This window comes from Aquarana catesbeiana, linkage group LG03 (assembly GCF_042186555.1).
Source record: "Aquarana catesbeiana isolate 2022-GZ linkage group LG03, ASM4218655v1, whole genome shotgun sequence".
NCBI classification, from domain to species: domain Eukaryota; kingdom Metazoa; phylum Chordata; class Amphibia; order Anura; family Ranidae; genus Aquarana; species Aquarana catesbeiana.
The window spans coordinates 377,315,536-377,439,213 of NC_133326.1; the positions used below are offsets into that span (position 1 = coordinate 377,315,536).

The 123,678-nt window shown below is 44.0% G+C and overlaps 1 protein-coding gene and 1 pseudogene across 2 annotated transcripts; one reads left to right on the forward strand and one right to left on the reverse strand.

Moving 5' to 3' along the window:
- Positions 1–27,516: 27,516 nt before the first annotated feature.
- Positions 27,517–106,393, reverse strand: NDFIP1 (Nedd4 family interacting protein 1). Of its 2 annotated transcripts, XM_073620647.1 has the most exons (9): positions 106,204–106,393; positions 59,686–59,773; positions 57,561–57,691; positions 53,550–53,600; positions 51,613–51,700; positions 42,845–42,969; positions 41,075–41,141; positions 34,286–34,391; positions 27,517–31,241 (listed from the first exon to the last, which is right to left on the reverse strand). In XM_073620647.1, exons 1-8 carry the CDS (start codon positions 106,234–106,236, stop codon positions 34,288–34,290), a joined length of 687 nt encoding a protein of 228 aa, XP_073476748.1. In that variant the 5' UTR covers positions 106,237–106,393; the 3' UTR covers positions 27,517–31,241; positions 34,286–34,287. The 2 variants fall into 2 exon arrangements, with proteins under 2 accessions (XP_073476748.1, XP_073476750.1); XM_073620649.1 differs by lacking the exon at positions 53,550–53,600 and having other exon boundaries at positions 106,204–106,390.
- On the forward strand, positions 106,235–109,889 carry LOC141133966 (integrator complex subunit 6-like pseudogene; annotated as a pseudogene).
- Positions 109,890–123,678: the final 13,789 nt, after the last annotated feature.

Genomic DNA, 123,678 nt, shown 5'->3' on the forward strand with positions numbered 1-123,678 from the left:
AGCATGGCTCTCTGATGGCACTGGGTAGCGTGGCTATCTCTCTGGCGCTGGGTAGCATGGCTCTCTCTCTGGCGCTGGGTACCATTGCTCTCTCTGGTGGCACTGGGTAGCGTGGCTCTCTCTCTGGTGCTGGGTAGCGTGGCTCTCTCTCTGGAGGCACTGGGTAGCGTGGCTCTTTCTCTGGCGCTGGGTAGCGTGGCTCTCTGGTGGCACTGGGTAGCGTGACTCTCTCTGGTGGCGCTGAGTAGCGTTACTCTCTCTGGTGGTGCTGGGCAGCGTGGCTCTCTCTGGCTTCCGCCCAGCACACGCCTCTTTTTTTGTCCTTTAGCACTCACTCCCTCAGCTTTTTTCCAGGCTGCAGTCTCTCAATCTCTCTTGATCAAGCTGTAGCCCCCTTCCTGTAGAAAATGGGGCCACCAATCTTCGGGATTACATGTCCCATGATGCTCTCCTCTCCTAGTCTCCTTTGATTGGCCCTCAGTTATGGCCAATGGGGAAGGAACAGAGCAAGGGGTGAGCGGGGGAAACCTCTGACAGCCCGCAGCTTGCCTTTCTCCTGACACAGCGCCGCCAAGTTCTCTGCTGGACTGAGCAGGGAAAAGAGCCCGCAGTCACACTACACTGATGGGGGGCTTGACAGCACCTTGATGGTGTCACCCCGCTGGCTGCCCGCACCCCCATAGTGACACCACTGTGCTGAATGTGCTGATCCGATCCCTGATTCCAGGGGGGGCACTTGACCCCCCTTGCCCTTACCTGCGGATGCCCATGTACATGGAGAAAACCTATAGCCTTAGGTTGACTGCCCTTCCACAATGCAAAGGGAAGGACAGGCAGCAGCAAATAGAGGGGGAAATCCTACAGTCAGGGGAAAGGGCAGGCAGCAGCAAAACATAAATGTAGAATCCTAAGGTCCTAGGCTGCCCATTACTTGATTGATCACATGATCACTGACTTGCTGCAGAAAAATGATCTTGAACATACACAGGCATTTCTCCTTTTAAATAGTGAGGTTGAGGAATAGAGCTCTATGACCAAAAAGAGACAGGATGGTTCAGCCACACAACAGTCGGTGGCATCAGGAAAGGAGCAGTGATGTTCCAGCAGAGTTTATTGTCAAATGGGCTCCAACTATGAGGAATGGCTGATGATGAGGTGGCAGACTGTCTGTTGGTGCCACTGATTGTAGAGGAGGAAAGTTCTGAGGGAGAGTCAGAACAGCAGCTACAGAGGGTTTTGTGCAAGGTAGCTTGCAGAGGATTGGAGGAAATAGCCACCCTCTGCAACCTACACCCAGGCACTCTATTACATATTTTCTGGGACTGCCCTGTGCTCCAAACTTTTTGGCAGCCGCTGTTTAAGCTCGTACAGAAACTCACGGATATCTCCCTTCAGGATAACCCAGCTGCGGTTCTCCTTAACCTTACTCCCCTGTCAAGGAAACGTTACCACAAATCCCTCCTCAAGCATCTCGTTAATGCTGCTAAGGCCAGCATCCCACCTCTTTGGAAGCAAAAGTCTGAGCCCAATGGCTCGCAAGAGTGAAGGACATTGAGCAGATGAAAGATCTGACCTCTGCGCCGTGAGATAAGTCGGAAGAACATAAGTCCAGATGGTTTCATTGGAACCTCTTTCGCTTCTCTGACGAATTCCACCAATACATGGCAGGATCCATTGTTTAGGATCCCCATTGACAGCTCAACATTACCGAACTTAGCTCCCCGGGGGCAACTGCCCCTCCCCTCTGCCCCCCTCCCCCTCCCCGGGGGGTTTATATTATTATATATATCTTTTTTTTTCTCTTTATTTTCTCTCTTTCTCTCTCACTCTCTCTTTCCTTCTCCCCTTCGTCTTCTCTTTCTTTACCCTTGCTATTTTTCACTATCAATAAAAAAGACACAAAAAGTGATGGGCACAGATGTTTATGTATACCCTATATTAGACTTCAGCGAGTGGTATGAGTCTGACTGAATAGCGACCTTCACTCACATGCAACTGTTACGTTTTAGCTGTTATACTTGACGCATTCATTACGCTCTAAATGCAAGTTATCTTTATGTTTATATCTGTGTCATATCTTTAAATAAAAAAAAATAAATAAAAATAACCACCCTAATAAATATGGCAGCACTGCCCCAGAGGTACAGGCCACAGCTATTCCCAGGGCCAGTCCACAGAGATCTGGAAGGTGAGCCTTTTTTTTAACTTATCTGCTGCTGGAGGGGAATTAAGGAAAGAAGCAAGTTTACAAACTTCAAGATTGTTCAGATTAATAGGAGTAGGCTAGAATATATTTAAATACAATATAGAAATGAACGTATGATTTTACAATTTGACCATTGATATGCTTTAACTCTAAATTTTAGCATTGTAAAAGGCTTTAATGCTTCGCCTATGGACAATTTTGGGTACTGTAGTTTATCAGCATTTAACGGGAACTCACAATTTTAATGCTTGAAATGTTTGGTATCTATTTACTCAGCAAATCCCATCTTTTATATTTTACCAAAAAATGAGTATAAAAAAATTGAGTAATATATTGTGTTTGTGTGCAGGTGCCTCTGTCGGTACTACATTTTGTCTCAGAAAGTGTGCCTAATATTTTATCTCGACTGTGGTTGGAAATTATATTGCCAATTATTATCAGGGTCTACACACTATAAGTTTCCATACCTGGACTGGTTTCATCACTCCCCTCTCATGAAACCTAATTAAATCTTGGTTCTTGTTGAAATGAAATGGCTTCTAGATCATACCTTAGATGGAGATTTGGTGGCTTTTGGTGTAAAAGAAATCTTGTAACATTTTGACCAGTGGCCCTTTAATACCTAGTACACCAACTACACTATATATCCACCATGAGGAGTGTTCCCTGCTGCTGTCTGTCCTTCAGGCTTATCTTCTTGTCCCTGTGTCCACCCCAAGAGTAGCTTTGTCCAATCGTTGCAACCTTGTTGCTTATGAATACCCTATATGTTATACCCTCTATGCTATATAGCTATCACTGTATTCTCGATCGATCCTCATTTTGTCCTGAAGAAGCCACTGCTTAAACATGTTGACATAGGAGGATGCCTCATCACAAGGTCCTTCATTACCTTTTACCTACTATACTGTAAACTATGTAGGTGAGATTGTTAGTTACTAGCTATCAGTTATTTCTTTACAATAAGGAGTTATGTATAAGATATAAGATACTTTTGATATGGGGATGTTTATAGAATAGAGTATGATGGTCGCAATGTTACTGGTAAAGTCTGACATTAGTTTTTGGTTTATTGTCTTGGAATTGTGACTTCACTATCTTATAGTGAGGGGGCTGGCTTATCCAAAAACTTATTTATTTGCCCTTCTAAGCCAAGTGACCTAAGTTCAAAGGACAGGCAGTGCACTATGGTTACTACTGGAAATTCTGAATTACTTTAATGGGTCTGTGAACACCTAACATGCAGGATTTGCTGCAAACCCGAACCTATGAACCTGGTAACATCATAAAAAGTAACAAACGTGGATTCTATCTACAGGAGAAAAATATAATGCTGGGACATGCTCTAGAGGGGTAGAGGGAGGATTGTGAGGAAAGCTGGGTAGTGCCTGTTTGCAATTTCTAGTTTTAAGTGAATCTGTGATGAGAGCTGGTATTGCTTACATGGTTTCTAAAAGTGCAGCACCTGGAGTTGTCATCCTGATCCTAACTTTGCTGCCTACTTGTACAGCCATACAGCCACTATATATACTGTAAATATATGGTGATGTTTGAGGGTTTGGGCTTACTGCAATCATGAAGCTTCCAGGGACACAGAAGTGCAACAGGAAGTCAGCATTAGAGCTTTCACACATGTGTCCAAACTACACAAGTGCAGCCAGAAGTGCTCCCTATACTCTCCTCTCAACCTCTCCACTTCCTCTTTATTGGCCATCTGCTTCAATAAACCTTGCTATATCCCTTAAGGGGCCCAGTACCTGCCAACCAAAGTGAGAGGACACATGCCTGCCATTTAGGATGCATCCCTTTTGACCAGTACATATCCCACCCCTCAGCCTTAATTCAAAGTAGGTAGAGGTGCGAGTGATGCAAAAACAATGGACCTGGGAAAGAACATCAGCATTCTGATGAAGTCTCCTGGGTCTGTGAACTACCACAAACTCTTGGAGGGCTAGGAACCATCGGATTATCTGAGCATTGTTCCCTTAGTCCATCGAAGCCATGTCAGAGAAGCATGGTCAGAGGCAACTGAACTTCCTATTTAAGAGGTAATATTGAAGCAACTCTAATGCCCATACACACAGTCGGATTTTCCGACGGAAAATGTGCAATCGGAGCCTGTTGTCGGAAATTCCGACCGTGTGTGGGCTCCATTGGACATTTTCCATCGGATTTTCCGACACACAAAGTTTGAGAGCAGGTTATAAAATTTTCCGACAACAAAATCCGATCGCGTCAATTCTGACCGTGTGTGGACAATTCCAATGCACAAAGTGCCACGAATGCTCAGAAGAAATTCCGATACGGAACAGCTCGGTCTGGTAAAATTAGCATTCGGAATGGATAGAGCACTTTCGTCACGCTGCAATGTAAAAAATTGTTTAATACAGCGCACTCTCTTCTTCTTTATTATTTATTGTGATTCCCTCAATATATTTTGATTTGTCACATCTGACCAAATTTGTTTTTTGTTTTATTTTTGTTTTGTATTTTTTTCAAGGCTGTTTTTTTTTTTTTTTTTTTTTTTGTTTTGTATTTTTTTCAAGGCTGATGTTTTCTTTTTGTTTTTTTTTAATTGGTTTTACTCCATAATATTTTTGTGTGTGTTTTGTGTGTCAAGTTACCACAACACCATTATTATCTTGTATTATTTAATCTCAAGGCGGTTGCTTGGTGTTGGTGTCCCTTGTTAATTTCACATTGTATTTTTGCAATGTACCTGCCTCCTCACAAACAAACTGTCCCTTTTGAAGGAAAACACACATAGGCGAGTATAATTGAACCAAAAATTCCTTTATTAAGGGCTCAGAACCAAACAATGAGGGAGGCAACGCTGGATAAACATCATAAATTGGCAAAGCCTTGGACCCCCAGGGCACACATCAATTGTTTTCCTGCAAAATTGGTGGCCTGAGGAGTCCATATATAAGGGAGTGCAATCTGGTCCAGAAGTCCCAGAGATCAGGAAAGCAGCAGATCATATCTGTGTCCCCAGGCTGTGGTACTACAAGAGGCTGCATCTTTTGCCAGACCAGACTGAACCCAGGGTCATCACTCTCTGGTCTTCCTTCCACGCTTCCTTCCCGGCTGTGGCTCTGGTGTTGGAGATGTGGCAGGAGGAGGAGTAGGACCTGGAGGAGGAGGAGGACTATGGGTGAGGTGATAAATGTGGGTTGCACATGTGAGTTGGCCCCTCAACCCCTTATTGAGAGCTTCCAAAATTAAGAACTCAGACAGGAGTCGTTGGCCCTCCTCCATCTGCATCATTTTGCATGCAGTTATGCCAGCAAAGTCCTCCTTTGCTGGCATAACTGTGGGGGGGGGGGTTCTGTGGGGGGTTCTCAGGGCCTCTGTAGCCTTCCAAAAGAGGCCTATGGCAGCCTCCTCCAGGTTACTCTTCTTCCTGTCACTTTGTCTTTGAAGGCGGAGGGTAGGGACCTGGATATCAGGCAGCCTGCTTGGCCCGGCCACCTCCTGGCTGAGACTTCCCTGTGTATGAAAAAGGGACATGGTTTTAGTTTTTGCTTCATCAATCACAATCATAAATTAGCAATCCAAACTAACATCTATTTAACATCATTGATTGGACAACCAGAAATATTTAGAAGAATGCTCCTCTGGGCTCCTCCACATGTTGCTGTCTGGAAGGCCCAGGTTGGGCGTCAGAAGCCTCAGCTGGGGGGGAAGGAAGTGTGGAAGGAAGAGTGGAGAGTGCTGGCCTGGGTTCATTCTGACCTGCCAGAAAATGCAGCCTGTCATAGTACCACAGCTTGGGGACATAAATGTCATCTGCAGCTCCTGATCTCTGGGAATCCTGGACCTTCTTGTGCTCCCTAAGATAAGTGCTCCTTGTCTGCCGTGGGGATCACTGTCTTCACAAATTCCAACAAATTATCCAGCGCTGCCTACCTCTTTGTTTGGTTCTTATATTCCGGGTGGTTTATCTGCCATAGACAGGGCAGCTCCCTAAACATATCAATGAAGATTGGCATAAAGTCCTTATCTTTCAAGATATCCATTTTCACTGCAAGACACAACACAAGACAAACCCTAATGTCAGCCTAAAGTCTTCTAAACTTGTCCAAATACAGGCCTCAATCTAGAAGCAGTATAGGCCCACTGTTAAATCTTACCTTCGCAATCACGATCCGCGCCTCCGTTACTCCTTCCTCCGCTCACAGATCGTACGTACTACGCGCGCGTGTTACACTTTATAGACACTGCGCATGCGTGAAACTCTGCCCGCCCCTGACGTTCTTTCTAGTCTATTCCCCGCCCCTTCTCATTCGGCACAGTGGGGGAAGAGCACATGGCGGAGTCAGAGCAGGTGTCTGATAATTACACCAACGAGGAGGAGGAGAAGGAAAGCCCGGAGGCAGAAACGTCCCGATCCAGAAGGAGACGATTTCAGGCCTCAAATATGTCCTTTGTGGAGATGGTGGAGATGGTCGACATCCTGAAGAGGACCGACTATGACGGGAAGTATGGACCTTACCCCAACCCCAATGTCAGAAAGGCCAAGATCATGGCGAAAGTAGTCAAGAGTCTGCACCGGAATTTCAGGGTACGACGATCAAAAGATCAGCTCAGGAAGCGGTGATCGGACCTCAAATTAAGAGAGCACGAGCAGTACAGAAAGATCTGGAGAGTGCTGCAAAAAAGTAAGAAGTTGTGCTGTGTTCCTATTCTTTATGTTTATTACGTTCGTGCTGCTCCACGTGCTTTTCTTATCTGTTATCCAGTTTAAAATGGCAACTTTCATGTTTATGGGCACATTATTCGTTCTTATAAAACATTGTTCGTTCGGCCTAGAAAACACCATTGTTTTGGCCATATGCATTTGTCCACATTTTTTATGGCCTACATGTCTGCAAATAATTTGGTTGTGTAGATGGGTTTGTAACTAGAATGAAATGCAAATTAGATTCTGTGTAAGGAGAGGACACTCAGTAGCTGTTTTCACATCTGGACGCTGGAGCACTAGTGTGGGACACAAGAACACCCTTTTTATTAGGAGGCCCACACAGGTGCTCCAGTGTATACTATAGGGGTGTCTCCATCTGTGAAACTTGTACAAAACAGGTAAAGTATTGAAGCTTGACAAAGGACACTAAAAATTCTACATCTTGGAACTCTGCCAAAATAGACAATTGTACCCGACTTCCAAGCAATGTTTCATATTCCTATTTCCGCCATCAAATATCTGTGTGCTAAGTATACCTATTTTTTTTACATAGGGGATAAAAGACTCGGAGGACACCCCTCATCCGAGGAGACCACAGACCCCCCACCTTTGGAAGAAGGGGAAATCCACCCAAGCCAAGCAGAGCAGGAGGAGGAAGACGTGGTGGAAATTGGTACCACAACAGGTGAGTGTCTGCGACCACAGGCTCGGGTAAGAGATGGATGCCGGCATATTTATAATACATGGTGTGTTTTTGTTTCTATCTTTTTAGGTGATCGTGATGTTGTGGATCCAGGGCATTTCACCTCGGAAAGTGCACAGATCCTGATTGGGGAGATCATGGGGTGTAATAGGGACTTGGAAAACATCCAGAAAAGCATCAATGATGTTAAAAAAAAATGAAGAACATCATTGATGTTTTAGGGAGACTTTAAAACCCCTCAAAATCCCTTTTTTTATTTTTGCGCTTTTTGTGAGCTAAACATTTTTACCATTTTTTGACATATTTGCGGAAAGCCAAATTTTGAAGTGGCACAAAGTGTGTCAACATGTGCTATCTGCCATCACGGGAGATCAATGGACGCGTTTTTGGGGTGCAACCCCTTCCTCAATAATAAAGTAGCTGTGAGGAAGGGGTTGCACCCACAAAACACGTCCCTTGATCTGTCATGATGGCAGCTAACACATGTTGACATTCGGCAATTGGTGTGCATCTTCAAAATTTGGCTTTTCTAGGGGTGACTTCACCCCATCTGCACGCAATATCAAACACAGTTTGTAAATACTCATGTCTGATATTACCTTCAAGTTCTACCAAATGTGAACTTTGTAAGTTCAAGATTTGTGTCTTTTTTGTTTGTTTTAAACATGCCTGTTTTATCTTAAATGGACATTTCTACTTTTTCTAATGTGACCCCAAAAATTTATATACAAACATGTTGGGTTTTTTTAAAAACCTTTTCTAAATGCACATGTGATTGTGCTGGTATTAAAAAGATTGTTAATCAAGAATGTGTGGATTATTGTTTCAACGCTCCAAAACTTTTGTTGTGCTCTAATTGGTGTTTTCAGTGACAATAGGGGTTATTTCCTAAGGGAAAATCCACTTTGCACTACAAGTGCAGTTTCAAGTGCACTTGTAGTGCAAAGTGTCTTTGCCTTTAGTAAATAACACCCAACAATGCTTTGTAATGTTACACAATCACGCCATTTTCAGGACTCACCACATTTCTGTCAGGGTCAGCTAAAAGCAACACAAGCAGTAAATGTCACCAAAGATTTTAGTAGTTAAATTTTTTTTTTATTTGAAAAAGGTTTCAGACATTGTCTGGCATATTGATAGCCCCCCTACCCGCAAAGTATTCAAGGTATCTTAGACGGACATCACGGGCACTCAGGGGGGGCAAGCCAGGACGGCCACTTTCAAGCGGCGTCAGGGTTGGTTCATTTTGAATTCCAGCCTCAGGCCCAACTGAGCCAGCATAGTTGGCAGAATGTTGCCGTAAAAGTTGTGTAGAATACAGCACGCCAGGATGATATGAATCAGTTTGTACTCCGCCATGTGTATGGGTGTAAGAAATAGGCGGAACCGGCTGGCCATGATTCCAAACGTGTTCTCCACCACTCTTCTGGCTCTGGCCAGCCGGTAATTAAAAACCCTCTGGTCCGGGGTGAGGGTCCTCATAGGGAATGGCCGCATAAGATGGTCCCCCAGCGCAAATGCTTCATCTGCAACGAAGACGAATGGGAGTCCTTCCACATTGTCTTCTGGAGGTGGCAAGTCCAAGCTGCCATTCTGGAGACGCCTGTAGAACTCCGTCTGGGCGATGACTCCACCATCTGACATCCGGCCATTCTTCCCCACGTCCACATACAGGAACTCGTAAGTAGCCGACACCACCGCCAACATCACAATACTATTGAACCTCTTGAAATAGTTGAAATAGTATGACCCCGAGTTGGGTGGTGGGACGATGTGGACGTGTTTCCCATCAATTGCCCCTCCACAGTTAGGAAAGTCCCACCGCTGGGCAAAGTGGGAGGCCACAGTCTGCCATTCCTGTAGCGAGGAAGGAAACTGTGGAGTCAAACAACAACAAAAAAAATTAGTCATTTTGCACATAAACAGGGAAAGCAGATTAGACACAAACATTCTTGGCCAACATCAAGATAACATTTATTTGAGGGAGTTTTTAAAGACCAAAGTATAAGGTACACCTATCAGATTCCCCCTCTCATGGGCCATTTCTAACATTATAGGGGTGGGAACTCTTGGACAGGTAACCCTCTCCACTTCATTGAGAGATGAATGCCTAAATAATGTGTATTATTTTGGCCAGCCCCTCCTTAGTTACACTTTTGGCAGCCCACTGGACTGGTAAGAAGTGTCATAATACAAAGATATAAATACACATTGTACACATTTTAGCACATTTGGACATTCTGCTATTACCTATCAAGATAATAATAGGATCCCAAAACTTTAAACAGTACCATTTGAAAGTATACAGGCAGGCCCTTGCACTACATGCTTTGGGGAATTCATCCATACATCTGACCACAAAAGAGATAGGTATATAGTGTGTATGGGTTTCGCAAAGTCAGCAATAGATGATTGAAGATAGATAGAGAATTGGTATCAGCTGACTTAGCAGTTGGGGGGAGGGAGGTTTCCAAATGATTTGGGGACCCCCCAAAAAAGCCTCTGGCACTCTGCCTGAATTTAAAGCACAAATTACATTTTTACACATTTTAGGGGGTGTTTGGTGTAAAGCACTACTATGGAGCTGATAAAATACATTGTTAAGTGACTACATGAGGTGAATATAGGGCCAGGAGACCATGCTGGGGAGGTAAGTGAAGGCAAATATGTATGAAGGACATGTATAAAGGACTCCCCCCAGGCTCTGGGATAATGATCCCCAGAGCCTGGGGGGAGATGCCTGTCGAGAACTTGAGGTCCTGCAGTCTTCTCCCCGTCGCCAAATACCGCAGGGTGGCGACAAGCCTCTGCTCCGGAGTGATGGCTTGCCTCATGCAGGTATCCTACCTGCTGATATAGGGGGTCAGCAAAGCCAACAAACAGTGAAATACGGGGTCCGTCATCCGGAGAAAGTTCCTGAAATCAGCAGGATTATTCTCACGGATCTCACGGAGCAAAGGCATATGACAGAACTGGTCACGCTGGAGCAACCAATTCTTGGTCCATGAACTCCTCCCCACCCTGTTCATGGACTGGACTTGTGTCAAGGTCAGGACCCCAACACCAAGCCCCCACACAGCACAAACTCTACGAGGAGTACGTATATGCAACATGGCTATAAAACGGTCGGCTGCTCAGAAGGAAGTAACAGAAGGCACTGAAGAACAGCAAGGCCTGTGAAGAGCGACCTGAAAAACAGTAACGAACGAACAAGAAGACAATGATAAATCAATGGTACTCGCTGCACGCACTGAAGAGCAGATACAAACCCACAAGCACAAACTGAACAGCAGAAAACGATCTGAAAACCACGAGTCTGAAAAAGCACGAATCGTCTCTCACCAAACTTTTACTAACACGAGATTAGCAAAAGGAGCCCAAAGGGTGCCGCACTTGGTTCTGAACTCGCCTTTTCTAGTCTCGTCGTACGTGGTGTACGTCACCGCATTCTTGGCGAGCGGAAATTCCGACAACTTTGTGCGACCGTGTGTATGCAAGACAAATTTGAACCAACATCCGTCGGAAGAAATCCATGGATTTTGTTGTCGGAATGTCCGATCAATGTCCGACCGTGTGTACGGGGCATAAGGCCTATTTAATGGGCAGACATTCCTTTTTCTACTATTGCGTAGTTTTCCTTTTTTTTTTTGCTGCAGTGAACTTCAGACTGAAAAAAACTTTGGGGTGCTCCTCTCCATGGATGACCTGCAACAAAACAAATCCTAGTAAATCACTAGATGCCTCTGCCTGGAAAAATAATTATTTACAAAAAAAGTCAGATGCAACCAACATAGGATGTTGGCACAGTGCTGACTTGAGCTCCAGGAAGGCCTTTTCAGCATCCATGTTCCACTTGACCATGACTGACTTCCGACCCTTAGTCATATTGGTTCATGGAGCCACCAGGATAGAAAAATTGGGCACAAACTGTCTGCAGTACCCCACTATGACTGGGAATGTGCAAATCTGCTGTTTGCTAAAGGGGTGGTGCCAGGACTGTATAGTTGCTTGCTTGTTGACTTGGGTCTTCAACAACCCTCTTTCCACACTGTACGCAAGGTACTTTGCTTCCTGTATGCCTACAGCACATTTTCTGGGGTTCACAATAAAACCCCATCCTCTGCTCAAGGAGTCTAACACTACTTGGACTTTGGGCAAATGGGATTCCCAGTCCCTACTGAAAATGACAATGTCTTCCGGATACACTGGGATGTATTCCGGACATGGGCATAAATATCTGATCCATCACCTGTTAAAACTTAGTGGGAGCAGTCTGAAGGCCAAAGGGCATTCTTTTGTACTGGAAGTGCTCTTCTGGGGTGAAGCTGTTTTCTCCTGGTTCTGGCTAGGGGGGTCTACCAATGTCCCTTTGTAAGGTCCAAAGTGGTAATGTATCGGACCAGAGCCTAGCCTTTCAAAAAGCCTATCTACCTAAGACACGGGCTGGGAGTCAATCAACACCTCATTCAACTTCCAGTAATCATTACAGAACCACACAGTGCAATTGGGCCTAGGGGCTAATACAATCAGGTTTGACAACTCACTCTCTAATCTCTGAGATGCAGTATGGTCTAAAATATTGATTACGTCTAATACGTCGAAACGCATTGGTTAGAGCCTGGACACGTGACATCGCTGCACATGCAGACCGCAGCCATTTTGTTGGTTAGAAACTATCAATGACTTGTGATGACATGCTCAATTTTTACATTTAATTTGTGAGTATTTTGGATATCTTTTAATAAATATACAACTGTTTTTACGTACTACACTATGAGGCAGTCTTTGTTCTCCTTTTGGCACATATATATGGTAATCTAACCTGTGGAGAGATGCTCTCAGAGGGGATAACAGGATTTGAGCCTTAATCTCTGTGCAGTCTTTGGTGAACAGGAATAAGCCTGATGGATGTTTGAGCGCTGTCAGATCACCTTTAATCTAGTGGTCCACTTTTGAGGGTAAGAGGCCCAGTTTGTTGTGGTGTTGATGGAGCACCTTCATTTCACCTGGAGATTTACTTCTGTTATACACGCTTGGTGCTCCTTTGGATCTGTGGAAGCTTTTTCGATGGACGTTTTTTATTAAGCACTGCATTTCTTTTAAAATGTTTTGTTGATTGTTATCCACAATTTATGCTAGCTCCTTTTTTTTGCTGTAACCTGAGCACAGTGAAGTTTTTATTAATGGTCTAATACAGAGCTCAAAATTTCAAGTCCTGAGCTACTAGCCAGGCCTTAAGGGTTACTTGCCACCAGTTGCCCCACCCAACCCCTACCCTGCCCCTAGTTCTGCCCCTAAACACGCCCTCATAAATTATCTCATGAAATGACACTTAAATGTTTTATGCAGAATTAAGTTACAAAAATAAATATTAACAACAACTTTATTAGTGCCCATCAGTGCAGCCTCACCTGTGCTCATCAATAAAGCCTACCTGTGTCCATCAATGCCGCTTCACCTGTGCCGAACAATGGTCCATCAATGCCGCTTCCCTTGTGCCTAACAATGCAGCCTACCTGTGTCCATTAATGCCGCTTTACCTGTGCCCAACAATGCAGCCAGCCTGTGTCCATCAATGCCGCTTCACCTATGCCCAACAATGCAACCTGCCTGTGTCCATCAATGCCACTTCACCTGTGCCCACCAATGCAGCCTGTGTCCAACAATGCAGCCTACCTGTGCCCATCAATGCAGCCTACCTGTGCAGGGGAACATCGCTGTAACAGCTTTCATTTGAATTGCCGTGTACGTCGCTCGCTGTCACATACAGTCTCACCACCTGGCACGAGTACTTTGATACACATCACACTTCCCGGCATTGGATGGGTGATCTGTCTATCAAAGTACTCGGACCAGGAGGCAGGGCTGTGTGTGACAGCGAGTGCGGGGAACACTCAGCAATTCTAAAGAAAGCTGTTACAGCAATGTTCCTTGGTGCTCTGATGATCCGGTTGCCTGCTCTCCTCTCTTTTCCCGGGGCGATTGCAAAATTTGAGTGGAAAATTTGAGGGCTGGTCTAATATATACCTTAACACCAGGTTTAGTAATATCACATGCAATAATACTCATTGGATACCTGTTTGTTGTCCACACCAACCTGAGGTTCAAGTCCTGCACTCACCAGAACAGTTATCAGTTCCCTGTCTTTGCAGGGTTTCAACAAATGTATGTAGTAGATCCGATAAGGTTTCCCTGTGCCTGGTTAATGTACGGAGTAATTCGCCTCACCGACTTTAGTAACGATCTCAAATTGTCTTGCTACTTGGCCAGGAACTTGCTTTTCATGGTCAGGATAAGTACTGTCACTTGATTCCTAGCTTGGAATGGTCTTATTTTAATAGCCCTGTTATAAACCCGGCATTGTGACTCTTGGGCACCTTGTATGTTTTCCCTGACAGTGGCATACTATCTGCGATTGCTTCTTGCATCTGGGAAACATATTCTAGAACACTCTTGAGGGTGGACACTACCATTTTCCCTCACCAGGTCAAGAAACCCCCAGGGTCTCCATCCATATACCAGCTTAATGGGTGAAAATCTCCTGAAGAGCAAACTGGAGTGCTGACAGTAGGCAGTCCCAGTCTTTCCCATCTTTTTGCACCATCCGCTTAAGCGCGGTTGTGACAGACTCACCCGGGATAGAGGCTTTTGGAGGGGACTGAATGTGAGCCTCTTGCCTACATATTATGGGCCCTGGCATTTGGGGTACCCTTGAGGTGTTGTTACTTTGGCTTCGGGTCCTTGTCCCTCAGGACACACAGACCCTGTATTTGCCATAGTAGCAATAGTGACTGAGTCACTACGTAAATGAGTTTAGTCTGGCTTACCACAGGTTCTAAAGGTATTCAACTCATTGTTGTTTGTTCTAATTAACCCTGTGTTGATGTTTATGGTAATGTGTGTTGAATAGTCAATGAGCTAGGAGACGTAGTCAATTAGTCTGGGTAAAAGGATTAGTTAATTAGCTCATGTTAATTAGGTTAGGTTTTAGTCATTCTGCTGTGTATATATTTGCGTGAGATCTCAAATAAAGAATCAGTCCATGTTAGCAACAAGCAAGTGTCGCCTTGTTTTGTGCTCAGAGAGGTTGGAATATCTGATATCTGTATCCAGACTACAAGGAAGTGGTATACTGACGGAAGCACTCAAGTGGAGTGTGGGACGTTCCGTGACATTGGTGGCAAGCAGCGGGAAAGCTTCCTGCAATCTGGAAAATCTAAACCTCCACCTGGATCCAAGATCAGGATAGCAGACTTCAGTCACCCCAGCGGAGATATGGACCTGGCATCAGAGTTCCCGGGGCTGCTGTGGATCATCCTTTCAACATACACCAGGACTGTGTCTGAGGATGAATACCTGGAGCTCAGGCAGCAAATTCGGGTGGAGCTCTGGATTGGAGCCCTCCAGCTCGCTGGTATAAAACAGGGCAAGTGCTTTCCAACCCAAGAGCAAAGAGCCAGTGACCAACGGGCATTGCGGATGGCATTCCTGGGAGAGCGGCTGACTGAGTTGGACAGGCTGGTCCAGCAGGAGATAGAGCTGGACAATCATTATCGGGCTCTGCAATGGCACGCAGAGCAGGGATATTTAGGGGAGACAACAGAATGCTCTCCGGAGGGATATGACTTTGGAGGCCCTGGATTGCTGTGGGAGAGCCTTACAGATCATTTTGTGTTTGGTGATGAAGGGGAACCTGACCTTGAGGACCTGCGAGAATATAGAGAGGCTATGCTCGGTCTTGCAGGGGTCTCAGAGCTCAAACCTGATCTGGACCATTTGCTAAGGAAGGAACAGCATCTGGAAAGGGCATACAGGAAACTGCTAGAAGACATTCAGCAGCATGCCAGAGAATCGGCAGTGGAAAATCCGGAGAGTGCCGTCCCCAAACCTGAAGTGCTGACAACAGGGCAGAGCTCTGCTAACCTCTGCCCAGCAATGATAGCATCTTCTGGGTTCCATGGACAGGAGATGGTGAACCTATATCCCCAGACATCAGTTGCAGAGACTGGGGATTTAATAGATGTTTCTGTAGAGGAGGAACCACCTAGCAAACCCCCAGCAGAAGTGCTGGCAACCGGACAGAGGGTCCAAGACCTCTGCCCCACACCTGTGGCACTTTCGGAGGCTCAGGGTGAGAAGGTGGCAATCACTTCCCTGCAGCAGATACAGGGGGAGAAGGGAGAGGAGGTGTGTGTTGTCCCTCCCCAACAGTTGGCCTGGGTGGAGGAAGCGGACTTTTCTCCCCAGCAAAGATCTGTGCACCTGGGAGACAGTACCATAGACATGTCGTCCCAGCAGCCAGATGAGGGAATGGAAAAGGAAGCAACCGGCTCACCTCTCCAATGGCAGCTACACAGTTTGGGAGTGGAGGAAGCCAGCCTCCTGCCCCAACGGTTAGCCGGAGCGGAGGATGCGGAGTCCCCAGCAGAACTGCTGGCAACAGGGCAGAGTGCTACCAACCTGTGCTCAGCACCGGCAACAACTGTGGAGTCCCAGGGAGCCGGGGCAGTCGGCCCCTCTCTCCAGCGACAAGCTGATGTAGTGGAGATGCTACTCCCAGCTGAATCGCTGGCAACAGGGCAGAGCTCTGCTGGCCTCTGCCTAGCACCTACAGTTTCTTCTCAGCTTCAGGGAACTGGGACAGTGGGCCCCTCCGCCCAGCAACAGGCCAAGCCATGGAATGGTAAACACCACCCAGATGAAGCGCTTACAGACGGACAGAGAGTCAATGACCTCTGCCTCACACCTACTGAGGTCAACTATTCCTTGCAACCAAGAAAGGAGATCATGCGGACAGACTTTGTGAGTTCACTCTGCCTGACTAACGCATGTCCAGACCAGGTGGAGGTCTGGGACCTTGTTAGTCAACCTTTGATGGGGGAGAAATGTGACAGACTCACCCGGGATAGAGGCTTTTGGAGGGGACTGAATGTGAGCCTCTTGCCTACAGATTATGGGCCCTGGCATTTGGGGTACCCTTGAGGTGTTGTTACTTTGGCTTCGGGTCCTTGTCCCTCAGGACACACAGACTCTGGGGACCCTGTATTTGCCATAGTAGCAATAGTGACTGAGTCATACTGTTGGGACTCATACTGTGAGAAGATGCTAATGTCATCAACTCCACTCACCTGTCTGATGCACGGGTGACCTAGTTACTCGTAAAAACACCTTAAGTGGGCCTAACGCTGCATAGCCCCCCCCCATGCTTACCCACTGTTCATTGAAAAGGATTGTTCACAACAGAAACAACCATAGGTTTTAGAGGTACTTATTTTTATTTTGCTCCTAATGTTTTTTGGTTAATAAAAGCGCTACCCAGAAGAGGACAATGCCCTCGGCAATAACCTTATAGGATAAAACAAGTTGACATGTTGATTGTTTGCAGGAATTGTTATTTTGAAAGGCTGGTTCTCCTCTTACTGAGCCTTATTCAGAGTTTATATTGTAGGACACAGTAAGCTTAGACCCTATCCCGACCGAAAAGAGATTCAGCCAACCTTTGGAAGAAAGCCCACTCACCATACACCTCCACATACTTGCATTACTACCCTATAGCGGAGGGTAGACATATAACCCACGTAACTCTATCTCGCCAGGACTTTACCAACTCCCACACAGTGGCATAGTATAGTGTTTACCACCTCAGGGCCGGTACACACCACTTGTACACTGTACCCTACCGACATCACTCTTTTTGAGAAGGGTGGGCAGGTCTTCCCTATGCTTGGTTCAATACACAGGAGAGCTCCTCTCCTATCCCCCTTCACGCCTTGACCCCCCCTCCATAATTCCTGAGACAGCCCCCCCCGTGGGAAGATCCCCCTTCTTGATCATGACACATCATGGTGCCGCACACCCTCCCCCCAGGTCAAGCTCTGCTCACTAAATACACGCGGACTAAATACCCCCAAAAAAAGTCCCAATTACTTCTAACCTTCCAAAAAGCAGACGTGGTGTTTCTTCAAGAGACGCATTTTCGTTCCGATAATATCCCCAAACTCCACACTCGCTTCTATCCCACAGCCTACCATGCATCCAATGACGAATCCAAATCCAAGGGGGTATCCATTTTTCCATTTAATTTACCAAAAATTGTCCTATTCAGATACTGGATACTCTGAAAGATGCCCATGGCCGATACCTGTTTCTTAAGGGAAAACTCTACAATAAACCTATCACGCTAGCAAACCTATACGCTCCTAATAAGCAACAGGTACCATTCCTCTGTAACACCCTACAGCTCCTCACTTCATTCCAAGCAGGAATGCTTATTGTAGGGGGAGATTTCAACCTGACACCTCATCGGGCTCCTCCACATTAACGTACAAAGCCCTTTCGAGCAATCAAAACACAGCTGAGGGCTTTAACTTTACACGGCGCTTGGCGCACACTGCATCCCAACACTAAAGACTTCACATTCTTCTCGCCACCCCATAACAAATACACTATGATTGACTATTTCTTCATCATGTAGACCGATTTAGCGTCCCTCATAAGTGCGACCATAAACCCTATGCTCCTCTCGGACCACAATCCCATCTCCATAACCACAGCATTCTCAACAGGGCCCACAAGATCAGCAATTTGGCAACTCGATAATTCCCTCCTGAATGACCCTGAAACTGTGAAGATGCTCAACTCACGCTTATTACTATATTTTCTCGAGAATGAATCCACGGATATATCTCCAATGACACATTGGGCAGCACACAAATGTGTCATCAGGGGTGAACTTATCTCCCTTGCCGCTAAGCGGAAGAAAACTAGGCAAGAATGTATTGCAGAATTGTCGGAATGCATTCATTCTCTCCAAAAAAAGACATAAGCAATCCTTATGTAGCGCAAACACTAACCAAACTATTACAAGCCAGGGAAGCCCTACTTGATGAACTGGGGAAAACGATAAGACGCAAATACAAACTCACATGGCGGTTATTCTATGAATTTGGCAACAAATCCGGGAAATTGCTTGCAAGAGCCCTCGAAACTAAAAAAGCGACGTCTAAAAATCACTGAATAAATAAAATAAAATATCACAGCCACCTCAGGTAACACAATCGCCACATCAGAAGGCATTGCGGATCAATTCAAACAATTTTACACTAAACTCTATAACTTGCCCACCCCAAATACACCTCAGGGAGCTACAGAATGAAAGGAGATGATCACCAACTTCCTCAACCAATACAGCCCCAAACCTATCACACCCTCAGAAGCAGCAGAGCTAGACAGACCAATCTCTTTGGAAGAAACCTCTGAGGCCCTGAAACAGCTAAAAACAGGCAAGAGCCCCGGCACTGACGGTTTGACTGTTAGCTACTACAAATCCCTTTCGGACACAATACTCCCCTACTTCCTGAAAGAATTCAACTCGCTATCTTCCTCCTCTCATACTAACAGAGACCTTCTCGAAGCCCACATAACCATGGTACCAACCATAACCATGATACCAAAACCAGGTAAATACACCACTATTGTGTCCAACTACAGGCCCATATCACTTCTAAACGTTGACATGAAATCTACGCAAAAGTTCTTGCAAACCAATTACTCCTTCTGCTCCCCAAGCTGGTCTCCTTGGACCAAGATGGATTCATTCCCAGGCACGAGGCAAGGGACAACACCCCGAAAGCGATAAGCGTACACCACTGGTTATCACCCTCTTTCAAACCAGGCTTCTTTCTGTGCGGAGAAGACGTTCAGCAGAGTGGCCTGGGACTACATGACAGAAGCTTTAAAAGCATTGGGGTTCCAAAACCGCATGCTCCATTTTATCCTTGCCCTTTACTCGGTCACCTTCTCCATATCTAACGGCACGCACCAAAGATGCCCCTTATCCCCACTCATATTTATGCTCACCCTGGAACCCCTACTCCGCAGAATCGGGGCCAAAAGACAGACAATACAAGCTAGTGGCCTACGCTGATGACATTTCACTGTTTCTCACAGACCCCGTCACCACAATTCCCAATCTACTAAATAACTTTTCTCTCTTCAACTCACTCTCCAATCTCCAAATCAATTTGGATCAAGCTACGGTAACACAATGCCAAGATAATTTCCCCTTTGGCTGGGATCCTCACGCCCTCACATATCTCAGTATCCAGCTACCGGCAAAATTATTGGACCTATATTCTACAAATGTCCTCCCTATTCTCAAAACCATCCAGCAAGATCTCCAAAAATGGGATCTGGGCCCTGTCTCTTGGTTCGGGAGAGCAGCAATTGTGAAAATGAATATCCTTCCCAGACTCCTATACCTTTTGCAGACCTTACAGATCCAAATTCTGCTAACATTTTTTTCCACATACAAGCAAATATGCAAAAATTTAATCTGGGCCTCCAAACACCCTCGATTAGGTTGGGCAAGACTAGTAACTCCTAAACTGAAAGGTGGACTTGGTCTCCCAGATATCTATAAGTACTACTGGTCTTGCCACTTGGCCAGAATAGTTGACTGGCACCTCCACACAAAGATTAAAGGCTGGATCAGGCTTGGGGAATCGCTCCCCCAACTGCCCATCCATCACCTACCAGGGATGAGACCGAACTCAATCCTTAGGGTAATCACCACTCACCTCCTAATTGAGCCTACATTACAGAATTTTTGGGCCGCGTGCAAAAGGTTGAATATTGCCTCTTCACCCGGGCTGCTGACCCCTATCGACTGAAACCCCGATTTCTCACCAGGGCTTACAGAACTCGTAACACATAGTTCACACGTGGATCAATCGATTAGGGTGGAAAACTTCTTTGATAAGGATAAACTCTTAGCTTTTCAAGCCCTTTCCTCCCGTTACTCTGACCATAATATTCCTTTCTTCAAGTTCCTGCAGATCAGACACTTATTAACTAGCTCCAAATCACTGGCCAATTGGTGTAGAGGCCGCACCCCCTTCAAAGCAATCTACTCCAAATCAGAGCCCCAAAGACACTCAATATCAGATATTTACTATCTACTGTTCGCAAGTAACAATCCCAAAGACAACGCGACTAGTCAACAACGGGAAAGGGAACTTGCAATTGACCTTTCAAAGGAGGACTGTGAGCGAACACTCTCCCACATACACAAAGGTTCCACAAACATCTCCGCAGAGGAGAACGGATTCAAAATCTATTCAAGGTGGTATAGGACCCCAGATAAAATCCACAAATACCATCCCAATATTTCTCCACTATGTTGGATTTCTCATATAACGACCTACACCCCAGACTTCATGCCAGCTCAATATTTACTTCACCTCACATCCTTACCCCAATTGACCTACAAATGATCTCTTACCCTACACCTTATCAACGCAGCCAAAATGTGTATACCCTTACATTGGAAGAATAGCTCCCCTCCTAGTATTGCAGAATGGCTTAAACGTGTAGGGAGGATCGCTGAGATGGAAGACCTAACCCAACAGGCGAGAAATACCCCGACGAAGTTCAGCAAAACTTGGGCATGCTGGACTCACTTCACAGAATCTTCGGAATTCCACAGTCTATCAAAAACGACCGCATAGCTTGACCTAGGGGCACCTACAAAGCATAAGATAACTAACCGAAACTAACTGCCCACTCCCACTTCACTCCCTTACTCCACTCTATACCTACCTTTCCCCCCCAAAACAGAAACTAAGGTTTATTAATAAAATTCTGAGCTATACCAAACAGAGATCGCATTACTCTACTTCAATATACCAATAGGAGATTCTCCCCCCAGAAACCCATCCCTAACGATGGGTTTGATACACACACACACACACACACACACACACACTGAGACGCAGAGCGACTCATATATACGGCTCGGAGAACCGGTAAGATTACATGATAAAAGCCAGCTATAAGCATCCCCACCCATTCACAGTTTGCTCCCAATAGGGGTGTTTGTGGAGAATCCAGGCAAGCCACCAAGGCACCCAAACTCCGTATAGAGTCTCTCACATGTCTCACCTTATCACTTAATGGGCTCAACCCTGACGGGTCTTTCTGATTACATACATTGATATGTCTAACTGATACTTACTAAAGATATAATTATTCTGGATGTACTCAAAATGTATTTTGACTGTACGTATGTAATGTGCTATTTCTTCTCATGTATTATTTATTTATTTATTTCAGGTACTTATATAGCGCCGTCAATTTACTCAGCACTTTACATATACAGTGTACATTCACATCAGTCCCTACCCTCAAGGAGCTTACAATCTAAGGTCCCTAACTCACATTCATACATACTAGGGACAATTTTAGACAGGATCCAATTAACCTACCAGCATGTCTTTGGAGTGTGGGAGGAAACCGGAGTACCCGGAGGAAACCCACGCAGGCACAGGGAGAACATGCAAACTCCAGGCAGGTAGTGTCGTGGTTGGGATTCGAACCAGCGACCCTTCTTACTGCTAGGCGAGAGTGCTACCCACTACACCACTGTACCGTCCACAATGATAAACTTTAATAGAAATATCAAAACAAAAAACTCAGCTCACAGCCTCTGAGTATGATGCTCCAGGACCAGATGAACTCAAAGACTGACATATGTTCCCCCCATTGTGACAAGTGGGGGCACATCCTTATTGAAAGGCTGGCATGTTTCTGGACTTGGGTGGGTTCCAAGGACCATGGCATTTAAAGCTTAGACTTGGCCTGAGAGAAACAAAACAAACTATTTTTTTTTCTTGGCTCGGGAATGCTTTAAGAGCTTTAGCCTTACTTCTCCAGGGCTCCCGGTCCAAGCTCCCCACAGAAATATCAATGTAATGGGTCTTTTCCTGTACTGACTGCTCAGAACTGGACAAGGCTCCATCCTTACACTCCTCTTCATGAAGTGTAGAAGCAGTCAGTGGAATGTCAAAGACGGACTCTGGGGGTAGAGGATGAGGAGGCCTATGTGCTGGCCCTGCTGTTTGAGACCTCTATAGGGGCTAAAAGACTGCCCATTAATTCAGACACAGTGCCAGAAAACTCACTGTATAGGCAGGAGGTGTCCCCCCTGAGGGGACTAAAGTGGACATACACGTTGAGAGCAGTATGACCTGGCAGACTCAAAACCCTTAGGGTAGATGTTACAGAGACCCCCCACCTCCAAGTCATTGGTTAAGCTTGAGCGTGAAAGGTATTCTGGTCCATTTTCCTTGCACCTATGATTCGCCTTGTGTATTGAGGAATATCCTATTAGGGGTGCTCACAAGCAGGGCAGGAAGCGTTAAAGCCTTCAGTTACCAGTCACTGTAGGCAGTGGGAGCCCAGAACACACAAGGACTGCTGGGCATGCAGCGGGAAAGCAAACCATGCTTATACTGTATGTGGGCAAAATGGTGTGCACATGGAGCACTAGCTTTCCCAGGCCAATGGCCAAAGAAAACAAAGGGAAAAAAAAAGACACCAAATACGAAAATAAAAAATGATGAACAAACTGCTCCCACTGTTGGCTGCAACTGAATGAGGTACCAAGCCCCATCCAGACCTTCACCCTCCTGCTGGGCATACCACTTGAATTGGTAAACTAGGTACTTATATATATAAAGAACTTGGTGTGGAGTTATTTACTTTAAGGTCATCACAAAGGACAAGGGGGCACGCTTTACGTCTAAAGAAAAAGATTTCATCTCCAAATATGGAAAGATTTCTTTACAGTAAGAGCTGTGAAAATATGGAAGACTCCCTCAAGAGGTGGTTCTGGCCGGCTCAGTAGATTGCTTTACAAAAGGCCTGGATTTTTTCTTAAATGTACCTAAATATAACTGGGTACTAACATTTATAGGTAAAGTTGATCCAGGAAATATCTTATTGCCTCTTGGGGGATCAGGAAGGATTTTTTTCCCCTGCTGTAGCAAATTGGATCATGCTTTGCTGGGGTTTTTCACGTTCTTCTGGATCAACTGTGGGTATAGGATTGTGTATATGGGATTGTATGATTTTTATTTTTTTTTTATTGGTTGAACTAGATGGACTAACTATGGTTGTAAACCTTTAAAAGGAAAGACAAAGCATATTCATACTTGCCTTCGTCCATAGCACCTAGTGTGGATCCTGGCGACTCTCTCTTTCCTTTGCAATCTGCAGCAATCACTTCACAGTTTTCCCTAACACCAGGCAATCCATGCTGGCATGCACCCCCCAAAATACAGTAGGTTCTTGAAAATCTCAGGTGTGCATGTTTCCCAATGAGACTGTGTAGAGGGTGTGTGTCCATTCACTCCACTCAGGTGTCAGATTACACTCTGCAATCTGCAGTGTAATGCTGGCCATATACTATATGAAAAAGTGGCCAAAATTCGGTCATTTAAACAGTTGGTTCATTTTTCGGCCAGTTAATGGGCACAAAATTGATAATCGTTGGGACGTTTTTGAGCCGAAAAAACAAAGGACAAGTTTGGAAATTTTCTGCCGAATGAACGATAAACTGAAAAGTTAATGTGTTTTACCGTCTGAACTGTCTGCACTAGGTATATGTAAAAAAAAAAAAAACGAACAAAAAATGCATTTATTTATGTCCACTGAACGATTTATCGGTCATTACATGATGGCACTATCGTTTGTGCTCACGGCCGAATGTTCGTTTTTTGAAAATGGGTTCGGCCGATTTTTCGTATAGTGTATGGTCGGCCTAAGGAGAGAAGGCTGCAGATAATCTGGTACAGCTTATGTTGCAGCATTTGCTTCACGGCTAGGTTTCATCTGAAAATAGCCACTTCAGGCTTATGTAATGATTTATTATCACTTTAGTTTTATTATTATCATTTCAGGTACAGGGTTCCATCAGCAAATGGACCATGGCCCTGTGTTATAGCACTCTGCTGTTAACTCAAAGCATTGCAGCATGTGACAAGGTGAGGATTTCATGCAGAATCCAGAAGCAGCGTTACAGGAAGGCCCAGCATCATCTTCCAGGTAGTGTCTGGATACAGTCTCCATGAGGCTTAGGCGAGGAGGCAACTGACCTAAAAAGCTAAACAAAAAAAAAAAAAAAAAAAAAAAGGCGCTGAGGTGGCTGCACGTAGCAGCTGGGAAATCTTGCTTGAAGAATTTTGAAAGCGGTTGAGGAAAAAGAAAACAGAAAGAAAAATGATTTGCTTCTCTAAGAGCACAGAGAGATTGCACATTCTCCTAAGGATACTAGCAAAACACCAAGACTTGCTGGGGAGTTGTTGAGGCTATACAGGGCTGTCCTTACAACTTTGCTTTGCCAGTGTTCAACCTCTTAAAGACAGCTGCATGGTGTAAGACTAAGATCTTGTGTCCTGTAATGTATGATTTAGAATAATAAATTCAAGCAGTTAGGCTTTATAGTTACTTTAAATATTCAAGTTTGTATATGGAACCTGGGTAAATCGTATAGTCTTTCAACAATCTCAATTTTGCATTTGTGCCATGTTGCCTCCACTACCTCCCACTGTACTCCTGTGGTCTCATTTGTCTGATATAACCTCAACAAGAGAAGATGTGTATGCTCCAGGACAGTAAAGGATGGATCTTACTAGGACTAAGGACCTGCTCCAAACTGACAGTGTGCATATTAGGCAACCGAACACTCAAGTACCCAGCCCTGCATCACTTAAAAGTCACAAGTTCCCCTATATCTGGAAGTACCAGGGGACAAACCAGGTTGCCAGGATGCACAGGGAAAGTAAGTATCAGCAACAGTTAAGCGTTAAACTATTTAAAATGAGGAGATGATATTTAGTGGCTTAGTCCTCAGCTTGTTAAAGTAAATGTCATGCCTAACACTAACTCTAACAAAGTCTTTTTTTCTTTACACAGGTTAATCAACCTAGGTAGTTGGGGTGGGGGTGGGGGTGGGGGGTAGGAGATATTTTTAAACATAGTGTTAGGCAGGGACTCCAATTTAACTTCTGTAATAGAACTAAGGTTTGTAGCTAAAGCCTTAGTCATTATAGGAAATTAGTGTGCTGAGAAAGGCCACTTGTTAGGGAAGGTGCTGCTGTATATACCGGGTATTTGCAGAACGAAATAGTCTGCAACTAAAGTACTGGGATTTTGAATCAGGAATCTGGGTTCACATGGCATCATTTAAGAAGCAGCCTGCCCTATTTCCCGAAAGAAAGAGTTTTTCCTTTGAATAAAAGATGTACAGTCCCTTGAAATTTTCCACATTTTGTCATGTTACAACCAAAAATGTAAATGTATTTTATTGGGATTGTATGTAATAGACCAACAAAAAAAGTGGAAAAAATGATCAAATGGTTTTCAACATTTTTTACAAATAAATATCTGAAAAGTGTGGCGTGCATTTGTATTTAGTCCCCTTTACTCTGATACCCCTAACTAAATTCTAGTGGAACTAATTGCCTTCAGAAGTCATCTAATTCGTCAATAAAGTCTGCCCGTGTGTAATTTAATCTTGGTATAAATACAGCTGTTCTGTGAAGCCCTCAGAGGTTTGTTAGAGAACTTTAGTGAACAAATAGCATAATGAAGGCCAAGGAACACACCAGACAGGTCAGGGATAAAGTTGTGGAGACATTTAAAGCAGGGTTAGGTTATAAAAAAATATCCCAAGCTTTGAACATCTCACGGAGCACTGTTCAATCCATCATCTGAAAATGGAAAAAGTATGGCACAACTGCAAACCTACCAAGACCTGGCGGTCCACCTAAACTGACAGGCCAGGCAAGGAAAGCATTAATCAGAGGAGCAGCCAAAAGGCCCATGGTAACTTTGGAGGAGCTGTAGAGATCCACAGCTCAGGTGGGAGAATCTGTCCACAGGACAACTATTAGTTGTGCACTCCACAAATCTGGTCTTTATGAAAGAATGGCAAGCCATTGTTGAAAGAAAGCCATAAGAAGTCCCGTTTGCAGTTTGCGAGAAGCCATGTGGGGGACACAACAAACATGTGGAAGAAGGGGCTCTGGTCAGATGAGACCAAAAATGAACTTTTTTGCCTAAAAGCAAAACGCTGTGTGGAAGAAAACTAACACTGCACATCACCCTGAACACACCCTCCCCACCGTGAAACATGGTGGTGGCAGCATCATCATGGTTTTCTTCAGCAGGGACAGGGAAGCTGGTCAGAGTTGATGGGAAGATGGATAAAGCCAAATACAGGGTAAATTAGAAGAAAACCTGTTGCAAAAGACTTGAGACTGGGGCAGAGGTTCACCCACCAGCAGGATAATGACCGTAAACATACAGCCAGAGCTACAATGGAATGGTTTGGATCAAAGCATATTCATGTGTTAGAATGGCCCAGTCAAAGTCCAGACCAAAATCCAATTGAGAATCTGTGGCAAGACTTGAAAATTGCTGTTCACAGCGCTTTCCATCCAGTCTGACAGAGCTTCAGCTATTTTGCAAAGAATGGGCAAAATTGTCACCCCCTAGATGTCCAAAGCTGGTATAGACCAAAAAGACTTGCAGCTGTAATTGCAGCAAAGGTGGTTCTACAAAGTATTGACTCAGGGGGGCTGAATACAAATCCATGCCACACTTTTCACATACTTATTTGTAAAAAAAAAAAAATTGCAAACCATTTATCATTTTCCTTTTCCTTCCACTTCACAATTATGTGCCACTTTGTGTTGGTCTATCGCATAAAATCCCAATAAAATAAATCTACGTTTTTGGTTGTAACATGACAAAATGTGAAAAATGTCAAGGGGTATGAATACTCTTTCAAGGCACTAACTTTTTCAGCAATTTACAATCAATAACATTAAAGGCTAACCTCTTAGATTGTAAGCTCTAATGAACAGGGCCCTCTGATTTCTCTTGTGCCAAATTTTATTGTAACTGTATTATCTGCATTCATTTTGTAAAGCGCACCACAAACTTTTAGAGCTATATAAACCCTGTAGAATAATAAAAATAGAGGGACATATTATTGTATTTCACAAAACAATCACTAGGTGGCAGAATATCTCCATGGTCATACATCCTAAACATGCAGTAAAAAGTGTACTCTCTGGATTGCTACATAAGTGACATTTATTAATGTTCTGCTATATTTACATTTTTAACATAGTAAAACTGTAAAGTGAATTGCCATGTTGGCAAGTAAAGGTGCATATCAGTCTACACAAAATGCAAAGATTCTGCTTACACAGTTGAAAAGCACAAGAAAGTACACATATTTTATGGACCCACCCAAACCACAGCAGACAACCCACCCCATGTTTACAGTAAATAAAAAGAAAAAAAAAAAACAATTTAATTTTTTCCAGGTTAACAGACCAGATAGAGTTCCAATGTGCAGATTGAAGTAGTTAAGTCCAGAAACAGCAGAATGTGCAGTGAAAAGAGGTGTTACACAGTACCTGACAATCATTCCTGTGCAATGCTGTGCACCCTGGATAGCCACCTGTATTGACCAGAGGAGACATACACAAAATGTCACTAATTCTTATCTCTTAGATGGTGGAAAAGGCTACAAAGTTGATATATGAAGGTAAAGGAACCTCTGTTAAACAAAATATAAATAAATAAAAACCTCCCTAAAAAGGGAGTTCCTGTTTACAGGTATATTGTCCCCTACTACTGGCTCTCACAACAGTAGGCCCATATTTTAGCTTTACTCCACTGTCACCTGCCATGGTGAAATCCAATATTTTGATGTGACCATTTGGATATGCTTTTGAATATTCAGACTTGACTTAATAGTAACAGACTCAACTTAGAGTAAGACTCCTGATGTATGTTGCGTGCGGGGACCCTTCTGGGTTGTTACACAGAGGGGGTCAGGTGTAAATCTCTCTTTTTTAAACTGAATATATCTCTTTTAGGTCTATACATCCACAGAACAGAATACACCCAAGCCATAATCCGGCAGCATGCTAACTAAAGTTTGCCAAACAAGTTTTATTTATATGTGTTTCACCATTATCAGTTTATGAAGACCATGCCCTGGAATCATTTCCAATGATTATACCGCATTTTCAAGTGCGAAAAGATGAAAGTGAAATATCACAGAAGCCAAATTTGACTGGCACTTCATGATTCGTTTTTTTTTTTACTACTCTGCAGCTGAGAAAGGAAATACATTGATTACTAAATACCTACCCCACATGGAAAGGAATAATTTTAATGCATGCTGAAATATTAATCAAGGTAATAAGATTACTGCTGCCCAATAAACTATAGAGTGACTCTACCCAAATCAGGACTTGTTGTCTAGGACCCCTGTTGGGAGATTGTCCCATGCACACGTCTAATGCAGCTGTAATTCGATAAGTCAAAATTGTCAAATTTGTGTAAAGTAGATCCTTAAATATTTTACAGCAATAACAACCCTCTACTGGCATAATAATAAACTATGTCTATAGCAGTGTTTCTCAACTCCAGTCCTCAAGGCGCCCCAACAGGTCATGTTTTCTGGCTCTCTGTTATTTTGCACAGGTGATTTGATCAGTTTCACTGCCTTGGTAATTACCACAGCCGTTTCATCTCAGGGAAATCCTGAAAATATGACCTGTTGGGGCGCCTTGAGGATTGTAGTTGAGAAACTCTGGTCTATACCATCATGGTGCACACAGTTTGCATCTAGTGGAGATTAGAGGTGCAACATCAGTCTATAAACTGTAATACTCCTTAGTAAGTCCTATGGAAAACAGAACAGTAATAAACCCTTCATTTGGCCACTTCAAGGGGAATCTACTGATTTCCCAATCCTAAAAGCTGAAGATGGAGTCCATCAATAAAAACTAGTGAAAATAAGTGGAGGTGTATCACAAACAAGCAAATAGTTTCCCAGCTGGCGTCTCTTTATATCAAGGGAAAAAATGATGTCATGCTATGTATAACTGCCATTCTTTTTTCCCATGTAACTGATGTAGCAGGTTTACAAAAAAAACATCAATTATCCACAGGACAACATTTAATGATGTGGTGCAAGGAGCAATGCATGGGCAGTGGTCTCCAAACTGCTCCCCTTTGGGCATTGTTTTCCCTTTTGTCAGCAATAGTAGGGCATAATTCGTGCCACTGAAACCAACAACGAGACACTATTCTTCTCACCGACACCAATGATGGGGCAATATTCCTCTCACAGACACCAGTGATGGGACACTATTCATCCCACTGATACGAATAATGGGGCACTATTCCTCCCACTAACACCAGTGATAGGACATGATTCCTCCCACTGACACCAATGATGAAGCACTATTCCTTGCACTGACACCGGTGATGGGGCACTATTCCTTCCACTGACACCAACGATGGGAACACTATTCCTCCCCCTAATAACAAAGAGGAGACATTGTTTACTCCCATTGACACCAGAACATTTTCTATTCCCCCTGGCCACAGTCTGGCCCCCCTAAAATTTGAAGAACACTAAACTGGCCCTTTGTTTAGAAAGTTTAGAGACCCCTGCACTAGAGTAGTCTCCCCTAATAATTCTATATAGCAGATCCAGTGTCACATTACAATCACCAATGTTATCTTCCAGTTAATTGGACAGGAATATTTATCTTGTCCCTTAATTGCAGCATTTAGTGAATGTAGGCATGGGTGCAGTCAGATACAAATAACATACGTGGGTTTATTTTTCAGCAGTGAAATTCTAGAACACAATTTTTTTAGTTTTGGATTTAATGATAAGAGGTTAGAATCCCTGTCAGGTTTTAGTTGCTGACCATGTCCCCATTAAGAAGATCTACCCTCTCTAATTGTCTTTGGGATTTTTCCTCACTTTCACTCCTTATGACAATGGTCTCATTGTCATAAGGAGTGAAAGTAAGGAAAAATCCCAAATTTTAAGCTGTCACCAGAACATCAATAGAAGAGAAATCTTCTAACGGGGAAACTTGTTCCCATGACAATTAAGAGGGTGTTTCCCCTTGATGTTGATAGATTTTTTTTTTGTCACTTCCTATTGTGTCTACAGGAAATGAAGTGAAATTTCTCAAATGTGACACAGATGGCAAAAACTAATTAAAGGGGGTTTAGCAATTACAAAATGAAAAGAAAGAAAAAAAAACATTTTGGTAATAGATATACCTTTACGAGTTACTGCCTTATTCTAAGTAACTATAAATGCATTTATTACATTTCTTTTACTGTTAATGTTTCCCAGTAACTGTCATAATTCATATACTCAGAAATTTCAGAGTAATCTCTCTTATGAGAGACAACCAATTATAATATACAGATAGGTAACAGAAACAGTAGCAAAAAAAAAAAAAAAAAAATCAACGTATGAAGCTTCGACAAACTCTTTCCCAAAGCTGAACACAATACGATACACAAAAACATCTGTGCGGCAGTCAAATGAAGAGACCGGGATAACAGAATGAAATGACAGTGCCCTCTTCTGGCATAAAGAGTGCGGTTCAATGTTCTTGGTTTTGTTTTACTAACATTATATAAGGCTTTATTAGTACTTCACAAACTTGATTGCGATAGCTTTGATTTAAACAGTAGCCACTAATGATTCCAGAATAATAATAAAACATATTTATGCAAGTACTATTAAAATTTTACACCTAAAAACAAAGAAATGCTTATTTTTTTCTTCAACTTTGTTTTTCTTTTTTTGTCTGCTTCTTCATGACTTTTGTTTAATTTCTAAATAAAGCAGGTATTTTTTTTTTCCCTTCGGTGTTTGAAATTTTGAGTCTCTTCCTGCAGGTGTCCATGCAGTCTGTCCATATGTTCGGGAGTTTTGCAGAGGCAGGAAGGCAGGGACCAAACAACTGAAAAAAAGGCAGATAATAAAAAAAAATTAAAGTGCCAACATACTGAATGTCTAAATACCCTATATACACTGTTCCTGTCACTGTGTTGTGACTGACATAAGAAAAGTCACATTTTATAGCAGGACACAAATTTGCACGTCAACAGCCTTTGACAGTTGTGCCAAACACTCTTAGTTGTCTAGCCATGACCAAGTATGCCAAAGTTTGTTCATTTTTAGTGTAGGTAGATCTAAATGTGCAAATGTTGCTTTTCTGTGCCAATTAGGTAGGGGCAAGCTTTTAGATGTCAATTTAGCATTAGCATTAAGGAGTAGGTTATGGACTAATTTATGTTCAGGCTAAAGAACAAGGGTTATTTAGGGTTAGGTCAAAAGTTAAATTGGGCAAGATAGTGTTTATCTGTTAGTATTAGGTTAATAAATGTTAGATTGGGTGTATAATGTTTAAAGAAACCCAGTCAGGAGTTTAAAGAAGTGAAAATGACAGATACCTGTAAGGAGAAGAAGTATTTTTCTCACACCTCTGGCAGCCTTTGACTCCCACCTTACCTCAATTCCAGTGCAGCAGCCTCTATCAGTGTCTTCATCATTCGACTCTTCCACTAGTGTGAGCTGCTTCTTTTCCCCTGGGGTGCTTTCATCCTCTGAACCCTACATTACTCCAATACACAACGCTGACTTAGTGGTCAAAAGAAAGAACCGCAGCACGTGTGAGGGACACACCCAGAAGTGTTGAATGCGTAAGAAATCATTGGAGGCTGCAGCACTGAAACACAGGGGGAGGTAGGCCCTAACAGAAAGGCAGATGTAATACCCCTTCTCTTACAGAAAGCTGCATTTTTATTTCTTTAGAGACCTGACAGTGTTTAACAAATGCATGACAAATGTCCATCTCATGGCCCTAATAATATTACCTATAAGGCCTTATACTTGGGTGCTTTCATAAGCCTACCCAGGACCCCTGCAGCACATGTGCTGACCAATAAGCATAACACAGGCAGTTCACCACCACATGTACCTATTGGGCTTAGCCACTATCATTTCACATTATAGTAGTTCCCCATTATCAACTATCACAGCCAATATTAGGAATATGGCCAGGCAATGGGAATTTGTCCGACACTTTAAAGTTTATATGTTATGATCAACTAAGTATTAACATTCAGGGTTAAGGTAAAGATTAAAGGAGTTGTTAAAGGCAGAAGGTTTTTTATCTGCATTCTATGCATTAAGATAAAAAAAACATCTGTGTGCAGCAGCCTTCCAGCACCCCCTAATACTTACCTGAGCCCCATCTCTATCCAGCGGTGTCTACCAGTCCCTCAGCCGTCCGGGACTCTCCTTCTGATTAGCTGAAACACTGCAGCGGTGTCATTGGTTCCTACAGCTGTCAGAGTCAGTTGGCCAATCAGGAGAGAGAGGGGGCGGGGTTGAATGGCAGCTCCATGCCTGAATGGACATAGGAAGCTGTGCCTCGGCTCGGGTGCCCCCATAGCAAGCTGCTTGCTGTGGGGGCCCTCATAGGAGGGAGGGGCCAGGGGGAGTGAAGAGGGACCCGAGAAGAAGAGGATGCAGGCTGCCCCGTGCAAATCCACTGCACAGAGCAGGTAAGTATAACATGTTTGTTATTCTTATAGAAGAAAAAAAACAAGACTTTACAATCACTTTAAAGCCAAGTTTTAGGGGGTACGCCAAGCGTAGGCTTTAATTGTTAGGAATTGTTAGGAATAATTTGAAGGTCAAATCCATTGTTATTGACAGTGTATCTGATTTCCCACCCCATCAAAAAGGTACTGTAGCCTGCTTACATAGCTCTTCTGGCAAACTAATTAGCCCTTATTGCTAAACCTGGAATGCTACTGCTCAAAACAAATGAATATAGAGTTATATTTATATTTAATCTATATGTATTCCATGAGACAATTTAGAAAGACAGTTCCCCGAACTAGTTCACCGTTTTCATGAGACTATACATTTTTTGGTTTTTAGCATGAAATTTTGTGCTGTGAACTCCCACTCCCGTCTATCCCAACTTGCCCTCTTTTACAATCCTGTCCTATCACGAGAAAAAGTTTTTGTCAGAACATACATAAGTAGCAAAATGTACAAATAGCTGTCACTAACCACTGATCTAAAAAATGACTCTAAATACAGTACATATTCCCATGAGTGCCAATGTTATATCCTAGGCTTCTATCACTGTTACATCTATGGTAACAAAAATATGTACCTGAACCTAGGGACACTAAACTTGTCATACATGTAAAATGCAGTCTGTCTGCCCTCTGCCTCTTTATCTTTTCAGTTAATCCACTATTTAGCACTTCCTTTAACAGACCAAGTTGGCAATAGATCCAGTAAAGGAAATTATTTTCTTACTTTTTATAACATGTTACTAAACTTTTGTATTCCCAGGAACCAGTATGAGCTGCACGAGTACTTGTGAGAGGAGCAGTGTTTGGTGGCAACAGGAAAGGTATTTACTACCATTTTGTTTACTCAACGGCAGTTGAAACTATAATTTTCGCAACATGGCTGCTTTAAGTCTCTAAAAGTGTCACTAGATTTCCGAGGGTGGTCAGACATGCATACAAATGTAGACACCTGATGGGTGAATGAACACAAACATATGGCTTGGATGAACATGAGCTCAAATTAACAGAGAAGGCACTGGCAATAAGCATTGCTGGCAGATTCTACAGGTGATGCTTGTCTCTGGAGGGGATAATAGCAATTGAGTAAAATTTTTTTTACCCAGCTCAATCAACTGTTACTTCTGACATCATCCAGCTGCTGAGGTCAGGGTCCTCCCATAGGCATAAGATTGTCGCCCGATTCAGGTAATATTTCAGGTTTGTGGAAACCTGTATTCATTTCTATGTAATGTAGATATATAATAAACTATAACTAAGTTTACTGTACTGAAAATTAGATGTAAAGGTACACAGTCCTCGCAGATAAAGAAATTCCACTAACTACTCGTGTAACGATGCTGTACTAAAAGTCCCAAGTATAACATTTGATGATGAATCCATATCTTACCTTTAATAAATAAAAAGAACCCTGGTTCTTGGGAGAGAGGAAAAGTTGTCTGGCAGCTTTCGAACCTTTGCGTAATTGATGAATCCTCTGAGAAACAGAAGGAATCCTAGAAAAATAAATAATATATAAGAACTCACACACAACTGTCCTAATTGCTACAGTCGGCTGTAAGATCTCCTATACAGGGGAACATACCCAACACCATGAGCATTTCAATAAGGGTAACAAAACTCCTATAAGACTTGTCTTCAGCGTACAATAAAACCTTGGATTGCGAGCATAATTCGTTCCAGAAACATACTTGTTATCCAAAGCACTTGTATATTAAAGCAAATTTCCCCATAAGAAATAATGGAAACTCAGATGATTTGTTTCCACAACCATTTATTCATAGGTTCTTCAGTTTATAATCCTTATAAAAAGAATAATCGCAAAGTGAACAGGTTGTGTAACCATAAAATGTCCATCCACAAATGGAAGCCTCCACAAGGGGATTAGAAGCAAAATCCAGCAGGAGCTACAGAGTATAAAAGAGAAGAGAGTCGCCTCTAAGTGTAGCAATATGTTGTACCTTCATTAAAGCGGAGTTCCACCCAAAAGTGGAACTTCCGCTCATCTGAATTCTCCCCCCTCCGGTGCCACAATTGGCACCTTTCAGGGGGGAGGGGGGTGCGGATACCTGTATTAGACAGGTATCTGCATCCACTTCCAGGAATAGTCACGCCCCCTCCCGCACCGCCCAGCTGTCTCCTGGGAAACACACAGGTCCCAGGAGATAGCGGGGACCACTTAGGATGCGCAGCGCGACTCCCGCATGCGCAGTAGGGAACCGGGAAGTGAAGCCGCAGTGCTTCACTTCCTTATTCCCTCACTGAGAATGGCAGTGGCAGCAGCCGAGAGCCGAGCTATTGCTCGGCTTTGGCTGCGAAATCGCTGGACCCCAGGACAGGTAAGTGTCCGTTTATTAATAGTCAGCAGCTCCAGTATTTGTAGCTGCTGGCTTTTAATAATTTTTCAGGTGGACTCCCTCTTTAACTGTAACAATATTGTCACACTTAGAGGCAACTCTTCTATTTTATAGTCAGTTGTGACATGATGCTACTTGTATATCAAGACATCACTTGTATATCAAGTCAAAAAAATTTTGCTCGTCTTGCAGAAGGCTCTCAAACCAAGGTTTTACTGTAATGACAGCTGTCAAATGTTTTGCTTCTGAAAATACTAGCTGTTTGGCATTTTATGCCAACAAAGTAGCTGCAGTACTTTCATTACCTCTGTCAAGCTTTGTGTACTTTATTGAAGTCAGTAAAGCACCCTTCAGCTCCAGTTTAGGTTGTTACCCTGGGTTCACACTAGTGCGATGCGGGAACCAGCGCGATTCCAGCACCGGTTCCCGCATTGCTTCTCTCCCGGAGGCAGTTCACACTGCCTTGTGCGAACCGCTGCGGGTGTCATTAACCAGTTTAGTTCACAGATCGCAGTGTGAACTGTGAACTCGCACAGGAATCGGATCGCATAGGTGAGAACCTCCATGCGATCTGATTCTAGTGCGGGGAAAAACAAGTCCCTGCACTATTTTCTGTGCGAAGCCAACGCAAGTTCAGCCATACAACTGTAAAGCTGAGCTTGCATTGCTCAAACATCGTATGTGATCAGCACCTGCGGTGCGGGTGCAAATCACATGCGATCTCTGAGATCGCGATAGTGTGAACCCGGGCTTAATCACAGATCAAAGATCAAAGATTAGTATTGGTTGTCACTTGGAACAGGCTACTAGCAGGCTTGTGCTGGCTTTTATAAAGCCTCAGCACTACTTTGCACTTGCTGAAAGCTGGTTGATGACGAGTTTAAAATGGCAGCGAAGACTACTACTATTGTAGACCTATATTAAACATCACTAAGCAGCAGGTGAAGCTTTAAAGCCTCAAGAAAGATACTTGAAGTAGAAAACTTTTCTAATTCTTTGTAAAAGTTTTCTGTTTCTTCCTAACCATCCCCCCCACAGGTCAAGAGCTACTTCAGAACTCCTTATGAACACTTAATGCCAACTGTCACTATTTAAAGTTTCGTTACGTAAAGCGGAACTTTATAAAAAAACTTGATAAAAAAATAATGTACTTTAGCAAGGAACATAGATTCCACGTTAATTATGCTACCAAAATTAGTGTGTGCAGTAAATTGCCTCCAGCACTGCTCTTGTTTCTTCTTGGTGGAGGCTGCCATTTTGTTGAAGCCCAGATCCCCTGAAAGCAGTAAATCATAAAGAAGAACTAAACCCATCGATTTAACAATTTAGAAAAAAATTTGATTCTTGAATGCCTGGATTGCTGTCACATTTGCTTGTTTCTTAAACCAAACTGTCAAACTATCAAAGGCCTGGTGTCATAACTGATCACATGTGCAGCACCATGGCAGTTGCAGATCAAACAGAAGCAACTTCCTTGGCTGTAAAAGGATAAGAGGGTTTAATTCTGCTTTAAGGCTGTCAGTAGATCGGCCTCTACAAACTCAGCAGTGCCTAAAAATGAAGAGTACCTGAGCATGTGCAGAGCAGGGTGAGACCATGTATTACTGGATTTTAAACAGTGTAAGCACTTATTTTTAACCCCTTCATGCCAACATAACGCAAATATGCTGCTTTCTGCTTCAAGGGGTTTTACCGGGGTGATGCCTGCAGCTGCAAGCATCACCCAGGTACTGTTTTTTTAGAGCCAATGGTCAGCTTTCTTGTAATAACAACCAATACGGCTTATTATGTTATTACAAGCAGCGACCCCCCCCCCCCCCACGCCCGGCCTCTCCCCTCCCACCAGAGGCCCGAACAAAGCCGGGATAGGCTTTGATTGGATCTAGTGACCCGGAAGTGATGTCATGACATTACTTCCAGTTTACTGAAGCTCTAAAGGTTCCATAAAAAAAATGTCAGTATTCAAAACAGCCAAACTTGGCGAATGCTTTTAAGTGCAAAGGAGGGATTTGGGATCTTATACACCCCAGATCCCCCCATAAAGAGTACCTGTCACTACCTATTACTGTCACAAGCGACGTTTACATTTCTTGTGACAGCAATAAAAGTGATCACAAAAAAAAAAGAAAGAATTTAAAAGTGACAGTGTAAAAAAAAAAAAATAAATAAATAAAATAAAATAAATAAGATGAAAAAAAATAATAAATTTAAGCGCCCCCATCCCTCCGTGTTAGTGTGCAGAAGCGAACGCATACGTAAATCGCGCCCGCAAATGTAAACAGTGTTCAACCCACACATGTGAAGGATCACCGCAAGCGTTTGAGCGAGAGCAAAAATTCTAGCACTAGATCTCCTCTATAACTCTAAACAGGTAACAGTTAAAGGTTTTAACCTGTTTTAGAGCGTTGCCTATGGAGATTTTTAAGTACCGTAGTTTGTCGCCATTCCACGAGTGTTTGCAACTTTATAGCGTGACATATTAGGTATCTATTCACTCAGTGTAACATCATCTTTCATATTATACAAAAAAATTGGGTTAACTTTACTGCATTTGAAAGACCGCTGTGCAAATACAGTGTGACATAAAATATTGCAGCGATAGCCATTTTATTCTCTAGGGTCTCTGATAATATATATATCATCTATTTACCTCTTCCCACCCTATCCAAAACAAAACTTAATAAAACAGTTTGGCGCTGAAGTTGGGATCAGATAACAAAAGTCTATTAACCACTTGCCGACCGGCTCGCGCACATATACGTCGGCAAAGTGGTTCGTTCCCACGAAACACCGTACCCATACGTTGGCTCCTTTTAAGAGCCATAGAAGGCACATGCGCACGATGCACGGCGAGTTGACCCCATTTGCATGGCTGGCTGGTGCGATCGCCGCCAGCCACCAGTGATTGCGGGCACGGGAGCCAGAACGAGATTTGTGTGCGTAAACACACAAATCCTCGTTCTGACAGGAGAGAAGAGACAGATCTGCTGTTCGTAGTAATTACAAACAGCGATATGTCTCCTCCTCCAGTCATTCCCATCCCTCCACAGTTAGAAACACTCATGAGGGAACACATTTAACCCCTTGATCGCCCCCTAGTATTAACCCCTTCCCCTTCCAGTGACATTTACACAGTAATCATTGCTGTATAAATGTCAACGGTCCCAAAAAAGTGTCCGATCTATCCGCTGCAATGTCGCAGTCCCGCAAACAATAGAAACGCAGATCACCGCTATTACTAGTTAAAAAAAAAAAAAATAAATAATAATAATAAAAATGCCATAAATGTATCCCCTATTTTGTAGACACTAAAACTTTTGTGCAAACCAATCAATATACGCTTATTGCAATTTTTTTTAACCTGAAATATGTAGAAGAATACATATTGGCCTAAACTGATGAAGAAATTTGTTTTTTTAAAACATTTCTGGGGATATTTATTATAGCAAAAAGTAAAAAAATATTGTTTTTTTTTTTTTCAAATTTGTCGCTCTTTTTTTTCTTTATAGCGTAAAAATAAAAACCGCAGAGGTGATCAAATACCACCAAAAGAAAGCTCTATTTGTGGGAAAAAAAGGACATCAATTTTGTTTGGGTACAACTTCGCACAACCACGTAATTGTCAGTTAAAGCGTCGCAGTGCCGTATCGCAAAAAATGGCCCGGTCATTAAGGGGGAAAATCTTCCGGGGCTGAAGTGGTTAAGTGATAAAAAATTTTTTCATTGATACAGAAAAAAAAAATGTTAAAATGTCTAACTAAGCTGGCTCAATAAAGCTGACACACTTTGAGATTTAGTACTGGAACATATGCTCACAGCCCTGAATTATTAGGTTTGGACCCCAGGAGCTTCGCCCACCACATATGCAGAAAAAAGTGGCTGTAGAAAACCCTCCGAAAAGCACCTTTGGAAGATTTAGAAAATAACAAAAATAAACCTTGCAAAAGAATACCATTTTTTTTTGTTGCTGCCGTTTGTAGAAACTTTGCTCATTAGCACAGCAAAGCCATTAGCAGAATCTTCAAATCTGACATACTTCAGGTTGTGTTCGATGCCTGCACCTCTAGCAGGGAGGATTTGATTTAAATCACTAGTATAAAGGTTTGATTTAAATCAACTCAATTTAAAATTGTGTGAATGCATCAATGCAGTGCATGTTATCTCAGCTTGCAGAGCTTGGATTCATTGAATGAGTTTATCAAAAAATGTAAATATTGCAGAATATACAGAATCATGCTACATAACTAAGCTCTATTTCATGCTGAATAAACTAAACTATTAATGTATCTTGAATAGAAAATTATTTGTATAGGTTTTTACTCCAAAAGCATTTTATTAAAATAAATTTGATTAAAAAAAAAAAAATCAGATTAAAAAAACCAAAAAACTATTTTTTTTTTAAATCATTGATTTTTATCCACCCTGAACTCCAGACATGCACTGTGGTTCCCCCCACTGACCGCTACATCAATACAATGCATAGCAGTTGCACAGAGGCTGGTGGGTGAAACTACAGTTTGCAGTAGGGAACACAGGCATCCAGCACAACCCAAAGTGTATCGGATGTGAAGATTCTGCTGGCAGTTTTGCTGTGCAAGACAGCAAAGATTCCACAAAAGAGCAGTGACGTAGGTAAGTATAAATGGTTTCCTTTTGCAGGGTTACATTTTTATTTTTGAAATGCATTACAAGAGCAATATGACTATTGCTACCATTGTTTGCCTCCGCTTCAAAAAACACTAGATCCCTGCTTTAAAGTATAACTAAAGGCAAAACTTTTTTTTTCGTTTTGGATAGAGTGGAAAGGGATTAGAATGCTTGTCAGTTTTTATTACTGTCCCCCTTTAGGGAGATTCAATCTCTCTATTTGTCCTGTGTACCATTATCATTGAAAGTGACAGAAAATCACAAATTTTGGGTTGTCCCCAGAATAGTAATAGAGGGATAATCTTCCAAGACAGCAGTTCTGGTGACCTAGGGGTCCCCAAGAAATTCCCTTAATTTGCAGGGATTTCCTCTCACTTCCGGTTTGGCTATGGAACAGGAAGTGAAGGAAAATCTCCATAATGGGACACAGATGGCGGAAAAAAAAAAAATCTGACAGGGGTTATAACTCACCCTTGCTCAATTCAAAATGAAAACAAAACATTTTGCCTATAGATCTACTTTAATGCTGACCTGCTGGCTTCAATATTTTGAGGCCTCCAATTAGGAAGGACTTCTAACTTTTCTCTGACTTTGTTTTTTTACATGTGTTCCGAGTACCTGAATCCGCAAGTGGATAAGCATAACAGCTAGACAATAAGCATTTTTAGAACAAAAATTCGCTCTTCCATTAGTGGTGCAGGTCAGAACCAAAGAAAAGTAGATCTAGAACGCCAAGCAGCTGTACATGACTGCAGGTACCACTTTGATCAAAGTCTGAATGGGCCACCAGCCCAACATAACCTATTTACAATACATATTTAGATATGATAAAAACACAATAAAGAAAACAGAGTAAAGAATGTGTTTACATTTTCTTATGAACAATCATCTTAAATGGCATGTTAGTCCTTTGTGTACTACTTTTTCAAAATATAACACATCAGTTTCTTGGATTTCTAGTTTCCCTGCAACTAATAGCGCTGATGTGCCACAGTCAATTATATAATGTGTACGCTCTAGGTGCTGCACTTCTCTGCCAACCTGGGGAAGGACTACAGCTGCCTAGGACTGACAGTGTCCAGATCTTCATAATTTATTTTCTGCTTCCATTGCTTAAATCAAATGTAAAGTATGAACATCTAAAACGTGGACTGAATTATTTAAATTGTACTTACCCAATACCAAAAACACCCACCACAACCAGTACTGGCCATCGAAATATCCAGGAAAGTAAGTGGAAAACTGTACATAAAACAAGAAAGTGGCACATTTATTGGCGGTAATGCTAACAATTAACATTTCAGTCTACATGGGCCTACTTTTTTAACCCAGTAAAGAAGAATATTAAAGTTCTAGCTTCTACCACAATGATTCTGTGGCATTCCAAAAGACATATATTTAGCACCCACAATAAACGGTCAGCTTTAAAACAATAAAAAAGGATATCCTGCAATCTGCATTCCTAACATTAGAGGGCAGACCAGACCACATTAAAAAAAAGAGCTGTCAAATATCAAATTATAATCCTATATCCACTCTCTCTTTATGGAGCTGACTTCTGACAGCAGTAATCGTAAGCCATTCTTTTGACTTCCCACCCTTTGGCAGTTTAAAAAGGAAATCTACCCCATCTTGAGTTTACAAAACGAAAATCTATATATCAGTCCTATCTTACAGCTAAGGCTTCAAGCATCCTTAACCCCAATCCCCCCCACCCTTCCCTAAAGCCCAATTTACACTAGTAAATGGGGTCATTTGTGATTAGGGTTCCCTGCAATAGGCTACAGATAGGAAGCCCCACTGAAAGCAATAGGCGGCCGACAGCTCCCACAGCTATTCACATGTAATCGTTCATGGAGCGATTACCTGTGAATGATTAGCCCTGGACACATTACTTTCAGTTGGGCTTCTCAACTGCAGCCAATTGCAGAGAACCTCCGCTGGACCTCCCACAGCTAAACGCTAACAGCCCCATTCATTTAGCCCCATGGGACCTAAATCGTGCTGATGATTTCCTCCATCTTATGAGTGATAGTAAAAAAAGGTAAACAGCATTCCCATAGACTTGAATGCAAAACTCTCCTGAAGCAAACCAAAGCCCATTGACACAGGCCTAAAGATATGTGGATTCTTTAGTTTGTTGTAATTTATATGTAGAGAGATTAGGGGTTGCTTAGCTCACCTTATACTCACCTCATAGTGTATGCTAGTGCAAGAAAAAATTAAAATCTGCTGCACATTTTGCCTCTGTAAAAAACACTGGAAATACAGAATAACACCTGTTGATCCTGTCAGAAATGCAGTGAGCCCCTAATTACTTGCCTCTGCTTCCCCGAACAGTGTTGGCCCTACTTGAATTATACCCTACTGGACTACAGAACACCTCCTTTATGCTATGGAAATTTAGAGAAGGGGAGGTGTTCTGTAGTCCAAGAGGGGAGCTATTAATTTCCTATGCAGAAAAGACTAGCTTTGTCATTAATCACGAAGAAGTCTACAAATTGAACAGCTCATCGCCACCTAAAGTTCAGTGTACACTAGAAACTTCAGCCCTGGTGGAAGATCTCAGTTTAAAGGATAAGTTCATCTTTTCTAACATGTTACATGTGTGTAACATGTTAGTACTGCAGCTGCCCCGCACCCCCCCCCCCCCCATGATCCATGGTGTGAAAGCAAACTGGGGATCTTCTCCCGATGTCTACTGCCACAATTCAAAAAAGACATGGCCCACCCGGCGGCATCACTCATTCACAGTGTTCTGTGAATAGGAAACTACAACTACCGACAGACAGCCTTAGAGGTTGTCGGATTGTGGTTCTCAGTGACCTACCACGGTGCTGTTGAGCTCTGTGGTAGTTCATTGAAAGTTCCTGTCAGTGTGTACCACCAAAAGAGCCCTGCATAGCACCCGCGAGCTGTGGAAGAATATTTTCAGTAAAACTTACTCGGACAATTAAGATCCACTTTATCAGGGACAGTCCAAATCCAGAAATGGCCCCATATCTGCCAGCAGCTGATGTGGTCAAGCAGAATGACAAGAAGAATCCAATCCAGTTAAAAAGGAATGCCACTGGAAAAAAATATATTTTAAGTGTTAAACTTAATTAAATTAAAAATAGACATACTTTGTAGAATTTATTTACCATTTATGCATTTACAGACTGAAAAGAAAAAAAACACACTTGATCAATAAAACACATTATATTTTAAAGCACTGCACAAACTGATGGCACTATAGAAATCCTGTATAATAATAATAATAATAATAATAGCTGCACACAGTGAATAGTACTACAGTGACAGATTTATCTTTAGATATGTGCAACTTCCTTTTTTGTCAGTATTTGATGGCTGTATGGCTTAATTACAGTTATAGATTATGTCACTTTGGACCCTCTAGAAAAGGCCCCGTTCCTGGTCGTCAGCCACTATAAAAGCTGGCAATACACTTTGGTCTTACACTTAGGAACCAGCCAAAATTAGCTCAGTAGGCAGCCCTGCTGGGTTGCCACCCAACCAGCATTCTTTGCTTAAAAAATTATGCCGTGTACACACGGGTGGACTTTCTGACCAGACTGGTCTGACGGACCGAATCCGGCAGACAATCCGACTGTGTGTGGGCTGCATCGGACTTCCGACAGACCGTTTCGTTCGGAAATCTGACGGACTTTAGATTTGAAACCTGCTTCAAATCTTTACGTCGTAACTCCGCCGGACTCACTTCCTAACGGAAAGCCCGTTCGTCTGTATGCTGGTCCGACGGACCAGATACGACGCAAGGGCAGGGTACTACATCTCGTGCTCGCTGCAATAGGAAAAACAAATTTTCCTATTGCGGCGAGCGCGAGGCGACGATGTCCCTTAGGTTTGGTATGGATTTTAAGGGGAGCCCCCTACGCCGAAAAAACGACGTGGGGTCCCCACAAAATCCATACCAGACCCCTATCCAAGCACGCAGCCCGGCCGGTCAGGAAAGGGGGTAGGGACGAACGAGCGCCCCCCTCCTGAACCGTACCAGGCCGCATGCCCTCAACATGGGGGGGTGGGTGCTTTGGGGGAGGGGGGCGCCCTGCGGCCCCCCCCACCCCAAAGCACCTTGTCCCCATGTTGATGAAGACAAGGGCCTCTTGATGAAGACAATGGCCATGGTTGTCGGGATCTGCGGGCGGGGGGCTTATCAGAATCTGGGAGGCCCCTTTAATAAGGGGGCCCCCAGATCCCGGCCCCCCACCCTATGTGAATGAGTATGGGGTACATCGTACCCCTACCCATTCACCTAGGGAAAAAGTGTCAATAAAAAACACACTACACAGGTTTTTAAAGTAGTTTATTAGACAGCTCCGGGGGTCTTCTTCCGACGTTGGGGGTCTTCCGACTTCGCCGCTCTCTCCGGCCTCTTCTCCCGGTGTTCGGTTCTTCTCCCGCTCTCCAGCCTCTTCTCCCGGTGTCTGGTTCTTCTGCCGGCTCCTCCGCTATCTTCTGCCGCTCTTTTGCTAGCGGTGGCCCGGACTTCTGCGTGGTCAACATCACGCCCCCTTATGAAGTCACAGTCCCAACATGCCCCGGGACTGTGATGTCATAAGGGGGCGGGGTCACCGCCTATATAAGTCATTGCGGAGCGCACACACAGCATTACAGCGGGAGAGAGCGTTGTCCCAACATCAGAAGAAGAGAAGAGGGAAGAACCTGACGCAGAAGTCCGGGCCACCGCTAGCAAAAGAGCGCCAGAAGATAGCGGAGGAGCCGGCAGAAGAACCGGACACCGGGAGAAGAGGTCGAACACCGGGAGAAGAGTAGAAGAGGACGAGAAGACCTGGACAGCCGCACACTGGAATGGATAAATCCGTCTTTTTATTCAAAATACATGGGGTACACAAAACACGACTGTGGGGTGGTACAAAAATATCTGGCGCATTTCGCACGTACACCAAGTGCTTACTCTATGAGTAAGCACTTGGTGTAAGTGCAAAACGGCCAGGGTTGTCGGGAAGAGGCCCTTGTCCTAATCAACATGGGGACAAGGTGCTTTGGGGTGGGGGTGGGCCGCAGGGCGCCCCCCTCCCCCAAAGCACCCACCCCCCCATGTTGAGGGCATGTGGCCTGGTATGCTTCAGGAGGGGGAGGCGCTTGCTCGTCTACCACCCCCTTTCCTGACCGGCCAGGCTGCGTGCTCGGATAGGGGTCTGGTATTGGTTTTGGGGGGAACCCACGCCGTTTTTTCGGCGTAGGGGGTTCCCCTTAAAATCCATACCAGACCTAAGGGCCTGGTATGCCTCGCGACGAGCCTTGCAAGGTGTCAATCTCGCCGATAAAAGCGTCGAGATTGACTTCCTTTTCTAGTCCCGTCGTACCCGAGTCACGTTCAAAATGAACGGACTTGTTCGTGTGTGGGCAAGTCCGTTCATTCGGGAAGTCTGCCGTAACTCCGCTGGGAAGACCGGCTGACATAGTCTGCCAGAAAGTCCGGTCGTGTGTAGGCAAGTCCGTTCGTAAAAAAAAAAAAAAGTCTGTCGGAAGTCTGTCAAAAGTCCATCGGAAAGTCCGTCAGACCAGTCCAGTCAGAAAGTCCGCCCGTGTGTACGCCCCATTAGAGGAGCTGGTGGAAAATTGTTGGCTGAACAGCGCCTGCAACTGATCAGATACAGCCACTGATCGGGTATTTTTTTTACAGTGATAATACTATAACGGCAGTGGGTGATTTCTTGATGAACACTATAATGTGGATGGAGGAATCGGTTAGTTTTTTTTTGCCCTGCAGGCTCAACGAAAAAATACTATGAATGTATGGCCAGCTTTACAAACCTGACACAGTCTAGTTCAGGCTGTACTGCTTTGTTTCATCAAAGATCCTCTGATATGTAAAGCGGAACTAAATTCTCTTATCCTTTACAGCCAAGGAAGCTGCCATCTTAGCCCCTGTTTTATCTGCAGTTGTCATGGTGCTGCACATGTGACCATTTATGACACCAGCCATTTAATGGTTTGACAGTTCTGTTGAGGGTAAAAGCAGCTATGACCGTGTGTCATTCACAGCATGCCTTGAATATAACTCTTTTGGAAAGCAGTGAATTTAGTTCCTCTTTAATGTCCAATGCAAAAGCCTAGCAACTGTTTCTTTATAAGCTATGTGCACTCTCATTAAAATTTATTTTTTTACTACTTTATCTTTTTTTTTTAAATGACTGCAATACATACAAATGTCCACTGTTCGCAAGCAGATAAGAAGCAATGAGTAACACGATACAGAAACAAATTCAAATAATTGAAGACTTTGTAGTCTTTATACTAAAGGCTGATAATAATCGTCAATCGAATGTTTAAACCTTCGTGTTTTTTCACCCTAATGCATCCTATGCATTAGGGTGAAAAAGCACCTGGCAAGGACCTGCCCCCCAGCCCCCCGTTTACTTACCTGAGCCCTGAAACTTGACCCGGCGGGGACGTGCTGTCTCTCTGCCCGGTGTTCTCGGCTCTTGATTGGATAGATTGATAGCAGCGCAGCCATTGGCTCCCGCTGCTGTCAATCAAATCCAATGACGCGGGCGTCGGGGGCCGAGTCATACATTCAGCGGCTATGGACGCCGAATGCTGGACTCAGGAGCACGCCCGCAAGGTAATCCCCTCGAGAGAGCGATTCTCCTAGGGGGTTATCTGATGTGGGGAGGAGCTGGGAGAGCCGCCGGGGGACCCCAGAAGACGAGGTTCGGGCCGAGATTTTGACCCGTTTTCAGGCGGCAGGCTAAAGATCCCTGTCAGCTGACATCACTCAGCCGATCCAGGTGCTAGATCGATCTCGACTTTACATTCAGGATCCACTTAGAAGCCTGGACCGGCACCTGACTAAGTCTCTCAGCGGCTGCCAGACACTTCCAGCTCTGTCACTTGAGTGACAGAACAGAGAGTCAGTCACGGCTCTCTGCTCAGAGTGGAGGAGAGAATTGAGCGATCAGTGGTATATGATCGCTTATTGCTTACTACAGAGCCAACAGGGGACAGATGAAGCATCTGATCGATCTAGGGGGGTAAAAAATATTTATTTGGAAACCCAAACTTCTCTTTATTTGGGCCTGCAGTGTGAAAACGCTTGATGAACACAATGAAGAGATAAAAAAATTCCGCTTTGGTTTGTGGCTACCCCCGCTCTTCTGTACATCTGCTGGTGGTGGCAGACCTAAGTCATACAAAAATATATCAAATCTACCTTGGTTGTATCGCAGTCCACAAAACAAGACAGTGCTAGAGTCCACTAGATGACATGTGCATAGAGCATAGTCTGCAGCACCAATACATCTGCACATATTAACACTAAAATCACACATATGTATATTGGAAGTGTAGCTGAATCCAAAGTTGTTCTTGCAGAGCCATACTTCTGGGTTCCATCAGCAAAACAGAAGCTTCTCCTATCTCCAAGTGTCTAATACTTAGGGCAATGTTAAACTGGTGTCCCTGCTGCTGGTGACATCATGCAAGCAGAAGAATCAAAACAAGTTGTTACATTCCCTAATGGACCACCTTTGAAGCAACACCTAATTAATTTGGGCAGCAAAGGGGAGAAATAATAGGAGAAGCTGAAATGAGTCTTATGCCGCATACACACGATCGGAACAGCCACCAGCAAAACTCAGATGAGAGCTTTTTGTCGGAAAATGCGACCGTGTGTATGCTCCATCAGACTTTTGCTGGCGGAATTCCAGCCAGCAAAAGATTGAAAGCATGTTCTCTATTTTTCGGTCGGGAAAAGTTCCTATCCGAAAATGTGTTCGCCTGTATGCAATTCGGACGCGCAAAAAATCACGCAAGCTCGGAAACAATTTGACACATGCTCAGAAGCATTGAACTTCATTTTCTCGGCTCGTTGTAGTGTTGTACGTCACCGCGTTCTTGACGGTCGAAAGTTCAGAGAACTTTTGTGTGACCATGTGTATGCAAGGCAAGTTTGAGCAGAATTCTGTCGGAAAAACCGTCCAAGTTTTTTCTGACGGAAATTGTGATAGTGTGTACGCGGCATTACACCAGGTTCACAGATGTGCAGTGAGATTTTCAGGTCCATTTTCAGAGCAAATTTCCAGAGTAGCTGTTCAGCGGTTCAGCTGCGATTTAGATACGGTTCTGATGTGAATTTTAGGAACAAACAGCCGTCGGCGTCCTTAAAACAGTGTTCCAACTACAATCGATTTTTTTTTTTAACCCTTTCATAAGCTTTTAAATTAGCATTTGAACACTCATGTCTTTTTTTGTAAATTGTGTCCCCCCGATGTCTGGATTTATCTCTTAATAAAGTTTGTTAGTCCTTTCTTGGCCATTTTCATTTTGCTTGTGGGCATGTGAAGACCACAAACATCCTGTTCCGGGATACGGTGCCTGTTCTCTCCCCGATCTCGCGCACACGCATTGAGTCATTTTCGTAGCGCTGTTGTTTTGACGAGAAATGCCCCATCGAATAATGCCCTCCCTGTACTGCGCAGCGCTTGCGTAGTATGGAGCCGCCGAAAGCTGAAGAACAGTGGAATCCAATGTTCGGCGGCTCCATACTGCGCAAGCGCTGCGCATGCATAGTACTGGGCGGCATTATTCGACAGGGGGCAGGTTGCCTTCACAATGGGCAGCATCGTTGGAAGTGCCCACCCCGTTGTGATGGCAACGAAGTCCTCAGTGCTGCTCACTGACTAGTTTTTTTTTTATGTTATTTCATGCACAGTAATACCTTTTTTTTTTTTTTTTTTGGGTGGAACTCTACTTTAACAATAACTGTTTGTTAAAGAGCGGGCTGCCAAGCTGGCCGCCGCATCCTTAACCGATGATGCATCAACTGTCAGTGGGGCTCCTTGCTGACAGCTGAATGTAAACAAAAGAATTGCCGGCAATAAAGCTTGAGAAAAAAAAACTGTGCGGGAGTACCCTCCCAATCCATATCAGGCCCCTCAGGTCTGGTATGGATATATAAGAGGAACCCCCTACGCCAAAAAAGAAAAAAAAAATCCATACCAGACCCTCATGCAGGAAAGCAAGCACCCGAGAATGAACAAGCAAGCAGCCAAGCATGAGCAAGCAAGCAGCCCCCCGCCCCCCCTCAAACCATACCAGACCAAATGTTGATGGGTACAAGGGCCAGTGGTTGTGGGGGTCTGCCGGCGGGGGGCTTTTATTAAAAAACAAAAACAATGTCCCCCCAAAGCAAATTCAGTATCAGTCACAATAAACGCTGCCGCCGACTGGGGAGGGGAAAGAAAGAGATCTGAACCCAACACTGGCTCCCACCGTCTGACAGCTCTGCAGCCTCCCGCAGCTAAATGAACTAAGGGGCGGGGGCACCACAGTGTGGCCCCGCTCCTTGTGCCATCAACTGGGGCATGATGAGTCAATGACATCATAAGGGGGCAGGGGTCACCTGATGACATCACCGGTTGTCCCCGCCCTTTAGTTTACTTAACCTCAGGAGCCAGCCTCGGGCTCAGATCTGCAACCACCCCCCCGAGTCATTCGAGGCGGTGTTCATCGTGACTGTCACTGGATTTACTTTGGGGGGACTTTTTTTTTAAATAAAGGACTTGTCAAAAACTGTCTCTGTGTTTACGCCATATTCATTTACATGGGGGGGGGGGGGGGGGGGCAGGGCAGGATCTAGGGACCCCCTTGTTGACAACTTCCCATCCGGGCCAATTCTGAAACTTCGTTCTTACATGTAAAAATCAACATTTTTTTTATTTGCTACAGAAATACTTAGAACCCCCCCATATATTTTTTTTTTAGCAGAGGCCCCAGAATAAATTGGTGGGTGTTGCAATTTTTATGTCACACGGTATTTGCGCAGCGGTTTTTCAAATGCAATTTAAAAGAAAACAAACTTTCATGAATTAACAAACAGTACCTCACATGTGGTGCAATCACAGTTTACATATGGGTGCAGGAGTAAAGTATGTGTTCGCATTAGCGCGTAAGCATGGTGGGGCGGGGGCGCTTTACATTTTTTTAATATATATTTTACTATTTATGTTCTACAAAAAACAAAAAACTTTGTTGCTATCACTAGGGATAAACAACATTTCTTGCGAAAGCATGGGCCATGACAGGTCCTCTTACACTATTTTTTTCTCAATTTTAATTGGTAGCAATTCATTTGTTTACAACATTCAGCGGTCAGTGGGGAACTCCGTTTACAGCTGATGCGTCATTGGTTAAGGACGCTGGCGGCTGCCTACTCCTAAAATTCTTCTAATTATTTTAGACCCCAAATCTCTCCTCTAGCCTCCCATGCAGCCGATGAGACACAGATCGATCTGATCAGCTGGTTTCCTGGTCACTGGTGGCCAGGTAAACAAAGAAGCGGAACTGGAGGGTATGACATAACTCGTTGCTCCCGTTCCGTTCTCTCTGCTCAGGGCAGCCATCCCTGCCGGCCGCATCGCTCCCAGGCCCCGCAATCGTACGCCTGGGAGAGGCGGCAGCGTGGGGGGCGAGGGGTGGGATCGAGTTGCTAATTAGCCACTCAGATCACTTCTGCATGAAAGAAAATCGCCGGCTGAAAATATACATACTGGAATGATGCCTGTAGGGGCAGGCATCACTCCGGTATAACCACTGAAACTGGGGGAAGTGGTTAAAGAGAGCTTTTAGATCCCAATAAGCCACCCGCCCGCAGAGCCTCACAACCACCGGCCAGGGTTGTGGAGAAGAGGCCCTTGTCCCCATGAACATGGACACAGTGCTTTGGGGGGGGGGGGGGGTCTAGGCTGCATGCTCGGATAAGGGTCTTGGTATGGATTTGGGGGGACCCCACACCATTTGTTAAAAGATTATTTTGGCATGGGGTTCCCCTTAAAATTTATACCACACCCGAAGGGCCTGGTATGGATTGGGGGGACCCCTACGTTGTTTTTTTCTCTCAAATTTTAATTGCTAGCAATTCATTTGTTTACAACATTCAGCGGTCAGTGGGGAACTCTGCTTAAAGCTGATGTGTCATCGGTTAAGGACGCTGGCAGCTGCCTACTCCTAAAATTCGCATCAGAATCGTATCCAAATTGCAGCAGAACAGCTACTTTGGAAATTCGAACTGAAAAGCGCACCGCACATGTGTGAACCCGGTCTAAGCAAGCCCGCTCCTTAACAACCAGCTATAACACAGGAGAGGAGGGAAATAGAAAAAAAAAATGGCAAAATTGTGTTAAAAGCCGATATGTGCAATTTAGAAGCGTTACAATACCAGTTCATGAGCTTATAATTTGCACCTGAACCGCATTGCAGTGCTCAGAAAACGTACAGGACTCTTTTTCTATTAGCTTTGCGGATGCACTGCATATATAACAGCTACGATAGAAACCAAGGTTATTTCATGCGAATCAGATGCGGTTCCTAATGCATCCGATTCCCATATATGTGAACTGGGGCTTAGTGATTCTTTCATTGGCAAGTTGTTGGCAGTAACAGAATGACTAGTGTCCAATGGCCTTTTGAAGTCTGCAGAAAACCTCAAACACCAAGACCAGGAGTTGAAGAAGGCCAAGAAACAGAAATACAAAGGGCAAGAATTTGATAATGTCAGATTGAGGCACAGATTGGGGTCATTTTTACACACAAGCCTCACGTCACTAAACTCCAATAAAATCAGTGTTGTGGGATGACCCTGCTGTGCATTTGGCTGTAGTGGTGTTTTGAGCGTGGGAATCTCTGATATATTACTATATTACGTCAGTGAGAAGAAAATACTTACTAAAGAATGTGAGCATAAAAATCCCATCGTTGCCTATCCTGAGCTGATCTGCATCATCAAAATCATCCCGTGCCACAAAGTCATCATCCTGTCATGGAAAATAGTCAGTTAGGGTTGCATTTCAGTTTTCAGATATAAAAAAAAAAAATGTAGATGATAAAGTTAGTTAGAGCTAAACTTAAACAGATAACAGAAAACAAAACTTTTTTTTTTTTTTTTCCTTGGCCGAAAAATAAATAAATAAATCAAACAAGTACACAATGAAACCTTGTGTTAATTAAAACCAAGTCTAGGAAAGCTGCCAACATTACCAATGGCAATAATGCTGCATTTCTAAGACATAAAGATTATATTTAAGGAAAGCAAACATCTTCATTGTGCAGGATCCTTCTCAGCTAAGACAAAGTATAGGTCAGCTAAACCTCAAACACAATCTGACCAAATCGCATGCCAAATTGGCAGCTATTGCCGGCAATGGCACCGTCCGAATAAGTGCGACGCCGCAACGATTCCCAAAAGTAGTTTCTGTACTACGTTTGGCGACTTCAGGGTGCGATTGCAATAGACATCTGTGCAGAAACCTGCACAGATGTCTCTGAAATCGTCCTCGAAGTCGGGACTGACATGCGAGAATTAAATCGTGCAAGTTCAGCTGAACTCACATCATTTCATTCACGCTGTCAGTGTGAACCTACTCTGATACCGTGTTTGTTTTAGCATTTGTGCCTTGCAGCTCTGGGCCTTGGGTGTAAATCCCACCATGGACATCATCTACATGGAGTTTGTACATTCTCATGTCTACATAGGTTTCATTTTTGGTACTGCAATTTCCTTCCAAAAAAAATTCTGGGTTATCTGGTTATCATTCTGGGACTAGTGCCCCTCTTTGGAAAATGTTCCCTCTATTCCTGTTCAGCAGTCTAAGATTGTTTTTTTTCCTTTTCAACATCCCCCGAATAATGGTAAACAGCTCAAATAAAGAGGGTGAGACTCCATAACGGGTGTAGACAGTTATAAGAGAACTGACAGATGTTCTAATCCCTCTACTTTCTTTCCACAACTTTAAAAAAAAAAAATTAAAAAATTGCCCTAATGCCCCTTTCACGCATGCGTTCTGTCTGTCTGGTTTTCATTCGTCCATTGACGGATGAAAAACGGTCAGCACTGCATTTCTATGGGCAAACCAATGTAAACGGACATTGTCTGTTTACAACTGTTTTTTTTGCGTTCAGGTTGGGTTTTTTTTTTTTTTTTTAAACAGAAGTCTCTATTTTTGTAAATGTATGAAAAACAGATGTAAATGGAATTGAACTAAACGAAAGACCAATGTTTACTGATGTAAACTGAATCAGTTTTATCTTAGCAGAAGTGTGGCTGAACAGATGATTCCTGTATGAAAGGAGCCTAGCTATATATTAAACATTGGTCCTAATATGTGAATGAGTGTGCTGGACATTTGTAAGCCACTGTGTGAACAGGGACTGATATAAGTGATTCTATGTAGAGATGCAAGAATCCAAAGCTACATTTTTTTCCATTCACCTAAATATATGAATGCCGATTTGTTCAGTCTACTGAAAATCATTCAGATCATAAATCAAAATTGCTTTGTTTCCTGACCTATATGATTTTCTGCACACCAGACAGACCTGCATGAAAAGAAAGGATTTGTCAATAAATGAGAGGCTCGATTTCCTCAGTTATTTAATCAAACTGGAAACACATTTTTTAGAAAACTTTTTACAAATGTCACAGTAAGCAACACACACTGTCTAAAGGCTTTAACAGCAGTGTCTATACACCTCTGAACCAATACAGGTTTCTCTATTTCTCTACAGCTACATTTTTGAAGCACACAGAAAGGGACAGACAGGAAGCTGATGTAAAAAAAAAAAAAAAAAAACAGTTTCTAGATAAGGCAGAAGCAGGTGCCATACCTCCAGTGATATTGGGAAGAAATCATCAAAAGTATCCAATCTCTCCCTGTGCTGAATGACAGCAGATAACGTCCAGAAAAGAGAACAGTCATTTAAAAGCTACTACTGCAATGTTCTCAGATGGCCTGATCTGAATCATCAGCAGATAACTTCTACTAATAATCTAATTCTGAGTTATACACAAAACATGCCCTAAGATGTGTTCTACAGTGATCAGCTCTAAACTCAAAGTGGATGTAAACCCGATTCATGAAATTTTACCTAAGCACATACATCTGTAGTGTTTACTTATCTCGTCCTGTGTGTTTCTGCCGCTCCATTCCTCTGTTATTTGCATATCCGATAACTTCTGACAAGTTCGCCGACACTGGATATAAAAGCAGCTGAAAATTTGTGTCAGGGAGGGAACTATAAATAGATTAGCAGAGAGCTGGTCTATTCACAGCACAGCTCTGCAAGTATCTTTGTTCTTCTTCCTATGTGGAGGGGCGGGGGGAGGGGGGTGCCTATTCGTCCAATCAGCTGCCACACAGTGTATGCCCAGACTCCCCTCCCACTGCTGAAACAGTAATTACAAATTCTAACACGATGTTCACTTTCTAAAGAATATAGCAAGCTGAGCACAGCAGATATGCAGATATACATGTAAAACTTATGTAGGGAGATTTGTTTCACCCCTGTGCATCATCTGAGGCTGTTCACTTCACTGGGTATAGGAGAGGGTTTACATCCACTTTAAAGCAATCCTGTTGCCATAGTAAAAAAATAAAAATAAACCAAGAGCTCCCTGTAAAACAAGCAGCCCAATGCTTTCCTGACAGGCACTCTTTTAAAGAGCTTAGAGAGGCGCTGCTCTCAAACACATTCAGGTGTGTCAGATACAGGTGTGTCCCCTGCTGGGCGCTATGGTTCCTTCCACTGACCCATTTTCAGTATTTGGGGGTTAGTAGGAGGAACCACAGTGCCCAGGTTTAAAAAGGTATTTTTCTTTACAGGGTCACCTTAAAAGGGACAATGTCAATAGAATAAATACGTTGAACTAAAAACAGCTTTATAAAGTTTTGTTTTGGAAATAACAGCACATACGTTGCATTAAATCTTTGCTCTCATGCAGTGTATGTTAGATGCGTCTCCCCATTCTAGTACTACATCACTTTTGTGTCTTTTCACAGCTGCAGGGATAAACTAGTGACATAATATCTGGGAGAGAAAGCTACAATGGGGAGATGCAGGCAGCCAACAACACATTCGGAAGTGGCAGATGCCAACACCATGGTGATGGTTCTACAGAAGTTTATTTGTTGCAACTGAGGTGCTGACGGCATGCATTATAACTGTACTTTTTTTAATGCTGAATTTTTTTTAATTATTTTTTATTTCACCAACAATGTCTCTTTATTGGGTGATTTCAAGCTCATGCTACTGAGCAATTTATGATACACTGGCAATCCCCTCCAAAGTTCTTTCTAAAGGATTTAAGCCTGCTGCCTACCTTCCGGTAAATGCGGGCTCCAGCGGGAGTAGAATGTGCCATTGCATTCTTTTGTAGAGGATTAGACTGGCCAACCTAAGAAATTAAAGAGTCATGGTGCTGACAAGCAATGTCCACAACCACAGACTCTAGCAGCCATCTTGGGTAAGCCTACTGTATGTAATATATGGTAAAAAGGCTTCTTTCAGAAAGGCGCCAGCACCTTGAGCTGCATGCAGGCAGTCTATAGAGATGGATGCAGACACAGCTACATGTCAAAATTTGACAGCTGCGCAGGAGCGGCTTCATGGCCCTGAACACACACTGTATGCATTCAGGGCCATGCAGCTGCTGCATTTGCATTTACCTCTACAGGCTGCCTGCATGCAGCTTGAGGCAGATGACAAAACAAAGACAGCCTGCGGGCAGGTTGGTGTCGGCGCTTGTCTGAACGAAGCCCAATTCTGTGCTTTGCAGCAGTTTAAAGTATATACAAAAGAAATAATACATAAAAGGTACCTCCCAAATATCTGATCTACTACTAGAAACATAAAATTACAAGCTGAGGAATAAAAAATGATAGCATTTTTAGAAAAACAGAAAGCTCTAACACAGCTGTTATACTAACGAACAGATCAGATTATGGGGTTTTCTGAAAAATTGCCCCCCCAAAACAATCTGACTGGCTTCAAATCCCCACATGCTACCATCACAACCCCTATATTTTGGGAGTGAGAAATTTAGGCGTTTCACCCACCATTACTGCAGACTAGGGAATCAGGGAGAGAACAGTGCCATCATCTTACCCAAATGCACCAATGAGGCGATGGCCAACATAAGGATTCATTTTTACATCCACCCAGGTACGTTAGCTCGAAATCTATGCCTCATCTAAAAATATATTCCACTGTATCATGTCACCCTTATGCTGTAGAAGTTTCTATATGAAGTTATAAAATATTTCTGACACTACAGTATAGAAATCTGCTCTTATTCTAATGTGATTTGGGGATCCTACCAGAATCAAGGCTAGAATGTGCGACTAGCATTGCACCTTGAACCAAACAGCCCCTGGTACCATATCCTTGATATACTGCTCCCTCAACTCTAGCGGTACCCCAGCTTCTCTATCCTATGTCCTCAAGTGGGAGCGAGATTTATCCCCCATTGATTTGGCAGATTGGAGCAAAGCCTTGTCCAGTATTGCAAAGTGCCTCTTTAATACAGCCACCTGGAGGCAGCCTACAAGATACTTCTTTGCTGGTATTGGGTACCAACCGGCATTGCCAAATCGAACACCTCTTACAGTGATAGATGTTTCCGGGGATGTGGTCAACTTCATATCTGATGGTCCAGCTCCCGCCCAGTGGGATTTTGGTCGAGGGTGTTTGGACTTCTGTTCACTTTCTTCCATGTACCTACCTGTAAGGACATAAATTGGCCCTGCTTCACTGCCCGATCCCAGGCCTCTTCTCCTATCAACAGAAATTGGCCACCTATTTATTCATTGCCGCTAAGCGTGCAATAGCTAGGGCCTGGAAAAATCCAGCTGTTTCGTTTAAAGCGGTAAAGAGCATCTTAACGATTCTCACGATTAATGAGAAGATGACTAGTAAGCCAGGCCTCCCATGCTAAATTTCTTAAAGTATGGGCCCCGTGGGGGTCTTACACTCTTCCAACTTTGCACCCGACCAGCCTGGGCCTTTCTAATTGACCCCTTCCACCTCCCGGACTAGGAAAACCCCAACCCCTATTCTTCGCGTCTCTTCCCTCTTCTTCTGTGGCTCCTCTCACCTCCTCTCTCGTTATCTGATCCCCCCTCCCTTTTTTTCCCCCCTCCTTTTTCATTTTTGTGTGTCTGTATGTTTTTTTATCCCAATTTTTGTGGATTGCTCCACACCCCAGCCCCCTGAGACAGCTTAGGCACCCTGTGTTGACCCCTGGCACTGGTCAGAGGGTTACTGTTTTTCGACATTTCATGCCTGAAAATACATTCTATATGTGCATTCTAACATTGTATTGTGGTATGCTTACTGTTCATATCCCGTGTGGGATTATTACAGCTGTACTTTTATATTTTAACAAAAATATTGTACCAGAACCTTGAAGCAAATATTAACTGATTTCATGGTGGTATAACAGCATAAACACATTAAATTATATACCTAGGTTTAAAACATGAGTTATTTATTGCACGGTAACTACAAGAAACTTCCACAAAAAGGTTATATATAGATTAGAGTGGCATGAACCTGGGGTTTATTGTTGCTTCACTGTTTTTTGTTGCCTCCTTTAGGTCCTACTGTTACTTGCTGCCAATGATTGTCAGACAGGTGCTTTCCACATAGAAGCCAATGTAGAATCTTCTCAGGTACAAGCTAGAGCACAGCCAGCAAGCAGCAGGAAGACTTGAAGGACCAAGTGTCTATTTAGCTAGAATACATAGTATATCTCAATAGAATTCATCTTTAAGCACTCTCTGGTCAAATAAAATTGCAGTAAACGAGTCTGGATACTGAAACAAAAAAAAGAATACTTACTCGTCCAGGAACAAGAGGTATTGTGGCTTCTGCCTTAGTCCTTTCAGCTTCATCGTAACTAGGCAAGGATGTTGCCACATTGTAAGATGGTGGCTTGGGGAAACCGGGCTCATCTTTGTAGTCAAAAAATGCTGTATAATATAAAAAATAAAATTACTTCTTTAAGAAATTGTTACAGGTTATTTCTGCTACCACAAAAGTCTTTAAAAAGGTACTGTCACTTTATCCAAGCAGGGCAAAATGAGAGTATCTATGAAAATAGCTCCCTCCACCTTCCCAGCACCCATAGACTTACCTTAGCTTGTAGCTCCTTGCTCCTGCACAGTAGATGATACTACCAGGCTCTTCCAGGTATGAAGGAGCATGTGAACTGCTCCCCTTTAACACTGCCCCAGCCTAGCAGCCATTTGTTCAGTCACATGACCAGGAGGAGTGATGTCACTGCTCTCCTGGGTTGTCGACACAGCTGATTTCAGCACCAGCTAAAGAAGAGCAAGGAACTGCGAGGGATTGCAGGTAAGTTATTTATATGAGGTCAGGGGATGCATTTTGTAGAGACAGTGCCACCTCACCATGCATAATGAAAGAGACAGTGACTCTTTAAATCCCAACTCTAGAGCTGTTTGATGCTCGGAGTTAAAATTTTGCAGTTGCTTCACCTTAGTAACAAAACATTAAGCCTTATCTATTATATAGAACATATATTTATTATGCAAGCACTACTCCAGGCTGCTGTTACCTTTACGCTGCCATACTACATGGGCTAAATGCTCGTTTGGCTGGGGTCAGGGGGGACAGAGGAAAAGTTCAAATACTTACCTTATTTCTCACTTCCCCCTCTCTGTACAACTGATCTGCTGAAAGTCTGTTCACTTTAATGCTAAGCCAGTCACAGCTCTCTGATGTTCTGTACAATGCAGGACAGCGAGGACTGGCATCGTACAGTGTAGAAGAGTCTCAACTGCTGAGGGAGCGAAGGAATAAGTTAGCAAGAATAGGTTATGCTTCCCCCCCGCTGCTGTAATAACATGTCTTACTTGAAATAATCTGTTCTTTCTTCTAATGATATGTCCCCCTGTGTATGTGTTGTATAAAAAAAAAGCTGTATATGTCTAATTTGTGAGCGCTGATCAGTGGTCACGTGACGTGCCGGCTCTCTCCTCCTCTCCTGCAGACTGACGTCAGCAGGGGAATCTCGGCCCCTCCCGCTACTTCTGTCAGACAGGGAGAGGAGAGAGGCAGCGCGTCACGTGACTCATGATCAGCGCTCACAAATAAGGTATATACAGCTTTTTTTTTTATATACAACACATACACAGGGGGACATATCCTTGGAAGACCAAGCAGATTAAATAAAGTAAGACATGTGGGTTAACAAACCCTTTAAAAGCTAAGTTCACCTTTCTGAAAAAAATTATAAATGCAGATACTGAATTTTTGCAGAAAAAAAAAGTGTATATATTATTTTTTTCACTGCCTACAGCTTTCCTGCCTGTGCCTCTGTATGGACTTTCCGTTTAAAAGCGGTTTATGTTTAAAAGAGTCGATAAACTGGAGGGTGCTCATTAGCACCCTCGCAGTCCATTGAGAACTATATACAATCTACTACAGCGGAAGATGGACTTTAAACGAATGACACGGCTCTGTGGGGGGGAGCAGCTGTGACAAAACATTGGTGTAACATATTTAAAAGGTGAACCTATCCTTTAACAGTGCACCAATGCTAGTTTATTACTGTAGGGACAATGCCAGGTGGAGACCTTCAGCTTCCAGTCCCAGAGCAGGATCAAAGCACGGTAGACTACGCTAAACTCTATACACTTCAGCTTTCCTACTGATGTGGTAGTTTTGTTACAAAATAAATACAAAACTTCCTTGATAATAAAGACAAAAAGGTACTACCAGTGCTGCCTGGTTATGAATGTCCTTTGCCTGAGATTCTTTACATAGCTGATGGAGTTAAAAGCCTGAGTTATAGGCTGAATATTCATGTCTTGCATGTAACAATGGAAGCAACACTAATCTAGATGCTTTAAGGCTTAACAAGCAAGAGATGACACGTGCCTTTATGCTACTAAAGTGAAGTTTTCATGCATTTCTGAAATAAAGAAAATATATCACTAACCTGCATTGTCTCCAGCAATGCTGCTGTATGGAGGTGGAGCGTCTGCTGCACCCTGGGGATTTTCTACAGGCTCCTCCTCATTCTGTAACTATAGGAAACAAATACCAGGTTTAGAAACAGAACTATAAAACTAAGTTACATACAACATGGCTGCCAAAATCCCTGACTTCATGGGCTAAAAATTACAGGAAATGCAACATTAATAATAAAATATGTGCAGCAGGACTTAATTATAAATACATGGACTTAGAGTTTTCTCTTAGTTTCCCACAAAACACATGCTGAACTTGCACATGAAGTCCACCAAATGCATCTTCCTGTGATGGTGTGGCAATAATGCTGTGCTGCTCCTTTCAGAATTCAGAGCAGTGTTACCACTCTCCTATAGACAGTGTATGGTTGAACTACAGTGGGATGAAAAAATATTGCAGGGGGTGTGGCTAACAGCATTGTCACTGCTGAGTAATAAGGCTGTAGCTTGTCAGTCAGCACAAGGCTTCATCCAATATAACCGACTACCTTCTGGATTGACAGCACTGTCAGTGTTAAATAAGAAAAAAAAACTGATATAAAACTGTGCATAAAATAAGTTTATGCAGAGTCAATATTTGCAGTACTGACCCTTCTTTTTCAAGACCTCTGCAACTCACCCTGGCCTGCTGTCAATTAACTTCTGGGCCACATTCTGACTGATAAAACGCTTGGAGTTAGTCAGAAGTTGTGGGGTTTTTTTGTTCACCCACCTCTTGAGGATTGACCACAAGTTCGCAATGGGAATTAAAGTCTTAGGAATTTGGCCAATCCACTTAGTTATCACTTTTGCCTTATGGCAAGGTGCTCCATCTTGCTGGAAAAGGCATTGTTCGTCACCAAACTGTTCTTGGGTGGTTGGGAGAAGTTGCTCTCGGATATTTTTGTACCATTCTTTATTCATGGCTGTGTTCTTAGGCAAAATTGTGAGTGAATGGTCTAAGGATGCTTTACTGTTGGCATGACACAAAACTGATGGTAGCACTCACCTATTCTTCTCTGGACAAGGTTTTTTTCCGGATGCCCCAAACCATCGGAAAGAGGATTCTTTAAAGAAAATGACTTTCCCCCAGTCCTCAGCAATCCAAACCCTGTACCTTTTGCAGAATTTCAGTCTGTCTCTGATGTTTTTCCTGGAGAGAAGCGGCTTCTTCGCTGCCCTTCTTGACACCAGGCCATTCTCCAAAAGTCTTCGCCTCACTGTGCATGCAAATGCACTCACACCTGTCTGCTGCCATTCCTGAGCAAGCTCTGCACTGGTGGTGCCCCGATCCTGCAGCTGAATCAACTGTAGGAGACGGCCCTGGTGCTTGTGGGACTTTTCTTGGCGCCCTGAAGTCTTCTTCACAACAATTGAACCTCTCTCCTTGAAGTTCTTGATGACTGGATAAATGGATGATTTAGGTGCAATGTTAGTAGCATTCATTTCCTTGCCTGTGAATCCCTTTTTGTGCCAAGCAATGAAGACTGAACTTGTTTCCTTGCAAGAAACCATGGTTAACAGAGGAAGAACAATGATTTCAAGCACCACCCTCCTTTAAAATCCTCCAGTCTCTTATTCTAACTCAATCAGAATTACAGAGTGATTTCCAGCCTTGTCCTCGTCAACACTGATATCTGAGTTAACTAGAGAATCACTGACATGATGTCAGCTGGTCCTTTTGTGGCAGGGCTGAAATGCAGTGGAAAATTTTTTTGGGGGGGACCAAGTTCATTTTCATGGCAAAGAGAGACTTTGCAATTAATTGCAATTTATCTGATCACTCTTCATAACATTCTGGAGTATATGCAAATTGCCATCATCAAAACCAAGGAGGCGGCAAACTTTACTTTTGGCCAGGGCTGTGTATTGACATTTTTTAACCTTATGCTGACCCTTTATATACGGTACTTGATTGTTTGAGGAAATGACTGATTCAATATTCTAATGAAATCTAACAAGTATCAAATCTTTATATATTTGAATCTGGTAGGTTCCTATAAGCTAAAAGGACACGTTTATTTAATGACTTTGACCAATGAAGTTCTTGTCTTTCTTCCACACAACTTGTCTTTGACAATTATATAAAACAGGTCCTAGAAACAGTCCCTACTGGTAGCTAATACCTTTGTCTATAATCTTTGGAAATAGTTTTATTTCAGTTTTTTGTCCAAGTACCTTTTTATTGTTTGAAAGTCCCACACTTCATTTCCGGTCGTTCGTTGGCTCCTGGGATATCAGTGTCATCCCAGGAGTCAAGGGGCATCTCCTCCACTTCTGACATCACGTTATTTCAAAACTGGAAATGATGCGATTCCAGACAGAGTTAGGCACCATTTTTCTTCTGCAGATGTTGCCATTGCACAGTGTTGTTACCGCACATGCGCAAGATCGTGATGTGCATGCTGGGTAGCCAACTGCACAAAATAGAGCTGGCAGTTTCAGATGCCAGCAGTTGATATGGCAGCTGCCAGCAGATTACAATTGGGGTATGGAATAAAATAGCTTAGAAACTTTTACCCGCAATAACAATGCCTGATGTAAAAATAACTAAGATTAAGGAGCACAACAATATGTTTATTGGTAATTACTCAGGAAGACTCTAGCTCCTCTTTAAAGTAGAACTATACTGCATCTGTGCACCAAACGAAAAACACTAAACACCCCCTAGGAATTCTGGCCATGGCCATCCTGAGTAAGGGCATTTGATTCACGCAGCATTTACTTTCTGGAATCCATCTGCCCTTAGCTCAGGCATGCAAGCAGGAGGGTGTGCTTTACTGAGAAAACCCCTCCTCCCCTCCCAAAGGCTCCTTGGGTGTATGACATAATTTGCCTAGGCCTGGAAACCAGGAAATACCTGAAGAAATGTACAAAGTGTAAAACAAATAAATATGATATACTTTCCTATAAATTTACTAATGCTAGTAGCATAAGGATTACAAATACTAAATATGGATTGAGAGAGTGAAGTTCTGCATTAACCCTTTATTCCCAACACAGCTCTTCTGTCTCATCCATTATTCAGTAGCCTTGGCATTTCTACTAAGAGCACTTAGCTGGTAACTGAACTGGGGTTGTACAATCACTTGTTTATTCCATCACCCACGTCATCTAATGTGCTTCAAATCCACAAAGCACTTTAATGTAAGGCAAATGGGGCTGCTAAGGATAAGATGAATGGGGAAAGGAAAGAATTGGACAGCCCTTGAAAACCCACACAGTGCTGTATGGCAATAGTGTAGGATATCTACATACAGAATGATGATTCTGAAAAGGGCTTTGTAATATTCCCTACACACAGCTGGTATCTAAATCATGACATAATATACTTTCTCTGCGATTTCAGCAATGCTATGACCATATTTCTGAAAGACAAAATACTGCTCATTGCGCCATCCTGACAATAACTACTGAATATGTGTACTTCTGCTAGCATTAAGGTAATACTAAAACTAAAAACGTTTTTTTACCCTAATGCATTCTTTGTATTAGGGTAAAAAACGCTTTCTATTTCTCTGTCCCCCCTTCCCTGTGTGAAGGAATTAGCGAAGAGGGACCCGAGCAGCAGCAGGTGCGTCAATCAAATGCAGTAAGGAGGAAGTGGGGGTCGGGCTAAGCCCCATTGTGTAAGTCTATGGAGCGCGGCCTCCATAATAAGCAGTTTAGTAGGACGACACACGAAGAGGAAGAGGAGGAGGAGCCAAGATCGCGAGCGCGGGGGGGGGAGGGGGGGCGCGAGAAAAGGAGGATCGGGGCCTCTCTGTGCAATTTTTTTTTTTTTTTTTAATTAACCTTAGTAACACTTTAAAGAGTATGTAAACCCAACATTTTATATTCCTGATATGTGGCTGCTGTACCATGTATTTGTGTGAGAAAGTATCCTGTTCTCTTTGTATTGCTTCCTTTGTGCGACATCCCTGGTGATCCTGCTAGTTCCTCTGCTTCCCTATTAAAAAATGACCTCACTAAGCAGGAGAGCAATGCTCTTCCAATGATCAGACTTGTCCTGACAAACCCCTGCTGCACAGCCATTCACTGGGAAGTTCAGTGTACTGCTGTTTCTCCTCCCCCCAGCTCTTATGTAGCTGAGAACAGAAAGAATTTGATCACTTATAAAAAAGGGAAAAAGTATTTATAAATGTTTTTTTATTCCTATACACAAATGTTTTGCCTTTCGTTTTTATTTTAAACAATGTTTTTTTTTTTTGTTTTTTTTAGAAGGTGATCGATTACAATCAATTTCATTTGTGTATGTTGGTATCCACAGCACATTGTAATTGCTGATCATAATGCAATGGGAGCTTTTCCTGTAAGGCTACATGTACACGAGCAGCTCCTAAACTTGAGTTTAGGCGCTTTTGGCGTTTTTTTTCGCCAAAGCTCCTAAACTCCACTCCATAAAAGTCTATGGGGGTTATTTACTAAAGGCAAATCCACTTTGCACTACAAGTGCACTTGGAAGTGCAGTCACTGTAGACCTGAGAGAGACATGCAAGGAAAATAAAAAAACAGCATTTTAGCTTGCACATGATTGGATGATAAAATCAGCAGAGCATGTGCGTGCATGTGCGTCTTTTATCCACGCTTTTTTTTTTGCATGTTTGTCGCACCACAGCATAGGGAAGCTCATTCACTTTAATGGGCTGCCCTACGCGCGACAAATGCACCAGGGTAGCTCCTGCACCGTTTTTAGCAGTGAGGTTCATGCAACAAAACACGCATTTGCTAGCTACATTGGGGTGTCATTAAGAAATAATGGCACATTTTCAAGAAGCGTGTTTCTGGATACGTTACCTGAATTCAAAGGTATGAATGAGGCCATACCACTTACACCTTGCCCAGCCAGACAGGTGATATGCTTATGTCTTAGTTTTGTGGCTTCCTATGTCACCTTCCCGTCCTTCTATCATACACAGAAGTCAACTTTGTGACCCCTCTTCAGTGATCAGGAAGCTGACCCACAAAGCTAATATCTGAACCAGGGTAGGGGATCTTGTACATGGGCACATTCTCCTGAATATGAACAAGCAGGCATATTTTACTTCCCAGGGGCCCCTAGTGCTGTGTACAGCCACCCATAGACATATATGGCTAAAAGCAGCTGTACACTGCTGTGTATAAAGCAATGTATACATACAGACGTAATGTCCAAAACACAGGTAGTATGCATTTGGGACGTTACATCTGTGCACATGCACCACTTTATGCAAGTAGTGGTGCATAGATGTATACAGCTACCTTCACCTAGCGGCTACCAGGCACTAAAATGCGCCCTTTTTTTTTCTTACACTGCATGGGCAAATGTGCCCATGTGCATGTGTCCAATTGATAAAACATTACTACTCAGCTTAGTAACATAGTAATTATGAGTGTTCAGTAGTACACTTCTGTGTTTTTCAAAAGAACAGTCGCTTCCCAAAGCCTACTCAGTTACATTTTTGTACATATTTTATTCTATCTTTTCATGTGACAACACTGAAGAAATTACACTTTGCTACAATGTAAAGTAGTGAGTGTACAGCTTGTATAACAGTGTAAATTTGCTGTCCCCTGAAAATAACTCAACACACAGCCATTAATGTCTAAACCGCTGGCAACAAAAGTGAGTACACCCTTAAGTGAAAATGTCCAAATTGGGCCCAAAGTGTGGCCACCATTATTTTCCAGTCCTGCTATAACCCTCTTGGGCATGGAGTTCACCAGAGCTTAACAGGTTGCCACTGGAGTCCTCTTCCATTCCTCTATAATGACATCACGGAGCTGGTGAATGTTAGAGACCTTGCGCTCCTCCACCTTCCGTTGGAGGATGCCCCACAGATGCTCAACAGGGTTTAGGTCTGGAGACATGCTTGGCCAGTCCATCACCTTTACCCTCAGCTTTTTTAGCAAGCCAGTGGTCGTCTTGGGGGTGTGTTTAGGGTAATTTTCATGTTGGAATACTGCCCAGCTGCCCAGTCTCCGAAGGGAGGGATTCATGGTTCCCTCAATATAGCACTCATGCAGCCCCAGACCATGACACTCCCACCACCATGCTTGACTGTAGGCAGCACACACTTGTCTTTGTACTCCTCACCTGGTTGCCGCCACACACGCTTGACACCATCTGAACCAAATAAGTTTATCTTGGTCTCCTCAGACCAGTAATCCATGCCCTTGGTCTGCTTGTCTTCAGCAAACTGTTTGTGGGCTTTCTTGTGCATCACCTTTAGAAGAGGCTTCCTTCTGGGACGACAGCCATGCAGACCAATTTGATGCAGTGTGCACCGTATGGTCTGAGCACTGACAGGCTGACCCCCCACCCCTTCAACCTCTGCAGCAATGCTGGCAACACTCATACGTCTATTTCCCAAAGACAACCTCTGGATATGACGCTGAGCAAGTGCACTCAACTTCTTTGGTCGACCATGGCGAGGCCTGTTCTGAGTGGAACCTGTCCTGTCATACCGCTGTATGGTCTTGGCCACCATGCTGCAGCTCAGTTTCAGGGTCTTGGTAATCTTCCTATAGCCTAGGTCATCTTTATGTAGAGCAACAATTCTTTTTTTATAGATCCTCAGAGAGTTCTTTTCCATGAGGTGCCATGTTAAACTTCCAGTGAACAGTATGAGAGAGTGAGAGCGATAGCACCAAATTTAACACACCAGCTCCCCATTCACACCTGAGACCTTGTAACACGAGTCACATGACACCAGGAAGAGAAAATGGGTAATTGGGCCCAATTTGGACATTTTCACTTAGGGGTGTACTCACTTTCATTCCCAGCAGTTTAGACATTAATGGCTGTGTGTTGAGTTATTTTGAGGTGACAGCAAATTTACACTGTTATACAAGCTGTACACTCACTACTTTACATTATAGCAAAGTGTCATTTCCTCAGTGTTGTCACATGAAAAGATATAATAAAATATTTACAAAAATGTGAGGGGTGTACTCACTATGGTGAGATACTGTATCATATTTGTCTGCCAAAAACACTGTCATCTAGCCCTGACTCTGTTTAGACACATCAATTTGCTTTAAGGAAGGAAATGTGGATCCCTCAAACACATCGGATTACTGTTATGCCCCGTACACGCGGTCGGACATTGATCGGACATTCCGACAACAAAATCCATGGATTTTTTCCGACGAATGTTGGCTCAAACTTGTCTTGCATACACACGGTCACACAAAGTTGTTGGAAAATCCGATCATTCTGAACGCGGTTACATAAAACACGTACGTCGGGTCTATAAACGGGGCAGTAGCCAATAGCTTTCATCTCTTAATTTATTCGGAGCATGCGTGGCACTTTGTGCGTCGGATTTGTGTACACACGATCGGAATTTCCAACAACGGATTTTGTTGTCAGAAAATTTTATAGCCTGCTTTCAAACTTTGTGTGTCGGAAAATCCAATGGAAAATGTGTGATGGAGCCCACACACGGTTGGATTTTCCGACAACAAGGTCCTATCACACATTTTCCGTCGGAAAATCCGACCATGTGTACAGGGCATTAGACACTTTAAAATATATATTCTGTATGATTAAAGAGACTGGTGAATTTTTAAATCTATTACTATGGGCTTTGCCATCTAATGGAGTGGAACTCTACTAACTTCAGTTACTAACTACAACTACTAATTTTTTTACCACTGTCCAATAAGCATGAAGGAAAGCTTAAACACTACTCCAAAGTAGCTGATTTGCTAGTTGCATGTACATTATACTTATTTCTTTATTTGGATGAAATGACAGGAGCATCGTTCAATCTATCTTCTCTGAGCAGAGGCTGAAATGTGTCTGCTCCCAGCCTGTGACTGGACAGTGAAAGGAATTCATTCTGTCACTTTGCCTTCTCCTCCTCTAATCTTCTCCTAATAAACGTAGAATGTAGCATTTTACCGAAAGGTAGGGAGTCTGTAATTAGTCGGTGCAACTGCATTGCAACTTGGTTCATTATCAAAAAAAAATGGCAGAATCTTCGGGTCTTGTATGGATTTTAAGGGGAACCCATGTTAACCACCTGCGGACCACCCACCATACATATACTGCGGCAGGGCAGCCGCTCTGTGCAAGATTATGTACCTAGTACATGATCTGACACTTCCGGGTCTGGGGCGTGCACGCGCACCGCCGGCGACCCGCTTCTGCTGTGATCACACACAGCAGGAGCCCAGCGGCGAGTAGCGCAGACTCGGTTCAGTACACAGGCAGAATGGCGATCTGTGAGGAGGGAAGGCATTGATCTTGTGTTCCTGCATAGCATGGACACAGATCTTTGCCTTCCTTTATTAAAAAACACCTCCCCCACAGTACACAAGCATTGGCTAGGAAAACATTTAACCTTTTGATTGCCCCTGATGTTAACCACTAACATGTTAACATTATTTGTACAGTGACCGTGCATATTTTTTTAGCACTGATCACTGTATTAGTGTCACTGGTCCTCAAAAAGTGCCAAAAGTGTCAGTTAGTGTCCAATTTGTCCACCGCATTATTGCAGTCCCGCTAAAGGTCGCTGATCAGGGGGGGGGGGGGTGGGGGTTATTTTTTGGTGGAGGTCGACATTCATTGTGATTGACAGACATCACTGGACGACATGATTGACGACTGATGTGCATCTGGGGATTTTTTTTTTTTTTTTAACCACTTAAGGACCAGAAGGATTTGCCCCGGCCATTAACCAGGCCATTTTTTGCGATACGGCACTGCATCGCTTTAACTGACAATTGCGCAGTCATGCGACGCTGTACCCAAACAACATTTTTGTCCTTTTTTTCCCACAAATACAGCTTTCTTTTGGTGGTATTTGATCACCTCTGCAGTTTTTATTTTTTGCGCTATAAACAAAAAAAAGAGCGACAATTTTGAAAAAAAACTATATTTTTTACTTTTTGCTATAATAAATATCCAAAAAAAAAAAAAAAAAAAAGAAAAAAAAAAATGTCTTCATCAGTTTAGGCCAATAAGTATTCTTCTACATATTTTTGGTAAAAAATAAAATTAAAATCACAATAAGCGTATATTGATTGGTTTGTATAAAAGTTATAGCGCCTACAAAACAGGGGCTAGATTTATGGCATTTTTAACATTTTTTGTTTTTTTTTACTAGTAATGGTGGCGATCTGCAATTTTTAACGGGACTGTGACATTTCGGCGGACAGATCGGAGACTTTTGACACATTTTTGGGACCATTGACACTTACACAGCGATCAGTGCTATAAAAATGCACTGATTACTGTGTAAATGTCACTGGCAGGGAAGGGGTTAACACTAGGGGACGATCACGGGGTTAAGTGTTCCCTAGGGAGATGTTTCTAACTGTGGGGGCAGTGTAGTGACTGGGGGAGGAGATAGATCGCTGTTCCCAATAGGAACAGACGATCTGTCTATCCTCCCCTGACAGAATGGGGATCTGTCTGTTTACACTGACAGATCCCCGTTCTGTCTCTCTCAGGAGCTATCGCACCGCCTCCGGCGTCGCGTGTGTGTCCCCTAGTGGTCTTAAAGCGGCCAATGTACAATTCGCGATTCACCCAGGAGAGCCAACATGCCACAGTACAACTGCTGCGGCTGGTCTTTAAGTGGTTAGTAAAGGAGTTGCACCCTATACTCATTTGTTTGAAGTGAGGGGGGCTTCCAGATTTCAAAGAGTCAACCCCAGCACCCCCACAACCACTAGGCCAGGGTTGTGGGGAAGAGGCACTTGTCCTCATTAACATAGGGACAAGGTGTTTTGCCATGGAGGGGGCATCCAATGTAACCAATGTAAAATGTACCCAATGTAAAAATTGCCATACCTAAACTTCAGTTTTAAGAAGTCAACATTTTTCTATGAGCTCTAATGATATTCTCTGTAACAGATTTGTTGTGTTGGCGAGGCACAACAAGAAAGAATGCAGCCAAGGGACAAAGTAGCTGCAGCTAAATGGATTGTTGCCAAACCCTAGTAGGGTGTTTACAGAGGATATCTTATTGCTGAGAGATTAGAACGGCCAACTATTTTTAGCCAGGTCTTTCTATTTGCCAGCTATAAAACCAGGAATTGCTTTTTTTATACTTTTAGTCACATTAAATTCATAGTTGTTGCTATACACTTACTAAGACAGTAGAGGAGAATGCTTTCCACCTTCCCTGAAAACAAATTTGCATTCAAGAGCTGACACAGCAGAATATTTTAATGTCTGCAGGTACCCTTTAGGGCTCATTCACGCCAGCTTTGTTGGGCAGTTTTGCACTGCAAGAACAAGGCAATTTGCATTATGTCCTAAAGGTTCAGTTCAAACAAACACAATGAGAAAAATGAGAACATGTTGCATTTTTGCACAATGAGTTTTAAAGTCTGCAACTAAAACAAGCTATTACATAAACACTTCACATCATTTAAACTTTCAGAACAAGGTGTTAAAAAAGCTGTAAAAAAAAAAAAAAAAAAACCTTCTGATTCAAAGGGTATAATCACCCTTCTAAAAAATAAAAATAAAAAAAAAAAGAAAAAAAAAAGAAGAAAAGTTTACTTTGCAGTCGAGGGTTCCAGTACTTTAGAAAACAATGTGCAGCTTAGCAGAATGGACCTTGGCATTTATGATATACCAGTAAGCCAATCTCTGCTTACCCATAGCCTGGCCAAAAACCACCATCCCGACCAATCAGCCTCATCCTGGGGATATTACACCAAACTTGTGGGGACTTTAACCAACACAGTATGAAGGGGTTCTTGCTAAGGGTTGTATTTGGCTTTTATATAGAAACGCGAACCTGATTCTGAAGCATCTTGGCATTGCCATGTTGATGTACATTGCATCTGGAAAGTATTCACAGCGTGTTTCAGCCTTATTCCAAAATGGATTAAATTTATTATTTTCCTCAAAATTCTACAAACAAATTCCTATAATGACAACATGAAAGAGGTTTGTTTGAAATCTTTGCAAATTTATTAAAAAAAAAAAAAAAAGAAAAAAAAAAAAATCACATGTACCTAAGTGCCGGTTCACACAGGGGCGACTTGTCAGGCGACCTAGCCGCCTGACAAGTCGCCTCCCGTTCTGTACAATGGAACCGTTCTAATAGGAGCGACGCAAGTCGCTCCAACTTAGAAAAAGGTTCCTGTACTACTTTGGGGGCGACTTGGGGCGACTTGCATAGACTTCTATACAGAAGTCGTTTTGCAAGTTGCCGTGGCAGTCGTGTGCAGGTCACCTCGGTGAGGCGACCTGCAAGTCGTGCCGCCCCTGTGTGAACCGGGCCTAAGTATTCACAACCTTTGCCATGATACTCAAAATTGAGCTCAGGTGCATCCTGTTTCTACTAATCTCCTATAAGATGTTTCTACAACTTAATTGGAGTCCACCTGTGGTAAATTCAGTTGACTGGACATGATTTGAAAAGGCACACACCTGTCTATATAAGGTCCCACATTTAACAGTGCATGTCAGAGCACAAACCAAACTATGAAGTCAAAGGAATGGTCCGTAGACCTCCAAGACACAATTGTATCGAGGCACAGAATCATGTCTGCAGAATTGAAGGATCCCAATTAGCACAATGGCCTCCATCATACGTAAATGGAAGTTTAGAACCACCAGAACTCTTCCCAGAGTGAGTCGCCTGGCCAAACTGTGCAATGAGGGGAGAAGGGCCTTAGTCAGGGAGGTGACAAAGAACCCAATGGTCACTCTGACAGAGCTCCAGCGTTTCTCTGTGGAGAGAGGAGAACCTTCCAGAAGAACAACCATCTCTGCAGCACTCCACCAATCAGGCCTGTATGGTAGCCACTCAGCTCAGTCTGTTCAGTACCCATCAGAGCCTGTTCAGTGCCCATCAATGCAGCCTGTTCAAAAACAAACAAAATTCTCTGGTCTGATGAAACAAAGATTGAACTCTTTGGCCTGGATGGCAAGCGTCATGTCTGGAGGAAACCAGGCACCACTCATCACCTGGCCAATACCATCCCTACAGTGAAGCATGGTGGTGGCAGCGTCATGCTGTGGGGATGTTTTTCAGCGGCAGGAACTGAAAGACTAGTCAGGATCAAGGGAAAGATGAATGCAGCAATGTACAGAGACATTTTTTATGAAAACCTGCTCCACAGCTATCTGGACTTCAGACTGGGGCGCAGGTGTATCTTCCAACAATGACCCTAAGTACAGTTAAGATAACAGAGAAGCGGCTACGGGACAACTCTGTGAATGTCCTCGAGTGGCCCAGCCAGAGCCCAGATTTGAACCTGAATGAACATCTCTGAAGAGATCTGAAAATGGCTGTGCACTGACGCTCCCCATCCAACCTGATGGACCTTGAGAGGTCCTGCAAAGAAGAATGTGAGAAACTGCCCAAAAATAGGTGTGCCAAGCTTGTAGCATCATACTCAAAAAAGATTTGAGGCTGTAATTGGTGCCAAAGATGCTTCAAAGTATTGAGCAAAGGCTGTGAATACTTATGTACATGAGATTTTTTTTTTTTTCCAATAAATGTGCAAAGATTTCAAATAAACTTCTTTCACGTTGTCATTATAGGGTATTGTTTGTAGAATTTTGAGGAAAATAATGAATTTAATCAATTTTGGAATAAGGCTGGAACATAACAAAATGTGGAAAAAGTGAAGCACTGTGAATAATTTTCCAGACGCACTAGTCACTTCGCTGGCATTCAGAATATCACAAGAATTTCACATCCACTTATTCCCTTGCACTATATGCAGCACTCAAGGCCCCTTCGCACTACCCACATGCTAAAGCATTCTAATTTAGCATGCAGGATTGGGTCAGTTTTTCCAGGACTTGGACCCCTTTCACACTGGAGGCGTTTTTCATGCGCTTTAGTGCTAAAAATAGCACCTGTAAAGCGCCCGAGAAAAGCCTGATCTGCAATCCCAGTGTGAAATCCTGAGTGCTTTCACACTGGGGCGCTGCATTGGCAGGACATCAAAAAGTCCTGCTAGCAGCTTCTCTAGGAGCGGTGTATACACCATACCTAAAGCGCCCCTGCCCATTGAAATCAATGGGCAGTGCCACTTTGCAGGCACTTTTAACCCTTTATTCGGCTGCTAGCAGGGGTTAAAAGCGCTCGAAAAGCACAGCAAAAACAACGAAGCGCTACTAAAACTAGTGGAGCTTTACCGCTGACGCCTGGGCACTGGCAGTGTGAAAGGGCTCTAAGGGTGTAGTGTGATGCACAGTTTCAGCACACAGGACAGTTTACATTTCTTTTTAAACCTTTAAGAGTGTGCAAATGCACCCCCTCCATTCAAGTTTCTGTTGCGGTCTCCTGCAGTGAAATCCAATCAACTCGCAAAACTGCAGCATGTCTCCAGATATAGCTGCCCTGGAAGATAAGCTTCAATGAAGACTTAGGGTCCTTTCACACAGGACGGATCATCGCGGATCGCTCCGTGGATCCCCGCTGAGCAGGCAGATGACAGTCCATGTGCACACTGTGCAGCAACGGACCTGTCACAGTGCCACTCTCCCCTATGGGGGATCGGATGACGACGGACCGTAGAGTCCGTCGTCACCCGAACGGTCAGATGTCAGCGGACGTGTCACCGCTGACATCCGACGCTCCATAGAGGTCTATGGAGGGTCCGTTCAGGTCCGCCTAAAAGGTCCGCCTAAAAAACTGACAGGCGGACCTGAACGGATCGTTCGTCTGAAAGAGGCCTAACTCTACACTTGCTTACTCATGTTTACTACAACACAATGAGGTGCAAAGCAAAACACCTGTCTGTATCCAACCATTTGACTCCACACAAAATTCAAACACCAAGCACTCCCCTTCTGGCACTTAAGCTGGCCATAGATGGTTTGAATCTTGGCCAGGTCAATAGGCAACTGGCCGAGATTCAAACCATCTATGGGCAGGCTGATTGTACCAAAGTTGATCCACTGGTCGACTTGGGTACCACCAGCATGTCGAATTTTCAGCATGTGATTATTGCCAGCGGCTGTGGCCACTACCAACAACCACTGTGTTCTCCCGGCAGGGACAGGAACGGATCTGTTGGCAAATGCAGCCGTGAGGCTAAAGCCAGCCAGAGAAGGATGGAAATTCCTGCCGAACCGGTCGAATTTCAATCCATCTATGGGCAGGCTGGTTTTACTGAACTCGATCTAGCATTTTATGTTTTTCCAATACAATAAGGGCTCATTTACACTTGCTTCTGCTTCAACACACATTAACGGCTAGTTTACACTTGCTTCAAAACAAGGCTTCGGACAAGCTTTGGTAAAGTTCTTCAAAGCTCCTGTCACTAAATAAAATGGTTAGTTTACAGTCCTGTTTACACATTGCTTTTGCTTTGCTTCAAAAATTATACCCCTATAGCTTTAGTGGTGCTTAAAAGCCTCCATAGAAGTCTATGGCAAAGCTCACTTGAAGCCCTACTGAAGCTCCACCAAAGGCTCATCGAAGCCCCACCGAATCCTCATTGAAACAGGACTGTAAGCTAACCATTTTATTTAGTGACATGAGCTTTGACTGGCGTTCAAAGCGTGTTCGAAGCCATGTTTTGAGGTAAGTGTAAACTAGCCCTTACTGCCACCGGCTATAATTATTGCATTCTCATGGCTGGAAAATCCCCCCTCCAAAGAACACAATAACTCCGGAGGGATTCCCCCATCAACACTGACTGTGTTGATGGGGGAATCGAGCAATGTTCTTTCCTTCCACCCGAGTGGAAGGAAAGAAAAATCGATTCATCTATGGCTTGCGTGGAAAGCCATAATTTTAAATCGGGCTTACCACTAACATCACTTGGAAAATATCACACTAACATCACTTGGAAAATATCAAAGCCACTGGATCAAGTGACACTAAGGCACATTAAAGCCTATATACAGGATAACGTTCACCCCCCTCTAACTGATCACTGGAATGCAAACAAATTCTGGGTTATATGGGCTCAAGCCCTGAGCATTTCATTTTTGCTTCCTGCAGGATCCTTCTTCGAGTGTCCACATCACTGTCTGAGTGACGTGGCACTTCCTATTGTCTATCCAGCAGTGGAGTCCTCTCAAGATCCAGAAGAGTAGTAATGTCAGCGGAGGGACCAGGAGATCAGTAGTCTTAAGCACATCTGCAGCACTAGTTTAGCAGTCCCCCACACCCGAAAGTAGTGGCAGAAAGAGACCTAGATGGGGACTTGGGGGAATCTAACTTTCTTGAGCAGGTAAGAAAAGACAAAACCTTGCAGTATGGGTTTAAAAAGGAGTAAGAGGGAGTGGATGGAGAGGGGTAATATTTTGTGTGAAGGGGGCTTTAACATTTTTGTAAAGAAGGTCTGGGAGGTTTGCATGTTTTTTCCTAATGCAAACATACATTTCTATAATGCACTGTTGGATTGTATTTATTTACTTGTATCTGCTGGTTTTACGTATATTTACTGGTAATAGACTGGTTTTACACATGTTTACAGGTACCAGGGATCATTTTGAACCTACTGTACAGCCAAACATCAGTGCTAGGCAATCCTTACCTTTACTATATTCCAGTTTCAAAGAAAAACAAAAACACATTGCTGAACATCTCTGCCAAAGTTGAGGACACAAAGGCCTTTGCTTAGTCATTAGATCCATTCAGATAGCCACAGTGCAGTAACATGTGGTAAATGGCTGGTAACATATGCTGGCACAACCCATGACATCATGTTGTGGTAACATTTATTTTGATTGTATTCACCCAGCTTTGACTGCAAAAGGAAAATCCAGCACCAGTGTTTTTGGGGCAACGACTAGAGGAACAGTCTCCATACAGGAGCAGCAGAGTCACCAGGGGAAACAATACATGCTATTATCAGAAACAGCCTCTATGCCACACCACCAGTTGTTCACACAGCACTAATTTATGTTATAAAGGAGTCTTCTTCCAAGGGTCCAAAACTAGCTTCCATATGAACTAGGCCTATAGGTATGATGCAGCAACAGAGGGCACCAATATATGGCTGCATGCTCACTTTGCTTTTAAAGACCTTGTAACAGTTGTCCTTTTTTATAGTAAACCTATAGGTTTTTCAAACTCTGTCCCCTGGCCATACCAGCATACAGCAAGTACCTACATATTCAGTTTATTTTCAAACTACTCCAGAAACCCACAGTTAGGATTTCTTCTACGCAAATTACAAACAGAGCATGTATGGACACGCTCCCAAAGACAGAATCTCAAGAAGTCCTTGAAAGAATGATGGAGCCGTCATCACATCCACCATGCAGATTTCACAACTTCTACAAGATAGATGTATCCCTCTATAACAAAAACAGGAGTAGCAGGCAACAATGATCCACAGAACACACACATTCATGGAACCTCATGTACTGCTTATTCACTGAACAATTGCTCGTAGCTGTGCTTGTTGCTTCTGCATTGAGGGAATTCCACAAGGTATTCCCTGATGACTGGTATAATTATAGTTTTACAAGCGCATTAAAATTCAGATTAAAACAAATTTCTACAATTGTATGCATATAAATACAGGGTTGTTGAAAAGATTACACCCTAGAGTTCAGCCTAGAAGTATGCATCTGAAACACTATGAAATAATATTTTCATCATACCGGAGATAAATATGTAGTTCCCAGGCTGCACTGTCATAAAGGACTCGTATATCTTGAAGACTGCTAAGTAATTACTGCAACCTACATGATGTGTTACAACACAAAGGGGCCTATTTATAAAGACGTGGTATTTTAAAGGATTATTCTCAGTATATGTAGAAGTTACATTATAAGTGGTCTCTCAATGGCCGAAGAAAGAAATTTCTGGCCTAGAAGAGTGGTGAAGGAGAGTGTACAGTTGTCATCACTGGAAGAAGGCAAACCTCTGGAAGATGGTAAATCTACCATAATGTGGAAGTATGCTGTGCATCCTTGTGCCTTATTACTGATGCTCCTCCAGTTAAAGTTCAGCTTAAAAGTTTACAACTATAAACTCTGGACAAACATTGAGGTTGCAGGTCTTGATTTAACTCAGTGATAAAATTCAGTTGTTCTTTTGAGTGACCTTGTCAGGATTAAGATAAATCTGCAAATAGAAGACCTCTTATACACTCGCCTCTGGCAGCCTACGTCTCCTGCCTTTCCTCTATTCCAGCACTGCAACTTCTGGAAGGGTGCTTCAGCAGATACAGCCAAGGCCTTTACGGCCACAGGGGTATGGATTTTTTTTTTTTTTTAAAACTACTTGTCCAAGAGACTAAAGCTTTGGACACACGGTCAGATTATTGGCCGAATTTTCATCAGTTTTTTTGTTGGATGCTAGTCTCAAATCGAAAGTGAAGAGGGTACTAGCCATCAGAAAATTTTCGGACGACAGAATTCAACGTCACAAGTGACTTAATTTGTTTTTTATGTGTTCTTTCATTTCTGAGCATGCCTACTCTTGCTCTTCAGATTTTTTTTGGCAGAAAACCATACTAATGTAAGGAAAATTGGACGTTGTGGTCACATCAGACAAAAATTTTGTAGTCTGCACATCCAGTTTTTGTCTGCCAAAAATGCGCAATCGGCTGTCAAAAGCAGCATACTAACGATCAGAAAATCGGAAGAAATTTAACTTTAGATTTTCTGACCGTGTGTATGAGCCTTAAGCCCTTGTTCACACTGCCGCGACTTTGAATCCGACATCCCTACGTGACTTCATCGCACCAAGGAATTGCAGAAACTGTTTTCTAGGTCGGAGCGACTTGAGTCGCACCGATTAGACTGGTTCCATTGCTGTTAATGGGGGGTGACTTGTCATGCGACTCTGAACTCCCAAGTCGCGGCAGTGTGATTCGGGCTTAATCAGGATCCCAATCTACTTGTCCTGTTTAAAAAAATAAATAATTGGGCCTGGTTTTGACCGCCTGACAGACACGCAGACTTGGACAATATGGAACATGTTAATCTATTCTGAGGAAGGGAAGGCTCTAATTGAGGTGACTTCTACTGATTGATGGTATTCTCACATCTCAAAAGATCGACTAACTCATTGTCTACTTTTCCACCCTTAACCCCACTTCTGATATTCTTCTTCGTCTTTCCATCATCCTGTAAAAATTGGGCAGTTTTCCACCACTTATAAAGTTGTCTCGGAAGCTTTCCCATTTTGGGATCCCTCCCAGAATTATTACACTATAACATGACTAGTCTGTTAGCCCTAAGGGACGTTTCCTCATACTCCCTTTAGCCGTACCAGTTTACATTACGGCTGATTATTTGTCAGGACCTCTTCATTCTGTTGAGTGACTCCGGTCATCTTATATGACCTCTGACACAAATCCGTGGCAATTGTAACTCACTATCATTGTATCCTTCCTGATTTGCATATTTGGAAGCTGCCTTTCTCAAAGAAAAAATTGGAATAATAATTGTAATCAAAACCATATTTAAATAAGGTCATTTAAAAATAATTATACTTAAAAATACAACTGAATGAGACAGTTTTATCACCAGGGATTTTCAATGGATGTATGTCCCTTTAACCACTTAAAAGGAGTTGTAAAGGCAGAAGGTTTTTTTATCTTGATGCATTAAGATAAAAAACCTTCTGTGTGTAGCAGCCTCCCCAGCAACCCCCTAATTACCTACCTGAGCCCCATCTCTCTCCAGCGATGTCCACGATCCCCTCAGCCATCCAGGACACTCCTGATTGGCTGAGACAGAGTACCGGCGCTATTGGCTCCCGTGGCTGTCAATCAAAGTCAGTCAGCCAATCAGGGGAGAGAACGGCGGGCCAGGTCGAGGCTTTGTGTCTGAATGGATACATGGAGCGCTGACTCGGCTTGGGTGCCCCCTGTAGCAAGCTGCTAGCTGAGGGGACTAGGAGCAGCAAAGAGGGTCCCGAGAAGAGGAGGAGAACATGTTTGCTATCTAAAAAAAACCCGAACCTTTACAATCACTTTAAGAGGCGGTTCACACAAGGGCGACTTGGGATCCGACTTCAAGTCGCCCCAGGTCGCTCGACATGAGAAAATCAATGTTAGGGAATGACAGCCGTCTTAATGTACACTACTGAAGTCGCTCCGACTTCAGAAAAGGTTCCTGTACTACTTCAACCCGACTTCTAGGCGACTTGTACCCATTGATTTTAATGGAAGTTGCCTCCAAGTCAGATCCCCGTTCATAGTGAGGCAACTTTACAGGAAGCAGAAAGGAATTTACCCAGGTACAAGAATGATGTCACAAGAGCTGATAAGTTCTGATTGGTCACTGGCAAAGTCCCCTGTCCTGGAGGCGACTTCAAGTTGCGTTGTAAGTCGCTCCAAGTCCCGCTGTGGTTCACGCTCAAGACTTGTCCAAGTCGCCTCTCGACTTCAATTTTTCAAATTGTCGGTCTTTTTTTGTTTATAGCACAAAAAATAAAAACCGCAGAGGTGATCAAATACTTCAAAAGAAAGCTCCATTTGTGGGGAAAAAAGGATGTATATTTTGTTTGAATACAAAGTCGCACGACCGCGCAATTGTCAGCTAAAGCGACGCAGTGCCGAATCGCAAAAAAGCTCTGGTCAGGAAGGGGGTAAATCCCCTTTTGATGTCAAATCACATGCCAAATCGGCGGCAATTACGGGCAATGGCAGCGTCTGAATGGGGGGGATGCCGCATTTTCGGTGTCGCACGTCATAGGTCCCAGAAGATTGCCTGGCCATTCAGGATGCGCAGCACGACTCACGCATGCACAGTGCGCACCTGGCTGTGAGGCCGCAAGCTGTCACAGCCAGATGCCCACACTTGCAATGCCGGCACCGCGGAGAGAAGCTTTGGGCTGTTTATCTCCTATTCAACTTCCTTCCCGTCTCCAGCACTGCACCCAGAGACTAGTAGGGAGGGGAGAGACCTTGCAATAAGGCACCATTCCCATTGAGAAAAATAAAACACTTTATTCCTTCAGGTTACCCTTGCACACGAAAGTACTTGGGTGCTCAGTACAAGCGCATGCTGAGCAGCAAAATCAAGCTCCAATGTCCGCTCCATTAACCACCAGGGGATTTTATGCCCTTCACGACCAGGCCATTTTTTGAAGTTTGGCACTGTGCTACTTTAACTGGTAATTGCACGGTCATGCAATGCTGTGCGCAAACAAAATTTATATTTTTTTTTTCATACAAATAGAGCTTTCTTTTGGTAGTATATGGTCACCTCTGGGTTTTTTATTGTTTGCGATATAAACTAAAAAAGACCCAAAATTTTGAGGGGAAAAAAAAAAAAGACACCATTTTCTACTTTTCGCTATAAAACAAATCCAATAAAAGAAAAAAAAAAAAAAATCACATTTCTTCATAAATTTTGTCCAAAATGTATTCTGCTACATGTCATTGGTAAAAAAAATCCCAAAAAGTGTTTATTCATTGGTTTGCGTGAAAGCTATAGCGTTTACAAACTATGGCACAGATCATTTTTTTTTTTTTTTTTTTTTTTTTTTTTATTCTACTAATGGTGGCGATCAGCGACTAGTTAGAGTGTGATAGTGTGGCGGACAATCTGGCACTGACAGGGAACTAACTGCCAATGACATCTCCAGTTACACTAATACAGTGATCAGTGCTACAAATATACACGGTGACTGTACTGACACTGGCTGGGAAAGGGTTAACATCAAGGGCAATCAAGAGGTTGAAAGTGTGCCTAAAAATGTTTATAGCTGCTGACAGTATAGAGCCTCCTATTGTTTATCATCACAGGGCTCTCTTCTGTCATTCATGATTTATGGTCGGGACCCACAGAAAGCCCTGTGTTGGTGAACAATAAAAGGCTCTCTACTGTAACTCTTGCAGTACAGGGGGCAGCCCCACTGCAAAGGAGGATTGTGTTCTCCTAAAGATATGCTTTTTGAACAGACTAAAAAGGGAGAAAAAAATAGATGTTAAATTGTAAGGGTTTATGGATTTAGCAGAGCTAAATTATTTTAGTCTCCCAGGAGCTCTTGCTGCACCATGCACAGCATGTTTGTGCATTATAGCACACTTATGTTGCAAAATGCCCTCTTACAAAAATGCGATGCCCACACTCCCCCTTGTCACCAGCGCTTCCATCTTCAGCTCACGCACATGCATGGGAGTTAAAATACTTTGTCACGTCATCTTATAATTGTATTGTACAAATAGGCTGTACATCGGTGTACTGTTAGTAGAAAAATAAAGAGATTTTATGACAGAAGAGACATACTGAGTCTTTTTTACCATAAATGCCTACCTGCTAAATTTTTTTTAAAATTACAACATTACTCCATATTAAAGGCTAAGTTTACTCTCCTGTCCTTTCTGGTCCTTTTCTCCTACTGTCTGTCTTTCTTATTTTCCTCCTCCTGTTTAAGTTTGTTTCTCTAGTTCCATTTAGTAGTAAAGGCAAAAAAAGGAAGGATAAATGCACATGATTTTGCAGATAAAAAAAAAAAAAAGTGCAATCAGCAGATTATAGGTCCAATGTCAGGCTCCTGCAGACACTCAGCACCAGCTGTCTGCCTGTATGTCCGATATGGGCAGACAGTTACTGAAGTGCTCATTAGCGCCCCTTTAGATTATTGAGAACTAACAAACCGTCTGCTGTGGTAGCAGTCAGTAGTTCAGTCACAGATTCTGTGAATGTATGATGTGGCTGGCTGGACCGACGCTCTTTTTAAAATGTGACAGTGGGCACAGGGAGAGGAACCCCAACCTGCTGTCACAGGTGGGGATCAGAGTGTGGGGGACTGCTCCAAAGAAACATGTTATTTGTTACACCTTAAATACGGGTGAACATGTTACAAAAGGTGAACTTATCCTTTAACTGGTAGCCTCCCTGACGGTATTCCCGAGTGTGGCTCGGGATTACATTTCAGCACCATTAGCAGTAACCCTGAGCCACACTCGGGATTACATCTCAGGATCCTGGAGCGGTATACTTACCTTGTCCCCAGGATCCTGCGATGTCCCCCCGCGCTGTCTGCAGGCTCTGTCCTCCTCTGAAGCCTCTCTGTGCCAGGCTCCATTCCCTGCGAGCGTCGCGAGGCACGGGGGCAGAGCCTGGCAGCAAATTCAAAAAAAATTTAAAAATCATAACACATACAGTACTGTAATCTTACAGATTACAGTACTGTATGAAATCATTTCACATCCCTTTTGTCCCCAGTGCTTTGTCCAATGCCCTGCATGCATTTTTATATTATATATAATGTTCTTTCTGCCTGGAAACTTGAGATTGTCCATAGCAACCAAAAAGTGTCCCTTTATATCAAAAGTGGTTTAAGACCAGCTAGAAAACAGCGATAGTAAATTAGAACACTTGCAGAATTGAGCGATAGTGAATCGTGGGGAAATTTATTTTATTATTTTTATTATATTATTATTTTTTTTAATTATTTATATTTATTATATTATAATTTATGATTTTGTGTTTCAAACTTTATCATACCCGGGATATCTACTAGACTCTTGGTGGACAGATTTAAGTGTGTTATTGTTAAGAATTACAGGCCTACAATAAAAAACGCCAAATTTCCATGCAAAATAATTGTACCGCTTTCAGCACTTAAAATCCAAAATAATCATACCGCCAGGGAGGCTAGCTGACCAGCCGCCGCAGTTATACTGCAGGAGGTTGGCACGGCTGCGCAAATCGCCGTAGCTGTACGCCGCTTCTTTTAATTATCACAGCAGGCCCGCCGTGTGTCCCCAGAGCCGATGCATGTGGCCGGTGGGTGCAATGACTGCCGGGCACCTGCAATCGCTCGTGACAGAGCAAGGACCGGGATCTGTGTGTGTAAACACAAATCCGGGGTCTCTCAGGGGACAGGAGAGAGATCGGTGTTCATACTAAGTATGAACACCGATCTCTCTCCTCCCCTATTCAGCCCCATCCCCCCTACACTTAGAACACACATAGGGAACACAGTTAACCTCTTGATCTCCCCTAGTTTTAACCCCTTCCCTGCCAGTGACATTTATACAGTAATCAATGGCTATTTTTAGCTCTGTATAAATGTCAATGGTCCCAAAATAATGTCAAAAGTGTCCGATCTGTCCACCGCAATGTTGCAGTCCTGATAAAAATTGCAGATCGCCCCCATTACTAGTAAACAAAAAATAATATTAAAGATTACATAAATCTATCCCCTATTTTGTAGATGCTATAACTTTTGTGCAAACCATTTAATAAACGCTTATTGCATTTTTTTTTACCAAAAATATGTAGAAGAATACATATCGGCCTAAACTGAGGACATTTTTTTTTCCTAAATTTGGGATATTTATTATAGCAAAAACTACAAAACGTGTTTTTGTTTTCAAAATTGTCGCTTTGTTTATAGCGCAAAAAATAAAAACCGCAAGAGGTGATCAAATACCACCAAAAGAAAGCTCTATTTGTGGGGAAAAAAAGGACATAAACTTTGTTTTGGTACAACGTCACACGACTGCGCAATTGTCAGTGCCATAGCACAAAAAATGGCCTGGTCCTTCCGGGGCTGAAGTGGTTAACATTGCCAACAATTTCAGAGAGCTTGTGATCAAGCTTCCTGATAAAAGGTTTTATGGCTCAGTAAGCATAAAGCTTTTGCAAGCTGTTGTGCTTGCTGGAGTAGACTTCCTTAAAAGTAGATATGACTAGTAAGTAAACTCTGAATTTACTTAATTACTAGTAATTAAACTCTTTAATGTGCTGCTTCAAATTCAAGAAATGGGTCAGCATAGCAAGTTAGTAGTAAAAGAAAAATGCCACCTATACTGAAAAGAACAAAAAGAGGTGCAAAGAGCACCAAAACAGTCATCTCCCAACATTATAGTGTATTTTACCCCATTTCCTATTTCTTCTGTCTGTGTTACAATAAACTTGTGTTTAAAAGTATCCTGTTCTCTTTACATTGTTTCCTTGTGAAATACCTGGTGATCCTGCCAGTCCCCCAACTTTCCTATTTCAAACTGCCTACAGTAGGCATGAGAGCACATCTATCCCAGCATGATCAGCTTCCTTCTTTACGTTCTACTTGGGAGAACAGCTTCCCTGTAATCCAATGGTCAAACTTGTGCTGACATGCACTGCACAGCTAATTATTGGGAAGATTGGTGTACTGCTGCTTGTCTGCCTTCTGCAGACATGCCTCTTGTTCTTCACTGGGAAGATCGGTGTACAGCTCTCCCTCTGCCTCCTGCTGACAAGCCCTCCTGCTCATCCCTTAAAGAGGAACTGCAGTCTGCTCACATAATTTGTAATAAAAACATCTTTGCCATTCAGAAGCTTCCCTCCAACCACTTTGCATTGTATTTTAATTATACTGTGATTCTTTACTTGCCAAATATGCTGCAGAAATCTCCCTTCACCAAGTCTGGCTGCATCCATTTTAACTGTGGGCAGCTGAAGCTGCTGCCTGTTCACTTCCTGGATTTACACAGAGGCACACCTCCAGCTCTGCAGCTCTCCTTGGCCTTCTTATGACTCATCCCCCGTCCCTTCCTGGAAAACTTTTACCAGACAGAGAGCTGTGCATGATATCATAAACCTAGGCTAATGACCAGACAAGAAACAGGAAGTGGGCTGTATAAAGTATTTACTGGCAGAAAAAAAATGTTTTACTATTCAAAGTTAAAATAACAAGGGCAAAAAATTTAATAGATGGAAAGATGAAAAAATGACTGAAGGTCCGCTTATGTAATTCATTCTCAGCATTTTACACTTGACTGTTCAAGCTGCTGCTGCCAGGCTTTCCAAGTTATCATAAGGAGTCTCTACTGTCACCTCTCTAAGACTCTTATACAGCCAAGAACAGAGGTCATCGCTTAGGGAAAAAAAAAAAAGAAGGATACACTGTTGGATTTATACAAAGAAATGCTCACAGTCAGTATATTATAACAAGGAGTATAATGAGGTACAAAAGAATAAGATTTGAATAGACACACGCTTTAGAATAAACACTCAGCAAATCCAACATTGTTCTGCTGTAATCTGCCGCAGCCCGCGGGGTCCCCCCACCGCTATCCTTCTTCCTTACATCATTGGGAGTTGGCTATCTCTCATAGGTTCTTGCAGCTGCTCCCCTGTTAAAGTGGAAGTAAAGTCTTATTTTTTACATGTACCTACAGGTAAGCCTATAATAAAGATTTTGCTTGCACAGTTTAGGAGATATTCAGAGTGCATGCAGCCGATGTCATCAGCGCATGCTTTCTGAAGGTCCAGCTTACTGTGCCGGACCTCCAGAGCCTGTGCCATAAACAGCGGCTCCTGCGTGCGGGAGTGACGCCATCACGGCTCTGGCCACTCACAGCGCTAGAGCCCGTGAACCCAAAAGAAACACAGGGGAAGATGTCAGCCGTCTCAGCGGTGTTCTTAAAATCTCGGGTGGGAATCAGCGCCATCTTGGAAGATTCCTGAAGTTATCATGTAATAACTCTGTTTTCCCCAAATCATCTTCCAGGACAGCTTTATGAGAGTGAAATCATTGAAACCATACCTGCTAGGGAAGGACCACTGCCTGATGCACTTTTCTCCCAAATGCCTGGTCGTATAAAGACAGACGATCCAGACAGTAATGTTTTACGAAGGTCTGAAAACCTGACCAGGTGGCTGTTTTACAGATTTGGATCGGGGTAGACCCTGCCCTTTCCACCCATGAAGTAGCCAAAGCTCTGGGGGGAGTGGGCTCTCAGGTTTGGAGGGGCTTGCAGCCCTGCTGAGTTGGCTTCCTCAATGGCTGATTTCATCCATCTAGCGATAGTAGCCTTAGGAGGCGCCTGATCCTTTCCTAGACCTCGAGTACAGCAAAAAAAGGTTGGGTACTGTCATCCAATCTTTGGTCCGTTCAATATAGCACAGTAAGCATCTTCTTACGTCTAGTTTGTGGAAATCCTCCTCTTGATTTTTTGCCTGTCCATAAAAAGAAGAGATCACAGTCTTCTGTGACCTGTGAAAGTCTGAGGAAACTTTAGGGAGAAAAAGTGGATCCAGAGACAAACCTTATCTGGTAAAATAGAGTAAGTAAGGCTCTGCTACTGACATACTGTAGCTTGCAGCTCACTAATGCCCTGTACACACGATTGGACATTGATCGGACATTCCGACAACAAAATCCATGGATTTTTTCAGACGGATGTTGGCTCAAACTTGTCTTGCTTACACACGGTCACACAAAGATGACAGAAAATCCAATCATTCTGAACGCGGTGACGTAAAACACGTATGACGGGACTATAAACGGGGCAGTAGCCAATAGCTTTCGTCTCTTAATTTATTCTGAGCATGCGTGGCACTTTGTGCGTCGGATTTGTGTACACACGATCGGAATTTAACCGATCAGATTTTGTTGTCTGAAAATGATATAGCCTGCTCTCAAACTTTGTGTGTCGGAAATTCCAAAGGAAAAGTCCGATGGAACCCACACACAATCGGAATTTCCAACACAATCCGATCGCACTTTTTCCGTTGGAAAATTCGACCGTGTGTACAGGGCATTACTCTCCTGGCCGAAACAAAGGCAATAAGTAATACGGTCTTGTAAGTTAGTATCTTCAGTTAACTTTCTTCCAGTGACTCAAAGGGTTGTTTCATAAAGCTCTTTAGTACTGTGGACAAATCCCAAGGAGAAACCCTCTTTTGCTGAGGAGCTCTCCTCCTTGAGACTGCTTTGATTAATCTTTTTATTAACGAATGTTCCACACTGCCACCTGAACCTTTAAAGTGTTGGGGGCAAGCCTCAAGTCTGAACCGTCCTGTAAAAAAACTCAAGAACTGACGGAATTATAGGCCTCTTATCTTGCCCTCTTTTTGCCAGGCGCAGAGATGTTTCCAAATTTTGGCCTAAATTTCGGATTTCTTCCTACTGTCCAAAATAGTGCAAATCACTTTATCCGACAGCCCTTTGTTTCTCAGCAAGACCTTTTCAGGAGCTAGGCTGTCAGTGAAAAACAATCCACATGAGGGTGACATCCTTGGATCGTTAGATCTTCCCTCAACGGAAGCCTACAAGGACCTGACATCGACAGTTTTTGGAGAGTCGCAAACCAAGACCTTTTCGGCCACACTGGGGCTATCAGACACGCCTTTGCCTCCGAAGATGTGATCTTCTGCAAGACTTTGCGAATGAGCCTGAAGAGGGAATGCATACAGGAAATTCCCCACCCAGGGATGGATGAACGCATTTAGCCCTAAACTGTTTTGATTCCCTGTGCATCGAAAATAATTTCTCCACCTTTTTGTTCTTTGAGGTAGCAAAAAGGTTTGTCTCTGGGCGGCCCCATTTTTGAGTGATCATAGTGAACACTTCTTGGTTCTTGGTTCAGATTCCATTCTGTGTGGGAGAATTGTTCTCTGCTCAGGGTGTATGTAAGCGTGTTTAACTCCCCATTGAGATGTACTGCTGCTAGATAAAGAATGTTTATTTCCGCCCAAGAGAATATTAGCTCTGCGAGTTCCATGAGGATTTCTGAGCGTGTGCCTCCTTGTTTGTTGTATAAGAAGCCGCGGGTAACGTTGTCTGAGAAAATGAGTACATGACTTCCCTTTAAGGCGGGTGCAAAGGAGTGCAGGGCTTTCCAGTTAGCTCTTAATATTTGATGAGTGCCTAGCCCACCTCTGCTCCCTTTTCCCTTGGACTACCTGATGGCTCATGTGGGCTCCCCATCCTCACAAACTCGCATCCAATGTAGTTCTTATTAGGCTTTCCTTCCTCCAGGCTCGCCCCAATGCCAGATTCTTTTCCTGTAGCCACCACTGTAAGGACTCCTTCACCTGACCCGGCAACTCCGCTAAGTTGCTCAGTGACTGTTGATGACTGTCCCAGTCAACATGAACTTCTCATGTGAGACTGAGCCCATGGTACTGCTGGAATTGCTGCTGTCATTAGGGCCAAACAGCCTCATTATCGCTTTGATGGATGTTTTGTGGCTTAGAATGATCTTGGAGGATTCTATTCAACTCTTGTTTCCCTCTAGTAAGAAGATTTTTTCCTCCAGAGAGTTTGCTATCTAGCCTAGGAATGTGATTCTACGCATAGGCTGCAGGTTTGACTTTTCTGAGTTTGTAATCCACCCTAGACTTTTAAGGTGAGCCAGCATGACCTTTAAGCATTTTTCCAGCTCTGTTGAGAACAAGGGCAAATCGTCCAGATAGGGCAGCCCTCAAAAAGTCCACTCGCCTGCTCGCATTTTGCGCGTGGATTTTGAGGGCTGGTAATTGTGGGCTGCCTGAGAGCGGGGGGGGGTAGAGCACTTCCGGGAGCCTGGGTTGTATGGAAGCCCTTCTCCCAGCGATCGTAGGGGTAGAGAGAGGAGAGCCGCACCGCCGACGCCTGGTTTATCAGAGCGTCGGGGAACATAACAGCTTTCATTTCAATAGCTGTGTGTTCCCCGCCACGTGCCGTCATATACAGCCCCTCCTCTTTGTCTGGGCACTTTGACAGATCACTCGTCCAATCCTGGGATGGGTGATCTCTCTATCAAAGTTCCCCGGACAGGGGAGGGGCTGTATACGACAGCGCGCGCGGCGGGGAATACACAGCTATTGAAATGAAAGCTGTTATGTTCCCCATCACCCTGATAAACCAGGCGGCGGCTCTCCTCTCTCTTCCCCTGCACAGGTAGGCTACACTGGCAGACACAGACTACATTGGCGGACACAGGAAGGCTGCATTTTTGGGCACGGATAAAGTTGTTAATATTTGTTTTTATAACTTAATTCTGCATAAAACATTTAAGTGTCATTTCATGAGATAATTTATGAGGGCGTGTTTAGGGGTGGAATCAGGGGCAGGGCAGGGTAGAGGTTGGGCGGGGCAACTAGTGGCGAGTAACCCTTGAGGCCTGGCTAGTAGGTCAGGACTTGAAATTTTGAGCCCTAAGATAGATTTTTTGGATACCCGCTATTCTTAAGGTCTGTAGAGAGTCCACTAGTACATTTGTGAAGATTCTTAGTGCGGCTGTCAACCCAAATGGCAGAGCGTTGAACTGAAAGTAGACAGTTTGGCTTGGACACCTTATTGCAAACCTGAGGAAGATTCTTGAACATTTCCTAATGGGTATGTGTAGATTTGCATCCTTTAAGTCAATTGTAGCCATGAACACTCCCCGAGACAGAAGTTTTCTCGTTGTGAAGTTTCCATCTTGAATTCTTTGTATTTGACCAACATGTTAACCATCTTCAGGTTGAGAATTAACATGTATTTTCCTGACAGTTTCCTCCTCAGGAAGATATGTGAATAGAAACCGCCACATCATTCTTCCTGTAATTTGGGGGGGGGGGGGGGGATATGACTCCTTGGTTCATCATCTCTTGGAGCAATTCTATCCTGTAACCCCTGCTGATTAGGTCTAAAATGTATGCATTATTTGTAGTTGCATGCCATTGGGGCAGGAAGACCATCAGCCTCCCTCATACCTGGCATTGGGAGACTCTGACTGTTCTTTTTAGGATGGGAGGGATTACATGAAAATCCCCCTTTTCCTTTTCTCTTCTTGAATTGCCAGGGTCTTTTCTGACCTTACTTCCAGTATCTTTTTGGCCCGTCTTCCTTAAAGAAGAAAATCCTTTTTTGCTTGTTTTCTGGGCACTGGAAAACTCTTCTATCTGCTAATCTTTCTAGTACTGAGTCCATATCTTCGCTGAATACCAAGCTCCCCTTAAACAATATTGAACACAGTTTGGCCTTTAAAGAGGCATCACCTGGCCAGGTTTTAAACCAGATAGCTCTTCTTGCCTGGCTGATAACGAAAAATTGTTACCAATACTTACCGTAATTTTCCTTTCCTGGCTCTGCCTCATGCCAGTAACCTTGTGCACTGGCATGAGGCTGTGCCAGGAAAAAGGCTGTACACCTAGCCGAGAATCTTCGGCTGAGGCTGAGGCTGAGGCGTCTGCTATGTAAGCAACTGCCTTGTTGAGAATTGGAAGGGCGTCCATGAGCTCTTCCATAGGGGTATCATTTTCCACCAATATCTTCAGTTGTTTTAACAAGAGGTCAAGGGTTCTGACAGCACAGGTTGAAGCAATGGCAGGTTGAAAATTTGCTGCCCCTTACATAGAGATCCCGCATTTTCGAAGGATAAATCTGCATCCAACCTTGGGCACTTTTCCTATTGCGAAGCATCCTCATTTTGAGACTTTTGGGGAGAAAAAGGAGGGGTAATCCTGCGTCTAGCTTATCGTGAACGGACAATTCCTCACACTTCTTCAAGCTCATGTCATAAATTAATTTAAAGAGTTTTTGTTTCATGCGAAGGAAACAAGAATTTTTTTCCACACAACTCTTTTTCCCCTTTGGGCTCGCCCTTGTCTGAGCTAGAGTCCCCACTGGAGCCATCTTCCAAGTCCTCCGACCCCCTTTGCTCACCCTCCGCCGGGACCAGAGCTGGGGCTGCTTTGCAAGAATCTGAAGTGTTGGGGGGGCCTCTGGATGATGCTATGCCTAAGTCCTGTACTGAAGACCCGAAGGTTTGGAATGTCTTAACCATTTCCACCATGATAGTATCCAAAAGTTTCTTAAACAATGAGCTCTCTTACTTCTTAGCTAAGGCACCTATGCAATCCTGACGTTCTTTTTTCCCAAGAGGCACATATTTTTTTGGGGACTTCAGAATCTCTTACCCTGTAAGGCAAATCGACAAATGTAGCCTTAAAAAGCTGCCTAGTGAAGAAGAGGAAGAAGAGAAAGCCACCCTGTACCATCCTACAGCACTACAAAACACCCTACTCAGTACCCTCTCCACCAAGCGGCAGGTAAGAATAAGATGATGCATAGCCATTACTTTCTTACCTTAGGGTCTGGGTCCTCCTGCATCCCCTGATCCATCTCCTCTGCAGCAGCCATCTCCATGATGCACTAGCAGTGCTCCTGAATCAGTACAGAATCCTATAAACCATCAGGGCTCTGCCCAGCATGACCCTTTTCCTCCCCTCTGGTCCTGGCCTGGAATGTGTGGATTGGCATGCCCTGGCAAAGAGGTTAATTCCTCCAGCAATTCCCCATGGAGCTACCTCCACCAGGATGGCCGATGGCCGCATACACCATTGCCCAACTGGAAGTAACATCACACCTGGCATTCCTGGTCTCTCCAGCCATCCAGGACACTAAGCTCCACATAGATACCATGACACACCATAGGAGCACATAGATGAACTACAGATATTAGGGTTGTCCCGATACCACTTTGTTAGGACCGAGTACAAGTACCGATACTTTTTTCAAGTACTCGCCGATACCGAATACCAATACTTTTTTTTTTATGTCACGTGACAGTGTTTTGTTTTGTTTTTTAACAGTGCTTTTTTTTGGGGGGGTGGGGGTGAACGGTGTATGTGTGTGTGTTTTTTTTTTAATTTACAATTTTTATTTTTTACAATAATTGTTTTTTATTCTTTATTGCAATATGTGTGTTTTTTTTTTTTTTTTTTTTTTAATCAGCCCTGTTGGGTGGCTTTGGTGAGATATTAGGGGTCTTAACAGACCTCTGATATCTCCCCCTTGAGACAGAGAAAGAGAGAGGATAGAGATTCCCCAGTCCCTTTCTCTGCAGCCTCAGCTGCACTGAAAATGAATGGAGAGAAGACAGCGGCTCCTCTCCATTCATAAACTGACACATCGTAATCACAGGAGATTACAATGTTTCAGTTATGTGAATGGACAGAGTCAGCTGGAAGGAGGAGGAGGACGGCGGAACGGAGGGGGAGAACGGGGGGGACAGAGAAGGAGAGGGGGAACGGAGGGGACAGCGGAGAGCCAGCAGAACGGAGGGGACAGCGGAGGGGGACAGAAAAGGAGAGGGGAACGGAGGGGACAGCGGAGAGGCACAGAGAAGGAGAGAGGAACAGAAAAGGAGAGCGGAATGGAGGGGGACAGCGGAGGGGGACAGAGGAACGGAGGGGTCATGGAGGAGGATGCAGTGACAGTCAGCGGTGAGCGATCACCACTGTATGTCACTAAAGCAGCTGAAAGCCGCTGGGGGAGAATCTTGTAACTCCCCCACGCGCCGATCACAGCTGTCCTCTAGGTATCGGGGTACTTGGGCAAATGCTCGGTATCGGTGCCGATACCGATACTAGTATCGGGACAACCCTAACAGATATGTGCACTTCACTCACCACAGGGACCAAGGTCTGTGTCCTTCTGTTACCACCTCTATGGGCATTAATAGAAAGGGAGAGAGGGTCTCCCAAGCTCTAATTCTTGACAGAACCCAGGCTCTAAATCCCTCTACCCCCAAAGAAACTGCTCAGTACAGGGAGATCCATGCCGGGAGGTCTCTGACACCAAGCACGCAGGCCTGTCAGAAACATAAAAAAGCTTCCTAAAGCTTGCGGTGATCCTGACTGGCCAGAGGAAACACAAAATACAGAGGAACCCTGGGGGTAGTGCATGCTTTTATACTTATGTGAATTTGTGTTTCCTGTGCTAGGTGGAAGGAGGCTCTTTCTCTCATAAAGCCATCCTGGAAGATAATTTGGGAAAATAAACTCAAGGGGACTGAAGTAGCTATTCCTTAAATAAAATTCTGCACAGCATAAAAAAAAAGTGATTGTAAAGGTTCAAATATTTTTTCATGAAAATAACAAACATATAATACTTACCTGCCCGAACCTCCTCTTCTGGGGTGGCCCGCCGGCGCTCCTCCTCTTTATCAGGTGCCCCCATGGAGAGTCGCTTTCCACTGACACAGTCAGCGGGACTTGGCCCCAGCCCCATGTCACTGGATTTGATTGACAGTAGCTGGAGCCAATGGCTCCTGCTGCTATCAATCTATCCAATGAGGACAGAGACAGCGGCTGGAGCCGCTGGGCTCATGTAAGTCCCTGGAGCGGATGGGCTTAAGTAAAGAAAAGGGAGAGTCTGGGGAGCAGCTGCAGCAAAGAAGGTTTTTCACCTAGAGTGTTTGTTAACCCACAGGGTTAACTTTACATTATCCTCTTTGTTGATTCATCTAATGTCCCCCTTTGACTGTGCTTTATTAAAAATGCAGCTATATACCTTGTTTACTGATCACAGATCGGCAATCACGTGACATGCCGCCTCTCGGCCTGACAGATGCAACGGGAGAGGGGCCGAGGATCCCCCGCTGACGTCATTCAGGAGGGGAGGAGGAGAAAGACGGCCCCTCCCACTGCAGCAGTCATGTGAGAGAAGAGAGAGGCGGCATGTCATGTGATTGCCGATCTGCGCTCAGTAAACAAGGTATATAGCTACATTTTTAATAAAGTACAGTCATAGGGGGACATTAGCTGAATCAACAAAGAGGATAATGTAACATTAACCCTAATTTGAGCAGCAGGACTGGAGGGGGCGGCGCGGACATGGAGCAGACAGTCAGAGAGGGGAGGGGAGAGAAGATAAGAGGAGAGGACACAGAGCAGAGCCGTGGCTGACAGAGGCACGTACACTGTCAGCGGTGTTTGGGCTCAGCAGCCCTAATATATCGTGGTCAATGTACAGAGGGGAAGGCAGAAACTGTCAGGATCAGCCAGGTATTTCAGGTGCTATGGGGGGCCAATTTACACAGCACAAGCACTGTGCTGTATATAATAAATAAAAGTGATCTCGCACAGTCAAATCTATTCACACATAATAAAGTGACTTAAACGTATATAAAGTGCATAGCAATAAATGACATCACAATAAAACGGATATAATAAGGGATAAATAAATAGATGTAAAAAGGTGCTCTCTATCTGTGCAATAGGAGTGAAAAATCAGAGATAAATGGTGGCCGTGGACAGACGTAAACCGGAAGTCACGTGAGGAGGCGCCCTAGACGCCGCTGTATCTGTATTTTGCTTGTTTTTAACTGATTTCATGTAAGAGTACACCTTGAAGCCCCTTATAAATTCACCTTTATTTACCTAACATACTACACTATTGGAGGCTCTCTTTTTTCCTCTTTCACCACCGGGCCATTTGTGCCTCGGTGGTATACATTGTGACAGGCAAGTGAGCTGTATTGGGAGCAGAGAGGAAATTGGTAAAGCCGTGGTGAATGGACGAGGACTATCTGGGCTTCACTCTGACGCTGTACACAGATCTACAATCTGATGCCAATAAACAATGCTTGTTTTAACACATATCAAGGTGAGAATTCTGAGAGACTGATGCTAACAGGAGATCATCTATGAGGACATTCATGAACTTTGGCCAGCCCATTTAATTATTTTATTCACTAAGTCACTTTATGCAGTCTTTACTGCTTGAACTGGGCCCTTTACCGATTTATCTCCGATTTTTCACACCTATTGCACAGATAGAGAGCACCTTTACATCTATTTATTTATCCCTTATTATATCCGTTTTATTGTGATGTCATTTATTGCTATGCACTTTATATACGTTTAAGTCACTTTATTATGTGTGAATAGATTTGACTGCGCAAGATCACTTTTATTTATTATTGCATATTGGTGTAGTGTGAACACTTTTAGATTTTGCTGCTATCTTTATAGATATCATCACACATTTTTTACTTTGTGGACACTTACTGTATTTACTCAATAGTAGCGCGAAGGACACTTCCACTGTGCTGTATATAATGCTTTAAATGAACAGAATCTTTATTTTTATTTTTTGGGTTAACACTTTAATCCACAGAATGCATTAAGGTGAAAAACCTTGAGACTTTACAATCCCTTTAAATTGCCACAATTCAATACAAGTGTAGCATAAGACTAAGGGCTCTTTCACACGGGGCGGATCAGTGATGATCCGCCCCGTGAACACCCGCTTGCTCAGCAGGGATCGCTCCGCCGATCCCCGCTGAGCAGGAAAATAACAGGTCTGTCGCTGCACACTGTGAGCGCCGCTCTCCCCTATGGGGGATCGGATGATGACGGACTGTAGAGTCCGTCGTCACCCGATCCGATAACGGATGGAAAAGTAGGGTTTTCCTCCGTTACACTTTTCGGATGGGAGCGGGTCGGATGTCAGCGGACATGTCACTGCTGACATCCGACGCTCCATAGGGATACATGTATGTCCGTTTTTCATCCGAAAACGGAAGGCCGAAAAACGGACATACGGATCCCCCATGTGAAAGAGCCCAAATACAGTATGTGAACAGTAATAAAATCACAGAGCTTCATCATCTACAATATGTAGCAATGCACTAGGTAACTGAATGGCACTAGAACGTCTATACAGTACATACAGTACACCCCACAGTTTATCTCCATGTATGATGGAACCATGCTGACAAAATGAAATACTAGGGACTGGGAGTACTTGTATAATGCACTATTGCTAAGAGCCTTGCTAATCCATGAATGAAACTAACAAAAATATATATATAAATTTGGTATGTGTTCTTCACATGTTTACATTGTGCTCCACCCAGCTAGTTTTACTAGCAATCAGCTGCTCAAGCAGCTCTATATCATGACATAAGTTTTTACTGTTTCACATGCTCATTGATTTGGCGGGAGGAATTCAGCTGTCATGTACAACTTATGGTACTTGTATGGTTGTTTGGTGGAAATTTTTGTGGAATACATGCTCCATTTTGACCATCTAACAATAAATTTTGGTGAGGTCACTGGACCAAATAAATAAGCTGCAAAAAAACCTGGCTCGGTCGAAAAATGCTGAAAACACCATTTTTCGACTGTTGGAATTTCAAAGAATCTCTAGTAATAGATGTAAACAAATCTCATCCAATATAATGAATCAGGGATATACACAGCAGACATTCTGGGGTTAAAAGACACCAATTTAGGATTTTTAACTTTTAGCCCACCTTTTGGAAAAAAAATTATGAATGCGTTGAAAATCTGCATTTATTAATTTTCTTCCCTTTGATACCTGCAGAGAATTTCAACCATGGTCAGTGGATTGTGGGTGCAAAACACAGGCTTCTGCAGTCTCTTCCTTCATCCCCAGGAGAGTATGGAGGCATGAACCAATATGGGGCAGGAGAAAGTAATCCATGCATTACAAGTTTGGTGACATTACTGTACCTGTGCTCCATTGATACCTACAAGTCCCCTGTGGCGGCAAACAATGCACCCATAGCCCCCCCGCACCTCTCCCCCCCCCCCCCCTGTCGGTTACCAGCCCTGCATTTACACCATCTATGGCGCAGGCAGGGCTTCCCTTCTGGGCGACGGGCGGTGGCTTCCCCTGCGTCTCCTCCTCTGCATCATGGCAGCCATGCGTCACCTCCATCCTCCTCCTAGGCCAATAGGATCGCTTCTCCTTACAGCCAATCGGGAATCGGGTCTCAGGGTCTGCTTCCTGTATGGCCTGGGAGGAGAATCAGTGTGACAATAGCGAACGTTCATTTGCTATTGTCACACAACTGGGTGGGCTTGGGGCGCAGTGCTTTGCGCCCCGAGCCCACCCTTTTTGGAAGCCTATTAGAGCCTCTGGTTCCAATCACGTGCTTCAAAAAAAAAAAAAAAAACACTGGAATCCACGCATCCAGGACCCCGCATGTAGATTAGGGGGCCGGACACATGGACAGAGTGGCGGCGCCTCTGTACCCTGCATTACAGGCCGTCACTGCAAGTCCCTCTGTTGTGGTGCAGGACCTGTAGTCCCTTCCATGCATGCACATTGGCACTTAATCCAAAAGGATGCAGAGGGCTATGTGAAGAAGCACTCCATGTGTTAGGGGAGCAGTTTGAGGCTGGAGGGGTTGGGGAATGTGATCGTGTTAAACCCTGTGACAACAAAAATTACAGGTGCCGCTCAAGGATTCACCAAATAACCGCATAACAAACCGCTAGGAGTGCAGAACTTGTCCTAGTTGAAAACATCCAGTAGAGAAAGAAAGTCCTAAAAGTCGCACATCACAGCAAAACCTTTGTTAGGAAGTTTATGAAAGCCTCAGCCTGGGCTGCAACCGGGCCTTACCCCCAACGCGTTTCACTCCGCCCCGATGCTTAATCATTAGGAACTCTAAGGGGAAGTGAAACGTGTTGGGGTGTGACCCGGTTGGAACCTGGGCTGTGGCTGTCATAAACCTTCTCACAGAGATTTGCTGAGATGTACATGTTAACTGAGCCATTAGGTATTTCCTTAACATGTAACCACAAAGAAAAAGCATTCTGCATTTTCATTTTTTTCCAGGTGGCACGAATAATGAATCATATGAATATACTGTATGTAATAAAAAGTATTATGCAGTCTACCTACAAATGATAAGCCTGCAGACCGCATAATCTCCAGACACAGTATCATCCTGCTTTGTCCCAAAGACTTTAGATCGTTTCCTGATTCACAGGCAAAGGTTTCAATACTCTTATTATATCCATCAAGGAAAGTGAAACCACTTACAAGAGCCACAACAAGCACCAATCAACGCCCCCCCGCCGCCCTCCTGTGCTTCTACGTCATGACGTCGCGCAAAGGCGTCCGAGAGTCATAGAGACTGCTGGAGACAACCTGGCCCTCGGTTTTCTCTATGACTAACTTCCGACACCGGCGGATTTCTCCTCCGGCTCGCCGATCGCACGAGCGAGACGGAAAAGGAATCCGTCGGCGCTGGAAGTTAGTCATAGAGAAAACTGAGGACCAGATGGTCCCCGGCAGTCTCTATGACTCTCAGGGGCCCGGGCGCGACATTATGACGTGACGTCTGTGTCGTAAGTAAACAATGCCAGAAGTAAACAATGCCAGGGACTCGGAAGTAAACAATGCTGGAAGTAAACAATGCCGGGGACTCGGAAGTAAAACCGTGCCGGGGAAGTAAACAATGCCAGGGACTTGGCTGGAAAGCCTGAGATCGTTAATTTTTTTTTTTGATCTCAGACTTTCCAGCCTGGAGGAGAGATGTGGGGTCTTATAGACCCCACATCTCTCCATAAAGAGGACCTGTCACGTACTATTCCTATTACAAGGGATGTTTACATTCCTTGTAATAGGAATAAAAGTGATGGAAAAAAAATGTAAAAAGGGAAAGCATAAAAATAAAAAATAAAATAAAAGCACCCACGCTATGTAGGTCGCGTCTGCATATGTAAACGACATTCAAATCATACGTGAGATATTACCGTGAACGTTAGAGTGAGAGCAAAAATTCTAGCCCAAGACCTCCCCTGTAACTCTAAACAGGTAGCCTGTAGAAAATTGTTAAAAAATCTCCATAGGCGACACTTTAAGTACCAAAGTTTGGCGCCACTTGGCGAGCATGCGCAATTTTAAAGCGTGACATGTGAGGTATCTATTTACTCGACATAACATCATCTGTCACATTATACAAAAAAATTTGTCTAACTTTACTGTTTTGGATTTTTTTTATTCATGAAAGTGTTTTGTTTTTTTTTTTTCAAAAATATTGCGCTTGAAAAATTGCTGCGCAAATACCGTGCGACATAAAAAGTTGCAATGACTGCCATTTTATTCCCTAGGGTCTCTGCTAAAAATATATATATATATATTTGGGGGTTCTGAGCAATTTTCTAGCAAAAGAAATTATGATTTTACATGTAGGAGGGGAGCGCTGGAATTCGCATGGTATGGAAGTGGTTAAAATAAATACATAAAAAAAAAAAAAAAAAAATCAGTGATCGGCAATGCTATGGGAACGCAACTCATTATGTATACTTTTTTTGCTATTTCTTGTACCTTCAGTCAGTATGGGCGATAAAAAAAAAGAAGGGCATGCAGCTGCTCAGGGATGTACACATTTTGCTGTGCAGTTGCTACAAAAATTAAATCACAGGTTGCATTAAGCAGGCGGTACCACCATCAAATTTGACCCATTCAAGTGTATTGGGCTGAGACACAACTGCCCAGCAATAGAGCTGCACGATTCTGTCTAAAATGAGAATCAAGATTTTTTTGCTTAGAAGATAGATCACGATTCTCGCGGCGTAACATCATCTTTCACATTAAGACAAAAAAAAATTGGGCTAACTTCACTGTTTTTTTTTTTTTTTTATTCATTGAAGTGTATTTTTTCCCAAAAAATTGAGTTTGAAAGACCGCTGGGCAAATACAGTGTGACATAAAATATTGCAGCAATTGACATTTTATTCCCTAGGGTCTTTGCTAAAATATATATAATGTTTGGGGGTTCCAAGTAATTTTCTAGCAAAAAATAATTAGATTTTACTTTAAGAAACAAGTGTCAGAAAAAGATTTAGACTTTAAGTGGTTAAACTTCCTGCATTTACACTTTGTTTAAAAACTTGGCAGACTGCCTGGATTTTTTCTTTACACACAGAAGTTTGATCTAAGAAGGAAGAGTTAGTTACAATGTTTCATTTTAAAAACTTGGCAGACTGCCCAGATGTTTTCTTTTGACAGCTGAGTGAGCAGATAAGTCTCTCCACTTATTATATGAAAGGATCTTGCAGATCCTCAGAGGGGTTGCAGCTCTACCCTGCAACCATGTGCAATACACATGGTCGTTGGAAGTTTTTTTTAGGGTTAAAACAAGCAGTGAGGAGGTGACAGTGCCTCCTCACCACCTGTCAAACCCTCTCTGAAAAACGATCCACCGTGAATTGCTTTTCACAGGAGCAATGGCTGCTGCACATCAGAATGAGCCCTAATAGTAAGGGGATGCATTCCAGCAGGCATAGTCTAACAACAGGGGGGTGAAGGGTGGTCATAGAGCAAGAGTGGGGGGGGGGTGCACAGGCTTGGTGTGAGAGAAGGTGTGTGCACAGCTGTGAAAGTAAAGGGAAAGTGGGGGTGCAGGGGTAGTGTTGAAGGTGGGAGGCACTTTGTGCAGGCCTAAGGTAGTGAATGAGCATTGGGGAGAAGAGGGGGAGTGGTAAAGGATGCAGTAATAAGTCACAGCTAAATAGGAGCTTCCGCTCAACCTGAAAGTCCATGTAGGTCTGGTGCAAGTGTGACGTTACAGTGAGGAGAGTTCTGAGAGTTGATTGGAGGCAAGAGACACAACGCCCTTCACACAGCACACAGGAACAGAGCTGAATCTGTCAATCAGCTGGAGATCGCTCCCCTGTCACCATTTTTCTCTTGATGTCAAGAAACATTTTCAGTAGGGATTCATGCTGATAGAGCAGGGGTCTCCAAACTATGGCCCCCAGTTGTTCAGGAACTACAATTCCCATCATGCCTAGTCATGTGGGTGAACGTCTGAGTTTTACAATGCCTCATGGGACCTGTAGATCCGCAACAGTTGTAGGGCCATAGGTCGGAGTTTCCTGTGATAGAGGAATGAGATAGCAGACAGAAATGACGCCTAGTGCTTTTAATTGAGACAAGCACACACTAAAGTGGGATATGCTTTGTTCAAATTGTATGTCTGAGCTATACAACCACTTTAAAAACACAGCATCCTTTCTTGCTTCAAGGAAGTACACTTTAATCATTTGTTAAATAAAGATAAATAAAAAGAGTATTGTGACCCCACTAGCGTGTGCCAGTCTGCAACCTCTTATTGCAGTGGTGAGTACAGGAATGGTTGAGAGCATAGATAAGCAGTACAGCTTGGCATTGTGTACTTGTCGGGGGGGGGGGGGGGGGGGGGGGTACAGTGCTTGCCGACAAATATGGGGCTACATATGCAATCTGTTCAAAGGGGGTGAGGAGCATAGTGGGCCTCTGAGAAAGTGTAATTTTATTAAAAAGATTAAATCAGAGGTCTAGTATCTGATCTCTTTTTTGAGTTTGAATGCTGAATAATGAGTTGAACTAGCTATCCATAGCTGTAAAAACGGCTGTCTGTGACACTAGCCAACATGAAGCAATACTGCAATGAAAATCTTGTTCTGCAAACAAAAATCGCTCTGGGGAACTGGATGAATCTGCTTACGTCATGCATTCTCAGCAGAATTTTTAGAAACCCTCATTCATTTTATATGCAACCACAAAGTTCAAGTCATGTGATACAAACCGAGGAATCAGTGGGAAAAGATGAACCATGCGTCAGATGATTTGGATGGTGGGGGAAACAACTTCTGTAATAAAGAGCTGACTACCTTACCAACAAATCATTTACATAAGCAGATTCCATCTGCTAAAAGTACAAGTCTACTTTCTAGCTAAAAACCCTGTATGGGCTCATGTGTCAGTGAGGCTTCGGTGGGGCTTCAAGCGAGCTGTGTCATAGACTTCTATGGAGGCTTTGAAGACGCTTTGAAGACGCTTTGAAGCACCACTAAAGCGACGTGGGATTTAATTTTTGAAGCGAAGCCGAAGCAAAGCAAAAGCAAGGTGTAAACAGGACTGTAAGCTAACCATTTTATTTAGTGACAGGAGCTTTGACTGGCGTTCAGAGAGATTTAACAAAGCGTGTCTGAAGCCTTGTTTTGAAGCAAGTGTAATCTAGCCCTAAGAGTTTTCCCACCCCCTTCCTGGGTTGTATGCCCCCACTCAGACCTGCAGTGTGGACCTGCTCAACACAACGGCCAGTGTTTATTTTTTATTTATTTTCAGGTGCTTATATAGTGCCATCAATTTACACAGCACTTTACACATATATACCGTACATTTACATCAGTCTCTGCCCTCAAGGAGTTTACAATCGAAAGGTCCCTAACTCACATTCAAACATACTAGGGCCAATTTAGACAGGAGACAATTAATCTACTAACATGTCTTTGGAGTGTGGGAAGAAACACACACAAGCACAAGGATAACCTGCAAACCCCAGGCAGGTAGTGCCATTGGGCCAGGTTCTTGAGAGGTTCATGGGAGAATGGTCTCAGCTTGAATTTGAGCCGTAGGTCCTCCAACACCAACCAGCTTGATGATCTTTAACTGAAAATTTAAAGGAGTCAGGCAGAAAAACATTGCCCGAACAGTGACTGTAGCCAATCAGGCTGATAATAGGCTGTTAAGCTGTGGTTTAACCACCCGCCGACAGCCCCCCCCTTAATCTATAACGGCAGCCAGGGGGGGCTGTAAACATTTCTTGGCAAAAAACGATACCTCCCTGTTGTGTCTGGCTGCAGTAATGCCCACCAAATGTGACAGAGGATATCATTTTTGCTGTGGCCAGAGCATGTGTTCAACCCCCTCCAGCCACTGTGTTAGATTAAGGGCCAGTTCACACCACCTGCAGTCCAGTGTATTTTTCTGCATCATAAATGCATGGAAAGTAGGTTATATGAATCTCAATGGCATAGTTCACATCAGTACTTGCAGTTCCAGAAAAAAAAAAAAGTAGAACATGCTGCATTTTTTCCTGCACTGAAACACTGTAAAATGAACCAGAATTCACTGTAACACACATGTCCCTTTTTAATGTTAAGAAAAAATGGAGGGAAAAAATGCACTGGACTGCATCAAAAACACACTGGAACGCATCAAAAACGCGCATTCAGAAAAGCCTCTGGAACGCATCCAGACTGCATTTCTATGGTGTGAACTGGTCCTAGGGGGAAACGATCAGGGGCTGTTAAAACCGCAGCTCAACGTCTTATTTTTCAAGTGAATGAAGCCATGCTGCAACCATGTGCAGCGCACACCACACCAGTGTCCCAATAGCAAGTGGCTTGCTATTGTGGGCACTCAGTGGTGGGGAGCGTCGGGGGGGGGGACCCCGCAAGAGGAAGATCAGGGCTGATCTGTGCAAAACGAATTGCACAGAGCAGGTAAGTATAACATGTTTGCTATTAAAAAAGAAAAAAAAAAGATAAGGGTTTACAATCATTTTAAACAAGCCCTTTGGATATTCTGACAGTTGAGTGTGCTGGATGTCAGAATGCAATAGCTGGCAGTGGGAGATATCCCCATCTACACTGCTTAGAGTAGGGGGAATCAAGCAGGTCCATCTCATTGTGCCAGCAGACTGAATAGGAAAAAACTAAATACACATGGCTAGCTTAAAGGAGAAGTATAGCCAAAGCTTTTTTTGCTGTACGTCTCTTATGGATCACAGCTGCACGCTTATGACCCATTTTCAGCTGACAGCGGGCTAAGGCTCGCTGTCGGATGACATTACAGAGCCGGTCCAGGCTCTGAAAAGATCCAGACTATATGGTCAGGCACCACCCAGCAGCCTGGACCTGCACCTGGCTCAGCCTCTCAGTGATCCACTGATAGCCTGATCCAGCCACTTTCACCCCCTCCACAGCCCAGCTCTCCAGTAAATGCTAGAGCAGAAAGCTGGTGACCAACAGGCCCAGGTCTCTGCTCAGAGCAGATGGGTAGAACTGAGCGATTGCTGTCTTTGATCGCTCAGGTCTCCCTGCAAAGCCGACGGGATCTACCTAGGTGAATATAATATTTTTTGTTTTGTTTTCAAAGCCCATACTTACTTCTCTTTATACAGCATCTCTATGCTACATCTAAGCTCTGTGTGGTACCATACTACCTAGGAGGAGGTCGGTGGAACACCTATTCTCTGGAATTCCTTGTTGTAAATACTCTTTAGAATCCTAGCTCAGTGAAGAGCAACAAATGTTGAGACAGATTTATGTACATGCCAGTAACATGTACCTGTAGCAACTCTGATGGAACTACCACAAGGATCTCTCCTCCAAAGTGTCAGAGTTTTACAGGCAGAGATGCTATTTGGAGACATTGGGAGAGTAACGATAAAGGAAGGCATCACATATCAGTTCCAGAGGAAAATAGTCTGCATTTTACACTTTTTCTTCTTCACTATAGGTGCAGAATTGCTCATTTTTTTGCCCCATATAATTTTTGTTATGTGCTCCCATTAATGTCTATGCATCCAAAAAATGCATGATTCTGCCACATGTACCCATGCAAAAGGCATCAATAGAGATGCTAAGATGTGAATAGGACCATTGAGAATAATGGGATTCTTCAGGTGTCAAACCGGTAGCTCTCCAGCTGTTGTGGAACTACAAGTCCCAGAAAGGCATTGCAAGGCTGACCATTTCAAGCATGACTCCCACAGGCAGAGGCATGAGGAGACTTGTAGTTCTGCAACAGCTTCAGGGCCACTAGTGTAACACCCCTGGATGGTGACGAATTGTGCAACTGGTCAGTTGTGAATTGGGGATTAATGACACATTTGGCCACAGAAATATCTCAAAGATGTGACACAATAATTACACATGCAATACAAATAACAATTTACTCCACCAGATCTTATTTACCTCTGCTTTCTTGATCACAGATATGGCGGTGTCTCTTTATGAACTTGTTGCAACAACAGTGCCGTACATTAACTAATGTCACAAATAAGTACCCATTGCTTACGTTGGTACTAACAATTAAAGTGTTGCAGGGTTTTCATGAATTTGGTTCAAGGCCTTCAACTACACACATTCTGCCAGCAATGTGATGTGAATGCTTTCTGGACTAATCACACAGGGTTTTTTAACCCCCCACCCCCATGCTGCCTTTTTTTTAAAAAAAAGCAAAATTAAACCATAATAAAAAAAAGCATTGGGAGGTAGGCGTTTTATGACCTGTCAGAGTTTGTGTAAACTGAGCCACGCACAAGCAGCTTAGCCCACCTCATTCCTTTAAAACTGAACACAAGCTCTATTTGTTTGTAATCCCCCCCCCCTCCACTGCCACATTTGACACTTTTTGGGGGAGAGGGGGAGAGGGTACGTGCTCCCACTTTCAGCTCAGATTGCCGGGACGATCTAAGCTAGACATTCGCCCCACCTCCTGCCCTCACAATCTTCTGAGACACATCACAGATCCCAGAAGACTACAGGACCATTCACAAGGCGCAGTGCTTCTCACACATAAGGATAAGCTCCGGCGTGTTCACACAGCCCACATGCAGAGCCCGCCAGGAAGCTGGCACTGCGACATTGTCCCGATGCGTGGCTGCAGAGATCGGGAAATGTCTCACTGCTTGTGATTAGCGCAGCGCAGTGCCGACTTCCCGGCGGGCTCTGCGAACACGCCGGAGCTCATCCTTACTCACACATAAGACCTAAAGACCTGGAAACCTGCTGTGAAGCCGCAAGGCTTCACTTCCTGTTTCCCTTACTTGCTATGCCGGCGCCTGCACCTGAAGCTGATTGAAGAATCGGTTTGGGTGAGGACATTGCTGGATACTTATATGAGTCCCTATATTAAAATTCAGCAGTTACAGTATTTGTGGTTGCTGCCTTTTAATTTTTTTTGATGGAGCCTGGATCTCCTCTTTAATTACGCAGAATATGTGGCTGATTAAGGTGGTAATTAAGCTCACTTAATGCCTTATGTGCATTAAATTAGCCTCACAATCCGTGTACATAATGTGGGTTTGGTTTTAAAGGGATGAGATGGCAACCGTATGCGACTCCTGTGAACATGTGTGGGAGTGATGTCACCATGGCCCAGCCAACCAAGCAGTGGAAGAGTCAGAACCCAGACGGAAGAGGAAAAGAAGATCACAACAGCCATAACTGACAGCACACTGCTGAAGAGGAGAACCTGCCAGGTAAGTCTGTTATATTGTGCTAATACCCTGTGCATACTAACACATTACAGGGGGTCCCGGGTTACAAACAAGTTAGGGACTGTAGGTTTGTTGTTAAGTTTAATCTGTTTGTAAGTCAGAACAGGTACATTTTTTTAGGTGTAGCTCCAGCCAAAAAATCTATTTTAAGCTTTTTGGATAGCATAGGGAAGGGTTAACACCCCTGTAACATTTGTTTTGCTGTGTGTGCCCCTATTCAGAAGATTTCACCTCACTTTCTGTCCCAATGACAATTGGATTTTGAAAATTTTGGGTTGTTGTGGAAACAAGGATTAGTGATAAAGCTTCAGTGGAGACACCTTTTTCCCATAATAACTCTTACAGGAGTGAATTTCCCTTCCTAGGGGTAGATTTCATGTCGCTTCCTGTTGTCTCCCTCCGTTTGTAAGTCAGATGTTTGTAACTAGGGGACCCCCTGTATGGCTAAAAGCTATTGAGGTCCATTTAAGAAAAATAATTTGGAAACGTAGCCGTTGTGATTTGCTGGCCCAGCAGTCACATGATGGGAGCCAATCAGAAGCTTTGACCAGGAGTCAGTACACTGGAAGCGAGTGCTCATCACATAATCTCCCGCCGCTGTGGATCCACATATGTGGTGGCTGGGCGTTAAAGCCAATGGAAATATGCGTTTGGCACGAGGTTAAACTGAAAAGTGCTCTGTACTTTACCCTCTTCTATTACATATCACACAAAAAATCATTGAAGATTTCTGATCATCCACACTGTATTGTACATGAGACCATATGAGTATCATGTACAAGGCATATGCCTTTGTCTATATATTTGTACTATAATTGTGTCATGTGTGTGTCCAATAATAAGAATGGTTCTGTATGGAAATCCTATCTCCTCCATTAGAGGGAAGTGGTATTGCTGATAGCAGCCAGACAGCTGACCCTCTAATCTGTGTACACTGACTATTCCAATCACTCCAATGGGAATTCGGACCAGGGCTCAGTGCAGTGTATGTGTTTTAGTTCAGGGATCATGATCATTGGGTTTAGAATTACCCACTGATCCTGATCCAAAACACACACACTGCATTCAGCCCTAATTCCCATATAAATCCATATGGCTCTGATAACACGTCCCCCTCACACTCCAGGCCTGGCAAATAACGTGTGAAATATTCATGTCACACGGGAAGGGCCGTCCACATGTCCCCGGGGCTGATCTGTCACTGTGGGGAAAGCCCAGGCTGGATGTTCCGGGTGTGGAGCTCCACAATAACAACACTGAGGCCTAGTGCACACAGCTCATCCCCGGCCTCGCCTACAAGCCTCACCCCGCCCGTCTCCTACCTGCTGGTATCTGCTGCCACTCTGCTCAGACATGTCTGCACCAGGAACCCGGACACGGCTGGATGGAGGAACCCGGCCCACTCAGGACACCAAGGTGGCGGCGGCGGCTGCAAGGAACCGAGTCTGTGAATAATACACAGAGATGGCTAATGCTTTCCTATGGAGGGGGTGGGGGGAGGAGGGAGCACAGCCAGGAGGAGGCTGACACACACTGCAACAACTCAATACAGCACTGAGGACTGCCACTCCTCTACACAGTGCTGTACTGTATACTGACACCAATTCTCTATACACAGCACTGAGGACTGCCACTCCTCTACACAGTGCTGTACTGTATACTGACACCGCTTCTCTATACACAGCACCGAGGACTGCCACTCCTCTACACAGTGCTGTACTGTATACTGACACCAATTCTCTATACACAGCACCGAGGACTGCCACTCCTCTACACAGTGCTGTACTGTATACTGACACCAATTCTCTATACACAGCACCGAGGACTGCCACTCCTCTACACAGTGCTGTACTGTATACTGACACCGCTTCTCTATACACAGCACCGAGGACTGCCACTCCTCTACACAGTGCTGTACTGTATACTGACACCAATTCTCTATACACAGCACCGAGGACTGCCACTCCTCTACACAGTGCTGTACTGTATACTGACACCAATTCTCTATACACAGCACTGAGGACTGCCACTCCTCTACACAGTGCTGTACTGTATACTGACACTACTTCTCTATACACTGTACACAGCACTGAGGACTGCCACTCCTCTACACAGTGCTGTACTGTATACTGACACCACTTCTCTATACACTGTACACAGCACTGAGGACTGACACTCCTCTACACAGTGCACATAGGAGGCCAAGAGGCTGTACTGTACACTGACACCAATTCTCCATACACGTGCTCTGCACCCCGAACCCAACCTTTTGAAGGTAATGAGAGCCTCAGGCTCTAATCATGTGCTTCCAAAAAAAATAAATAAATAACTCGTAGAAACCTATGAGTCCAGCGCCCCACATGGAAATTAGGGGGGCGGAGCCCCTTATGGACCGACCGCCGCGCTTAAGTCAAAGAACAGGCTGCACATGTCTTTTTGTGGTTTTTATTTTGTTAAAGGACTGGGATAGGATGAGGGTGAGGCTTAGGATACCGCGCCAACACTTAACCCTTCCTCTTCCAAAACACATGTTCAACAGCCCACTATCTCCACAGCAAATGAATCCTGAATAAAGGCAGTGGACCTACACTGGCCTACCCCCTCTGAGGTTGCACATATCACTGGCTGCATTCTCTTTACACAAACTTCCTTGGCAATCTCTGTTAGCAACAGCTGCCTGTGCCAGGTGAGAATCCAGGAAAGAGCCCCCACATGTAGCGCAGAGCCGGGACTGGTCTGGCTGTTTGGTCTCAGGTTCCATTCCCTGATAGGTACACAGCAGCCAGGCACTCAAGTCAGAGAACAGGCTGCACATGTCTTTTTGTGGTTTGTATTTTTTGAAAGAACTTGGTGAGGGTGAGCGTTAGGATACTTCACTAAACTTCAACAACTGTAGTAGAGGACACTAAAACTGATTTATTCTCTCAGTGAAGATATACTGGTATTAAACAGGTACTCCCCAACAGGAGTATAGTCCTAAATGTACTAAATGAAAACTCTCTCAAAGGAAGCTAAAGAAAGTCTCCAAGTCCAAGAGGCTGCCACTCACTGTATCCTGAATACTGTGTTGCCACCAGCAGTATCAGCCAGTTTCTGTACTCTATTTGCCTGTGCCCTGGAAGCTTAGATGATCTCTCTGCAAATCTTCAGGAGGCTAGGCCAGAGGTCACCCAGCCAAAGCAGAAGCTTGGACCTCAAAAATGACTCTTTCAGCTGCAGGTAGTCTCCCAGGGATGCCACAGCCCTCAGGCTGGATCTTACTCCCCCAGAAACAAGAGAGCATTGTTCTGGGTCCCAGCCTATATATACACCTTTCAGCCCCCTGCTGGCCACTCACTCCATTGACCAGGGATTGGCTAAAGAGGAATTATTATGCAGGCCAGGGACTGTGTTCTTACACCCACAATATCCCATAGCTCAGTGGGATGCAGGGGAAAGTAACCGAGCCTGCCCATGCAGGACCCTGAACAGACACTGTTAAACAATTGATGCTCGCCCTGCCCACAGCGAGGCCAAAAACTAAATTTAACACTAGCAGCCTACTGAGGCACTACATTATACGTGGTTGCCAACAGTCCCAAATCGCCTGGGACACTCACAAATTCTTAACAACTTTCACAATATTTCCTTGTCCCGGGCTGAGCTCTGGAAATCACCAGCTGTCTCAGACAGATGTGAACTGTGCATTTAAATCATTGGGCAAAATAGAGCAGGGTTGGTTGCACTAAGAACTAACATCAGATGATGCGGCACACACTGCTGAGGACACAGATCGGATCCCGCTACCCGGCCCTACCTCCTCCCCCAGCAGTAGCTGGGCAGCTCCAGTATTCAGGACTTTTACTCACCAATGGGAGGAGGTCAGGTGGAGCTTGCCTCAGTAATTGGGTGGGACTCAGAGAGGGGGCATGGCCAGCCTTGGAGGGGTGATGATGAATATGCCAGCCAGCCTGCCTTGAGCCTTGAACAGCAAAACATGTAAAGCTGGAGTGGATCCGAGCAGAGGTATGTTTAGTGCTGCAATTTGGGCTTTCTCTGCATCTCCATCCCTGGGGCAAGATCATTATGGCTGGGGTCTCTGTGCTTGCGGGGGGTGAGCAGCAGCCATTTGGGGTCTCTATCTCATGGGGATAGCTGTCAACAGGGCCAGTGCTACCACTAGGCAAACTAGGCAGCCACCTAGGGCGCCCGGCCACTGGTGTTCCTACTCTCTGCAGCAAGCAATTAAGTCTCAGCATCAGCAAGCAGAGGCGGGAGGACTGTCTGTGTCCCAACTCTCGAATGAATGGAAGCAAGCAAACATTAATTGATAGGTGCTGGTGAGGCTGCATTTGATGGGCACTTCATTAAAAAGGTGGGGTATACATAGGCAGGGCAAAGGGGTGGAGTCAGGGGTGGGGCAGCAAAATTAGGTTTCGCCTAGAGTGTCAAAAATCCTTGCACCAGCCCTGGCTGTCAGTCACCTCCATCCTACACACACGCCTCAATCCTGCACACACGCACAGTCACCTCCATCCTACGCGCACACACACACGCGTCACAATCCTGCACACACGCACAGTCACCTCCATCCTACGCACACACACGCCACAATCCTGCACACACACACACAGTCACCTCCATCCTACGCATACACACACACACAGTCACCTCCATCCTGCACAGGCACACAGTCACCTCTATCCTGCACACACAGTCATTTCCTCCCTTGTTCTGCACTGTACATTCCCTATTTAACATACATTCTGCACTCTATGAACCAGCGGACGTATCTTGGGACCTCGTATTTGGATATTGCCAAAGGCACGGTTGAGATATTTATGAAGCTGGTTGGAAGGAGAATCGTGCAACCTTTATGAATGAGTTGAAGAACCTTCAAGCTACAGGACTCACTACTCTTGGCCAGGCACTAAGATCTTCCTTTGACTTACTCAATTTAAATCGTTTGGTGTCTGCAATTGATAACTATGGACAGTCTTCTTCTCTTCTGGGCTACCTGGGTTTTTAATTGAGTACGTGGATACCGGAAGTGGGCCTTAGAGATTGATCCCCTGCCATCCGAACACCGTGATCATCAGCAAGCTCAGAGGCCTTGGATGGGCTATAGCCATCTGCCTTTTAAGCTTGCCATTTGGTAAGCTCAATCAACAGCTACGGTGGTTGGGCACACTGCTTGTATATGCTGTGGTGTTATTATTTCTTTGCATGTTCCCAATGGACATTTTGTTTTCCCTGATGTCAACCGTTATGGACTTTTTTTTTTTTTTTTAGCGCAGCTTCCCCCATTTCTTAGACTTTTTGGTGTTATCGCATTGTATGCTGCTGCTTTTTGCCACTGTTTTGCTAGCGCAGTATTTCTACATTCCTATACATTCTGCACTATGTAGGTCGTCTCTGACTCTAACCACACCCCTTTAAGCCACACCCAACATTTAGCACAATGTAAACCACACCCACTTTTTGCGGCGTCGTGCTTTGCGCACCGCATATTTGTTTCTCTTGCTTCTTGTAGAACCACACCCATAATAGATGAATGCCCCACCTCTAATTAAAGCAATGTCCCCCCTACAGTGGCTTACTTGACACAGAAAAAAGTGTCCCTGAAAAACTTTTTTGAAATGTTGGCAACTATGCACTATATTGGAATAAAACACTGAAACCACTCCTCTACACCAGTGTTTCTCAACTCCAGTCCTCAGGGCACCCCAACAGGTCATGTTTTCAGGATTTCCCTCAGATGAAATGGCTGTGGTAATTACTAAGGCAGTGAAACTGATCCAATCATTTCACTTACTGCTGTGATGAGGAGCAGACGTGGGATGTGAGCGCTCCTCACGCCCCCGGGCTTTCCACAGCGGATACAGAGGCTTGTAAACAGCCAGTAGTCAGCAGCAGAGACATACCACCAGAGGGAGATGACAACATGCAGACGCGTGGCACTCCAACCAGTGGGGGAATTCAGCGGGCGAACTGAGAGCTTACCTCACTCTGCAGAGAAGGGAGCAGGGACGCCCGACCAAAATGCAGAGCCAGGAGGAGAGGAAGAGTGAGAGCCCGGAGGCAGGCAGGCAGAGGACGTACAACGCCTGGACGTGGTTCCTCTTTGCCTAGCCGTGGTTCACAGGTGCAAGGTTGAGGCTCACCAGCACACGGACGCGGCTTCCAGGTACCTGGCCGTGGGGTATTAAAGGCAGGTGGAGGATCCCTAACTCCCGGTCACAGCCCCTTGGAGCATAGAGAGGATTTACTGACTCTCAGGGAAGGGGGAGGCATGCTGGATGGTGGCGGTGCCGGGGGGGGGGTGACTCAGCAGTTCCTGGAGAGATCCCCACAGTATAGGGCTACAGCCCCCTAACATCTCTAGCGGTTGGAGATGGTCTGTTTATGCACAGCTGCAATTACCAGATAGATGGGAGACATTAGGAGGGGACTTGGTGATCGAGGAGCCAAATCATCTAACTGCCAAACCTGGAGGGAGTCCGTCGGGGAGGGAACCTGTTAAGGATCAAGGTGCATCTGGCACATATGGGACAGATACACTGGCAATCAATTTGGATTGGGACATTAAAGAGCATATACAGTATCTCACAAAAGTGAGTACACCCCTCACATTTTTGTAAATATTTTATTATATTTTTTCATGTGACAACACTGAAGAAATGACACTTTACTACAATGTAAAGTAGTGAGTGTACAGCTTGTATAACAGTGTAAATTTGCTGTCCCCTCAAAATAACTCAACACACAGCCATTAATGTCTAAACCACTGGCAACAAAAGTGAGTACACCCCTAAGTGAAAATGTCCAAATTGGACCCAGTTAGCCCTTTTTCCTCCCCGGTGTCATGTGACTCGTTAGTGTTACAAGGTCTCAGGTGTGAATAGGGAGAAGGTGTTTTAAATTTAGTGTTATCGCTCTCACTCTCTCATACTGGTCACTGGAAGTTCAACATGGCACCTCATGGCAAAGAACTCTCTGAGGATCTAGGCTATAAGAAGATTGCCAAGACCCTGAAACTGAGCAGCAGCACGGTAGCCAAGACCATACAGCGGTTTAACAGGACAGGTTCCACTCAGAACAGGCCTTGCCATGGTCTACCAAAAAAGTTGAGTGCACATGCTCAGTGTCATATCCAGAGGTTGTCTTTGGGAAATGGATGTGAGTGCTGCCAGCATTGCTGCAGAGATTGAAGGGGTCGGGGGTCAGCCTGTCAGTGCTCAGACCATACGCCGCACACTGCATCAAATTAGGTCTGTATGGATGTCGTCCCAGAAGGAAGCCTTTTTAAAAGCTGATGCACACGAAAGCCTGCAAACGGTTTTGCTGAAGACAAGCAGACTAAGGTCATGGATTACTGGAACCATGTCCTGTGGTTCCAAGAGACCAAGATAAACTTATTTGGTTCAGATAGTGTCAAGCGTGTGAGACGGCAACCAAGTGAGGTTACAAAGACAAGCATGTCTTGTCTACAGTCAAGCATGGTGGTGGAAGTGTCATGGTCTGGGACAGCATGAGTGCTGCCCACACTGGGGAGCTACAGTTCATTGAGGAAGCCATGAATGCCAACATGTACTGTGATATACTGAAGCAGAGCATGATCTCCTCCCTTCAGAGACTGGGCTGCAAGACAGTATTCCAACATAACGACCCCAAACACACCTCCAAGACGACCACTGCCTTGCTAAAGAAGCTGAGGGTAAAGGGCCAAGCATGTCTCCAGACCTAAACCCTATTGAGCATCTGTGCGCCATCCTCAAAAACGGAAGGTGGAGGAGTGCAAGGTCTCTAACATCCACCAGCTCCGTGATGTCGTCATGGAGGAGTGAAAGAGGATTCCAGTGGCAACCTGTGAAGCTCTGGTGAACTCCATGCCCAAGAGGGTTAAGGTAGTGTTGAAATTAATGGTGGCCACACAAAATATTGACACTTTGGGGTGTACTCACTTTTGTTGCCAGCGGTTTAGACATTAATGGCTGTGTGAGTTATTTTGAGGGGACAGAAAATTTACACTATTATACAAGCTGTACACTCACTACTTTACATTGTAGCAAAGTGTCATTTCTTCAGTGTTGTCGCATGAAAAGATATAATAAAATATTTACAGAAATGTGAGGGGTGTACTCACTTTTGTCAGATACTGTAAGAGCTCTACCCACAAAAGCAAATATCCAGCAATTGATAGCTGCAGTTGAACAGTTGTGTAAACAAGCAGTAGAAGAGCTAAGGGAAGACAGCATTAGGGCACAGGGTGGAGGGAGTAGAAAAAAAGCCAGAAGGAAATCATACAGGTTATGGCTGATGTTCAAGACACTACTAAATATCAGGAGGAAATCTTGACTTCCTATATGGATCAGTTTGATTTCGAAAATAGGGACCACCAACAAAATATACGCATACGAGGCCTACCGGAAACATATCATAACAGTGACTTAGTAACAACAGTACAAAGTTTATTTCATGAAATTCTGGGGGAGACTGTGCTGGAGGCTATGGAGGTGGATCGAGTTCACCGCGTTACACCCTATCCATATCAGAATAAGGACAGGCCGAGAGATGTGATTTGTAAATTGCATAAGTATTCTGTAAAAGAGGCCATTATGAAAAACGCATGGGAAACATCCATGATTAAATTTGATGGAGCTCAAATCTCCCTATTCCCTGATATATCACGTCACACTCTAATGCAGCGCCGAACAGTGCAATCACTGCTTGATGCCTTGCGATCAGCAGATGTTAAATATCGCTGGGGGTTTCCTTTTCGTTTAACAGCCTCTCAAAATGGCAAAATGGCAGTGATTCGAACTAAAGGATGATTTAAAAATGTTTCTGGAAATATTAGACCTCCCTCCAATTGATTTCCCAGACTGGAGACTGACAAACACCAAACTCTCCTTACAGCGCCCTGAACCCTGGTATCGTGTCTCTGCTAAAGCTCAACGTAGGAACTACTAAGACAGGGGTAGACCTTTGGCTCGGGGACTTGATTAACCACCTCAATACAGGGCACTTACACCCCCTTCCTGCCCAGGCCTTTTTTCAGCTTTCAGCGCTGTTGCACTTTGAATGACAATTGCGTGGTCATGCTACACCATGTGAAATTTTTTATAATTTTCTTCACACAACTAGAGCTTTCTTTTGGTGGTATTTAATCACTCCTGGGGGGGGGGGGTTTAGGAAAAAATAAAGACCGAAAATTGTGAAAAAAAAAAAAAAAGTTTTTCTTAGTTTCAGTCAGTAAATTTTGTAAATAAGCAATTTTTCTCCTTCACTGATGGGTGCTGATAGGCACTGATGAGGCGGGTACTTATGGGCACTGATAAGGAGGCACGAATATGCCGCACTTATGGGTACTGATAGGTGGCACTGATATGTGGCACTGGGCACAGATAGGCTGCACTTGTGGGCACAGGCAGCACTGGTGGACACAGATAGGCGGCATTGATGGGCAGCACTGACTGGCATCACTCATGGCCACTGATTGCTGAATTGCAAGAACGGACGGTCCTCTTTCAGATAAAAGTGGGCTCCGTGGTGGATTCGCCGCAAGATCATTTTTATCGGGGGCGGGAGAGGGGGCCCCCCTCCTGCAGCACTTCAGTTGTCTCCGCCACTTACCGGAGACGATCGTGTCCTCTCCCCTCACAGGCTGGATGGATTTGAGGTCATTTGACCCCAGATCTCACATTTAAGAGGTCCTGTCATGCTTTTTTTTTCTATTATAAGGGATGTTTACATTCCTCGTAATAGGAATAAAAGTGACCCAAAAAATGTTTTTTTAAAAGGACAGTGTAAAAATAAAAATGTAAAATAAATAAGAAGAATAAAAAGAAAATTTAAAGCGCTGCGTCGCGCAGAGCTCGTGCGCAGAAGCGCATGCATATGTACTTTGCTCCCGCATATGAAAATGGTGTTCAATCCACACATGTGAGGTATCGACACAATTGTTAGAGCGAGAGCATTAATTCTAGCAAAAGGCCACCTCTGTAACTCAAAACTGGTAACCTGTAGAAATTTCTGAAACGTCGCCTATGGAGCTATTTAAGGGTAAAAGTTTGTCGCCATTCCACGAGCAGGCGCAATTTTGAAGCATGACAAGTTGAGTATCAATTTACTCGGCGTAACATTACTTTTCACAATATTAAAAGAAAAAAAAATTGGGCTAACTTTACTGTTGTCTTATTTTTTAGTGTATTTTTTCTTAAATTGCGCTTGTAAGACCGCTGCGCAAATATGGTGTGACAAAGTATTGCAACAACTGCCATTTTATTCTCTAGGGTGTCTGAAAAAAAAAATATATAGTGTTTGGGGGGTTCTAAATAAATTTCTAGCAAAAAAAAATGATTTTAACTTGTAAACACCATGTCTAAAAAATAGGCTCAGTCCTTAAGTGGTCAGAATGTTTGTAAAGTGAAAGTAGAAACTCCTGCGCTGTCGGGGGGGGGGCCTACACTAAAAGGACACTGCTGCAACACCTGAGTACCGATCCAAAGCAGGACAAATGAGACAAAAGTGGGGGAAGATGGTAGTTGCGCTGTGATGAAGGGGGGGGGGGGGGGTGAGCTACAAAGATGACTAAAGTGGCAAAGTGAACTAAAAAAGAAACGGCCAATGCATGAATGGATCCTACATGCTAAAAGAACATGGTGAAGATGCAGTGCAGTGCAACGTAGCTGATCAACATGACTATAATGTTGCGGGCAGACAAAGCCTACTATATAAAGGTAATTGTGAAACAGTGACTGCTTGAATATAGCAAAGCAAAAATGCATATACTAACACAAATAGGATAAATAATGACATAATGCAAGAAAAATACATGTGGGCTAGTGCCCCATTAGCAAAAACGTGCCAAATCCTGGTGGACTACAAGTGACAAATCCCTAGGACAAACATGAATAATAGTTCTATCATCCAGTCCAAAAACAAAAACTCGTGATGAGAAACACAAAACAATTCCAATCGTGAACGGAAGGGGGATCTTCAGTCAGGACACCTCGTGTTTGCAAGCCGCTTACCTTACAGCTGTAAGGTGTACAGCCTGTGTTGCAAATGACCCGCAGGTGTAGACGTTCCGTGTATAAGGTAGTGACAATGATGAACATGCCAAATGAAATATAAAAAATAAAAAGTATACAGCATGTAAAATAACTCTGCGACGACCACAGTGGAGGGGGTGGGGGGGGCAAGACACACACGGGGGGGAGGTTGCACTCACTTTCATGAAGTGAGTGTGGGCATCAATCCATGAGCGCCGAGCTCGTATGCCTCCAGGGGTATCACCAATCTGGAATCTGTCCCCGTGCCTGGAAACTGGAATATGTCCCCGTGCCTCTCTCCTCAGTGTTCGTCAGGTAGAGTAGTGATGTACAGTGTGAGGGGGAAAGAGACGCACATAGCGTGTTCCCATATAAAAGGTATATTTATTTAATAAAACAAGTCCAATCAACTTACATTTAAAACAATGCTGCCGTATGTAGTAACTACGAGCACCGAGCTCGTCTCCTGTTGTTCGGCGCTCGTAGTTGCTACACACTGCAGCATTGTTTTAAATGTAAGTTGATTTGGACTTGTTTTATTAAATAAATATACCTTTTATATGGGATCAAGCTATGTGCGTCTCTTTCCCCCTCACACTGTACATCACTACTCTACCTGACGAACACTGAGGAGAGAGGCACGGGGACATATTCCAGATTGGTGATACCCCTGGAGGCATACGAGCTCGGCGCTCGTGGATTGATGCCCACACTCACTTCATGAAAGTGAGTGCAACCTCCCCCTGTGTGTGTCTTGCCCCCCCCCCCCCCCCTCCACTGTGGTCGTCGCAGAGTTATTTTACATGCTGTATACATTTTTTTTTTTTGTTATATTTCGTTTGGCATGTTCATCATTGTCACTACCTTATACACGGAACGTCTACACCTGCGGGTCATTTGCAACACAGGCTGTACACCTTACAGCTGTAAGGTAAGCGGCTTGCAAACACGGTGGTGTCCTCACTGAAGATCCCCCTTCCGTTCACGATTGGAATTGTTTTGTGTTTCTCATCACGAGTTTTTGTTTTTGGACTGGATGATAGAACTATTATTCATGTTTGTCCTAGGGATTTGTCACTTGTAGTCCACCAGGATTTGGCACGTTTTTGCTAATGGGGCACTAGCCCACATGTATTTTTCTTGCATTATATATTTTTTTGCATTGTGTCATTATTTATCCTATTTGTGTTTAGTATATGCATTTTTGCTTTGCTATATTCAAGCAGTCACTGTTTCACAATTACCTTTTATATAGTAGGCTTTGTCTGCCCGCAACATTATAGTCATGTTGATCAGCTACGTTGCACTGCACTGCAACTTCACCATGTTCTTTTAGCATGTAGGATCCATTCATGCATTGGCCGTTTCTTTTTTAGTTCACTTTGCCACTTTAGTCATCTTTGTAGCCCCCCCCCCCCCCCCCTTCATCACAGCGCAACTACCATCTTCCCCCACTTTAGAATGGTTGTAAAGCCACTGCAAAATAACATTATGTGTCCCTGCCGATTATACCTTGGCGCTCACGTGACTCCTCGGCTCTCTTTCCTCCCCGGCTGACGTCAGCAGGAGTGCTCGGCCGCGCTATAGCTGTCAGCAGGGGAGAGGAGACAGCCGAGGTGTCATGTGAGCGCCGGGAGACGCTTTTTTTTATGTATCAGAGTGTTTCCCGGCGCTCACATGACTCCTCCTCTGTCTCCTCTCCCTGGCTGACAGCTATAGCGGGCAGGGCCGAGCACTCTAGCTGACGTCAGCCGGAGAGGAGGGAAGGAGAGAGAGAGCCGAAGAGTCACGTGAGCGCCAGGAGACGCTCTGATATAAAGGTATAATCTGAATTAATTAACACAGACACAGGGACACAATGTTATTTTACAGAGAGGATGGTATGTTTATAGTGTATTTATGATAGCAGCAGGAGTGGAGGGCTGGGGAGTAGGTGGAGCTGACAGGCAGGGAGGGGAGGGGGGAAGAGCAGAAAGGAGAGCTGCCGATGACGGAGGCACATAAACAGACCATGGTGTCAGGGCTCAGCAGCCATGATAAACCGTGGTCAGTTTACGGGGGGGGGGGGGATAGCGAGGCAGGCTCAGCCAGGTATTTTAGGTGATATGGGGGGGCCAAGTTACACACCACAAGCACTGTGCTGTGTAACATGCTTTAAGAGAACAGGATGTTGTGTTTTTTGGGTTTTTTTTTGTTTTTTTTTAAGGGTAACAAACACTTTAATCTCCAAATGTGGAAATGTTTCTTCACGGTAAGGGCACTTTCACACTGGGCAGCGCTGGGCGTCGGCGGTAAAGTGCCGCTATCTTTAGCGGCGCTTTTCGGCCACTAGCGGGGCGCTTTTAACCCTAACAGCCAAAAAAGGGTTAAAAGCACCCGCGCTGCCCATTGATTTCAATGGGCAGGGGCGCTGTAGGAGCGGTGTATACACCGCTCCTACGGCACCTCAACGATGCTGCTTGCAGGACTTTTTGAGCATCCTGCCAGCGCACCGCTCCAGTGTGAAAGCCGAGGCACTTTACAGGTGCTATTTTTAGTGCTATAGCGCCTGTAAAGCACCTCAGTGTGAAAGGGGTCCAAGAGCTGTGAAATTGTGGAATAGACTCCCTATAGAGGTGGTTCTGGCCAGCTCAGTAGATTGCTTTAAAAAAGGCTTGGATTCTTTCCTAGGTGTACATAATGTAACTGGATACCAATATTTATAGGTAAAGTTGATCTAGGGAATAGAAGCAGCCAGGTGGCGGGGTCACACACCAGTGATAAGGTCTGGTCCTCCTATGGAAGCCTTCATCCCCAGCGCTCCCCCCCCCCCACCCCCCCCCCCCCCCCCCCCCCCCCCACCACCACCACCACCACCACCTAACAAGTTCTTACCCTGGGGCACTGGCACTTCTTTCCAGCTCCCTCCACATGTCAGGCAGCGCCAGCCAGTGTCACCAGTCCCAAGATCAGGGGATGAGGTCTCCTACAGGCTATGAGTCACAGCTCACGCATGGGAGACCTTCTCCAGCTCCTCCCCATCAGATCAGCTGGTCACTTGGTTCCAGCCCCGGGCTCTGGCGGCTGGCTGCGGAGAGAGGCTGGGTGAGCGGGACAGGCTGCAGGAGCAGCTGAGCTTTGGGCTCCACCAGGACAAGTGGCCCGACGTGTGTCCTATGGCCAGTCCAGGCCTGAGTGGATCCATCCTAGCGATCTCTGTCCACAATGCCGCCCGCCCTGCCCCTCCAATGGCTGCACATCGCCCAGGGAGGGAGGCATGCAGAGAGGTGACACGGCTGCTGGACATCGAAACGGTCACCCCTGGCTCCAGGGGAGGGGGGTCTGCCTGCTCCTTTTTCCCCGCCCAGCGACTCTGCACCAGCCTCCTGCTCCTCCCGCTACACTCTGCACCACACCAGCCAACACCCACCAGGGGGAAACCGATCCTCTGGAGGGGACCCAGCGGCTGTGGGTGCGCCCTAGACGGCTGCCTAGTTCGCCTAACGGGAGTGCCGGCCCTGACTGTGGGTATAGGATTGTATGATTCCCCCCTTTTATTGGTTGAACTAGATAGATATGTGTCTTTTTTCAACCTAACTATGTAACTATGATTGTAAAATTAAAAAACAAATATGTCTATACTTTTCTGCTCTGTGCAATAGAAACCTCCTCCTTTTTTCGGGGCTCCTGGTCCCCATGGGCATTGGACAGATTGACAGCACTCTAAGCCAATGGCTCTCGGTGTCCTAGCAAACCCAGAAGTGAGGGAAGAGAAGAGATGCAGATGTGCACGGCGCTGAATCGAACGAAAGCTCAGGTAAGTAAAATGAAGGGTGGGATGCTGATGCCTAAACATTTTTTACCTTAGACCCCTTTCACACTGGGGTGTTTTTCAGGTGCTTTTGGGCTAAAAAATAGCGCCTGTAAAACAGCTCCCCTGCAGTCTCAGTGTGAAAGCCCGAGTCCTTTCACACTGAGGCGATGCGCTGGCAGGACGTTAAAAAAACTCCTGCAAGCAGCATCTTTGGAGCGGTGTATACATCACTCCTCCACCGCTTCTGCCCATTGAAATGAATGGGCACTGCTGCTGAAGCGCCTGAAAAGTTAATCGGCAGCGGTGCTACACGGCGCATTTAACCCCTTCATTGGCCGCTAGCGGGGGTTAAAAGCCCCCCTCTAGTGACCGAATATCGCCGCTAAAATGGCAGTAAATCGCTGATAAAGCCAGCGGAGTTTTACCATCAACGCCCGCCGCTCCAGTGTGAAAGCAGCCTTAATGCAAGGAATGCATTAAGGTAAAACATGGTTAGGCTTTAGAGCCACTTTGCAACATAGTTTTTTTGTGAGGTAAAGAATCAACGTTTGAGTGTAACCAATACTAATGCCGCGTACACACGATCGGACTTCTCGTCGGAAAAAGATATGACGGCTTTTCCAACAGGATTCCGCTCAAGTTTGCCTTGCATACACACGGTCATGCAAAAGTTCGCTGAAATTACGACCGTCAAGAACACGGTGATGTGCAACACTACGACGAGCCGAGAAAATTAAGTTCACTGGTTCCGAGCATGGGTCGAATTGTTTCTGAGCATGCGTAGGGATTTTGCGCGTCAGAATTGACACAAACTATCGCATTTTCGGATAGGAACTTTTCCCGACCAAAAAAATTGAGAACATGCTCTCAATCTTATGCCAACTAGAATTCGGCCAGCAAAAGTCCGATGGAGCATACACACGGTCGCATTTTCCGACGAAAAACTCTCATCGGTCTTTTGCGGGCTGAAATTCTGATCGTGTGTACGCGGCATAAGGGATTATATTACTTGCAGCACTGGGAGTTTGGTTTTATATTCCAGGAGAACTTTAGACTAAAACACAGCAATGGTTTCATTTTAATTGTCACTGTTTCACATTAATCTGATACATGATTGGTGGATGTTTTCATCATTATTATTGAATTAGTTCCCTATGAGTATTTTGGATTATAACATCAAAATAATTTTTATTTACAGCAGCGCAAAACTTTTATATTACTGGAATAGATAGTTCCAACGATTGTAAGGTTACATTCTACTAAACACAGTTACTGGTGCAAAACTGAAAAATCAGAAATCTACAATCATTATAAATGTATATGTCCTATGAGGGATCGAACTGAGCAAAGCCACCCCACCTGAAGGGCAAGTCCAGGGACAAAAAGTTGACTGGCTTGGGGTGGGAAGGTAAATGAGAATATGTCTGTCCACTGGAGGTGCAATTGTCCATTAATTTCCTACGAACATCTAGCTTGTGCAGAGGTTTTGACATTTTAATGAAGCAGATCTCTGGCTGGGAAGCTTAGTGTTATATAGAAGGTAGGTATTCTATGACATCTTCCTTTCCAAGTTCTGAGTCCTGTTCCTGGAGGATAGCATCCTTGTTGTGCATCAGTTATTTTATCTCCTATTATAGACAGAATTTCTCACTGCTTAGGCCTCAAGCACATTGGACATGTTTACAGTTGCTTCTAAACGTGCCTAAGAGCTAGTGCTTGAGCATTATTAATTAATTTCAATGGTCAGAATTAGACCCCATACACACTATACCAATTTTGTTGTCTGATTTCCTTTAGATTTACAAAAACCATGTAGTGCAAGGGCCTGCCTGCATACAAATGAAACTCTTAAAAAGGTGAAAAAACCTGAGGGTTTACAACCCCTAATGCATCCTATGCATTAAGGTGAAGAAACTTTTGTCGCTGAACGTGGGGACACGCCCGCAAGGTAATCCCCCAGGTGAGCGCTTCAGCTAGGGGGTTATACGATGCGTGTAGTGGAGGTAATTATGACTTTTTTTTTTTTTTTTTTTTTTAAAAACAAACAACGAAGCCTTACAATCGCTTTAAAGGTTTTACTTCATATTATATGGTTTTGGTAAATCTGAAGGGGGGGGGGGGGGGGGGGGGGAAATCTACAGAAAATTGTGCGTATCCAGCTTAAGTTTCTGTAAAAGCTTTAGACACTACTAGCGTCAGGCATTTTTTTTTTTTTTTTCTGCAAAACCACTGCTGGCCTAAGGAGAGTTAATAAACATCCCCTGTGCATGAGGCCCAAAAGTAATACTAAACAGAAGTGTTAATTGCCATAATTCGTTCACATAAATCATGCCACTGTTTTTTTGTTTTTTTTTTCTATTCCTGCGGTGCTGTTTTGTGGTCACATGATCTTTCCCTGTTTTTTGGCAGCTGCAAGCAAAGATCCCTAGGGCTTCTAATACTCTGGTGCTGTATGCTCTCTACTGTATGAGACTGGCATAGCACCAATCAGGGCTGGCCAGACACAATCACATGACCCACAAAAAAAAAAAGTTTCAGAAGAGAAATTCAAATTAAATTTCAAATCTAAAAAAAAAAAAAAAAGTTTTACAGCTCCCCATAAACCTTTATTGAACATAAAATGTGTATTTTTTTATGCATTAATATGGTGTAGGCAGAGTCCAAGATGATTGACAATAGCTTTCATTTTTTTTCCGACAGTATCTGCATCCAAGGGTCTTTGTTGCTTTACAGGGATCTGTATCTTTTGTGAGTTTCTTAGTGAATGTAATCAATCAGCATACTATATCCTGCCCCCCAGAGTGTTTAGCAATAGGAGAACATGGAGGAGGGAAGAATGGGGAGTGTCATTTACTACTATGTATAACAGATAAGAAAAAAGGAGGAAATGAAAAGCTTAGAAAGGAACCTGAAAATAGAGCATGCCCAGTAGCTGACAACTGGTGGTCTACAGATGTAGTGGGAACACAGACAAGGAGGGAGGGACAGCTGAAGGCAATATTAACCAGGTTTATTTCCCCTGTACACAAAACATATACTTTCCTGACTTTGTGAATATGCACACTGTTATACAGCATGTAATAAGTGTTTATCATAGTCCGAGTTTAACATTTTAACTGTCTATTTTTATATGATACATTATGTGGGCCTTACTTATAGCAGAAAGGAGGTAATAAAGATCAAACTGTAATTCATTCATACTACGGTACTTACTTTATCCATTTAGTGACCCGTGTCCCAATTCAAAGTTTCTATTTAATGTAATGTGTACTTGTAGGGTGCATTAAAGCATATTTAAAACCAATATGTAATATATTGCAGCTTACCCTGTGACTTCAGGCTTGAGAACAATTGGAATAACTTCAGTGCTTCTGCCGTAATTGATTAGGACTTGCTCAACAGTGCCTGCAGCTACAGAGTTCAGGAAGGGCTTGTGTTAAAGCTCCTTTACTAGCAATATGTTAATACTTCAATGTCCATAGCCTTGTCACAGTTTACTAGTAATCTTGTCATTACTAAATTACAGAGTCTGCTACTAAAAATGATAGTTATCCATTATCTAACCATTGTTAATACTTTAAGTCCTGGCCACAGTTAAAGTATACAGATTAAGAATTCAGTCCTTATCTGTAAGTTTGTTGCAGGTCAAAAAGGCACAAAGAACTTACTTTTATACACTTGAAAACAGCGCTCCAGCCCCCCTACAAAAGATAAAAGTCAACAGCTACAAATACAGTAGCTGTAGACTTTTAATATTAGCTCACTTGATGTCGCTGGATTCCAGGACAGGTGTCACCCCAGCCAAAATTCCGTTCAGCTCTCGGGTGCTGCCACCATCATTCGTGGTAAGGGAAACCAGCAGTGAAGACTTTCAGCTGCACAGCCAGTTCTGTATTGTGCATGGATGAAGTGTGCTGCGCTTTCTAACTGGCCTGCTGGTGGAGGAAGGACCTCGCCGAAGCCAGGTC

What these genes read in the sequence shown, in the direction of transcription:
- NDFIP1 (XM_073620647.1), bottom strand. Translation starts at nt 106,236, where the DNA reads ATGTCTGAGCAGAGTGGCAGCAGATACCAGCAG. An exon ending in CATTGCTGGAGACAATGCAG is followed by an intron (nt 57,692 to 59,685) that starts GTTAGTGATATA and finishes TATATTATACAG; the next exon opens with CATTTTTTGACTACAAAGAT. An exon ending in GTGGGTGTTTTTGGTATTGG is followed by an intron (nt 34,392 to 41,074) that starts GTAAGTACAATT and finishes TTATTTTTCTAG; the next exon opens with GATTCCTTCTGTTTCTCAGA.